Source organism: Pristiophorus japonicus, chromosome 2 (assembly GCF_044704955.1).
Source record: "Pristiophorus japonicus isolate sPriJap1 chromosome 2, sPriJap1.hap1, whole genome shotgun sequence".
NCBI classification, from domain to species: domain Eukaryota; kingdom Metazoa; phylum Chordata; class Chondrichthyes; family Pristiophoridae; genus Pristiophorus; species Pristiophorus japonicus.
In genome coordinates, this window is record NC_091978.1 from 261,972,770 (window position 1) to 262,116,948 (window position 144,179).

At 44.8% G+C, this 144,179-nt stretch overlaps 2 protein-coding genes across 2 annotated transcripts; both read left to right on the top strand.

Annotated features, from left to right (window-relative positions):
- Positions 1–5,131: 5,131 nt before the first annotated feature.
- On the top strand, positions 5,132–15,046 carry gpr78b (G protein-coupled receptor 78b). The gene is made up of 3 exons (XM_070861940.1): positions 5,132–5,799; positions 6,883–6,996; positions 14,812–15,046. Exons 1-3 carry the CDS (start codon positions 5,132–5,134, stop codon positions 15,044–15,046), a joined length of 1,017 nt encoding a protein of 338 aa, XP_070718041.1.
- Positions 15,047–16,006: 960 nt separating this feature from the next.
- On the top strand, positions 16,007–115,362 carry cpz (carboxypeptidase Z). Its single transcript, XM_070864241.1, has 11 exons — positions 16,007–16,142; positions 75,751–75,780; positions 76,473–76,847; positions 81,091–81,294; positions 82,400–82,596; positions 93,962–94,123; positions 98,078–98,236; positions 98,323–98,458; positions 109,371–109,510; positions 114,144–114,243; positions 114,424–115,362. The coding sequence occupies exons 1-11, from the start codon at positions 16,055–16,057 to the stop codon at positions 114,768–114,770; spliced, it is 1,938 nt and encodes a 645-aa protein (XP_070720342.1). The 5' UTR covers positions 16,007–16,054; the 3' UTR covers positions 114,771–115,362.
- Positions 115,363–144,179: the final 28,817 nt, after the last annotated feature.

Sequence of the window (144,179 nt, forward strand, 5' to 3'; positions counted from 1 at the left end):
GACCTGGCTCCGCCCCCCTACAGCTCGTGCTGCGCTGCACCGAGGGCCAGAGGACCTGCAGGGAGGTGGAGAATATGGAGGATTTTTTTAGGCGCACTTTGTGGCGCGAAAAATGGGCGTCCAGGTCGGGACTGCGCCATTCTAGGCGCGTGTGGAAACTTGGGCCCTTAATCACTCCACTATTGGCCAGTGTGCCTTCACCTGGCTAGGCCCTATACTCTGGAATTCCCTCCCTAAACCTCACGACCACTGTTTCCTCCTTTAAGATGCTTCTTAAAATGCACCTCTTTGACCAAGCTTTTGGTCATCTGCCCAAATATCTCTTTACGTGCCTCAGTGAAAAGTTTTGTTTGATAATGCTCCCGTGAAACGCCTTGGGACGTTTGACTACGTTAAGGGCGCTACATCAATACAACTTGTGGTCGTTGCTGTAGATAATAGGTAGATAGAATCATAGAATAGCATCATAGAAATTTACAGCATGGAAGGGGGGCCATTTCGGCCCATCGTGTCCACTCCGGCTGACCAAGAGCTATCCAGCCTAATCCCATTTTCCAGCTCTTGGTCCGTAGTCCTGTAGGTTACAGATCCCTGAAAGTAGCAGGCCAAGTATATAAGGTGGTTAAGAAAGCATATGGAATACTTGCCTTTCTTAATCGAGGCATGGAATACAAGAGTAAAGAAGTCATGCTTGAATTTTATAAAACACTGGTTAAGTCACAGCTAGAGTACTGTGTGCAGTTCTGGTCACCACATTACAGGAAAGATGTGATTGCATTGGAAAGGCTATGAGGAAAGATTGTAAATGCTGGGTTTGCACATCCAAGTATCTTTTAAATGTGATGAGGGTTCCTGCCTTTACCACCCTTTCAGGCAGTGAGTTCCAAACCCACACCATGCTCTGGGTGAAGAAATTTCCTCTCATATCTCTTCTAAACCTCTCCGCAATTACTTTAAATTTATGCTCCTTGGTTGTTGACCCCTCTAACAAGAGAAAAAGGTCTTTCCTATCCACTCTATCCAAGCCGCTCATAATTTTATACACTTCAATAAAGTCTCCCCTTAGCCTCCTCGGTTCCAAAGAAAACAATCCCAGCATTTCCAGTCTTTCCTCATAGCCAAAATTGTCCAGTCCAGGCAATATTCTTGTAAATCTCCTCTGCACCCTTTCCAGTGCAATCACATCTTTCCTGTAATGTGGTGACCAGAACTGCACACAGTACTCCAGCTATGGCCTAACCAGTGTTTTATACATTTCAAGCATAACTTCTTTGCTCTTGTATTCCATGCCTCGACTAAGAAAGGCAAGTATTCCACATGCCTTCTTAACCACCTTATACACCTGGCCTGCTACTTTCAGGGATCTGTGGACCTGCACTCCTTTTGTTCCTCTACAGTGTTATACCACTTAATGTGAATTCCCTTGTCTTTTTTGACCTCCCCAAATGCATTACCTCACACTTAACCAGATTGAATTCCACTTGCCACTGTTCTGACCACCTGACCAGTACATTGATATCTTCCTGAAATCTACAGCTTTCTTCTTCATTATCAATCACACAGCCTATTTTAGTGTCATCTGCAAAGTTCTTAAAAATACCCTCAACATTTAAGTCCAAGTCATTGATATATGCCACAAAAAACAAGAGACCCAGCACTGAGCCCTACGGAACCCCACTGGATACAGCCTTCCAGTCACAAAAACACCCATCAAACATTATCCTTTGCTTCCTGCCTCTGAGCCAATTTTGGATCCAACTTGCCACTTTGCCCTGGATCCCATGGGCTATTACTTTTGTGACCAGTCTGCCTTGTGGGACCTTATCAAAACTTTTGCTAAAATCCATATACACTGCATCATACGCACTGCCCTCATTGACCCTCTTGGTTACCTCGTCGAAAAATTCAATCAAATTAGCCAGACACGACCTTCCCTTGACAAATCCCTGCTGACTGTCCTTGATTAATCCATGTCCTTCCAAATGAAGATTTATCCTGTCCCTCAAGATTTTTTCCAATAATTTTCCCACCACCGAGGTTCGGCTGACTGATCTGTAATTACTCGGTCTATTGCTTTCTCCCTTTTTAAACAAAGGTTGAACATTAGCAGTCCTCTGGCACCGCACCTGTAGCCAGAGAGGATTGGAAAATGATTTTCTTTTGCTTCTCTTAATAGCCTGAGATACATTTCATCTGGGCCTGGGGGAATTATTCACTCTCAAAGCTGCCAAACCCCTTAATACTTCATCTCTCACTGTGTTTATCTTATCCAATATTTCACACTCCTCCTCCCTCATTGCAAAGTCTGCATCACACCTCTCTTTTGTGATAACGGATGCAAAGTATTCATTAAGAATCCTATCCACGTCTTCCGCCTCCACACACAGATTTCCTTTATGGTCTCTAATAGGCCGCACTTTTTCTCTAATTATTCTCTTGCTTTTAATAACATGTTTGGGTTTTCCCTGATTTTACTTGCCAATGTTATTTCATGCTCTCTCTTTGCTTTCCTGATATATATATTAATTGCACCCCTGCACTTCTTATACTCCTCTAGAGTTTCTGCAGTGTTGAGTTCTCGGTATCTGTCATAAGCTTCCCTTTTTTTCTTTATCTTACCCTATATGTCCCTTGACATCCAGGGGGCTCTGGATTTGTTAGCCTCACCCTTTTTTTAAGGGAACATACTTGCTCTGTACCCTCAGGGTCTCCTCCTTAAATGCCTCCCACTGCTCTGACACTGATTTACCATCAAGTAGCTGTTTCCAGTCCTCTTTGGCCAAATGCTATTTTAGCTCAGTAAAATTGGCTTTACCCCAATTGAGAACTTTTATTCCAGGTCCCCTTTGTTCTTTTCCATAACTGCCCTAAATCTTACTGAATTATGATCACTAGCACCAACATGTTCTCCCACCGATACCCCTTTCACTTGCCCCAAAACCAAGTTCAGAACTGTCCCCTCCCTTGTTGAGTTTGTTACATATTGGCTAAAGAAGTTCTCCTGAACGCATTTTAAGAATTATGCACCCTCTGTATCATTCACGCTAACCTTTTCCCAGTTAATATTAGGGTAATTGAAATCCCCCACTATTACAGATCTATAGTTTTTGCACTTCGCAACAATTTGCCCACATATTTGTTCTTCTATCTCCCCCTGACTGCTTGGGGGAAAGATAGATAGATAGACCAATAAATAAGCATTATGATAAATAACATATTTGTTCAAAACCATATTTAAAACCTAGCTTTACTGCAAATATCTTACTATGTGATTTTTTTTTTGGACTAGTAAAACCACTATGCAATCAATTAAATGTGATCAGCTATAAAATACAAAATAAAATGCCTCAAATATTTGAAAAACAATTTTGCTGGATTAGATGTAATTTTAAAATTTTTACATGATGCTCTTTATAAATGAAGTTAATTTGGAAATTCCATCTACAATAGTGGAAATATCAATAGCATGAAACTCACTGAAACTTATATTAACTAATCCTGAAGTAAAAGTTTTCTTTCCCACTTTCCTATTTATATTGATGTCTGCATCTATTAAAATGTTAATTAAACGGGCACAATCTCGTTAATTTTTCCAATTAAACTTTAATTGATTCGTGTTTTCTTCAAAATTTACCTCAAATAATATTGTTGTATTTTACATTTATTAAACAATAAGTTAATCACTACAACACATTCAATTATGTCTGGAATTACTGGCGGAGTTAGAAAGCTGAACATATTTCCTGCAAGCAATTAATGTATTTGGAAATGTACATCACAATTTAAGAACCTTGACAAAAGGAAAAGATCATTGGCCCCAATAAAATGGCTTCTTGAGAATGTTAGATCAACTGTTGCAGCCAATCATTCCAACATGACGTTCCTGTGCATTTCAGATTGGTCACGACTCTTCAGGCCCGAAACAAGACGAAGTGTAACAGTACAACTGTATTCAAATGAAATGGATATTGTACAAAATGCTGTAATACAAAGCAGTATATTTTTATGGGTGTATAAATATATTTTGTTGGGTGTGTGAATGCCTATCATTGAAGCAAAGTGAATTTGGAATGTTTTAAAGCAGCATACATGTTATAGTCAACTAGACACATGTCAGTATACGGTTGTGAGAATGTAGACAGCTTTCAATTATAGGACAGCTTGACATTCATTTTTCTCCGCCAGTTCAGGCAAGGCAACAGAAGCAGGTGGGCATTGTAAACCTGTTATTTTCTTTTGCTCCGTTATAGGTTTATTTTGCTTTTACCGAACACGCTAAAGCACACTCTCAAACAAAACTCTCGTGACTGTTACATCGCTTGCCGTGAGCTTGCTCACAATATTAACATGAACCGTTGAATAATATGCTTGTCAATATGTAATTTGGTGGCGCTCTAATGCTGCAGCCGGACGTAGTTTAAGAACTTAAGCGTTCGCAAAAACTAAGGAGAGGGAGAAAGCCAATTCTTAGCAATGGCAAAACTGACATGGAAATAAGACAACTTCAATAAAGAGAAATGGCACAACGTACCGCCCTGCCTCGGCGAGCAGATTGATGTCTTCAGAAGAATCCCTTCCAGTGTATTGCACTTTAAAAGGTGACAAGGAGCTGTCGCTCACTGTCTCTTTTATCTCTTTGTGATGCGTGCACTTCTATCGAGGGTCCCTGTGCGCATGACTCGGCCGGTGTTGTTGGATGGAACTGGTGATGAAAAGGTGACAAACGGTGTCTATTTCGGGGAGAGATCAACACTGTCAGTTGAGTGTTGCTGAAAGGAGGCGGGACAGCTTGAGGAGAAAGGGCTGGTCGGTTGTGCAGTACTGAAGTCATTGTTAAAGGAACCCAACTGCACCGGTGAGCAGTGCAGGAACTGAGGTTAACACGACCTTATTCCAGTACCATCTGCACCTTTTGCACTTACGCTTTCTTCCTCTTCCAATCGGTTCCGGGACTGTAGACAGCTCCGATTTAGGGAAGCTTTCTTGGACATCTGTTGAGTGCGATTGCGGTGAGGAAGAAAAAAAAGGCATTAGAGAAGGTTATTACCAGAGGTGCTGATGTTTCAATCGAATCTTTCTCGAGATAAAAGAATGGGCTCTGACCTATTGCTATAAGGCTATCCTTTGAGAGATGGACTTGGCAGAAGTTCTTCTGGTGCTGTTCATCGTTGTGGTGCTGATCGTCTCCTTGTTGTCCAACTTGTTGGTGTTGATATGCTTCGTCTACAGCTACGACATTCGCAAGCAAGTGCCGGGCATATTTATAGTTAACCTGTCTTTCTGTAATCTGCTTATCACCGTTTTGAATATGCCAGCGACATTGTTGGGGATTGTCAAAAAACAGCAACCATTCGGTGATTGCATCTGTCAGACAGTTGGGTTTTTGGAAACATTTCTCACCACGAACACTATGTTGAGCATGGCAGCATTAAGCATAGACAAGTGGATTGCCGTGGTGTTCCCCTTAAGTTATGCCAGTAAGATGAGGTACAAGGACGCCGTGCTTATGATGAGCTACACTTGGGTCCATTCTCTCACTTTCCCTGTCGTGGCAGTTTTCTTTACCTGGATCGGTTTCAATAATATATACGTATCGTGTACTTTGCATCTGCAAGAAGCGTTGGCGAGGAGACAGTTTACAGTGTTCACCATTGCCTTTCACGCCACCAGCTTTATGCTTTCCCTTGTAATATTGTGCTTTACATATCTGAAAGTTTTGAAGGTAGCACGCTTTCATTGCCGAAGAATAGACATTATCACCATGCAAACTTTGGTTTTACTGGTGGATATTCACCCCAGGTAATGCCATCTGTCTTTAGTAATGTATTAAGTTTGTTGCAACAGGTTTCCTATGAAATGGGATCCATAACTATTGAACACAATGCATTGCTAGTGCACAGTGTGGGGGTTGCCGCATACATTTCAGGTGAATTAAACGTATCTTGTTTGAAGTGAGCATAAGCACCTATGTATTCTATGGGCGGTTAACGGTCGAATGCAAAAATATCAGTCATTCCTGATTGTATCTGCAGTCCTGTTATCAAATAAGGTTTAAGAATCATAGAATCACATAATATTACTGCACAGGAGGCCGTTTGGCCCATCCTCGCTGTGCCGGTTCTTCGAAAGAGCTATCCATTTAGCCCCGCGCCCCTGCTCTTTTCCCATAACCCTGCATTTTTTTTCTTTTCAAGTATATATTCAATTACATTTGAAAGTTACTATTGAATCCCACCAACCTTTCGGGCAGTGCATTCCGGTTCCAGAGCGGTGTCAAAGACGCTATAAAGTTATTACCATAAACTTTGCGACGCGACAATGAACCCACACCCGTTCGTTGTCTTATACCCCATTTTTATATTATCAACATTATTTATACAGTGTGGCAGGTTTAATAGCACAATATTGGCGCGTTTCGTTCCCGTTGTAGCTATGGCAGTATTCAATATCGCACTATTGTTACTCCGAGTACTTATTTTCCAAAAAGCAAGAACAACCTACTCATGTTTTGAAGATGGAGGCAGGTGTGCTGTTGGACAGGAAGCAATTTTGAATCGTGCAAAACATGAAGGGTTAAGGACATAGCCCGGATTGTTCTGTGGACAGTCATGTCTCTAAGTAACACTTGTTTATAAATACAGCCACGCTGCATTCATGCAAAGGGGCTGTTATGTTTAGACCTGAAATCATTTGATTCAAATTTCTCGTTTTTTATGTTTTATCTTGCCATACTGACTGGATTGTTTTTTTTTACTAAATAAAAGGAACTAGAACGTAATTACTCAAGTGGTTATTTTCATGGCCGGTCGGATCTCTGAACTCACCACATAGCTGTATCTCGGAACAGTGTGAAACTAAGTGTTGCTATTCTTCTCATTTCAGTGTGAAACAGCGTTGCCTCGCGGAGCAGAAAAGTAGAAGACAGCGTGCAACCAAGAAGATCAGCATTTTTATAGGGTCCTTTATTGTCTGTTTTGCTCCTTATGTTATAACCAGGTAAATACTTCAGACATTCCACTTTCCTGGCTTTCGATCGTTGGCCAAATGATTGAGATCTCCTTTATTTTTTCTTATTAAGAACGAATAGGAAATAATACCGTTCAATTGAGGGCATTAAAACAAAATCAGAAGAAAATGGTGCATTACTGAAAGAGTTCTTACAACATAAAGCATCCGCTTGGTTTGCATTACCAAGAGTCATGCTAGTTCTGGGAAGGGCGGACGTGGGCTGATTTACACATTCACAAGCTATATGCACGGCGGCTGCTCAAACCTGGGGTCCCGTAACCAGTGCAACCCATTAAAGCATATCCAAGTTAACGGCAATGATCGTTTTTCCCAACGGTAGCTACATTTAGCTAATTGCTTATTTGGGGGTGGGTCTGGGCTGTTAAACAAACAAAAGTACATTGCAACCCATTGCCTATTTCTCACATTCACAAGAAACCCGGGTTTTCCTTCGAGGGTTAGCAACGCGCCATGAATATGAGCCGATTGTCCTCCTGACTTTGGAGGACGCATCCTTAAGATGTGTCAATGACAGTAAAAACCCTGAAATACCACGACAAAACAAACACCTCACTGCTGTAATGCAACGATAAAGTACTGAGCAGTTATTTGAATGCCTCATTTGCTCTTCGCCACATTCCCATCAACATTTTAGGACCACAATTTATGATTAACAATCTCAATTAGGTTATGCTTGCGTTTCGTGTGTTCTTCAATTGTTGAAAATGATAAACAACGTTAAAAGATGTGATTACATAGTGAATGTTGTCTTTGTCTAGTAGTGGGCCCTAATAGCGAAATGCATAAATATGCATTTTCAGCTGCACTGGGCGCTGGATGTGAGGGGAGTGGTGAGAAGATTGTAGAGAAAGTGGGAGACAGATCCAAGTTTATCGCAAATCGGATCTAAAAGCAGCAAGTTTCACGCTACGTCCTAACGTTATACATGTGTTGGGTAATTATTCGCAGGGTATCGATGAATGTGGATTGAGATCCCTTCCAGAACCCATAAAGATTGCATGCAATAATCCTGCCTTTTACACCCCACCAAAATGTCCTGCCAACAGCTACATGGACCGCAAACATAGCCTCATAATTTATCACGGACATGGTAACCAGAGAACTCCGACCTTCTTAACGTACCAACCTACACTGCAATCTATTTTGATCCCTCCCCCCCCAGAAAAAAATGTTCAAGTGATGCAAATCTGACATGTGAGTACAACGTGAATCACTGTCACAAGCTTACAATAACAAACTGTGGGTGAGCGAGGGGTGGGGGCTGCTCAGGGTAAGTGCAAACTTCTCGAGGACTTGGATCATCCGATTGGGATTAGTTTGTGGAATTGTTCTCCTTCTCATAACTGCAATTCTGTTTTCACAGTCCCCTGTGTACCACAACCTTAAAAGATAAGCCGGTCTTTACCATTCATTCTCACCACCAAACATATCTAGTTCGCCAGATATACATTTAACTTTTTTGCCACTAAAATTAATATGCACCACCTTTAGATCACCTGGCGACTGCTATTAGTTCCGCCATGCCCATTATTTGACCTGAATTTTTGATATTGCAACAGGCCCCGCATATGGTACTCTCATCTGACGATTGCCCTAAATAATACATTGGATAGAGATAGATTAATGTGGCACTATTACAGATCGACATGCAGTTCCAATCTCTTAAAAGCCATTTTAAGAGGGAAGCCTGGAAATATTCTCGTGGGGCACTTATCTAAAGCCTATGATTTCTAAGTCTCTTTTAACAGACCGTGTGGAGTGTTGAAAGTATCCAGGAAAAGCTCACTGTAAAAGTATCTATATGTCTTAACCAAGTCTCTGAAAGTTCTTTAGCAAAGTAAACATCATCTGCATGCGGTATTTTACTTTTAATTGACAAAGAGTTGCTTCCCAATTGATTTATTCGACTGTTTATCATCAGATTGAGATGGCAAAGCGGATGACAATTGTACGGCCTGCAGTGCTGAGCAAAGCAGTGACCTGAAAATGTTACTAACAATGCGCCGCACACCTTGTGGGCAGTCCTCATTACTGAATTATGAACCAGATTTTGCTCCCCTTCTGCCGAGTGTTCAGGTTTTCCACAGTGGGAAGCTCCACTGTATGATTCGGATTAAAACTGTGGGCCTCACCATGACTGTGACTTGAGATTCAGTAGCTGATATACTGGGCTCTGTTAAATCCAGTCAAAAAAATGTGTGAAATATTCATTAGGCTGTTTCGTTGTCACTTGACACTGCTGGCTTTGTCTCGACAAAGGCGGACAGCGATTCTCATGAGATAAAATGTGACAGAAGACTCGTACAGCTAGCATAAAATAGAAACAACATGATGGAAAAACTCAGCAGGTCAGCCAGCATTTGTGGAGCGAGAACAGTTCGTTTATAGTTTCTGCTTTGGACGCAATCGACCATCCAGGCACAAATTGCGCTCAAAATCGGGCAGGGGAAGAAGGTCAGGAACTCGGGAGAGAAGGTCAGGAACTCGGGGGAGGTCAGGAGCGGGGGGAGGAGAGAAGGTCAGGAACTCGGGCGGACGGGGGGCGGGGGGAGAACAGTGGGGGTGGCGTGTGATAAAGGGGAGGGAGATGAGATTGAGAACATTATCCAGATGGGAAGACGGATCACGTTCTCCTCCCTCTGTTCGATATCGATGTCGTTCTTCCAACCGCACCCTCTTTACACCCGAACCACATTCTCCCTCTCCTCCTCCAGACCTGGATCTTGATTTTGACCATGAACGGCAGTGAGTTGATTTCTCGGAAAGCGAATGCGGCAAGTGACATAACTGGACTGGACGAAATTTCATTAATCATGACACTATCACTATTCACTTTGTACCCAATAAACCCACACACAATACCCCATCAGTCACTGCAGCTCACCCAGAGTGTTTAGTTTGACAGAGTGATTAGCGACAGTGTAGGTACTTCCAGTTTTCAGTTGACCCATTGCGCCTGAGTTGAGCTATTTAATGATGTCAGTCTCAGCGCTTGCTAAAAATCTATGGTACTGCTAGTGATGTCACTTGCATGGGTGTGTCTTGTCCTCCAAGGGGACCAATCAGAAATCTAGTCCAACCAACATGTGGTGCAAATAAACACAACCATGTTTTTTTTAGATCAGCACAAAAGATTGCAGAAACTCGAGTAGAGCTGAACCTAATTTGCGCTTGAAATTCCATAATCTTTTGTGCGGATTTGGCCGATTTCGGACGAATTGCACTGAAAACTCCAGAGCAACCTAACGGATACTGCAGACCCCATTTTACCCTTTACAGAATGTATATATAGTTCACATTCCCTAAACAAACATCTATAGCCATGAAGGTTATTTACACTTAGCGATACAATATCAAAGGTAGTAATCTCAGGGTTGCTGCCAGTGCCATGTGCTAGTCAGAGTAGAAATAGCAGGATATTTAAGATGATACATGGCTTGAGGAATGGTGCAAGAGGGAGGGATTCAAATTTCTGGGACATTGGAACCAGTTCTGGGGGAGGTGGGACCAGTACAAACTGGACGGTCTGCACCTGGGCAGGACCAGAACCAATGTCCTAGATTTGGCAGTGCTGTTGGGGAGGGTTTAAACTAATATGGCAGGGGGGGGGGATCTATGCAGGGAGACAGATGGAAGTAAAATGGGGGCAGAAGCAAAAGGTAGAAAGGAGATAAGAAAAAGCAGAGAAATCAAAGGGAAAAATCAAAAAGGGCCACATTACAACATAATTCTAAAATGACACAGTGTTAAAAAAACAAGCCTGAAGGCTCTGTGTCTCAATGCGAGGAGCATTCGTAATAAGGTAGATGAATTAACTGTGCAGATAGCTGTTAACGGATATGATGCAATTGGGATTGTGGAGACATGGCTCCAGGGTGACCAAAGCTGGGAACTCAACATCCAGGGGTATTCAATATTCGGGAAGGATAGACAGAAAGGAAAAGGAGGTGGGGGTAAAAGAGATTAATGCTATGGTAAGGAAGGACATTAGCTTGGATGATGTGGAATCTGTATGGGTAGAGCTGCGGAACACCAAAGGGCAGAACACGCTAGTGGGAGTTGTGTACAGGCCACCAAACAGTAGTAGTGAGGATGGGGATGGCATCAAACAGGAAATTAGGTATGCGTGCAATAAAGGTACAGCAGTTATCGTGGGTGACATTAATGACATATAGATTGGGCTAACCAAACTGGTAGCAATACGGTGGAGGAGGATTTCCTGGATGTATAAGGGATGGTTTTCTAGACTAATATGTCGAAGAACCAATTAGAGAGCTGGCCATCCCACACTGGGTGTCGTGTAATGAGAGAGGATTAATTAGCAATCTTATTGTAAGAGGATCCTTGGAGAAGAGTGGCCATAATATGGTAGAATTCTTCATTAAGATGGAGAGTGACACAGTTAATTCAGAGACGAGGGTCCTGAACTGAAAGAAATGTAACTTCGATGGTATGGGACGTGAATTGGCTAGGATAGACTGGCGAATAATACTTAAAGTGTTGATGGTGGATAGGCAATGGCAGACATTTAAAGATCACATGGATGAACTTCAACAATTGTACATCCCTGTCTCGCGTAAAAATAAAATGGGGAAGGTGGCTCAACTGTTTCTAACAAGGGAAGTTAGGGATAGTGTTAAATCCAAGGAAGAGGAATATAATTGGCCAGAAAAAGCAGCAAGCCTGAGGACTGGGAGAAATTTAGAATTCAGCAGAGGAAGACAAAGGGTTTAATTAGGAGGGGGAAAACAGAGTATGAGAGTAAGCATGAAGAGAACATAAAAACTGATGTCAAAAGCTTCTATAGATATGTGAAGAGAAAAAGATTAGTGAAGACAAATGTAGGTCCCTTGCAGTCAGAATCAAATGAATTTATAATGGGGAACAAAGAAATGGCAGATCAATTGAACAAATACTTTGGTTCTGTCTTCACTAAGGAAGACACAAATAACCTTCCAGAAATACTAGGGGACTGACAGTCTAGCAAGAAGGAGGAACTGAAGGAAATCCTGATTAGTAAGGAAATTGTGTTAGGGAAATTGATGGGACTGAAGGCCGATAAATTCCCAAGGTCTTATAGTCTGCATCCCAGAGTACTTAAGAAAGTGGCCCTAGAAATAGTGGGTGCATTCATTGTTCATCACTTTACAACAGTCTATCGACTCTGGATCAGTTCCTATGGATTGGAGGGTAGCTAATGTAACCCCACTTTTTAAAAAAGGAGAGGGAGAGAAAACAGGGAATTATAGACCAGTTAGCCTGACATCGGTGGTGGGGAAAATGCTGGAATCAATTATTAAAGATGTAATAGCAGCGCATTTGTAAAGTAGTGACAGGATCGGTCCAAGTTAGCATGGATTTATGAAAGGGAAATCATGCTTGACAAATCTTCTAGAATTTTTTGAGGATGTAACTAGTAGAGTGGACAAGAGAGAACCAGTGGATGTGGTGTATTTGGATTTTGAAAATGCTTTTGACAAGGTTCCACACAAGAGATTATTGTGGAAAAATAAATCACATGGTATTGGGGGTAAAGTATTGATGTGGATAGAGAACTGGTTGGCAGACAGGAAGCAAAAAGTAGGAATGGCAGGCAGTGACGAGTGGAGCACTGCAAGGTTCAGTGCTGAGACCCCAGCTATTTACAATATACATTAATGATTTAAGGAATTGACTATAATATCTCCAAGTTTGCAGCTGACACTAAGCTGCGTGGCAGTGTGAGTTGTGAGGAGGATGCTAAGAGGCTGCAGAGTGACTTGGACAAGTTAGGTGAGTGGGCAAATGCATGGCAGATGCAGTATATTGTAGATAAATGTGAGGATATCCACTTTGGTGGCAAAAGCAGGAAGGCAGAATATTATCTGAAAAGTGACAGATTAGAAAAAGGGGAGGTGCAACAAGACCTGGGTGTCATGGTACATCAGTCATTGAAAGTTGGCATGCAGGTACAGCAGGCAGTGAAGAAGGCAAATGGCATGATGGCCTTCATAGCGAGGGGATATGAATATAGGAGCAGGGAGGTCTTATTGCATTTGTACAGGGCCTTGGTGAGGCCACACCTTGAATATTGTGTACAGTTTTGGTCTCCTAATCTGAGGAAGGACATTCTTGCTATTGAGGGAATGCAGCAAAGGTTCACCAGACTGATTCCCGGGATGGCAGGACAGACATATGATGAAAGATTGGATCGACTAGGTTTATATTCAATGGAATTTATCAGAATTAGAGGGGATCTCATAGAAACATATAAAATTCTGACGGGATTGGACAGGTTAGATGCAGGAAGAATGTCCCCGATGTTGGGGAAGTCCAGAACCAACAGTCACAGTCTAAGGGTAAGGGGTAAGCCATTTAGGACCGAGATGAGAAGAAACTTCTTCACTCAGAGAATTGTGAACCTGTGGAATTCTCTACCACTGAAGGTGTTGATGCCTATTCGTTCGATATATTCAAAAGGGAGTTAGATGTGGCCCGTACGGCTAAAGGGATCAAGGGGTATGGAGAGAAAGCAGGAATGGGGTACTAAAGTTGCTAAAATCATATTGAATGGTGGAGCAGGCTCGAAAGGCCGAATGGCCTACTCCTGCACCTATTTTCTATGTTTCTAAAACCTCTGACGTTGATTTGGTGAAGCTGCTTTGCTTCGCCATGTCAACGGCACCCTCTGTTGTTTTAATGGTGCACCAGAGGCGCATTTGAAACAGGGAAAATCGCGGGTGGCACTTTGGTTCAAACTTCGATGTGTGCAATTCATTCACCACATCTGACAAACAGCCTTGAAACTAATAGAAAAAACAATAGTCAATTCAACTTATTTACAAACAACAATGAGCACTTATTATTATGCTGCCACGGAAAAACCCATATAACATATTTGGTGTAACTGTGCAGGTGTCGCTAAAATGAGATGATGTACCTCCAGTTTTTCTTGAACCTTTGGGCACCGTGTTTTTTTAATTACGCAATGTCGATAAGTCATTGCTGAAAAATGGTGTGACAGGACCACTGTGAAAATACATCGTGTATAAAGAGTGGATTCAATCTAAAAGACGAATGGGAAACGTAAGCATAGATTGGTGTCTGGGAAACAAGAAACTCGACGAGCAAACGCCAATGCTGCGGTGCGGAGCAATACTTAACAACCCCTGTGCCCAAGATGGTAACTCTCGTCTAACTCCGAGCTGTAAATACTTGAGCCATGTCACGCCATTCTAAAGCATACAATGTGGAACACACGGAAAGGATACGGAACTGTAAGGGGCAAAGAGCCGTGCAGTTTGTTTCGGCACTGAGCAGCCCATACACAAATGGAACACGAGGAGCTGAGTGCGAGCCAGCCAACAGAGACGACGAGAGTACCCACCCGGCACGATAAACTCATTTATAGATTAAAATTTGGCAGCAAGCACGTTTTACACCCAAGATGTTATTTCGGAAGCAGGTCGTGTTAAAACTATTCAAATCGATGAATGCACTCACATATCTATAGGCGGAGGTGGGGCGGGGTTCTGTGTGGGCCGATGGAATTAAAGGTGACACTCGCCTCTCCAGCTGACACCATATGGAGATGCAGTAGGAAAGGAGAAAGGTCGTATGGAGCATAGACACGGGTAGAGACCAGTTGGGCTGAATGGCCTGTTCCTGTGCTGTAAATTCTATGTAATGGGAAGACGGTGACATAATAGTTCATCCCGTTGTTCTTTTGATTGCAAGTAGACTACAGGACTTTAGAACATTATTATTAATGAAGCCGGTATGATTTTCTCCCTCCACACACAGGTTGATAGAGCTGCTTCCCTTTGTGACCATAAACCACTACTGGGGAGTTCTGAGTAAGTGCCTCGCCTACTGCAAAGCTGCTTCTGACCCTTTCGTCTATTCGCTGCTGCGTCAGAAGTACAAGAAAGTCCTGGTCAACATCGTCAACCGGTTATTTAAAAGGGATTTGTATCCCTCCTCGGGACACAACAGCTCCTTAGATACCGAGAACGATTACTGCCTACAGAGAAGCTGAGGGGCACCTTTCACCTTTCACCAATTGGAAGTGGAAGCTCTGCCAATCGAAAGCACGTGAGACTACATGCACTTTCTGATCATTCCAGTGTTATTAGGAAGCTATAAGCACCAAAGGCAAATGTCTTTTTATGATAGTAAATATTTTATTGAAAAAATGTATTAAGGGTAGAGTTTTTCGTTTTTTTCCGTAAATCTTTGTATTTTCCCAGATTTGTGCAAATTATTATTAAGCTTGAGTATTTGTATATTGGGGAGGGTGTGTCAGTTGAAACTATCTGTTTGCACTGTATCAGTTAAACTTTGTTAAGTCTTTCTTTCGAGCTGTTACAGAATGATTAAACTTCTCGAAGAAAAACATGTTATTCATTAACCTGTCTAAGTCATGTGCCAAAAGTTAAAGCTTTCATGATCCTGTTTAAAACACAAACGATAAAACAAAAAGGAACGTTGTCAAAGATCAAGGCAACTCCAGCGAACATTTCAGTTGAATGGTGTCCACAATGTATGCTCAAAGTCATTGGTTTAGACTAGATTTCAGGGCGGGGGGAAGCCCGTTGCGAGCTTAATACTGAAGGTGTTTACGGTGTTTACATTCTATGTGAGCTTCGAAGCAACAATAAAAGTTTCATGAGACCACTTTGTGTGTCGAACAGAATTTTATTTAAACACGAGTCTGTCATTTGAGGAAATAAATCGAAAACAAGCAAATTGCGGCATGTGAATAAGATTATAGTTACTACCAACGTTTAACTCTTTATACATTTCACGCAATGCTTCAAGGGCAGTCTGCGTGTGAGTCCAAGCTTTCTGGCTGGTGCTTCTCTCTTGTTATTTCACGACTGTATTTGTGCATCCACGTGGCAATACGGTAATATGATATTCCGCCGTATTTCTTATAAAACATGCACACTGTTTTTCAGATCCTATTTCGCAACAGTGCTCACATATAATTCAAGCCTGTCGTCTCGTGCCATTATCAGAGAGCAGGGCACACAAACGGAGCGAAATGAACCCGGTACCGTTTGTTCTGCACCTCCTTCTTATTACAATAGTACATGGCGCTCCACGGTGTGAGCCCGGCGATCAAGCACGAGGTAAGAAAGAGCAACAACTGTGTGCATATTTAATTTAACGCTGCATTCCGGGATTTAGTAACTAGCCACCGAACCAGTTTCACTGCGCCCCTTTACTCCAGTTACAATACTAGGCGCTTGTTTAACATTGACGGTGTAACTTCGGTTTATGTTTTGACTCTCGTCTGTCGATGCTTTTGAAAGAATTGCTCGCTAGACGCTGCCCCGCAATATAATGGACTGCGATCTCAGACAAGGAATGGCATTGCTTCTATCAATCAGACAGCAGTGTATGCGAAACATATGTACTCCCTGGGGGATTATACGTAAATACAAAAATGTCTAACGACCAAAGTTAAAAAGTACAATGTGGCGATTTGTTTGTGACATGCAACTTTTTTTGAAAAAAAAGTTAATGCGAGGAGTTTGCACGTAAATTTTCAAGATGAAAAAAAAAGTTTAGAAATAGAAACATAGAAACTAGCTGCCAGTGGCTAGTTACTAAGTCCCGGAATGCAGCGTTAAATTAAAAAGTTGGATTGCCCATGCCATCGTGGCGATTTTGCAGCGCAGTTTACGCATTACAGGGATAATTTTAAGAAACCTTTAGCTTTACCTCTGGCAGGAAAAACTATCTTATTTGTCATTTTTAAAGCGCACAATTTCTAGACTAGTTAGAGGACCCGGTGTCCTAATACGAGAAGCCAGCGCTTCGCCATCATTATTCGCCACCAGGTTATCCGCGCCTTTACAGTCGTACCCATATCCCACAGGCACAATTCCAGATACATGTTAGGAAAGTAGAGCAGGAATGCCGCTTTGAATTTGCTTGCACCAGATGATCGTGGGCTGCCGGAGGAATTAGTTGAGTACTAAATCCCCACAGCTTGAGAGTGTCTTCAGCATTCGATTAGCAGTGGTTTCAAATTTCACTCCAATTACTTTTGAGTGTAACAGTGGAATAACCCATTGTGGAAAGAGCTAAGAGAATGTTATTTCTGAATTAGTAATATACAAACTAAAGACACACAATACTCCGGGTACCAATAAGTACTTATATCGGGTGCAGTGCGGATTCCATATTTCACTTTTTAGCGGATGATGGTGTGCTGCTTTTCGCAAAGGCCGAGAGCGGATTTCTAAAACATGAAGACAAAACGAGACGAGCGGATGGCACTTCGACATGTTCTTTTCCAAATTAAAATTAAACACTTCGGTTCTGCTTTTGTCTCTGAAGACTTTAGTTCGAAAATTCCATTCAAGGTTAACAACTTTGTCTTTTACTAGTTTCCCCTATCGTAAATTATATAAGATGAAACAAAGACTGACATAGTCTCTATCTCTGCTGCCACCTCGTGTCTCTAGTGTAAAATTGTGAGGACTTGCTTTTGAGTAACATTCCTGTGAGGCCCTAAACCCAGGGTAAATTTAATTATCACCAAAAAAAACCATACTGCCGGTGCTGGAAATCTTAAATAAGAACAGAAAATGCTGGAAATGCTCAGTAGATCAGGCAGCATCCGTGGAGAGAGAAACAGAGTTAACAGTTTAGGTCGAAGACCTTTCCTCAGAACACAGATTCAATTCTACTAGTGGATCTCCTGTGAGGTTGCCCATGGTGAGTCAGTGGAGATATGGGCCTGGATTTCTACAGTTGTTTTTGGGCGGGAGATCAGCAGAATCCCCCCAAAAATAATGAAAACAGTCAAGAATGAGTGCTTGCATTGCTTTTTCAGGATTCCACCGATGTACCAGTGGAGTTAATGGCAGGAAAATTCTGCAGTAATTCAAAGCAATGCTGTTTAATAAGGAAAGCAGGGATTATATCCTACAATACACAGTGCATTATTTTGCTGCTGAGGTGGGACCATGCCCTTTTAAGATCACAGGTCTAATTGCTGCAGTTAGGGACATCTGAGGTAAATTTATCATCATCATCATCATAGGCAATTCCTTGGAATCGAGGAAGACTTGCTTCCACTCCTGAAATGAGTTCTTTGGTGGCTGAACAGTCCAATACGAGAGCCACAGACTCTGTCACAGGTGGGACAGACATTCGCCAAGGGAAGGGATGGGTGGGACTGGTTTGCTGCACACTCCTTTCGCTGCCTGCGCTTGACCTCTTCACGCTCTCGCCGTTGAGATTCAAAGAGTTCAACGCCCTCCTGGATGCACTTTCTCCACCTAGCGCGGTCTTCGGCCAGGCACTCCCAGGTGTCAGTGGTGATGTCGTACTTTACCAGGCAGGCTTTAAGGGTTTCCGCTGCCCACATTTGGCTCATTTGCCATGAAGGAGCTCCGCATAGAGCATTTGCTTGGGGAGTCTTGTGTCTGGCATGCGAAATATGTGGCCTGCCCAGCGAAGCTGATCGAGTATGATCAGTGCTTCAATGCTGGGGATGTTAGCCTGGACGAGGACACTGATGTTGGTACGCCTGTCCTCCCAGGGGATTTGCAGGATCTTGTGGAGACATCGTTGGTGATATATCTCCAGCGACTTGAGGTGCCTTCTGTACATCGTCCATGCCTCTCTGATCCATACAGGAGGGCAGGTATTACTACAGCCCTGTAGACCATGAGCTTGGTGTTAGATTTGAGGGCCTGGTCTTCGAATATTCTTTTCCTCAGGTGGCCGAAGGCTGCACTGGCGCACTGGAGGTGGGGTTGAATCTCCGCATCAATGTCTGCTTTTGCTGACAAGAGGCTCCCGAGGTATGGGAAATGGTCCACGTTGAATCTTGATGACTGAGGCTCAGTGCTGTGTGCCGAGGACAGGCTGGTGGAGGACCTTTGTCTTATGGATGTTAATCGTAAAGCCCATGCTTTCCTAAGCCTCAGTGATTACATCAACTATATCCTGGAGTTCAGCTTCAGAATGTGCACAGACGCAGGCATCATCCATGTACTGCAGCTCAACAACAGAGGTTGGGGTGATCTTGGGCCTGGCCTGGAGGCGGCGTAGGTTAAACAGCTTCCCACTGGTTCTGTAGTTTAGTTCCAGCCCAGCGGGGATCTTGTTGATTGTGAGGTGGAGCATGGCAGCGAGGAAGATTGAGAAAAGGGTTGGAGCGATGACGCAGCCCTGCTTTACCCCGATCTGGACGTGGATTGGGTTTGTAATGGATCTGTTGGTAAGAGTCATGGCCTGTATGTCATCGTGGAGCAGGCAAAGGATGTTGACAAACTTTGTGGGGGCATCCGAAACGGAGGAGGATGCTCCATAGACCCTCACAGTTGACAGTGCCAAAGGCCTTTCTAAGATCGAATTAGGCCATTTATAAGGGCTGGTGCTGCTCCCTGCATTTTTCCTGCAGCTGTTGTGCTGCAAAGATCAGGTCCGTTGTGCCCCCTAGGGGACCAAATCCGCACTGTGACTCCGGGAGGAGCTCCTCGGCCACATGGAGAAGACGGTTGAGGAGAACTCTAGCGACAACTTTCCCAGTGGCTGATAGCAGAGAGATTCCCCTGTAGTTGCCGCAGTCGGACTTGTCCACTTTTTTAAAGATGTTCATGATTACTGCATCTCTGAGATCTCCCGACATGCTCTCCTCCCTCCAGATGAGAGAGATGAGGTCAGGTATCCATGCCAACAGCGCCTCTCTGCCATACTTTAGCGCCTCAGCAGGGATTCCATCCGCACCTGTAGTCTTGTTATTCTTGAGCTGTTTAATGGCTTTGCCTACCTTGTGCAACATTAGGGTTTCAGTGAGGTGATGGCGGGTCGCATGCTGCGGGATGGAATTGAGAACACTCGAGTCAAAGACAGAGTCTCGATTGAGGAGATCTTCGAAGTGCTCCTTCCAGCGGACCCTGACAGCCTCGGTGTCCTTGATGAGTGTTTCCCTATTCTTGGCAAGGAGTGAGGTGAGGCCTTGGGAGTTTGGACCGTAAGTAGCCTTCACTGCAATGAAGAATCCTCGCATATCGTGGCTATCGGTCAGTTGTTGTATCTCCTATGTTTTCTCCATCCACCACCTGTTCTTTAGGTCCCGGGTTTTTTGTTGGATCTCAGCCTTGAGCCGTCTGTTATGTTGCTTTGCTGCTCCTGAATTGGGTTTTTGCTTGAGGCTCAGAAATGCTTTGCGCTTGCGATCTATTAGTTCTTGGATCTCCTGATCATTTTCATCAAACCAGTCCTGATGTTTCCTGGTTGAGTGACCAAGTGTCTCTTCACAGGCACTGGTTATAGAGGCCTGGAGGGCAGAACAGGCGCTGTGGGCATTCTGCATCTCAGGGTCATCAAAGCATGCCAGGTTAGCTGTGAGGCGCTGGCTGTATAGGGCTCTCTTAGCTGGGTCTTTAAGTGCCCCGGCATTGACTTTTTTGTGGCACTGCTTCTGCTGTCCCCTCTGGGGCTATGTTAATATCGATGATGGATCGGATTAGGCGGTGGTCCATCCAGCAGTCTTCAGCTCCTGTCATTAGAGGCTAACTGGCTGCTTCCAACATCAGAAAAAGCAACAAGAATCGACTGGCTTTCTTCCTCTTCTAAGGTTGTGTTGCTTTGAAGAAAAATGTCACAGCTTAAAGTATTGGATCTAGTTATAGAGAATGAACAGAGCAGATAAGAGAAGTAAAAGTTGGGGAACATCTAGGCAATAGTGACCATAATATAATATGCTTTAAGATCATAATTGAGAAGGACATAAGTAAGATGGACATAAGATTGGAGAAAAGCTGATTTTGAGCGGCTGAGAATAGAACTTGGGAAAATAAAATATGCAACAATATTGAAAAAAAACGATGTAGAGCAGCAATGGGAAACATTTAAAATGGTGTTCAACAGAGTGCAGGAACAATATATTCTGCTGAAAGTAAAGAACAGACTAAACACTAATGAGACTTCAAGGATGAATAAAGCCATAAGGGAACAATTGAGGGTAAGGAAAGGGGCCTACATTAAGTACATAAACAGCAGGAGAGTGTATGACAAGGGAGAATATGAAAAGATTAGGAAAGAAGTAAAAAAAAAACAATTAGGAAGGCAAAAAGGAACTATGAAATTAAATTAGCAAGGAATATAATACAAAATAGTAAAATATTTTACAGGTTTATCAATAAAAAAAGGACAGTTGGAATGTGAATAGGGCCATTAAGGAATAGACAAGATAGTTCCACAGGTAACGATAGAGAGATGGCAGAAATATTAAATAATTATTTTGCTTCAGTATTTGCCAGGGAGATAGAACAGGTGAACATGGCATTGGATGATGAGATTAGTAATGAGATAAGTACATTTAAAATAAAAAGAAGGGATATATTAAATAAACTAATCAAACTCAAAGAAGTTAAAACTCCTGGTCCAGATGGATTGAATCCACGCATTTTAAAATAAACTAGGAAAAAGATAGCAGAGGCCTTACTACACATATATAATAATTCGTTAGAAAAAGGTGTAGTGCCAGAGGATCGGCGGATAGCTAACATAATACCTCTACTTAAGAAGGGGGATAGAACATGTCCAGGGAATTATAGACCAGTCAACTTAACATCGGTGGTAGGAAAAATAATGGAATCCCTACTAAAGGAGAAAGTAGAAAAACATTGATAAACGAAAAATATAATAATGAATAGTCAGCATGGATTTTAAAAGGGAAAGTCTTACTTGACCCACCTCCTTGAATTTTTTGAAGAGGTAGCAGAGAGAGTAGACAATGGTAATGCAGTATATTTAATTTATCTAGATTTTCAAAAGGCCTTCGATAAGGTACCGCATAATAGACTGATGAACAAGGTCAGAGAATGTGGAGTTAGGGGACAAGTAGCAGAATGGATAGCTAGCTGGCTTCAAGAGAGAAAGCAGAGAATAGGGGTAAAAAGTAGCTATTTACACTGGCGAGGGTGGGCAGTGGTACTCCACAAGGATCAATGCTGGGACTACTGTTGTTCACAATTTATATTAATGATTTAGACTTTGGAATCAAAAACACAATTTCTAAATTTTGTGGATGACACCAAATTGGAGGCTGTTGTGCATACAATAACTGTTGGACAAAGTATTGTTTAACTCCAAGAGTTTTGAACTTGGCTCTGCTTTATTAAGGCCCAAAGTGACTAAAATACAAAATGGCTGTCCTTTTATACTTGGGCTGCACACACTTGCGTGCAGCCCCATGGCCTCCAACAGTGACACCATCTAGTGGCTAGTGATCCCAAAAGTACATACATGACAGGGGCGATAGACAACACTGAGGAGGTCTGCAGCAAATTACAAGAGGACATTAATAAGCTTGCAGGATGGGCATACCATTGGAAAATGAAGTTCAACACAGATAAATGTGAGGTATTACATTTTGTTAGGAAGAATAGGGAGGTCACTTATTACTTGGAGGGTGCGAGTGTAGGTAGGATAGAGGCACAAAGGGACCATGGAGTACAAATAAACAAATCGCTAAAAGTTGCAATACAAAAAAAGCAAACCAAACATTAGGGTTTATTTCTAAAGATATAGAATTGAAAAGTAGGGAAGTTATGCTAAACCTGTATCGAACCTTGGTTAGACCACACCTCGGGGCCGAAATTGCCCCTTTTTTAAGGTTGGTAAGCAATTACTGTTCAGTCGGGGAGGACGTGCTGATATTTTAGAAATTGCCCCTGTGCATTTTTGTGACATTGTATGCTATCGCCCCGCCCGTGTTCTCGCCCCGTCGGCTGCGCGACAGCCCCTTACCGACCGGCGGTGACCCATTTTCCGACCCACGTGGGAAATTGCCCCATGTGAAATTGCCCTGTGGGAGTGGAGCAGCAGCTGGGCGGTGCCCCCAACAGCTTTCCATGGGTGAGAAGCTGCTAATGGCTGGGCAGCGCGTGCGCCCTTAAAGGAGTTGGCGCACTGCCGCCGCTGCTATTTTATTGTAATTGTCAACCAACTCTGAAGTCAGCCCGACAATGGCGGCCATGGATTCAGCTGGGCCGCCAACAAGCAGCCCGGCATCCCCTCTGGCCCAGTCAAAACCGTCCCTGGTGGCCCAATGGGCGCCACTAAAGCATATGCAGAGCTCGCAGCGGCACTCCCCTTTAACCGAAGGCGCTCATGAATCTGTCCGCCTGCCTCCCTGCTGCCCACTGGCTTCCACCCCGCCACAGCCCGAATTTACAGCCCTGCCGGAAGAAAAATTTTATAAAGGGCAACTATGGAGCGGTAAATCAACAAAGAAAACAGTGAGTGCGTCCCGTTTTGGTTGGAGTGCAATTTCGGCCCCTAGAGTACTGCGTACAGTTCTGGTCGCCATATTATAGAAAGGATATAGAGGCATTGGAGAGGTTGCAGAGAAGATTTACTTGGATGATATCAGAAATGCAATGGTATACATATGAATGGTTCAACAGACTGGGTCTCTTTTCTCTTGAAAAAGGAAGGCTGAGGGGTGACCTAATAGAGGTCTTTAAATTATGAAAGATTTTGATAGAGTGGATACAGCGAGGGGTGTTGAAATTGCCCCCCAACCAAAAAAGGACACACACACCCCGTTTCAATGGTTGAGGTCGCCTCTTGAGGGAAGTTTAGCTCCTGGTTGTTTTTTTTTTATTCGGATCCAGAAGTCGTTCTTAATGGGAATGGTGACTACACTAGAGGGGCGGATACGCGGCAGTGGCAACACCTGAGGGGCAGAAGTTGAGGGCGGTGCGTAGTGTCCACCACAATGACGTCATCATGGCGCCGCATCACCGCGGCTTTCCCCTTCACTTAAAGGGGCGAGGCTTCGCGATTTTAAAACTTCGGTCCACTGGGTCACCAGGGAGGGTTTTGGTTGGGCCAGTGGCCTGGCACCCAAAAGGGAATGCCAGGCTGCCTGTTGGCAGCCGAACCTGGGATCATAATTGTCGGCCCAACATGGCAATCGGCCGCTGCAGCAGTGGCAGTGCATCCTCCCCTTTAAGGGAAGCTGCACCGCCATTGAAGAAGGCCACAGCCTCATTGGACCACCGCCAGGCGGGCCGAACATTTTCAGAGGGGAATTTCGCCGTTGGGAGGGGGTAGATTGGCTGCAGCATGGTGATGACGCACTTATTACGGATCAGCAGCAGTGGAGCAATAGGGGGGGATCGGGGTACTGCCAGGAAATCTCTGAAGGGCAATTGGGCTATCAATGGCCATTCCACGAATAGTTGGTGGCCACTCCACTTCTCAGTGTGGCCGCTGATTTGCGGAGGTAATAGGTCTTAAGGTGAGGGGCAATTTTGGCCCCAGAATGTTTCCACTAGCGGGCAAGAGCATAATTAGAGGCCATCAATATAAGATAGTTGCCAAGAAATCCAATAGGGAATTCAGCAGAAAAATCTTTATCCAAAGATTGGTGAGAATGTGGAACTTGCTATCACAGAGAGTGGTTGAAGAGAATAGTATAGATGAATTTAATGGTAGGCTAGACAAGAATATGAGGAAGAAGGGAATAGAGGGTTATGCAGATAGATTTAGATGAGGAAAGATGGGAGGAGGCTCGAGTGGCGCAAAAACGCCGGCATGGACTGTTTGGGCAAAATGGCTGTTTCTGTGCCATATATCCTAGCTAATCCTCTGTCTGAAGTGCGAGAAATTTTGAACTTTAATATTCAAGGGTAGTTAACTGGCCAAAAAATTACAGTCAGGAAAAGATTGAGAGAGACAAGAACTTTCACAATTTAAAAAAAAATTGGCTCCTGGGATGCAGGCATCGCTTGCATGGCCAGCATTTATTACCCATCCCTAAGTGTCCTTGAGAAGGTGATGGTGAGCTGCCTTCTTGAACTGCTGCAGTCCGTGTGGCGAAAGTACTTCCACAGTGCTGTTAGGGAGTGACTTCCAGGATTTGACACAGCATCGATGAAGGAACGGCAATATACTTCCAAGTCAGAATGGTGTGTGACAGAGGTGAACTTGGAGGTGATGGTGCTCCCATACGCCTGCTGCCCTTGTCCTTCTAGATGTTAGAGGTCGTTGGTTTGGGAGGTGTTGCCAAAGAAGCCTTGGTGAATTGCTGCAGTGCATCTTGCAGATGATACATACTGCAGCCATGGTGCACTTTGGTGGAGGGAGTGAATATTTAAGGTGGTGGATGAGGTGCCAATCAAGCGGGTTGCTTTTGTTTTGGATGGTGTTGGAGCTGCACTCATCCAAGCAAGTAAAGAGTATTCCATCACATTCCTGACTTGTGCCTTGTAGATGGTGGAAAGGATTTGGGGAGTCAGGAGATAAGACACACGCTGCAGAATACCCAGTCTCTGAACTGCTCTTGTTGCCACAGTATTTATGTGGCTGGTCCAGTTAAGTTTATGGTCAATGGTGACCCCCCCCAGGTTGTTGATGGTGGGGGATTTAGCGATAGTAATGCCATTGAATGTCAAGAGGCAGTGTTTAGACTCTCGCTTTGGAGATGGTCATTGCCTAGCACTTGTCTGGCGTGAATGTTACTTCCTGGGAAGGAATTAACTAGAAACAATACCATAAGTGTTGACTTGAATATAATGGAGATGTAGGAAGGAGGAATAAGATGGCGTATTCTATAGTTCAGAGGGAATAACAGGAACATTAACTGTATAGACAAGCAAAGTTACAATCGAGAGACGAAGTGAAGATCTGGGCCGGAATTTTGCCTACTTGGGCGGGTCCAGAGCGGGTGGTGTCCGTGGCAGGTCAGAACCCCACTGCTGGCTCCATCCTCTTGTTGAAAATGAACTTATCTTAATGGAGCCTATTAAGCTCAATGAGATAGAACAGGGCTGGTGACTTCATTCATGATGCGTTTTCAGCCGGATCTTTAAAGGGACCATAGCCACATTATATTTGAAGTTTAATCTAACATAGTGTTGTCAGTGCACTACAGCATTGGAAACATAGAAACATAGAAACAAAGAAAATAGGTGCAGGAGTAGACCATTCTGCCCTTCAAGCCTGCATCACCATTCAATAAAATCATGGCTGATCATTCACCTCAGAACCCCTTTCCTGCTTTCTCTCCATACCCCTTGATCCTTTTAGCCATAAGGGCTATATCTAACTCCCTCTTGAATATATCTAACGAAATGGCATCAACAACTCTCTGCGGTAGAGAATTCCATGGGTTCACAATTCTCTGAATGAAGAAGTTTCTCCTCATCTCGGTCCTCAATGGCTTACCCCTTATCCTTAGACTGTGACCCCTGGTTCTGGACTTCCACAACATTGGGAACATTCTTCCTGCATCTAACCTGTCCAGTCCCATCAGAATTTTATATGTTTCTGTGAGATCCCCTTTCATTCTTCTAACTCCAGTGAATACAGGCCCAGTCGATCTAGTCTCTCCTCATATATCAGTCCTGCCATCCCGTGAATCAGTCTGGTGAACCTTTGCTGCACTCCCTCAATAGCAAGAATGTCCTTCCTCAGATTAGGAGACCAAAACTGAACACAATATTCCAGGTGAGGCCTCACCAAGGCCCTGTACAACTGCAGTAAGACCTCCCTGCTCTTAAACTCAAATCCCCTAGCTATTACAGCAAACATACTATTTGCCTTCTTCACCGCCTGTTGTACCTGCATGCCAACTTTCAATGACTGATGAACCATGACACCAAGATCTCATTGCATCTCCCCTTTTCCTAATCTGCCGCCTTTCAGATAATATTCTGTCTTCATGTTTTTGCCACCAAAGTGGATAACCTCACATTTATCCACAATATACTGCATCTGCCATGCATTTACCCACTCACCTAACCTGTCCAAGTCAGCCTGCAGCCTCTTAGCATTCTCCTCATAGCTCACACCATCACTCAGCGTAGTGTCATCTGCAAACTTGGAGATATTACACTCAATTCCTTCATCGAAATCATTGATGTATATTGTAAAGAGCTGGGGTCCCAGCACTCAGCCATGCGGCACCCCACTAGTCACTGCCTGCCATTCTGAAAAGGACCTGTTTATCCTGACTCTCTGCTTCCTGTCTGCCAACCAGTTCTCTATCCACGTCAATACATTACCCCCAATACTATGTGCTTTAATTTCGCACACCAATCTCTTGTGTGGAACCTTGTCAAAAGCCTTTTGAAAGTCCAAATACACAACATCCACTGGTTCTCCCTTGTCCACTCTACTAGTTACATCCTCAAAAAATTCAAGAAGATTTGTCAAGCATGATTTCCCTTTCATAAATCCATGCTGACTTGGACCGATCCTGTCACTGCTTTCCAAATGCGCTGCTATTTCATCTTTAATAATTGATTCCAACATTTTTCCCACTACCGATGTCAGGCTAACTGGTCTATAATTCTCCGTTTTCTCTCTCCCTCCTTTTTAAAAAAGTGGTGTTACATTAGCTACTCTCCAGTCCATAGGAACTGATCCAGAGTCGATAGACTGTTGGAAAATGATCAACAATGCATCCACTATTTCCATGGCCACTTCCTTAAATACTCTGGGATGCAGACTATCTGGCCCTGGGGATTTATCGACCTTCAATCCCATTAATTTGCCTAACACAATTTCCTGACTAATAAGGAATGCTGCAAACATTGACAATATCTGCACAGAGGCAGAGGGCTGCACCTACGTCCTCCCATGACTCCCTGCATATGCTTGTGGAAATAGTCAGAGCACATAGGGAGGTTCTCTTCCCTTCTGATGGTTGGAAGAGGCCTCCCCAGGAGATCAAGACAACCTGATTGCAGATTGCAGAGGAGGTCACAAGCAATGCTCAGCAGTGCTGTAAATGTTGCAATTATCTCATTAGATCAGGAAACATTAGTACACAGACATCCTGCTATGTCTCTCACCACATCCCCAGCACTTTGCTTTCCCTACCCTACTCCTGCATGTCTTTACTCACACCAACATACCTTGCACCTCCACCCATCCCTCTCTCTCTATCTACATTATCACATTCCCATCTCACTAGCCACCCCTTACCCTCATCCTAGTCCAATCATACCAACTAACAACACACAAGGGTAGCCACTTGGGTGTTTTATCCAATGTTTCTGTAAAGTTTTTTATCAATGTGGTGTCAAACAAAAAATCTTTATTTTCAACACTTTCTGGTCTTCGAGAAATTTGTGTGCACTTTTGGAAGTTGCTTAGTGAGTTGCTGTGAATGGTGAGACATGACGGTAATCCCCGCAATGTTGATGAGTGTGAAAGGAATAGCTTTGTCATTGTCGGGATGCTTTATAGTGTTGGTGTGGGGTGGTCCTAACCTGATGCATCATGGCACCGTATGGGTGTACAGCATCAAGTTAACTAAATCTGGTCATGATGAGGCCATCCCTGGCCTCCCGGGCAGCAATATGGTCAGGTGCTGATGCCCTCTCTCCTGTGCTGCATCTGGTGATTGCCGAGAAGGTTGGTGTTGGGGCTCATCATTATCAGATTCTTAGGACCAAGGTGAGACAGTATAAATGGCATCTATGTTGATGAAATAGATGGCAGGTGAAGTAGAGAACACAGAAGCAATCTATCAATGATGAGCGAGGTTCTTACAATGAGGTGACACTGGATGGACACTTTACTTGAAAGACATGAAGCCTGCAGAAAGCTTAATCTGTGTTGCAAATGCAGCTTCTGCCTGAGGAAAGTGATCAGCTGTGCGGTGGAAGCTTGTATAGTACATTTCATCCTGTCAACGAATCAGCTGGAGCAATGACCACTCAACTGCTGCTCAGGTTTACTGATCTGCTTCCCGAGCAATGTAATCCCCGTTGGCATTCAGATAAATTTAAAAGGTGAGGCTAAAAACACTCTCAAGTGTCTGACAACAATCTAATAACTTTTTAAACTGGGTCGCCCGCCTCTGCTCGTTAGGTCGGGTTCGCGATGACAGATGCGCCTGGGGGAAAGGTGTATGGGAGTGAGATGACAGCGGGTTCATGACTCGCTGTCAAAAATAACAACTTTCCCACCTGACCCGCCATCGTTGTCGCCCACTACCGCAGTGGAAAATTCTGGCCTAGATGAGAGAGAGGGGTACATATCTGACAACAAGCGTTTTCTTGCAAACCATCTACGACTAAAAGAGAGATGGTAAAATAACTTTCTCAGATGTGGAGACATTACTCAAGTCTTGGACTGACTTGGGTTTTATAGAGAAATAGGAGTTGTCAAGTTGAAAAAAAGTCTTTGGTATGAAAGAGCAAACTGAGCTTCTTGGAGGCAACTTCAGCAACGGAGAAAATGCAGGATTTCCATTTGCAGTCAAAGCATATAATGAGGCCAAGAGTGTTAATCGATGGAGAACCTTCAAAGATAAGAAATTATACATGTTGGCTAGATTTTTGAGAGATATGTGAAACAAAATATTCATCAAGGAAAAATGCTGCCAATTCCAACCAAATGATGAATCTCATCATTTTTGGTGATTTTTTAAATACTCAAGCAGGAGATTTTATTGTTCGGAATTAAATCCCCCTCCCCATTTTGAGCTGACAGTGTCTGTATCAAATACCTTCAGGTAAGGTCTAATATAACCAGGTGGAGAGTAACACGCTCCATTATCCAAACAACATGCCTTAAGTCAATGGGAATCAGGGGGAAAACTTTCCACTGGCTGGAATCATACCTAACACAAAGGAAGATGATTGTGGTGATTGGAAGGCTATCATCACAGCCCCAGGACATCGCTGCAGGAGTTCCTCAGGGTAGTGTCCTAGGCCCAACCATCTTCAGCTGCTTCATTAATGACCTTCCCTCCATCATAAGGTCAGAAATGGGAACATTCTCTGATGACTGCACAGTGTTCAGTGACATTCGCAACTGCTCAGATAATGGAGCAGTCCATGCCCGCATGCAGCAAGACCTTGACGACATTCAGGCTTGGGCTGATAAGTGGCAAGTAATATTCACACCACACAAGTGCCAGGTAATGACTATTTCCACCCAGCGAGAGTTTAACCAACACCCCTTGACATTCAACGACATTACCATCACCGAATCTCCCACCATCAACATCCTGGGGGTCACCATTTACCAGAAACATAACTGGACCAGCCATATAAATACTGTGGCAACACGAGCAGGTCAGAGGCTGGGTATTCTGCGGTGAGTGTCTCACCTCCTGATTTCCAAAGCCTTTCCACCATCTACAAGGCACAAGTCAGAAGTGTGATGGAATACTCTCCACTTGCCTGGATGAGTGCAGCTCCAACATTACAGCCACAATACGTCGGTGATTGAGGGAGTGAATGTTTAAGGTGGTGGATGGGGTGCCAATGAAGTGGGTTGCTTTGTCCTGGATGGTGTCGAGCTTCTTGATTGTTGTTGGAGCTGCACTGACTTGAGTATTTCTTCAATTAAATAATACTTTCAACATGGTAAAGCTGTAAAGCATAATAATTCTGAATAAACATACATATAAGGTCAATCATGTCTTTAGAAATTCCTCTACAAAGTTTCCCCCTTTCTGTGACCTGAGGCCTGCTACATTCACAGTTTACATTGAATATCTACCTGAATGCAGAGGCTCAACTATGTGGAAGACTCCCAGAATGCACCGATGTCACTGTGCCAATAGCACAATGCCCAGAATCCACCTTCGACCAAGTCTAATATTGGACAAGGAATGGCTTATAAATAGCAAGTCGAACCATGCTCTTTAAGTAACTCATTTTGCTGTCAATCCTAAAATAGATTCCAGTACTCTAAAGGCACAGCCCAATTTTCTTAATGGACAAACACAAATATTTTTTCTGGATACAAACTTCTTAAAAATTAAGATGCAGAATAAAAATTTCTCACACTAGCTGACACCAAAGCTCAATGCACCCCACATACTGTTAAACAGATCGGACTCTACTTTGCTCTAGGTCCATGGATTTAATATAAAAATCCTGTGGCCTGTGGTGCAGCCCCTCTTATGTTGTTCTTCCTGGCCCCTCCTATTGTGCTCTACTCCTCGGTCTTAATTGTTAAATTAAACAAGGACACAACAATTAGAAATGGATATGGTTTACATTATAAAAGTGGTAGAAAGAATGAGACAAATTTACAATATCACCACAAGACTTTGATAACATCACATCCTGTGAAGCTGAAGACTATTACAGCCGACAACAAACAGTGTTCTATGCAACTACATATCAAACTTTTTGCCTGAACTGCTGGGGGTAAGTTACCTGCCTTTCAATAGTAATTCAGTAATCTATTAATAAATCATCATTTTCAACAGATTAGTATAATATACTTTATTAATGCCACTCAGAATAGTAAAAGAAAAAAATAACGACTTGCATTTATATTGTGCCTTTCGCAACCTCAGAATGTCTCAAAGTACTTTACAGCCAATAAAGCACCTTTTTTTCAGTCTAATCACTGCTGTAATGTAGGAAACACGGCAGCCAATTTACACACAGCAAGCTCCCACAAACAGCAATCTGATAAAAATCATATAATCTGTTTTTGGTGATGTTGAATGGGGGACACCAGGGAGAACTTCCCCACTCTTCCGCCAAATAGTGCCATGGGATCTTTTACATCGTCCTTAAAGGGGCAGATAAGGCCGTGATTTAACATCTTATCCGAAATGTTGAGGCCAGGATCAGATCAGTCATGATCTTATTGACTGGCGGAGCAGACTCAAGGGGCCAAATGGCCTACTCCTCCTCCTATTTCTTATGTTAAAAATGACACCTCTGATAGCATAACACTCCCTCAGAACTGCACTGCAGTGTTAGCCTAGGTTTTGTGTTTTAAATCTCTGAGTGGGGCTTGATCCCACAAATTTCTGACTTAGCCATAGCTGACACCTGATGGACATAACACAATTCTTACAAAAGGTCATATGGCTCTTATTTTAACATTTGGAAGTATTATTTGATTGAAGAATGTTCTGGCTGAAAAGAAAAGAAGGTTAATATGTCCTTAGTATACAGTATAAATGCATACGAGGCCCATGCTTGAGAGAAGATCACTCTGTGACCAGTTACCTTTATTACCAAGACCTCAAGAGGCAGACGGTGGATGGAGCTTCCCCTTTTATACCGGAATATCCAGGTAAGGAGTGTCTCCCACAAGTTTGCCCCCTGTGGTCAGTGTTCTCAAGGTGTACAACTTAGGTCAGCTTATACATGGGTTACAATGCTGGTTGAATACATGACATCACCTCCCCCCAAAATCTTACTGGGATCACAGGTTAAGTCTCTCTGGTGGTTTACGCAACCTTGTAGAGCACTTGAGTTGGGGCTTCGGTTGTTGGGCGCTGGCCTGAGTGTCTGCTGTTTGCAGTGCCTCAGGCCTGTCCAGACTGCCCACAGTAACTGGGCTCTCCTTCACTTGGTTCCGGTGTTCGGTCACCTGTGGTGGAGTAAACTCTACGTCGTGTTCTTCCTCTGCTTCTTCTATGGGGTTGCTGAACCTCCTTTTAGTTTGATCCACGTGTTTGTGGCAGATTTGTCCATTGGTAAGTTTAACTACTAAAACCCTATTCCCCTCTTTGGCAATCACAATGCCTGCAAGCCATTTGGGCCCTGCAACGTAATTAAGGACAAAAACGAGGTCATTGACATCAATTGGTTGGAGGTCGAGAGGCGGAGCGGCAGCGTTTGGCCTACAAAAGGCCAGCGTGAGTCGGGGAGGCCCAGTGGGAGGTCGAGAGGCAGAGCAGCAGTGTCCCAGGCCTACAAAAGGCCAGTGTGAGTCAGCGAGGCCCAGCAGGAGGTCGAGAGGCTGAGCGGCAGCGTCCCAGGCCTACAAAAGGCCAGCGTGAGTCGGGGAGGCCCAGCGGGAGGTTGAGAGGCGGAGCGGCAGCGTCCCAGGCCTATAAAGGCGTGGCTTGTACAGCTCCAGCTGGGAGAAAAAGCAAAAAAGTAGAAAGAAATCAAAAGGTGACGTCACAGCCAAAGGGGTAAGTGATTGGCTGGTGATTGGTGAGTAGCTTTTCTTTTTCTTTACTATATCAGTAAGTAACCTGTTAACATTGTTGTCGCCAAATTAAGTGTATCTAAGGGTTAAGTCATGCAAGGAAAGCTCGGTCACGTGATATGCAACTCCTGTACCATGCGGGAAATCAGGGACACTTCTGGTGTTCCTGATGACTACATGTGCGGGAAGTGTATCCGCCTCCAGCTCCTGACGGACCGCGTTGTGGAATTGGAGCTGAGGATGGATTCACTCTGGAGCATCCACGATGCTGAGAATGATGCGAGTTGCACATGTAACGAGTTGATCTTACCGCAGGTGAAGGGTCCACAGCCAGATAGGGAATGGAAGACCAGCAGGAAGAGCAGTGCAAGGAAAGTAGTGCAGGGGTCCCCTGCGGTCATCCCCCTGTAAAACGTATACGCCACTTTAAGTACTGTTAAGGGGGATGACTCATTAGGGGAGGGCAGCAGCAGCCAAGTTCATGGCACCATGGCTGGTTCTGCTGCACAGGAGGGCAAGAAAAAGAATGGGCGAGCGATAGTGATAGGGGATTCAATTGTAAGGGGAATAGATAGGCGTTTCTGCGGCCGCAACCGAGACTCCAAGATGATATGTTGCCTCCCTGGTGCAAGGGCCAAGGATGTCTCTGAGCGGGTGCAGGACATTCTGAAAAGGGAGGTGAACAGCCAGTTGTCGTGGTGCACATTGGTACCAATAATATAGGTAAAAAAAGGAATGAGGTCCTACGAGATGAATTTAAGGAGCTAGGAGCTAAATTAAAAAGTCAGACCTCAAAAGTAGTAATCTCGGGATTGCTACCAGTGCCACATGCTAGTCAGAGTAGGAATCGTAGGATAGCGCAGATGAATACGTGGCTTGAGCAGTGGTGCAGCAGGGAGGGATTCAAATTCCTGGGGCATTGGAACCGGTTCTGGGGGAGGTGGGACCAGTACAAACCGGATGGTCTGCACCTGGGCAGGATCGGAACCAATGTCCCAGGGGGAGTGTTTGCCAGTGCTGTTGGGGAGGAGTTAAACTAATATGGCAGTGGGATGGGAACCAATGCAGGGAGACAGAGGGAAACAAAATGGAGACAGAAGCAAAAGACAGAAAGGAGATGAGTAAAGTGGAGGGCAGAGAAACCCAAGGCAAAAAACAAAAAGGGCCACTGTACAGCAAAATTCTAAAGGTTCAAAGTATAATAAAAAGGCAAACATGAAAGCTCGGTGCCTCAATGCGAGGAGTATTCGGAACCCAGGAGAGGGCTCTGAGCTAGTTAGAGTGGGTGAGAGCTCAGATGAACAGGACCCCAAGAAAGAATGCAAAAGGCAGGAGGCAACAGAGCAGAGTAGCACTGGGGTAAGTGTAAACCACAAGGTGATTGGAAGGGACAATATGTATGAATATAAAGGGGCTGCAGGAGGGGTCAAAAGTAAAAATCACGGTTTAAAAACTAGTATTAAAACACTCTACCTAAACGCATGCAGCATTCGAAATAAAGTAAATGAGTTGACGGCACAAATCATTAAAATGGGTATGATTTGGTGGCCATTACAGAAACGTGGTTGCAGGGTGGCCAAGACTGGGAATTAAACAATTCTGACAATTCAGAAAGATAGACAAGAAGGGAAAGGAGGTGGGGTGGCTCTGTTAATAAAGGATGATATCAGGGCAGTTGTGAGAGATGATATTGGCTCTAATGAACAAAATGTTGAATCATTGTGGGTGGAGATTAGAGATAGTAAGGGGAAAAAGTCATTAGTGGGCGTAGTTTATAGGTCCCCAACTAATAACTTAATGGTGGGGCGGACAATAATCAAGGGAATAATGGAGGCATGTGAAAAAGGAACAGCAGTAATCATGGGGGATTTTAACCTACATATCGATTGGTCAAATCAAATCACACGGGGTAGCCTTGAGGAGGAATTCATAGAATGCATACAGGATTGTTTCTTAGAACAGCATGTTACAGAACCTACAAGGGAGCAAGCTATCTTAGATCTGGTCCTGTGTAATGAGACAGAAATAATAAACGATCTCCTAGTCAAAGATCCTCTCGGAATGAGTGATCACAGTGTGGTTGAATTTGTAATACAGATTAAGGGTGAGGAAGTAGTGTCTCAAACAAGCATACTATGCTTAAACAAAGGGGACCACAGAGGGATGAGGGCAGAGTTGGCTAAAGTAGACTGGGAACACAGACTAAACGGTGGCACAATTGAGGAACAGTGGAGGACTTTTAAGGAGCTCTTTCATAGTGCTCAACAAAAATATATTCCAGTGAAAAAGAAGGGTGGTAAGAGAAGGGATAACCAGCCGTGGATAACCAAGGAAATAAAGGAGAGTATCAAATTAAAAACCAATGCGTATAAGGTGGCCAAGGTTAGTGGGAAACTAAAAGATTGGGAAAATTTTAAACGACAGCAAAGAATGACGAAGAAAGCAATAAAGAAAAGAAAGATAGATTACGAAAGTAAACTTGCGCAACACATAAAAACAGATAGTAAAAGCTTTTACCAATATATAAAATGGAAAAGAGTGACTAAAGTAAATGTTGTTCCCTGAGAAGATGAGAAGGGGGATTTAATAATGGGAAATGTGGAAATGGCTGAGACCTTAAACAATTATTTTGCTTCGGTCTTCACAGTGGAAGACACAAAAACCATGCCAAAAATTGCTGGTCACGGGAATGTGGGAAGGGAGAACCTTGAGATAATCACTATCACTAGGGGGGTAGTGCTGGACAGGCTAATTGGACTCAAGGTAGACAAGTCCCCTGGTCCTGATGAAATGCATCCCAGGGTATTAAAAGAGATGGCAGAAATTATAGCAGATGCATTCGTTATAATCTACCAAAATTTTCTGGACTCTGGTGAGGTACCAGCGGATTGGAAAGCAGCTAATGTAACGCCTCTGTTTAAAAAAGGGGGCAGACAAAAGGCAGGTAACTATAGGCCGGTTAGTTTAACATCTGTAGTGGGGAAAATGCTTGAAGCTATCATTAAGGAAGAAATAGCGGGACATCTAGATAGGAATAGTATAATCAAGCTGACGCAACATGGATTCATGAAGGGGAAATCATGTTTAACTAATTTACTGGAATTCTTTGAGGATATAACGAGCATGGTGGATAGAGGTGTACCAATGGATGTGGTGTATTTAGATACAAAAGGTGACTGCAGAAGATCAATGTACGCCGAGTCAGAGGAAATGTATTAGCATGGATAGAGAATTGGCTGGCTAACAGAAAGCAGAGAGTCGGGATAAATGGGTCCTTTTCGGAAATCGGTGGTTAGTGGTGTGCCACAGGGATCGGTACTGGGACCACAACTGTTTACAATATACATAGATGACCTGGAAGAGGGGACAGAGTGTAGTGTAACAAAATTTGCAGATGACACAAAGATTAGTGGGAAAGCAGGTTGTGTAGAGGATACAGAGAGGCTGCAAAGAGATTTAGATAGGTTAAGCGAATGGGCTAAGGTTTGGCAGATGGAATACAATGTCGGAAAATGTGAGGATATCCACCTTGGAAAAAAAAACAGGAAAAGGGAATATTATTTGAATGGGGAGAAATTACAACATGCTGCGGTGCAGAGGGACCTGGGGGTCCTTGTGCATGAATCCCAAAAAGTTAGTTTGCAGGTGCAGCAGGTAATCAGGAAGGCGAATGGAATGTTGGCCTTCATTGCGAGAGGGATGGAGTACAAAAGCAGGGAGGTCCTGCTGCAACTGTACAGGGTATTGGTGAGGCCGCACCTGGAGTATGCGTGCAATTTTGGTCACCTTACTTAAGGAAGGATATACTGGCTTTGGAGGGGGTACAGAGACGATTCACTAGGCTGATTCTGGAGATGAGGGGGTTACCTTATGATGATAGATTGAGTAGACTGGGTCTTTACTCGTTGGAGTTCAGAAGGATGAGCGGTGATCTTATAGAAACATTTAAAATAATGAAAGGGATAGACAAGATCGTGGTAGAGTGGTTGTTTCCACTGGTCGGGGAGACTAGAACTAGGGGGCACAGCCTCAAAATACGGGGGAGCCAATTTAAAACCGAGTTGAGAAGGAATTTCTTCTCCCAGAGGGTTGTGAATCTGTGGAATTCTCTGCCCAAGGAAGCAATTGAGGCTAGCTCATTGAATGTATTCAAATCACAGATAGATAGATTTTTAACCAATAAGGGAATTAAAGGTTATGGGGAGCGGGCGGGTAAGTGGAGCTGAGTCCACGGCCAGATCAGCCATGATCTTGTTGAATGGCGGAGCGGGCTCGAGGGGCGAGATGGCCGACTCCTGTTCCTAATTCTTATGTTCTTATATGTTCTTATGTTCTAATACATCGCGCCCTTGAATTCCTGTCATTGTAGTCACATTGTGACTGACGCCTGCTCTCAACAATTTCATTCATAGTCGGGTGTGTAAGGTTTTGAGCATCCTTTTCATTAGCAGCTCTACGGGTGGAACCCCTGTGAGCAAGTGTGGTCAGGATCTATTGGCCAACAGGAGGCATGATAAGCGGCTTTGCAGGGAACCCCCTTGGATTCTGAGCATCCCCTGTTTGTTTATCTATCCTGCTCGTTCCGCCTGGCAGTTTGAGGCCGGCTTGAACGGTGTCATTCTGACATGGTTGATTCCATTGCCTGCCATGAAGTCCTGGAATTCAGTGCTTGTGAAGCACGGGCCATTGTCGCTGACCAAGACATCCGGTAGACCATGGGTGGCAAACATTGCCCGTAGACTTTCTATCGTGGCAGAGGATGCGCTTGAATTTAAAATGGCACACTCAATCCATTTGGATTAGATGTCTACTGCAACCAAAAACACTTTTCCCATGAAAGGACCTGCATAGTCCACATGGATGCATGACCATGGCTTGGCGGGCCAGGACCAGGGGCTAAGGCAGGCTTCCTTGGGTGCGTTGCCCAGCTGAGCGTGTTGCACCTGCGAACACAAAGTTTCAGGTCTGCATCTATCCCTGGCCACCAAACGTGTGACCTGACAATTGCCTTCATCATGACAATGCCCGGGTGCTCATTGTGAAGTTCTCTGATAAACACCTCTCTGCCCTTCTGGGGCATTACTACTCGGTTTCCCCACAGTAGGCAATCGGCCTGAATCGAGAGTTCATTCTTGCGCCTATGAAATGGTTTAAACTTCTTAGGGTATGCCCCGTACGTGGCTGCCCAGTCCCATTCAGGACACATTTCTTGACTAAAGACAGTTGCGGGTCTTTATTTGTCCAGACTTTAATCTGATGGGCTGTCACAGGTGAGCCTTCACTTTTGAAAGCTTCAACAGCCATGACCATCTCAGCAGCATGCTCAGCTGCCCCCTCAGTGGTGGCTAGTGGTAGCCTGCTGAGTGCATCGGCATAGTTTTCAGTGCCCGGTCTGTGCTGAATTGTGTAGTTATAGGTGGCTAACGTGAGTACCCACCTCTGTATACGGGCTGATGCATTCGCATTTATGGCCTTGTTGTCGACCAAAAGGGATATTAGGAGTTTGGGATCTGTCTCCAGCTCAAATTTCCTGCCAAACAGGTACTGGTGCATTTTTTTTACTGCATTTACACATGCTAGTGCTTCCTTTTCTACCATCCCGTAGCCCCTTTCTGCCCAGGACAGACTTCTGGAGGCATAAGCTACTGGCTGTAACTGACCATTGGCATTGACATGCTGCAACACACACCCGACACCATAGGACGACGCATCACACGTTAAAACAAGTTTCTTACACGGGTCATATTACATTAACAGTTTGTTGGAGCATATCAAATTGCGTGCTCTATCAAAAGCCCTTTCCTGGCTGTCCCCCCAGACCCAATCGTGACTTTTGCGTAGGAGCACGTCTTGCGGCTCTAACAATGTGCTCCATTTGGGAAGAAATTTGGCAAAATAGTTCAGGAGCCCCAGGAACAAACGCAGCTCCATCATGTTACGGGGTCTGGGTGCTCTCTGGATCACTTCCATTTTAGATGCAGTAGGTCTGCTGCTACCCTCCTCCCCAGGAATTCTACCTCTGGAGCTAAGAAGACGCACTTTGCCTTTTTCAATCGCAGCCCTACCCGGTCCAGTCTGCGTTGCACCTCCTCCAGGTTGTGGAGGTGTTCTTCAGTATCGCGACCCGTGATGAGGATGTCGTCTTGAAAAACCACCATCCTTGGAATCGACTTGAGGAGGCTTTCCATATTTCGCTGAAAGATCGCGGCAGCCGAACGAATCTCAAACGGACATCTATTATCCTCAAACAACCCCTCATGTATCGTGATGGTGGTCAGCTTCTTCGACTCACTCGCCAGCTCCTGGGTCATGTAAGCTGAGGTCAGGTCCAATTTTGAAAAAGGTTTGCCACCGGATAGCATCGCATTGAGGTCCTCCGCTCTCGGTAGCGGGTACTGGTCTTGGAGTGACACCCGATTAATGGTGGACTTGTAATCGCCACATATCCTGACCGACCCATCCGCCTTGAGCACCGGCACAATCGGGCTCGCCCAGTCACTGAATTTAACTGGCGAGATGATGCCTTCCCTCAGCAGGCGGTCCAATTCGCATTCTATCTTTTCCCGCATCACGTACGGCACCGCTCTGGCCTTGAGGTGTACTGGCCTGGTGTCCAGGTTTATGTGAATCACTACCTTGGCTCCCATGAAGATGTCGATGCCAGGATGAAATAATGAGTCAAATTTGTCCAGGATCTGTGAGCATGATACTCGTTCCACAGAAGAAATTGCATTGACATCGCCCCATTTACAGTTCATGACAGCAAGCCAACTCCTCCCCAGTGGTGCGGGACCGACCCCGGGACAATCCAGAGTGGCAACCTGTTCTCAGAATCTTTGTGGGTCACGACTACCGTGGCGTTGCCTAGCACCGGAATGATCTCCTTTGTATATGTCCGCAGCAGTGCGTCAATCGGCAATAATTTTGGCCTCCTGGCCTTGGACACCCACAACCTTTCGAACTGTTTGATACTCATCAGGGACTGGCTGGCCCCCGTGTCCAGCTCCATTAATACTGGGATGCCATTGAGGAGCACTTTCATCATTATCGGTGGCGTCCTGGTATATGAACTGTATATGTGCTCCACATGAACTCGCTGAACTTCAGCTTCCAGCGATTTCCCCCAATATTAATTTGGCCTCGTAGGGCTTACATCGGGCCCGTCCTCCTCGTACATCAACCTGGCTGCAGGCTTCCTGCACATACGCGCCAAGTGACCGCTGACGTTGCAGTTTCTGCAGGTATATTGCTGATACCTGCAAGCTCTGGCTGTGTGTTTGCTTCCACACCTCCAGCATAAGCTAGAGGCGCCATTGTTCGAAACAAAAGGTCCATTTCCAGTCGATCGTCTCTGACTGTCTCTGTAACTGTCCTTAAGCGCACCATTAACAGGTGTTGATGGCCCCATTACTGGCCGCATTGTCTGTTCAGCTAGCCATTGTCTCTGTTGAATTTCCCCTTTGGGTTCAACTACATGCTGGGGCATGTCCGATTGCCCTTGTTTGCCTAGAGAACTGCATGCCGCGTTAACAATGTTGACTCTCTGGCCGTTTGCCACATTTGAGCCAAGATTTTTGCCATAAATCACTCTGGTCTCTTCCTCCCCTGAGATAATTGTCTCGGCTATCATAGCCACTGCTTCCAGGGTCAAGTCTTTGATCTCAATCAGTTTCCTGAAAACCCTAGCGTGCCCGATGTCCTCAATAAAAAAGTTTCGCAGCATCTGCACTCTGCATGCATCTGGGAACTTACATAGGCTCGCCAGCCGCTGGAGATCTGCCACAAAGTCTGGAGCGCTTTGCCCTTCTTGCCGCCGGTGCGTGTAAAACCGGTGTCTCGCCATGTGCATGCTGCTCGCCAGTTTAAGGTGTTCCCCGATCAACTTACTGAGCTCTTCGAACGTCTTGTCCGCCAGCTTCTCTGGCGCTAGAAGCTCCTTCATCAGGGAGTACGTTCTGGATCCACAAACTGTCAGGAGATGAGCCCTGCGTTTGTTGGCCGAATCCTGTCCAAACCATTCCTTAGTGACAAAACTTTGCTGCAGTCTCTCAATAAAGTCGTCCCAATCATCACCAACACAGTACCTCTCTTCTGTGCTGCTAGTGGCCATGCTTGCATGGTTTAAATCCCAGTTTCTCGTCGCCAATAATATGTCTTTACTATACAGTATAAATGCACATGAGGCCCACACTTGAGAGAAGATCACTCTGTGACCAGTTACCTTTATTACCAAGACCTCAAGAGGCAGACGGTGGGTGGAGCTTCCCCTTTTATACCGGAAAATTCAGCTTAGGAGTGTCTCCCACAAGTTCGCCCCCTGTGGTCAGTGTTCTCAAGGTGTACAACTTAGGTCAGCTTATACATGGGTTACAATGACAGTTGAATACATGACAAACAGTATAAATAAATTGTTCTGTTTGACTTCAGTGAGTCATGAGACCCGAGTGTAAAGTAGGTTGCTGTTCAAAAGAAGCAATTTATGAGCCTCAGCTACTGAAAACGCAAATGAATGAACCAATGGACTTCACACTGGAATCGCAGACTGAGAACTGATTAATGTCTTATTACACAAAACCTGCTGGCATAATCAAGGCATATGAAATAATGTCACTTTAGTTTCGCTCATTGGATGCTCTGCTTTCCTCCAAAACTAAGAACACTATTAGACATGCTCAGGCATAAGCGTATTATCTCATGAATTGCTTACATATCTGCACATGTGTAATGATGGATGAAGCCAGGGTGCTCATATATACAGCTGGATAACCGAGCTGATACAAGTTGATTGTTTTAACAGCCTGAGGAGATGGACTATCTGGTATGTAGGTATAAATTGGTATTTGTAATGCATGTCATAATACATATTGAATTATGAGATATTTTGTCAGCTCTAGGGTAGTAATATATTGAATTTTTCACACCATATTTCTTTTGCTCCTCACAAATGCAGAACAGCAATCCTAATCTCATCAATCTAACAAAGACATGAAGCACATCGTGATAGGCAATTATTACTATGACTTTGATGGTTCAAAGTCCCTTTTTGTACTTAAAAGTATGAATTATCAAATGATTTGGATTAAGCAAAGTGGGAATTTAATACCAGAAAAATGAACGATTTGATCATTTGAGTTCAGCAGCTTTGAATTAAAAGGAGTGGGTTGTTTTCCAATGCAGCATGCAATGGATAATTCATTGTTACTCACTGGTTGCACTTTTTAAATCCCAACTGAGTGGTGTGAAACGTTAACATGGATTAATGCTGGGCAATTAGTTCATGTTTTCTGAATAATTGATCAGTGATCATTAATATTACAGATTGAAGTAAACCATAAGCAGTTAGTTTCTCTTTTTCAAGGAAATACTTGGTTGTATTCTTTTAATCTGCATCATTTTTTTAATCAATAGTACCTACAAAGCACTGTCACACTTGATAAAAATTGCAACACAGACTGGGAAAAACCAATCACAAACCTGTTGTTTCAAACCTTCTTGCGGTGACAAGCAACATCTCTTCAGGGTGACAGTAAATCAGTTGGTGAACATTTGTGCTGCAAATTAGCTAATGCTTTTCCCTGATTGAGTACCTCTGGAATAGCAACCAGGCTGCTACCAAATGGCACTTTCTGGATTTCCCTGTGGAGTTCCTCCTTACCATTCCATAACCAAGGTTTTTAAATTATTGTATTTGAGACAAAGGAAACCCTAAAATGGTAGGTATTTTGGAGTAATTCTGGATTGAGTACCAGGAAATTTGCTACAAGGTTGGAGTTTTTTTACTCAGTTTTGTAATATATGGATGGAAGGAAAAGTACATAGTGTATAAATTATAATTAAAGTAATTCCCTGCATTACCTGTCTCTTTCATAACCCCCAGACAAAGAGTTGCTAAAAGAGGGAGAAGTACAGTCAGGATTACCTACAAAAATTGTCAGTTTGCATCACATGAAAACCTGAATGACCTTCAGAAGACCATTGTTGTAAATGTCCAAACCGATCTCGATATCTCTGGTCATCAGAACCAAGAACAGCACTGAGATTTTAGGAGAAATGTCGTTAGCTTTACGACCCTTCAATGGTATTAAGAGATTCTATCACCTGTTAGCTCATGTCTGCCATTGACCAATAAATTGATATAAAGACCAGGGCTCTAAAACACTAATGACAGCTTGAAACACTGACAATTGACATATATGAAGAAAGAAAGACTTGCATTTATACAGTGCCATTCATGACCACCGGACGTCCCAAAGCGCTTTACAGTGAATTAAGTACTTTTTTGAAGTGTTGCAGTGTAGGAAACGTGGCAACCAATTTGCGCTCAGCAAACCCCCACAAACAGCAATGTGATAATGACCAGATAATCAGTTTAGTCATAAGGGAGCAGCCAAGCCCATAAGACTAGGCCGTTTAGCAATATGTCTTTTCACTGTAGCAACCTCTTCTTCCCTGTAAAGAAAAGTATACATGTATGCTCGCACACCCACAGGCATCCATACTTGCATGGGGAACCTTCTATCATGAATTTTCCTCAAGATGAATATCAGCGATGTTAGGATGGCATTCTGTCAATGTTCATCCATGGGTATCAGGATGTGGAATTTCATGGTGTAGGGACTAATGTGACAGCTATATTGTTTAAAAGCTTGTTCTGACATCAACTTGAAGAATTATCTAAATTACTTTTAGGCTAACTGAATAAAACATTAATTATATTAGCAGAAATTGTTACGCAGCATGAGCCCCAGCGTGAGTCACTCTGGAAACTAGTGCAAATAAGGATCAGAATATAAGAAAACAATATCATATTGTTTTATTTGGCCTCTTGCAAATTTTATAATTATACTGTGAAATAAAGGTTCTTTATCGATGTAAAATGGTACCATCAATAATAGTAATTAAAGTCAAACACGTGCATGCCTTTTCCATGTACTGTCACTGGGGATCACTAATCTAGTCTTCTTTACAGAACAGCTGCATCCATTTGATCTTCTTCAAAAGCAGCACCTTCTGTGCCTCTGTGTCAGCTGTGGGTTAGTGGGCAGCACTCTCGCCTCTGGGTCAGAAGGTTGTAAGTTCAAGTCCCATGAGGCTGACACTCTAGTGCAGTGCTGAGGGAGCACTGCACTGTCGGAGGTGCCATCTTTCGGATGAGCTGTTAAACCAAAGCCCTGTCTGCTCTCTCAGGTGGATGTAAAAGATCCCACGAAGGAATTATCCCCAGTGTCCTGGTCAATATTTATAGAATCATAGAGGTTTACAGCATGGAAGGAGGCCATTTTGACCCATCGTGTCCATGCTGGCCAACAAGAGGCTGTGCAGCCTAATCCCACTTTCCAGCTCTAGGTTTGTAACCCTGCATGTTACAACTCTTCAGATGCACATTCAAGTATTGTTAAATGTGGTGAAGGTTTTTGCCTCCACTACCTTTTCAGGCAGTGAGTTCCAGACCCCCACAATCCTCTGCATGAAGGAATTTCCCCTCAAATCCCCTCTAAACTTTCTACCAATTAGTTTAAATTTATGCCCATTGGTTGTTGACCCCTCTGCTAAGGGAAATAGGTCCTTTCTATCCACTATATCTAGGCCCCTCATAATTTTATACAAATCAATGAGGTCTCCCCTCAGCCACCTCTGTTCCAAGGAAAACAAACCCAGCCTATCCAATCTGCCGCATAGCTAAGATTCTCCACTCCCGCCAACATCCTTGTAATTCTCCCCTGTACCCTCTCCAGTGCAATCACGCCTTTCCTGTAATGCGGTGACCAGAACTACACGCAGTACTCCAGCTCAAGCATAACCCACCTGCTCTATATTCTATGCCTTGCTCATATGCCTTCTTAACCGGAGGACCGGAACAAATGTCCTAGGGGGAGTGTTTGCTAGTGCTGTTGGGGAGGAGTTAAACTAATATGGCAGGGGGATGGGAACCAATGCAGGGAGACAGAGGGAAACAAAAAGGAGACAAAAGCAAAAGACAGAAAGGAGATGAGTAAAAGTGGAGGGCAGAGAAACCCAAGGCAAAAAACAAAAAGGAACACTGAATATAAAGGGGCTGCAGGAGGGGTCAAAACTAAAAATCATGGTTTAAAAACTAGTATTAAAACACTCTACCTAAACGCACGCAGCATTCGAAATAAAGTAAATGAGTTGACGACACAAATCATTACAAATGGGTATGATTTGGTGGCCATTACGGAAACGTGGTTACAGGGTAGCCAAGATTGGGAATTAAACATGATTTGGAAAGATAGACAAGAAGGGAAAGGAGGTGGGGTAGCTCTGTTAATAAAGGATGATATCAGGGCAGTTGTGAGAGACGATATTGGCTCTAATGAACAAAATGTTGAATCATTGTGGGTGAAGATTAGAGATAGTAAGGGGAAAAAGTCACTGGTGGGTGTAGTATATCGGCACCCAAATAATAACTTCACGGTGGGGTGGGCAATAATCAAAGGAATAATGGAGGCATGTGAAAAAGGAATGGCAGTAATCATGGGGGATTTTAACCTACATATCGATTGGTCAAATCAAATCGCATGGGGTAGCCTGGAGGCGGAATTCATAGAATGCATACGGGATTGTTTCTTAGAACAGTATGTTACAGAACCTACAAGGGAGCAAGCTATCTTAGATCTGGTCCTGTGTAATGAGACAGGAATAATAAACAATCTCCGAGTAAAAGATCCTCTCGGAATGAGTGACCACAGTATGGTTGAATTTGTAATACAAATTGAGGGTGTCTCAAACGAGCGTACTATGCTTAAACAAAGGGGACTACAGTGGGATGAGGGCAGAGTTGGCTAAAGTAGACTGGAAACACAGACTAAACGGTTGCACAATTGAGGAACAGTGGAGGACTTTTAAGGAGCTCTTTCAGAGTGCTCAACAAAAATATATTCCAGTGAAAAAGAAGGGCGGTAAGAGAAGGGATAACCAGCCGTGGATATCCAAAGAAATAAAGGAGAGTATCAAATTAAAAACCAATGCGTACAAAGTGGCCAAGGTTAGTGGGAAAATAGAAGATTGGGAAAATTTTAAACGACAGCAAAGAATGACTAAGAAAGCAATAAAGAAAGTAAAGATAGATTACGAAGGTAAACTTGCGCAAAACATAAAAATGGATAGTAAAAGCTTTTACAGATATATAAAATGGAAAAGAGTGACTAAAGTAAATGTTGGTCCCTTAGAAGATGAGAAGGGGGATTTAATAATGGGAAATGTGGAAATGGCTGAGACCTTAAACAATTATTTTGCTTCGGTCTTCACAGTGGAAGACACAAAAACCATGCCAAAAATTGCTGGTCACAGGAATGTGGGAAGGGAGGACCTTGAGACAATCAATATCACTAGGGGGCTAGTGCTGGACAGGCTAATGGGACTCAAGGTAGACAAGTCCCCTGGTCCTGATGAAATGCATCCCAGGGTATTAAAAGAGATGGCGGAAGTTATAGCAGATGCATTTGTTATAATCTACCAAAATTCTCTGGACTCTGGGGAGGTACCAGCGGATTGGAAAGCAGCTAATGTAACGCCTCTGTTTAAAAAAGGGGGCAGACAAAAGGCAGGTGACTTTAGGCTGGTTAGTTTAACATCTGTAGTGGGGAAAATGCTTGAAACTATCATTAAGGAAGAAATAGCGGGACATCTAGATAGGAATAGTGCAATCAAGCAGATGCAACATGGATTCATGAAGGGGAAATCATGTTTAACTAATTTACTGGAATTCTTTGAGGATATAACGAGCATGGTGGATAGAGGTGTACCGATGGATGTGGTGTATTTAGATTTTCAAAAGGCATTCGATAAGGTGCCACACAAAAGGTTACTGCAGAAGATAAAGGTACGCGGAGTCAGAGGAAATGTATTAGCATGGATAGAGAATTGGCTGGCTAACAGAAAGCAGAGAGTCGGGATAAATGGATCCTTTTTGGGTTGGAAATCGATGGTTAGTGGTGTGCCACAGGGATCGGTGCTGGGACCACAACTGTTTACAATATACATAGATGACCTGGAAGAGGGGACAGAGTGTAGTGTAACAAAATTTGCAGATGACACAAAGATTATTGGGAAAGCGGGTTGTGTAGAGAACACAGAGAGGCTGCAAAGAGATTTAGATAGGTTAAGCGAATGGGCTAAGGTTTGGCAGATGGAATACAACAGCCTCAAAATACGGGGGAGCCAATTTAAAACCGAGTTGAGAAGGAATTTCTTCTCCCAGAGGGTTGTGAATCTGTGAAATTCTCTGCCCAAGGAAGCAGTTGAGGCTAGCTCATTGAATGTATTCAAGTCACAGATAGATAGATTTTTAACCAATAAGGGAATTAAGGGTTACGGGGAGCGGGCGGGTAAGTGGAGCTGAGTCCATGGCCAGATCAGCCATGATCTTGTTGAATGGCGGAGCAGGCTCGAGGGGCTAGATGGCCGACTCCTGTTCCTAATTCTTATGTTCTTATGTTCTTTATCACCTTATCCACCTGGCCTGCTACCTTCAGGGATCTGTGGACATGCACTCCGAGGTCCCTTTGTTCCTCTATACTTCTCAATGTCCTACTATTTAATGTGTATTCCCTTTCCTTGTTTCCCCAAATGCACTAAATCACATTTTTCTGTATTAAATTCCATTTGCCACTGTCTGCCCACCTGACCTGTTGATAGATATCTTCCAGCAGTCCGCAGCTTCCTTCTTCATTATCAACCACACAGCCTATTTTTGTATCATCTGCAAACTTATTAATCATACCCCCTATATTCAAGTCTGGACCATTGATGTTTACCACAAAAAGCAAGGGACCTAGCACTGAGCCCTGTGGAACCCCACTGAAAACGTCCTTCCAGTCACAAAAACACCCATCAACCATTACCCTTTGCTTCCTGCCTCTGAGCCAATTTTGGATCTAACTTGCCACTTTGCCCCAGATCCCATGGGCTTTTACTTTCGTGACCAGTCTGCCATGTGGAACCTTATTGAAAGCTTTGCTAAAATTCATATACATTACATCAGTTACCTTCAGAATTCTCTGCAACAGTTTCAGCAGCATCAGCTGCGTATCGATTAGCTGTTTAAATTGCCAGTGCTCAGTCTCAGTTTCAGTTAACAGCTGTCCCACAAAACATCGTGGGATTGTCACCTTCTAATTTATTGATCATTCAGTTATGGCGATCACTTGGGGGATGCCCATATCAATCACTATAACCAGATTGCACCATACATAGCAACAGAAATAATAAGTGAACAAATACAGAAATCTAATGAACTTGCACACCCCCAGGATCTCCTTCAGAATTTTTTCCAATAATTTTCCCACAACTGAGGTTAGGCTGACTGGCCTGTAATTATCCCTCAATCAACATAACAAAAGCAGATAATCTGGTCATTATCACATTGCTGTTTGTGGGAGCTTGCATTTTGGCTGCCACGTATCACACATTACAACAGTGACTACACGCCAAAAGTACTTCATTTGCTGCAAAGCTCTTTGAGACATCCTGTGGTTGTGAAAGATGCTATATAAATCCAAGTCTTTCTTTTTTCTGAGGTACTCATTGTGTCTTTTCCTGTCAGTCGCCACCTGCATATCAGCCTGTACCATAGGTTTTCATACTGGAATCCCCGGATCCGAGGAGATCCTGGGGGTGTGCAAGTTCATTAGATTTCTGTATTTGTTCACTTATTATTTCTGTTGCTATGTATGGTGCAATCTGGTTATAGTGATTGATTTGGGCAGCCCCCAAGTGATCGCCATAACTGAATGATCACTAAATTAGAAGGTGACAATCCCACGATGTTTTGTGGGACAGCTGTTAACTGAAACTGAGACTGAGCACTGGCAATTTAAACAGCTAATCGATACGCAGCTGATGCTGCTGAAACTGTTGCAGAGAGCCAAAAAAAGAACCAGTTGTGAAAGTGTTTGAGATATGCAACAGGTCTGTCAGCATCTGTAAAGAGAAAAGGCAGGTTTATATTTTGAATGTAGACCATTTGAACTAGAAACTGAAAGAAAAGGGAGCTCCTTAATAGAAGTGAACAAAATTGGGGTGTGTGTGTTGGGGTGGGGGTTTTGGGGCGAGGGAGGTGGAGGAAAACAGGTTAAAAGTATACTCAGAAATGCTGAGGCTGTCGTGGAGAGGAGATGATAGTTTGAATGGTCGCAAACAGGTTTTTTGAAAAGTTGGAATGTAGTGAAAACTTATGGATGCTGTAGGAAGATCATCTCAATAAGGCAATGAAAATCCATGGGAAGAAAAAAAGAGCATGAAAATAGCTCAATAAGGTGGGGAAAAGGGTATGGGAAACAAACAAATGAAGGGAAAAGAGATGAGAGTAGTAGAAAAGATAGTGGGGTAAATAAAAAGATAAAAACTGCACATACTGGAAATCTGAAATATACATAGGAACTGATGGAAACAGTCAGCAGACCCACTAACACTTATAAAGAGCAGTCCAGTGCAACTGTCATTGCTATTCCCCACGAGGATGCAAAGAGGCTTCAAGGGGATTTCGACAGGCTAAGTGAGTGGGCAAGAAAATGGCAAATGGAATTTTGGGCTCAGTTTTCCCTGGTCATTTGCGGCGTTTTTTTGGCGTGCGCCGTTTTTTCTGGCGTATTTATTTTTTTCCATGTTTCACGCTGCGATCTGTGCCAGTGTAACTGACTTAGTTACGATTTTTCTAGGCCAGTTTTTTTTAAACATCATGTCTGCACCGGTTTTTCAATTTTTCGCAGTTTGGCCAACATTTTTTCCTCCTAAGTCGGCGTATCTGGCCACTCCCAAAAAACCTTTTGGCCACTTAAGAAAACCAGCACACATTCACAAATTGGTGCTGAACGATGCCATTGCTTTTAAATCGAAGATTTTGGAGGGAGTCAAGAACACTGTCAAAATCAATAATAAAGTTCAACTTTCTTTTACCTGTCAACGTAGAAGTATAAATTTTTTGGATTTCAGAAGTTTTCTCATTTTTTTACTCACTCAAACGCCACCACCAAATGTCTTGACGCAGGGCTGGAGGGTCATAGCTTTGGCCGGCAGAATCGGCCCTGCGCCCGGACACGGGCTCGGGGCTCAGCTACAAAACAAGCCTTGGGGCAGGGGTAGGGGAGAGAGAGCGAGGTGCCGATCGGAAACTTTCTGCACCAAAGACTGCAATGAGTGGGATGGGGGGGTGCGGAGGGAGAGAGAAAAGAGGAGAAGTCACAGGACTCCAATTAGTTAAGGTGGGGGAGAGAGGAGAAGTCACAAGACCTTTGGGTGTGGTCCATCCATACAGAACTTGGGGAGAGAGAGAACTGCGAACCTGTCCTGCCTGCCTGCTTTCCTGCCATTTTGAGCTTTCAAAGGTTAAATTTAAATATGGGGGCAATACTGACAATGCCATACCTTGCGCGAGCCTTCTGCATCATGGTACTACATAGGAGACAATTGATTCGACTTCATCACATCAGGAACATCAGAGCCCGTAGGGTGCTGGCAGGCGGCCTTACCCACCTCGGGCATATTGAGGCAGGCATTCATACCTCCACCTGAGTGATGCAGACTGTGTCAGAAGGCTGCGTTTCCACAAATAAGTTGTAAGTGATATCTGTGAGTTGGTCAAAGCAGACCTGCAACCTCGAAGCATCAGGAGGACTGCTTTGTCAGTTGAAGTGAAAGTTACAGCTGCACTTTCATTCTATGTCTCTGGATCGTTTCAAGCTACAACTGGGGATGTGTGCTCCATCTCTCAAACATGCAACATATGTCTGCATTTTCCAGGTGAAGGCTGCACTGTATGAGTGGAGGAATGACTTCATAAAGTTCCCCATGACAGCCCAAGCAATCCATGACAGGGCTGTGGGCTTCTCCAGGATTGCTGGCTTCACAAAGGTACAGGGCTGCATTGATTGTACCCACATTGCCTTGGAGGATTCCAAGATGTACAGGAACAGAAAAGGCTTCCACTCCATTAATGTACAGCTCATGTGTGACGACATGCATCATATCATGTCAGTCGATGCAAGATATCCTGGGAGCACCAATGATGCGTTCATCCTACGCGACAGCGTTATATCTGCCATGTTTCAGCAGCAGCATCTAGAAGAGCATAGCTGGCTACTGGGAGACAAAGGGTATGGCCTCGCCACCTGGCTCATGACGCCCACACATGTAACCCGGACGGAAGCTGACCGTGAACACAACATGTCACACATTGTGACGCGCAGCATCATAGCAAGGACCATTGGCATCTTGAAACAGTGTTTCCGATGCCTGAACCATTCCGGAGGCTACTTGCTGTACTCCCCTGAGATTGTCGGTCAGTTCACTGTTGTGGGCTGCATGCTGCATAACTTAGCCATCATGAGGCTGCAGCACCTGGTAGTGGAAGACCCACCTGCGGTGAGAGTGGCTGATGATAATGATGTGTAAGATTCAGATGATGAGCAGGAGGAGGACGAGGACGAGGATGAGGAAGCCATGCGAGTGCCTGAGGCTGGAGCACGACGGCAGTGGAGGGCGGGCCATCGTGCTCCTTAAACGATTGCTCGAGCCTTGCGCCAGAAGCTCATCTGTGAACGCTTTACTGATGCCTGAAGGCTCAGCGACAACTATTCCACATGGACATCTTTACTGTTTGGAGCTGTTCCGTAATGTTGTGTTGTGTTAATGGAACATGATTCAGTTTTAAAGTAAAATATATTTTATTCAAAAGTTTACAATGTACTTAACTTTAATAAAATGATTCTTGTATCAAACTTAAAAACTTTAAGATCATTTATAAACTTATAAATTTAAATAACGTACAAAAAACATTTTAATTTGAGAACAGTTACAACAACAATAATAACAACAACAACAATAGCAGCAGCAAAGAAAAGCTGCATCCATTTCTCCTTCCCTTTATTCTAAGACCGCCCATTGCGCTTGGTCTTGGACACGCCACCACCCCTGCCCGCAGTGTTTCTGGGCTTGGTAACAAACTTATTCTTTCTAACATCTCGGGTACTGCGCACCTCTTGGCGGGGAGGGGGGGGTGGTGCGGAGGCGGGCGTCGGCGGCAGGCATGTTGGTGGGCCTAGGCAGCATGTTGGTGGGCCTAGGCAGCATGTTGGTGGGCCTAGGCAACAAGTTGGTGGGCCTAGGCAGCATGTTGGTGGGCCTAGGCAACAAGTTGGTGGGCCTAGGCAACAAGTTGGTGGGCCTAGGCAGCATGTTGGTGGACCTAGGCAGCATGTTGGTGGGCCTAGGCAGCATGTTGGTGGGCCTAGGCAGGATGTTGGTGGGCCTAGGCAGCATGTTGGTGGGCCTAGGCAGCATGTTGGTGGATCTAGGCAGGATGTTGGTGGGCCTAGGCAGCATGTTGGTGGACCTAGGCAGCATGTTGGTGGGCCTAGGCAGCATGTTGGTGGGCCTAGGCAACAAGTTGGTGGGCCTAGGCAGCATGTTGGTGGATCTAGGCAGGATGTTGGTGGGCCTAGGCAGCATGTTGGTGGACCTAGGCAGCATGTTGGTGGGCCTAGGCAGCATGTTGGTGGGCCTAGGCAGCATGTTGGTGGGCCTAGGCAACAAGTTGGTGGGCCTAGGCAACAAGTTGGGCTTTGGGCTCTTCATAGACTGGTGTGGGGATTGGAGCGGGAGTGATAGTTGATTCTGTCAATGGGCATGGGATCTGGGCGTGTTCCCTTATTGCAGCAGCTAACTCCAACATGCCGTCCCTCATGCACCCTGACACTGACTCAACAACCTGCAACATTCCCTCCCTCATGGTCAGTGATGTGGTTTGCACTACCTCTGACATTTCCTCCCTCATGGCCACTATTCCCTCACTGATGGTCCCGGATATCATTCCCATTTCTCGTGTCACTGCTGTTACTTCTCCCGACAGTCCCACAACTCATCACTCACCCCACTGATGGTGTCTAGGAGTGATCAGGTAAGGTCAATGCTCTCCGCACCCAATGACATCATCTGAACCTGCACCTAAGGAGAGCGCGGTCGAGCTCTCCTTCCTCTCCTCCTCATGGGTGTGCCTCGCTGCACCCCACCACTGGGAACTGCAGCCTGGGACGGTGGAGCCCTGGGTGTGCCTCGCTGCACCCCACCACTGGGACCCATGTGAAACCATGGAATGTCCCACCAACATTGTCACCTTCCAAAGTCAGTAAAACAGTGGGAGCTTCATCCAGTTCCATCCTCTCCCCCTCAACCCATGTTCTTGGTCTGGAGTGTTGGATTGGAAGATGTTCTCCTCTTCAGACACGTCCGTGTCTGAATCTTCTTCTGCATCGTCAGGGTTGGCCTCAAGTTCTGAAAAATATAGCAGAACAGTCAAATGATTAGCAGCAGGGGAGGGGGTAGGGTGGGTGACATGAGTAGGCTCACACAGCGCAGGCCAAGCGGCAGGCTGATTTGAAGGACCACGATGAATTTGCACGACTTACCCTCTCCCTCGAGTGTGGGCCCAGCTTGTGCAGTACTGATTGCTTTTCTCCAGGCAGGACCCATTAAAGCAACAACCCTCTCTTCCAAGGATGTCAGTGGGTGCAGATTTGCCGAGCCTCCTCCTGTTCGAGTTCTTTACCTTTAATTATGTGTCATCTTGCTCTGCAAAGATATGAAAACCTAACTTTTTAAAGAGGGTGTCTTCCGGCTGGGTGGGACAGACAGATGGTCACATTTACAAGTGCAATTGCATTGAATAAATGAAAATATTACTTATACTAACTACTTGACCAAGGTCCAGCCACTTCTTTTTACACTGTCCTCCAGATCTCATGCTGGTCACCAGTGCACAGTAATCTTCTGCAACTTGGTTCCAGCGTTTCTTCATTTCTTTGGGTGGAATTTTTATGTGACCTCTGCTCGTGTCCAGCTCCTGCTGTCTGTTCTCAATCACAATAACTGGTGCCTCTACTTCTTCCTGTAAGAAATTTGTTGTCCTTGCACCACATTGCATCTTGTATTGCGATTTTTCCAATGCTCTCACACAGCACTCAATGTTCTTACGCACACAACTGGCTCTTTAAAAATTGTCGATTGCCAAATCCGAGCTGTGCTGAGCATGCGCGTCCAGTTCAAAAACGTTACTTTTTTTCCCGCGGATATCAACAGGCTAGTGAGTGGGCAAGCATACGGCAAATGGAATATAATGTGGAGAAATGTGAAGTTATCCAGTTTGGTAGGAAAAATAGATAAGCAGAGTATTTTTTAAATGGTGAGTGATTGTGAAATGTTGATGTTCAGAGGGACCAGGGTGCCATTGTACACAGATCACTGAAAGTTAACATGCAGGTACAGCAAGCAATGAAGAGAGCAAATGATATGTTGACCTTTATTACAAGTGGATTTGAGTATAAGAGTAAAGACGTGTTACTTCAACAATCATAAAGGGCCCTGATGAGACCACACTGGGAGTATTGTGTACAGTTCTGCTCTCCTTACCTAGGGAAGGATATACTTGCCATAGAGGGAGTGCAATGAAGGTTCACCAGAGTGATTCCTGGGATGAGGAATTGACCTATGAGGAGAGATTGAGTAGACTAGGCCTATATTCTCTAGAATTTAGAAGAATGAGAGGTGATCTCATTGAAACATACAAAATTCTTACAGGGCTTGACAGGGTAGATGCAGGGAGGATCTTTCCCCTGGCTGGGGAGTCTAGAACCAGGGGTCACAGTCTCAGAATAATGGGTCGGCCATTTAGAACTATGAGGAGAAATTTCTTCACTGAGAGAGTTGTGAACCTTTGGAATTCTCTATCCCAGAGGGCTATGGAAGCTCTATCGTTGAGCATATTCAAGACAGAGATCGATAGATTTTTGGATATTAAGGGAATCAAGAGATATCTTCTTCATAGGTAATCCCTCGAAATCGAGGAAGACTTACTTCCATTCTAAAAGTGAGTTCTCAGGTGACTGTACAGTCCAATATGATATTTACAGTCTCTGTCATAGGTGGGACAGACAGTCGTTGAAGGAAAAGGTGGGTGGGGAGTCTGGTTTGCTGCATGCTCCTTCCGCTGTCTGCGCTTGGTTTCTGCATGCTCGATACTCGAGGTGCCCAGCGCCCTCCCGGATGCTCTTCCTCCACTTAGGGTGGGCTTGGGTCAGGGATTCTTAGGTGTCAGTGGGGATATTGCAATTTTCAAGGAGATTTTGAGGGTGTCCTTTGAACATTTCCTTTGCCCACCTGAGGCTTGCTTGCCGTATAGGAGTTCCGAGTAGAGCGCTTGCTTTATGAGTCTTGTGTTGTACATGCGAATGATGTGGCCCGCCCAACGGAGCTGGTCGAGTATGCTCTGTGTTGAGTCTGGTTTCATCTGCGCACATTCAGAGGCTGAACTCTAAGCTATCATCAACACCGGGGAATTAGTAATGGGGAGCATGGAGATGGCAGAAACTCTGAACAAATATTTTGTATCAGTCTTTACGGTAGAGGACACTAACAATATTCCAACAGTAGATAGTCAAGGGGCTATAGGGGAGGAGGAACTTAACACAATCACAATCACTAAGGAGGTGGTACTCAGTAAGATAATGAGACTAAAGGTGGATAAATCCCCTGGATGATGGCTTGCATCCTCGGGTCTTAAGAGAAGTAGCGGCAGGGAAAGTGGATGCGTTTGTTGTAATTTACCAAAATTCCCTGGACTCTGGAGAAGTCCCAACAGATTGGAAAACTGCAAATGTAATGCCATTCTTTAAAAAATGATGTAGACAAAAAGCAGGAAACTATAGGTCAGTTCGCCTAACATCTGTGGTTGGGAAGATGTTGGAGTCTAATATTAAAGAAGCAGTAGCAGGACATTTGGAAAAGCAAAATTCGGTCAGGCAAAGTCAGCATGCATTTATGAAGAGGAAGTTGCAATGTATTTAACCCTGTGTAACCTGCATGACACCTGACCATCAGAGGGCCCACCTTTTGGAGTCCCAAGGGATCCCAGCATCCCTTGGGAGCACAGTATATAAGCAGGCCACCCAGGAGGTACCTGCACACTGGAATCTTATTAAAGGAGCTAAGGTCACACTTGCTCATTGTACACAGTACTCAGTTTCATCCCTTATTATGAGTGTACCAATTGGCGATGAGGTAACGAACAATGGTGCAAAAATGCAAAGAACAGTCGGTATCCTGGAGAAGTTCTCAGAAGGGGACGATTAGGAGGCCTTCTTGGAGAGACTCGACCAATACTTCGTGGCCAACGTGCTGGAAGGGGACGAGAACGCTACCAAACGAAGGGCGATCCTCCTAACTGTCTGTGGGGCAACAACCGATGGCCTCATGAAGAATCTCCTGGCTCCGGCAAAACTGCCAGAGAAATCCTACGAAGAATTGTGTACGCTGGTCTGAGAGCAACTAAATCCTAAGGAAAGCGTTTTGATGGCAAGGTATCGGTTCTACACGTATCAATGATCGGAGGGCCAGGAAGTGGCAAGCTATGTCGCCGAACTAAGGCGCCTCACAGGGGTAGACTGTAGAAACTCCAAATCTAAGTAAAGCCACAACGATAGCCCAGGCATTTATGTCTACCAGCAACAACACCAAACAGATTTAGCAGAGTAAAGAAGTTTCGGCCAGTACTGTGCATAAAGTAACGTCGGTCTCGAGCAGAAATGTACATGGCAGAACGCACAAGCCGGCTGCTGTGGCCCAGAGTCTGCCATCAATCGTCAATGCGAGGCAGTTAACACCTTGTTGGTGCTGCAGAGGTGATCATCGGCCCCATCAATGCCACTTTAAGCACTATGCAGAACAATGGGACACCTCCAACGAATGTGCAGGTGAGCTGCAAACCCTGCAAACCACCACATTGCAGAGGAAGATCGATCCACTGTGGATCAGGCTGAATTGGAGACTCATGTATGGGGTACACACATTCACTACGAAATGTCCACCAATAATGTCGAAAGTTGAACTGAATGGTATTCCAGTATCCATGGAACTGGACACGGGGACAAGTCAGTTCATAATGAGTAAAAAGGTCTTCGATAGGCTGTGGGGCAAAAAGGCACACAGGCCCAAGCTCAGCCCCATTCACATCAAACTAAGGACTTACACCAAGGAACTAGTCCCTGTAATTGGCAGTGCTGAAGATAAATGGGAATGGAGGAATTCACAATAAGCTGCTTTTAAGAAAGCCAGAAATTTGTTGTGTTCAAACAAACTGCTTGTCCTGTATAACCCTTGCAACTGATTAGTGCTAGCTTGTCATGCGTCGTCATACGGGGTCGGTTGTGTGTTACATCAGGCTAATGAATCGGGAATTTTGCAACCGGTCGGTTATGCGTCCAGGAGTTTGTCCAAGGCCGAAAGGGCCGACAGTATGAGTGAAAAAGAGGCTCTGGCATGCATCTACGGAGTAAAAAAAATGCACCAGTACTTATTTGGCCTCAAGTTTGAGCTTGAAACTGACCACAAGCCGCGCATATTGCTGTTCTCTGACAGCATAGGATAAATACCAATACCTCTGCCCACATCCAAAGATGGGCGCTCACGCTGTCGGCATACAACTATGTAATCCGCCATAGACCGGGCACAGAGAACTGCGCACATGCTCTCAGTTGGCTGCCATTGCCCACCACCGGGGTGGAAATGTCACAGCCAGCGGATTTGCTCATGGTCATGGAGGCATTCGAGAATGAGAAGTCCCCCGTTAAGGCCCGCCAGATCAAGACCTGGACCAGCTAGGATCCTTTAATGTCTTTAGTAAAAAACTGTGTCCTTCATGGGAGCTGGTCCGGTGTCCCAGTGGAGATGCAGGAGGCGATTAAGCCATTCCACAGACGCAAAGACAAATTGTCCCTGCAGGCGAACTATCCATTGTGGGACAATTGTGTGGTCTTGCCCAAGAAAGGCAGAGATACATTCATATGTGAACTGCACAGCACCCACCCAGGCATCGTAATGATGAAAGCCAAAGCCAGATCCCATGTGTGGTGGCCCAGCATTGACTCAGATTTAGAGTCATGCGTGCGCCAGTGCAACACTTGCTCTCAGCTGAGCAATTCACCCAGAGAGGCACTGCTAAGTTTGTGGTCATAGCCCTCCAAACCGTGGTCAAGGATCCACGTAGACCACGGGCTCATTTCTAGACAAATGTTTTTGATTGTCGTGGACGTTTACTAAAAATAGATTGAATGTGCAATAATGTCAGTAAGCACGTCCACAGCCACTATTGAGGGCTACGGACCATGTTTGCCACGCACGGCTTGCCTGATGTCCTAGTCAGCAACAATGGGCCGTGCTTCACCAGTGCTGAATTCAAGGAATTCATGACCCGCAACGGGAACACATCACATCTGCTCCGTTCAAGCCCGCATCCAACGTCCATGCAGAACGGGCAGTTCAGACCATCAAGCAAAGCTTGAAACCTGTGTCGGAAGGCTCCCTGCAGACCCGGCTGTCCCGAGTGCTGCTCAGCTACCGCACCAGACCTCACTCACTCAACGGGGTTCCCCTAGCCGAGCTGCTCATGAAAAGAGCACTCAAAACAAGTCTCTCTCTTGTCCACCCTGATCTCCATGATCATGTGGAGGGCAAGCGGCATCAACAAATTGTGCACTATGACCACACAAATTTGTCACGCGATATTGAGATCAATGATCCCGTGTTTGTGTTCAGTTATGGACATGGTCCCAAATGGCTCACTGGCACGGTCACAGCCAAAGAGGGGAGTAGTGTGGTTCAGGTCAAATTGGCCAATGGACAAACGCACAGAAAACATTTGGACCAAATCAATTTGCGGTTCGCCAACAGCTACGAACAACCCAAAGCGGACACCACCAACTTTGACCCTCCAAAACACACACAAGTGGCAACAGACATCCTGGTCGACCACGATGCCGAACTCATCATCCCCAGTACCCCGGTAAGGCCGGCTGCCCAACAGTCCAGTAAAGAACTGACCAACCCACCCACAACCGCATTTGTACCGAGACGATCGCCAAGGGAGCGTAAAGCCCCAGATCATCTCACCTTGTAAATAAGTGTACTGTTGACTTCACAGGGTAGTGATGTAATGTATTTAACCCTGTGTAACCTGCATGACACCTGACCACCAGAGGGCCCACCTGTTGGAGTACAAAGGGATCCCAGCATCTCTTGGGAGCACAGTAAAAAGCAGCCCACCCACGAGGTACCTGCACTTTGGAGTCTTATTAAAGGAGCTAAGATTACACTTGCTCATTGTACACAGTACTCAGTTTCATCCTTTATTATGAGTTTGTGGTAGAAGACACAAACAATGTTCCAACAGTGGATAGTCAACGGATTATAGGGGAGGAGGAACTTAACACAATCAAAATCACTGAGGTGGTACTCAGTAAGATAATGGGACTAAAGGCGAATAAATCCCCTGGACCTGATGGCTTGCATACTAGAATCTTAAGAGAAGTAGCGGCAGAGATCGTGGATGCATTGGTTGTAATTTACCAAAATTCCCTGGATTCTGGGGTGGTCCCAGCATATTGGAAAATTGCAAATGTAATGCCCCTATTTAAAAAAGGAGGCAGACAAAAAGCAGGAAATTATCGACCAGTTAGCCTAACATCTGTGGTTGGGAAGATGTTGGAGTCCATTATTAAAGAAGCAGCAGCAGGACATTTGGAAAAGCAAATTTCGGTCAGGCAAAATCAGCATGGATTTATGAAGGGGAAGTCATGTTTGACAAATTTGCTAGAATTCTTTGAAGATGTAAAGAACAGGGTGGATAAAGGGGAACCAGTGGATGTGGGGTATTTGGACTTCCAGAAGGCATTTGACAAGGTGCCACATAAAAGATTACTGCATCAGATAAATGTTTACGGTGTTGGGAGTAATATATTAGCATGGATAGAGGATTCGCTAATGAACAGAAAACAGAGAGTAGGGATAAATGGTTTATTCTCGGGTTGGCAATCAGTAACAAGTGGAGTGGCGCATGGAGCAGTGCTGGGAACCCAACTTTTTACAATCTATATCAACGACACAGAGGAAGAGACCGAGTGTAACGTAGTCAAGTTTGCTTACAATACAAAGATGGGAGGAAAAGCAATGTGTGAGGAGGACACCAAAAAATCTGCAAAAGCACATAGACAGGCTAAGTGAGTGAGCAAAAATTTGGCAGGTGGAGTATAATGTTGGACAGTGTGAGGTCATATCATGCACTTTGGCAGAAAAAATCAAAGAGCAAGTTATTATTTAAATTGAGAAAGATTGCAAAGTGCTGCAGTACAGCAGGACCAGGGGGTACTTGTGCATGAAACACAAAATATTAGTGTAATGTATGTAAACATTGTAACTGTGTAAGACTTGCTACCAGAGGGCGCAACTGTTGGAGGCCCAAGGGTCCCCTGCACACCTCGTGCAAGGGAGTATAAAAGGTTGTCTGCCATGCTGCTAGGCATTCTGAAGTTGTATTAAAGAGACTAAGGTTACATCAGTGTTAGCTCACAGTACTCATTCTTGTGGATTTCTTGCATACTTAACAATTGGCGATGAGTAACAGATTATGAACTTTCACGCGGTCATGGCTGCTGTTGGTATTTTAGAGAGATTTGTAGAGGGTGATGATTTGGAAGCCTTCGTTGAACGTCTCAACCAGTACTTTGTGGTCAGTGAGCTGGATGGTGACGATAAAGCGATCAAGCACAGGACGATTCTCCTCACCGTGTGTGGGTCCACAATATATGACCTATCAAGAATCTGCTAGCACCAGAGAAACCAGCGGAGAAGACATATACAAGTTGTGTACGCTGGTTCGGAACCACCTCAAGCCGAAGGAGAGCGTCTTAATGGCCAGACATCGCTTCTACACATACCACCGCTCCGAGGGCCAGGACGTTGCGAATTATGTCGCTGACCTGAGATGCCTTGCGGAAATTTTCTGGATTTTTGGGGGAAATGCTGCGGGACCTTTTTGTGCTTGGCATCAACCATGAGGTAATTCTTTGCAAGCTGCTGTCCGCCGAATCCCTAAACCTGTGCAAGGCTATCACGATAGCCCAGGCATTCATATCCACGAGCAATAATACCAGACAGATATCTTCCCAGCTTCGAAGCTCACCAGCAAGTACTGTGCATAAAATAACATCGCTAGCAGGCAGAACTGCACATGGCAGGGCCGACACGTCTGCAGCTGCAAGACCTAGGATGACTCAGAGTCCGCCATCGGGCGTGAATACAAATCTATTAGCACCAGGTTGGCGCTGTGGGGGTAATCATCGACCCCGTCAATGTCGATTCAAGCACTACATGTACAAAGGCTGCGAAACAATGGGGCACCTCCAGCGAATGTGCAAGAGTGCTGCGACTCACCACGTGGCAGGGTCAGCAGAGGATGATCGATCCGACGTGGATCACGCAGAACAAACAAGAGAGGCAACTCAACCCGAGGAAGAAGTGTATGGTGTACACACCTTCACCACCAAGAGCTCTCCTATCATTCTGAAAGTCAAATTGAACGGCATTCCGGTAGCAACTGGGTTGGACACGAGGCTGAGTCGGTCAATAATGAGCCGGAGGCTTTTGAGAAACTTTGGGGCAACAAGGCATAAAGGCCCAAACTGAGCCCGATTCAGACAAAGCTGCGCACCTACATCAAAGAGTTCATACCAGTCATTGGCAGTGTGGCAGTTAAGGTATCGTACGATGGAGCTGTGCATGATTTATCACTGTGGATTGTACCAGACGATGGCCCAATGCTATTCGGCAGAAGCTGGCTGGGAAAGATTCGATGGAACTGGGACGACATCAAAATGCTATCTTCAGTGGATGGTGCCTCATGCACCAAGTGCTGAGCAAGTTTCTGTTGCTATTTGAACCAGGCATTTGCAGCTTCACAGGCACTAAGATGCAGATCCATCTAGTCTCCGATGCAAGTCCCATTCATCACAAAGCTCGAGCGGTTCATAGAAACATAAAAACATAGAAAATAGGTGCAGGAGTAGGCCATTCAGCCCTTCAAGCCTGCACCGCCATTCAATGAGCACATGGCTGAACATGCAACTTCAGTACCTCATTCCTGCTTTCTCGCCATACCCCTTGATCCCCCTAGTAGTAAGGACCACATCTAACTCCTTTTTGAATATATTTAGTGAATTGGCCTCAACAACTTTCTGTGGCAGAGAATTCCACAGGTTCACCATTCTCTGGGTGAAGAAGTTTCTCCTCCTCTCAGTCCTAAATGGCTTACCCTTTATCCATAGACTGTGACCCCTGGTTCTGGACTTCCCCAACATTGGGAACATTCTTCCTGCATCTAACCTGTCTAAACCCGTCAGAATTTTAAAAGTTTCAATGAGGTCCCCTCTCATTCTTCTGAACTCCAGTGAATACAAGCCCAGTTGATCCATACTTTCTTGATATATCAGTCCCGCCATCCCAGGAATCAGTCTGGTGAACCTTCGCTGCACTCCCTCAATAGCAAGAATGTCCTTCCTCAAGTTAGGAGACCAAAACTGTGCACAGTACTCCAGGTGTGGCCTTACCAAGGCCTGTACAACTGTAGTAACACCTCCCTGCCCCTGTACTCAAATCCCCTCGCTATGAAGGCCAACATGTCATTTGCTTTCTTAACCGCCTGCTGTACCTGCATGCCAACCTTCAATGACTGATGTACCATGACACCCAGGTCTCGTTGCACCTCCCCTTTTCCTAATCTGTCACCATTCAGATAATAGTCTGTCTCTCTGTTTTTACCACCAAAGTGGATAACCTCACATTTATCCACATTATACTTCATCTGCCATGCATTTGCCCACTCACCTAACCTATCCAAGTCACTCTGCAGCCTCATAGTATCCTCCTCGCAGCTCACACTGCCACCCAACTTAGTGTCATCCGCAAATTTGGAGATACTACATTTAATCCCCTCGTCTAAATCATTAATGTACAATATAAACAGCTGGGGCCCCAGCACAGAACCTTGCGGTACCCCACTAGTCACTGCCTGCCATTCTGAAAAGTACCCTTTTACTCCTACTCTTTGCTTCCTTCTGCCAACAAGTTCTCAATCCACATCAACACACTACCCCCAATCCCATGTGCTTTAACTTTGCACATTAATCTCTTGTGTGGGACCTTGTTGAAAGCCTTCTGAAAGTCCAAATACACCACATCAACTAGTTCTCCCTTGTCCACTCTACTGGAAACATCCTCAAAAGATTCCAGAAGATTTGTCAAGCATGATATCCCTTTCACAAATCCACGCTGACTTGGACCTATCATGTCATCTCTTTCCAAATGTGCTGCTATGACATCCTACCGATGTCAGGCTAACCGGTCTATAATTCCCTGTTTTCTCTCTCCCTCCTTTTTTAAAAAGTGGGGTTACATTGGCTACCCTCCACTCCATAGGAACTGATCCAGAGTCTATGGAATGTTGGAAAATGACTGTCATTGCATCCGCTATTTCCAAGGCCACCTCCTTAAGTACTCTGGGATGCAGACCATCAGGCCCTGGGGATTTATCGGCCTTCAATCCCATCAATTTCCCCAACACAATTTCCCGACTAATAAGGATTTCCCTCAGTTCCTCCTTCTTACTAGACCCTCTGACCCCTTTTATATCCGGAAGGTTGTTTGTGTCCTCCTTAACGAATACCGAACCAAAGTACTTGTTCAATTGGTCTGCCATTTCTTTGTTCCCCGTTATGACTTCCCTGATTCTGACTGCAGGGGACCTAAGTTTGTCTTTACTAACCTTTTTCTCTTTACATATCTATAGAAGCTTTTGCAGTCCGTCTTAATGTTCCCTGCAAGCTTCCTCTCGTACTCTATTTTCCCTGCTCTAATCAAACCCTTTTTCCTCCTCTGTTGAGTTCTAAGTTTCTCCCAGTCCCCGGGTTCGCTGCTATTTCTGGCCAATTTGTATGCCACTTCCTTGGCTTTAATACTATCCCTGATTTTCCTTGATAGCCACGGTTGAGCTACCTTCCCTTTTTTATTTTTACGCCAGACAGGGATGTACAATTGTTGTAGTTCATCCATGCGGTCTCTAAATGTCTGCCGTTGCCCATCCACTGTCAACCCCTTAAGTATCATTCGCCAATCTATCCTAGCCAATTCACGCCTCATACCTTCAAAGTTACCCTTCTTTAAGTTCTGGTCCATGGTTCCATATATGATGAGGGAGAAAGTCGAGATCGAACTGGACAGACTTGAACGAGAGGGAATCATATCGCCATTCAAGTTCAACGAGTGGGCCAGTCTGATTGTTCTGGTATTGAAAAGCGATGGCACAGTCAGAATCTGCGGAGACTACAAGGTAACGATCAACCGAGTCTCATTACAAGACCAGTACCTGCTAGCCAAGGCGGATGACCTGTTTGTAACGTTAGCAGGGTGGAAGTCGTTTACCAAATTGGACCTAACCTCCGCTTACATGACACAGGATCTGGCGGAATCTTCGAAAAGATTGAAAGTGCATCAACACGCACAAAGGACTGTTTATATACCACAGGTGCCCTGTTGGGATTCGCTCGGCTGCTGCCATCCTCCAGAGGAACATGGAGATCGGTTCCGCGCACCGTTGTGTTTCAAGACGACATCCTGATCACAGGTCGTGACACCACCGAACACCTGCACAACCTGGAAGAGGTTCTAACTCGACTAGACAGAATGGGACTCATGCTGAAACGCTCGAAGTGTGTTTTCCTGGCGCCAGAGGTCGAATTTTTAGGGAGAAAGATTGCGGCAGATGGCATCAGACCCACAGACTCAAAGATAGAGGCCATAATGAATGCACCCAGACCACAGAATGTGATGGAGCTGCGTTTGTTCCTGGGACTCCTCAACTATTTTGTTAACTTTCTACCCATTTTTAGCACTTTGCTGGAACCGTTGCACATGTTGCTACATAAGGGTGATGACTGGGTTTGGGGTAAATCTCAAGAGACAGCCTTTGAGAAGGTCAGAAACCTACTTTGTACTCTATGACCCTTGTAAACAATTAGTGCTAGCTTATGATGCATCTTCGTATGGGGTCAGCTTTGTGTTACAGCAAACCAATGTATCGGGCAAACTTCAATCGGTTGCATACACGTCTAGAAGTCTGTCAAAGGCTGAAAGAGCCTACAGTATGATCGAGAAAGAGGTATTAGCATGTGTATATGGGCTTAAGAAAATGCACTAATACCTATTTGGACTTCGGTTTGAGCTTGAAACCTACCACAAACTGCACATTTCTCTGTTTTCAGAAAGCAAAGGTATAAACACCAATGCTTCGTCCCTTATCCAAAGGTGGGCACTAACCTTGTCCGCCTATGACTATGCTATCCAGCACAGACCAGGCACGGAGAACTGTGCTGATGCCTTTAGTTGGCTACCATTGCCCACTACCGGGGTGGAAATGGCGCAGCCCATAGACTTGCTTCTGGTCATGGATGCTTTTGAGAGTGAGGGGTCACCCATCACTGCTCGCCAGAGCAGGACCTGGACCAGCCAGGATCCTGTGCTATCACTTGTAAAAAGTTGCATCCTCAATGGGAGCTGGTCGGCCATTCCCAGGGAAATTAAGCCGTTTCACCGACGCAAAGATGAAATGTCCATCCAGTCGGATTGTCTCTTATGGAGTAATCGCGTAGTTTTGCCAAAAAAAGGCAGGGAAACATTTATACGCGATCTACACAATACCCACCCAGGCATAGTCATGATGAAGGTTATAGCCAGGTCACATATTTGGTGGCCCAGCATTGACTCAAACTTAGAGTCATGCGTACACCAGTGCAACGCATGCTCACAATTGAACAATGCACCAAGGGAGGCTCCATTGAGTCTGTGGTCATGGCCCTCCAAACTGTAGTCCAGGATCCACGTAGATTTTGCTGGCCCCTTTCTCAGAAAGATGTTTTTAGTTGTAGTGGATGCTTATTCTAAATAGACTGAATGCATAATCATGTCATCTAGCACATCCACTGCCACCATTGAAAGCTTCCGGGCTATGTTTGCCACTCATGGCTTGCCCGACGTCCTTGTCAGTGACAATGAGCCATTTTTCATTAGCTCGGAATTCAACGAGTTTATGACCCGCAATGGCATCAAGCATGTCAGGTCTTCCCCATTTAAGCCCGCATCCAATGGTCAAGCGGAACGGGCAGTCCAAACCATCAAGCAGAGCTTGAAACGCGTGACAGAAGGCTCCTTACAGACCCGCTTATCTCGGGTTCTGCTCAGCTACCAGACGCGACCCCACTCGCTCACTGGGGTTCCCCCTGCAGAATTGTTAATGAAGAGAGCACTCAAAACCAGGCTCTCCCTAGTCCACCCAGATCTTAATGATCATGTGGAAATCCAGCATCACCGGCAAAACATGTACTACGATCGTGCAGCTGTATAGCGTGACATTGGTGTTAACGACCCTGTGTTTGTCCTTAATTACGGTCATGGTCCTAAATGGGTCACTGGCACTATCTTGGCCAAGGAGGGGAATAGAGTGTTTATAGTCGAACTATTGAATGGACAAACGTGCAGAAAGCATTTGGATCAGACCAAACTGCAGTTCACCGACAACCAGGAGCAACCTGAAGAGGACATCACCATCATCGATCCACCAACACACACCCAACCAGCAATCGACCTCGCTGTCAATCAAGAGGATGAACCCACCATTCCCAACAGTCCTGTCAGACCAGCCGCGCCGCAGTGCAGCAATGGTCCGACCAACTCACCCATGCCAGAGTTTGAACTCAGACGATCAACCAGGGAGCGTAGGGCCCCGGATCGTCTCAACTTGTAAATAATTTGTATCAAAGACTTTGTGGGGGTGAGTGATGTTATGTATGTAAATATTGTAACTGTGTAAGACTTACCACCAGAGGGCGCAACTGTTGGAGGCCCAAGGGTCACATGCACACCTTGTGTAAGGGAGTATAAAAGGTTGTCTGCCATGCTGCTCAGGCACTCTGGAGTTGTATTAAAGAGACAAAGGTCACATCAGTTTTAGCTCAGTCTTGTGGAGTCCTTCCATACTTAACAGTTAGTATGCAGGTGAAAAAGTGATCAGGAAAACCAATGGAATCTTGGCCTTTATTGCAAAGGGGATGGAGTATAAAAGCAGGGAAGTCTTGCTACAGTTGTACAGGGTATTGGTGAGGCCACACCTGGAATACTGCGTGCAGTTTTGGTTTCCATATTTACAAAATGATATACATGCTTTGGAGGCGGTTCAGAGAAGGTTCACAAGGTTGATTCTGGAGATGAGGGGACTTATGAGGAACGGTTGAGTCGGTTGGGTCTCTACTCATTGGAATTCAGAAGAATGAGAGGTGATCTTATCGAAGCGTATAAGATTATGAGGGAGCTTGACAAGGTGGATGCAGAGAGGATGTTTCCACTGATAGGGGAGACTAGAACTAGAGGGCATAATCTTAGAATAAGGGGCCGCCCATTTAAAACTGAGATGAGGAGATATTTCTTCTCTCAGAGGATCTGTGGAATTCGCTGCCTCAGAGAGCTGTGGAAGCTGGGACAGTGAATAAATTTAAGACAGAAATAGACAATTTCTTAAATGCTAAAGGAACAAAGGATTATGGAGAATGGGCAGGGAAGTGGACCTGAGTCCATGATCGGATCAGCCATGATCATATTAAATGGTGGAGCAGGCTTGAGGTGCCGTATGGCCTACTCCTGCTCCTATTTCTTATGTTCTTATGTTCTTATTTTCACTGAGGCATACGAAAACATGGGCCTTACACTAAACATCCGTAAGACAAAGGTCCTCCACCAACCTGACCCTGCCACACAGCACTGCCTCCCAGTCATCAAAATCCACGGCGTGGCCTTGGACAACGTGGACCACTTTCCATACCTCGGGAGCCTACTATCAGCAAGGGCAGACATCGATGACGAGGTTCAACATCACCTCCGGTGCGCTAGCGCAGCATTCGGTCGTCTGAGGAAGAGAGTGTTCGAAGATCAGGCCCTCAAATCTGCCTCTAAGCTTATGGTCTACAGGGCTGTAGTGATACCCGCCCTCCTGTATGGCTCAGCGATGTGGACCATATACAGCAGTCACCTCAAATCGCTGGAGAAATGCCACCAACGATGTCCCCGTAAGATTCTGCAAATCCCCTGGGAGGATAGATGCACCAACGTCAGTGTTCTCGATCAGCCCAACATCCCCAGCAATGAAGCACTGACCACACTTGACCAGCTCTGTTGGACGGGCCACATTGTCTGCATGCCCGACACAAGACTCCCAAAGCAAGCGCTCGACTCGGAACTCCTACACGGCAAGCGAGCCCCAGGTTAGCAGAGGAAACGTTTCAAGGACATCCTGAAAGCCTCCTTGATAAAGTCCAAAATCCCCATCAACACCTGGGAATCCCTGGCCAAAGACCGCCCTAAATGGAGAAAGTGCATCCAGGAGGGAGCTGAGCACCTCGAATCTTGTCGCCGAGAGCATGCAGGAAACAAGCGCAGGTACCGGAAGTAGACCAGACTCCCCACCCACCCTTTCCTTCAACGACTGTCTGTCCCACCTGTGACAGAGACTGTAATTCCCATATTGCACTGTACAGTCACCTGAGAACTCACTTTTAAAGTGGAAGCATGTCTTCCTCGATTTCGAGGGACTGCCTATGATGACGGTCAGTGCTTCAGTGCTGGGGATGTTGGCCTGATTGAGAACACTGACTTTGGTGCCTCTATCCTCCCAGTGGATTTGCAGGATCTTGTGGAGGCAGTGCTGGTGGTATTTATCCAGTGCTTTGAGGTGTCTACTGTATATGGTCCAAATCTCTGAGCCATATAGGAGTGATATGAAGGGATATGGGGATAGTGCAGACAAGTGGCTTTGAGGTAGAAGATCAGCCTTGATCTTATTGAATGGCGGAGCAAGCTCGAGGAGCCAAATGGCCTACTCCTGCTCCTATTTATAATGTTCTTATGTTCTTTTGTAAGTCAGAAGGAATAATGCCCACTATCAGCTCTGAAGATACCAGGCAGCTTGGAGGTCTTTCCTCAAAGCTTATACGATTCTCCTATTTCCACTCACAAGCTGAGCTTCGGATCCCAAATTCTCTCCAATACAAAGATCACCTACTTCTATTTCTGTAATATCACCACTGCTTCAGCCCATCTTTTGCTAAAACACTTATCCATGCCTTGTCAACTTCAGACTCCGTTCACCGGGCTGGCATCCCATCCTCCATAAACTTCAGCCTATCCAAAACTCTGCTGTCAGTATCCTATCCTGCACCGTTTTTCTCACCACTGTCGTTAGCTTTCAGTCCCTCTAAGCTTCAAATTTAAAATTCTCATCCTCATGTTTAAATCCCTTCATGGCCTTGCTCTCCCAATCTCTATAACTCCTCCAGCTCTACAATCTTCCACGTCCTCTTCATTTCTCCAAATCTGGCCTCTTGTATGTCCCACTCCCTTCACCCTAACATTGGTAACTGTGCCTTCAGATGCCTAGGCTCTGTGGTCTGTAATTTCCTCCCTCTCTTCCTTTAAACCCACCTCTTTTCACCCCTGCTAATATCTCCCTCTTTGACTTGGCCTCCATTTGTGTCTCCTTAATCATCTGTGAAGCACCTTGGAAATATTTTTCTATATTAAAGGTGCTATTTAAATGCAAATTGCTGTATGCATCAAGAACTAACTTTCAGTTAATGAACATCCCATTCTAAGGCCCCAAAAAAGGTAATCATCCAAACCTGCAAAAGCACTCTCTATAATACTCTCAACCCGGCGAAATCCACGATCCGTCATTATTTTATTTTAGCTACCAAAAATCAAGTTGTTTCGAGTGTGTACACTACTATACTGATAACTCCAATATGCTACTATTTTCCCCTGCAAGTACCATGCAACAAAACTATACAGTGTCTTCACTAAATCTATACAATGACTTCAGTAAATACGCATATCTATATTTACTGAATTCTAAAAACAAAATAAAAATTGATATTTCGGGATATAAAAAGTGTACTTAAGTCTATCCAGTTCATTGTTTTAGACCTAAATTAACCATTTCACACTTCTTCCTATCCCAGATTCCCCACTCCTCAACTTGATATCAAATTAAAATTTACAATTTTCCCCATTCCTACATCACTGAATCTCCTGTGTCTGGACTTTCAATGTAATTGTTGAATGAATGCCCTGCACAATAGATCACCTATTACACTTGCATGATTCGCTGGTTGGTTGCAATTAAGCAATTCTCATCCCCAATGTGCTTTATTAAAGTCCAGGTCCAAATAATGATTAGGTTACTTTGGAATTAATATCAGACTGTTCTGATTATCACAGTATTGCAACCTTCCTCATCCGTCCATCAGTATTATTATTTGTTTTCATCATCTATTCTTTAGATAAGACATGAAAACAAAGCAATCTTTTGGGATACAGTAATTACATTCGTATGATGGGAAATTCTTAAAATGGGATGTCTAGTTTGGCTATCCTTTCGATGGCTTCCTGAGATGCCAAGTAGAGTAATGAGGTGGCTCCAGCAACTGATCTTAGTGGGCAGGTTGATGTGATGTGTTCCATGGTCTGGGACACATGACCACAGTTGCACTTTGGGTCATCCCTCATCTTCCACTTGTGAAGCAGGTGGCTGCTTCATCCATACCCTGTGCGGATTGGGCGCTGTCCACTGTCTTCGAGGGAAGTCAAAGCCAGGGACCTCTGCTGTTGAGTCAGTAATGAAGTGTTGATTCTTTATGTTGCATGCGTCTCACAGTTCCGTCCATCTGGATAGTGGATTGATACCAGCTGCATGAATACTGGCTACTCTTTTCAAGAATGGCTGGCACAATTTTCGGTGCTTTCGAGGTGGGATTTTCAAGTATTCGTGAATGGGAAGGTCGATGTTGCTCATGATTTTTTCCATTTCACGAAGCACAGTGGCATCACAGCGAATGGCAGGTGGGAAAATGGGATACAGTATATGAATATTTTGAGACATGACATGGTAAGGCACAAGTCAGGAGTATGTCTGAATACTCTCCATTGGATGAATGCAGCACCAATAGCATTCAAGAAGCTAGACACCATCCAAAACAAAGCACCCAGCTTGATTGGCACCCCATCCACCACCTTATACTTCCACTCCCTCCATCACCGAAGCACCATGACTGCAGTGTGTACCACCTACAAGATGCACTGCAACAACACGCCAAGGCTTCTTTGGCAGCACCTCCCAAACCTGCAACTTCTATCACCTCGAAGGACAAGACAGTAGGCACATGAGAACACCACCACCTCCAAGTTGCACACCATCCTGACATGGAAATATATTGCCATTCCTTCATCGTCACTGGGTCAAATTCCTGGAACTCACTCCCTAACAACACTGTGGGATTACCTTCACCACACCGACTGCAGCAATTCAAAAAGACGGCTCACGACCACCTTCTCAAGCGCAATTAGAGGGATGGACAATAAATGCTGGCCTTACCAGCGGTGCCCGCATCCCATGAACAAATTCAAAAAATAATAGGAACTGGGATGGACGTAAAGTAGAACCATCATACATTTCACAGAAGCGTATAATGAGGTTATATTTTTTGTCTGCTTTCTAGTTTAATAGGATCTATTAAACTTTATTTACATATGTTAAAATATAACTGGCATTTAAATACCAGTAAGCGCAGCTTTGTTCATGCTGCAGCATTATGTGGAGCTGGCACTGTGACCCAGACATGCTGGCCTTGCATCACTCTGAACCGGCTCAAAGCACCCCTTGTCTAACAATTCCCTTAGAGCTTTGGATGTACTTTAGTAAGAAGAAATAAATAACTTGGACTTATATAGCATCTTTTACAACCTCAACATGCTTGAAAGGAACAGATGACTTTGGACATGTCGTTCCCAAGACTCTTCACCACTGGGGTTTTCTTTGTGTCATGCTTGGGTCTGTTGTAAAATAATTGACAGAGATTGATTACTGTGATATTTTAACAACTCTGTTTGCAAAAAAAGCTTGTAATTTCTGCATTAACCCTTTACATTTTTACTACTCCACTATTGTCATACCATGTGCCTAACAGGATGGTAGAAGGTGAACAAAATGGAACGTGTTTTTTTTCATGTAGCAATTCCCCTATGTTCCTAAGGTTCCTACTGCCTTTTCCAGAGGTTAAGGTAGACATTAACATTCCATATGCACTGTTCAAAAAAGAGCAGGGAGTTCTCCCACTGTCCAGGCTAACATTTCTATCTTAAACAATATCCAAAATGTAGTTTAACTGGTCATTTACTTCACTGCTGCTCATGGGACCTTGTGTGCAAATTGGCTGTTGCATTTAACTATATAACATACCTTCAAAAGTAATTCATTGATTGTAAAGTGTTTTGAGACATTTCTGAGAGACATTATAAGAGGTTATGCAACAAGTTCTTTGCTTAAAGGGGCAAACAAGAGTCAAGTAAAATTGGTAATTTAGCTATCATTTGTCACTACATTACAAATATAGGGAATTTAGAATTAAATAAACCACTTTTTGGTGGGTTTTTATTATTCTAGGTAAGCTTCTGGCAGTGTAGGGGGTGGTCAGCTCCACATTTTAATCTGTGGCAATAATTTAACATGACCATCGTTCACCTGCCTATACACAAACTGGTGGGATCAGAAAAGGACATTTACCTCAAGAAGACCATCTTTTTTCACAGATCTATTCACATTCTCTTCAGATTCATTTTCTCTCCAGAAATTCATCCAATTGCCTCTTGAATCCATTAACAATGTCCAGTTGTATGGTTTCTCCTGGCAACTTTTTCCACATGCCTCTTACACCTTGTGTAAAAATAAAATCTGCTGGACCTCCCTATTTATTCCTAACCTCCTGATTTTTAAATAGTGTCCCTGCTAGGTTATTTTTCCCTATAGTGAGCAATATATATAATTTTGTCAACTCCCTTTATCTGTTGTATATTAAACTCGATACATGGGGAGCTTGTTTGATTGAAAATTCATTACAGTGTATAAGTATCTATTACTCCTGTAGGTGGTGTTGCAATTGGCCTTTTCAATGTTAAAGATGTTACTTTGTTGTGAGAGTCTATTAGGATGAGATCATGCAACCGAGCCACCAGTTTCCCACAAATTACTCAAAATGCTTTCTGAAAATTTTCTTCAGTTGTCATTTTTTCCATAGAATATTTTAAATCCAAAATAACGATTTCAACAAATTATGTATTTTTTTAATTACATTTTTCGCAATATCATGATTAAATTCAATTGTACCATTTAGTCAGCAATACTGATGGGATACATTTCATTAACTTCTGTTACTTTCTGCTTAGCAGTTCTTCTTCAAATAATTTTTAGAAACAGAAAGACAAATGTTAAACATTTTACTGAGGTAGAGTTTATATTGAATTAGTTTGAGAGCCCTCTGATTACACATCTGTTGTAGTTTAAAAAGTGTATTAATCTGAGCGAGACAGTCAGAGAGAAAGATCGAACGCGACTTTCTTCATTTATTAATTCGATTTCGAAGCCAACTAATTATCTTCAGGGGGAGAGTGGACGGAGGATTAATGATGAGATGAGTAACAGTGAAGCAGAGGGGAGGATATAAGGATTGGTTCGGTAGTTCAAAGAAACTAGTGATAGGACAGAGGGGAATGGGTGGTGGGAAGGTGAAGGGATAGTGGATGTGATAGGAACAAGTGGATGGGAGAAGTATGAGTGATGGGGAGGGGATGGGAAGGAACCTTAAGGACCACATTTTCCCTGCAACCACCGCTCCAAAAACAGTGTATTAGATGAGGACAGAGAGAAGCAAAAAGAAGAGTTATAGAGCAAGAAATAAAAATAGAGAGACAGAAACAGAACAAGACAGTCATAGCAACAGAAAGACTTCAGAGACAGGTAAGAGTGTGATCATATTCTCTGACTTGTTATGTGAAATTTCATGGGAGACTGACTTGTAACCATAAACACTAATTAGGTTAGCTTGACGTTTCTTCTTTCTCCCTGTTTCTCCCTTTACTCTGAAGGTGGTGATTCTTTGCTATGGTTGCATGGCCCTTTGATACCTTCCCCAAGTGATCATTCTTCATATGCAAGCCCAGAAAGTAAGGTCTCAAGTTTAATCCCCCCCCCTTCCCAATGACGACGGGAGAGGGTCGAGGAATGGTTAGGGGGGAGGGGGGGGTTAAAATACCAGAATTGCACAAGCCGACTCAAACCCGCTACATTGGCTGCAATTCAGGCTCTGAAAAAGCCTTCTGCTAAAAGAAGGCAGGGCCCTATTTAAGATTCAGAAGTCACTGCCTGATGATGCCATCAGCCCCGTGACATATTTTTAACCTCACCACAGGGAGAGCCCCATGCTGTTTATTGCCCACCAGGAGGAGCCAGAAAAAGCCCAGGTAAGTTTTATAACTTTGTCTTTAAGCTGTTTGTGGGCCAGGAGGAGCAGAAATGTTGCCCCTGATCCAAAAAAGGAAGCCTTTGGCTTCCCCAGCCTTCAGACGATCGTGCCCAGATCTCCCCCATCCCAATCGCGATCATGCTCGAAGCCTTCCTCCTCCTACTCTGATTGCTGGAAACTGTTCCCATGGGTCACAGGCTGTAGCCTCCTGCTGCTAAATTCCTATTCCTGCCCGGCGGCCTGGCTCTCAATCTGGCTGGCTGTTGGGCGGGAGGCTGCACATATTATTTAAATGATCGTCAGAGCCACCACATCCCCGGGTTTGCTGGATTCTTCGCCCACGACCGGGCTCCCCATACCCTCCCTGTGCTCTATTGGGGCCTAAGTGTCAGGTGAATTATAGCCAAAGCCAATCACCCAACATCCAGCCACATGCACTTCTACCAGGGATTGCTAGATCCCTGTTCAATTATCTCCTCACTAGCTCAGGGCCACTGAGGTTATCGAACAGAATTGTAGAATTCCTACCAGCATGCTCACCGAGATGAGCTAACGCAGCACGAAAATAAAAGAAAGGAAGAACTTGCTTTATATAGGTGGTGATTTTAACCCTACCCACGGTTAATAAAGCACTGACAGGGCATTGACCCTTCACTAAAGCGTCACTGGCATTTAGACACTGTTCAGTAGGATATTGTGCATGTATTAAGTATACATGTGCAGTGCTCTGCTTTATCCGAACTGAGAACAATGCAGAGTTGGGAGCATAATTACACTCTTCCAGCTTGCGCCATTCTAAAGAAAGAAAAGAAAGACTTGCATTTATATAGTGTCTTTCATGACCATCGGACATCCCAAAGCACTTTATAGCGAATTAAATACTTTTTGAAGTGTAGTCACTGTTGTAATGTAGGAAATGCGGCAGCAATTTGTAAGCTTCCACAAAACAGCAATGTGATAATGACCAGATAATCTGTTTTTTAGTGATGTTGATTGAAGGATAAATATTGGCCAGGACACCAGGGATAACTTCCCTACTCTTCCTTGAAATAATGCCATGGGATCTTTTACCTTAGAGAGAAAATGGGGCCTTCGGTTTAATGTCTCATTCTGAAAGACGGCATCTCCGACAATGCAGCATTCCCTCAGTACTGCACTGGACTGTCAGCCTAGATTTTTGTGCTCAAGTCTCTTGAGTGGGACTATGAACCTACAACCTTCTGACTCAGATGCCATGGGGCTACCAATTGAGCCACTGGTTGACTAAAGCAAATGCTTGTGTGAAATCATTATGTGTCGTATAATGACGACATACAGAATTATGTTCCAAATCCCTAGGGGTAATTTTGACTTCGGGTGATAGTGTAAAACTGACTACACCGATTCAGCCGTCCATTATACATCTCTTCTGATTTTCATTTCCATTGACCCCAATCGCAAATTACACCTCCCCCTCCCCCCCACCGCTTGCCCCCAACCCCATGTTTATCACTGGTTTTATTCTTTTTCACTGAATGCCATACTTTTTATCTTTCAGGACGATGTCAGATTGAAGCAGACGAGAAAGGTATGGGTCAAAGCTTTTATTTTCCCAGCATCTCTATCACCAATGTTGGATTTAAAAATTTCAGTGAAACATAATTTAATCATCTGATTATGCAAATTATGACCCTACCCCAGCCAGATTCACTTAAACCCGAGACAGAAATGGCAGTGTTGGTACAAATATTGGTGACTGAAATATCTCCATTCACACCTCTTTAAGGAATATGATTATAATTGTATTCAGTGGGGTGTGTACAAAGAAATTAATCTGTTCACATCAGTAACATTGGCCAATTATATTATTTCTATGATGTTGTTATTCAGTACCTTGCAACATTTTGCACAGAAGTATGTCACATCGAGTTCCATCAAGCCTGCAGCACAGACACAGCCCAACAGGGCTTTGTCGGCGGTTATGCTCCACAGGAGCCTCCTCCCACCATCTTCTTTCCCAGCAATAAAGACAATCTTACTATAAAAAATAAATAAAATATATCTAAAAGTGAACCATTCAAAGCTTAGATCTGGCACAGCCTGACAAAACCAAACAAAGTGATACTTGTTTTGATTTCTGTTTTTTGAGATCTGGACTCATCCCTAATGCATCTACTTTAAAATAAGGACCTGATTCGATCAATCTGTTTCCATAATTATCTCAGAGCACAGCAACAAACAGCTAATTCAACTCACTTGTTCCATTTTATATTTCTACAGCACAGTGTACAGATAACTATCTAAGTTACTGTACTGGCATGTCTTACTCGAAGATTATCTTTCCTAACTTGATTGGCCAAACATCGAGGGCAGAAACTGAGTTAAGTGCAGAGTATGTTCTTATAAGTGTCTTGGACAACTTGCTGAATGGAGAATGCAACATTGATCTCAAGTTGCTGGGCTGTTCCATCATAGCTCCACGTTGTGAAAACCACAAGATTCTGAAGCCTTGCCGATATGCTTGTGAAGCGCTTAAAAGAAACTGCCAGCATGCATTTGAACTGGTACAAATGGCGTGGCCATATTTCATGGACTGTGATCGGTTCTTTGTCAGTGAAGAGGAGGGTTGTTATGACCCTGTAGGAAAATACACAGGTAGGTAATTCATTTTGTTTGGGACTGGATATTATGCTGTGAAACCTAACTTTTCTATTTTCAGGGAGAAGCGATAAATAACTGTGAAATAGTATGCCCTTCCTATTACACTATGTGAGATTCTGTCACCTGCACACAACACTGTCATGTATTTCACCATCTTGCAATGACTATAAGTATGTAACTGTAACTCATGCATACTGTACCTGTACCCTTGTAATGCACACCCTGACCACAGGAATTGAGCTCCTCACCTGGGCTTCCAGGTATAAAAGGGGAGGTCCCACCCAGGATCAACACTCTTCAGTCCTGGAAATAAAGTGAAGGTCACAGAGTGACTGTGTCTGATATATCCATGCCTCGTGTGAGTTTGTAACAAAGTGCAGAGACATTACATCTGGCGACGAGAATCGGGAATCACCGAACCACGAGGATGGCCACCGGTGGCACAGAGGAATGCTACTGTGTGGGTGAGGACTGGGACGACTTTGTGGAAAGACTCCAGCAGAACTTTGTCACAAAAGACTGGCTGGAAGAGGCAGCGGCTGACAAGCGGAGGGCGCATCTACTGACCAGCTGTGGTCCACAGACATATGCGCTGATGAAAGACCTGCTCGCACTCCAAAAGCCAGCGGACAAGTCCTTCGAAGAGCTCAGCCAGCTTATCAGTGAGCATCTCAAGCCGGCAAGTAGCGTACACATGCCCAGCACTTGCTCTACTCTCACCGGCGTCGGGAGGTCAAAACATCTTGGACTTCGTGGTGGAACTGCGGCGTCTGGCCAGTCTCTGTAAGTTCACTGATGCCTGCAGGGGGGAGATGCTAAGGGACTTTTTCATCGAGGGCATTAATCATGCCGGCATTTTAAGGAAGCTTATAAAGACTAAGGATTTGACCTTAGAAGGGGCAGCGTTGATAGTTCAGACCTTCATGGTCGGGGAAGAGGAGACTTTGTATGACCCCTGTAAAAAACTGGTTTTAACATGCGATGCGTCATCCTACGGGGTTCGGTGTGTTTTGCAGCAGGGTAACGATGACGGCCAACTCCACCTGGTGGCGTACGCCTCTAGGTCGCTCTCCCAGGCAGAGCGTGGATACGGCATGGTCGAGAAGGAATCACTCGCGTGTGTGTACGGTGTGAAAAAGATGCACCAGTACCTTTTCGGTAGACGGTTCGAGGTAGAGATGGACCACAAGCTGTTAACATCCCTGTTGTCGGACAGCAAGGCTGTCAACGCTAATGCGTCAGCTCGCATACAGCGATGGGCTCTCACGCTGCCTGCGTATGACTACACCATATGGCACCGGCCAGGCACCGAAAATTGCGCTGACACGCTCAGCAGGCTCCCACTGGCCACCACCGAGTGGGCATCGGAGCAGAGCGCTGAGATAGTCATGGCCGTTGAGGCTTTTGACACCGCAGGCTCCCCCATCACAGCCTGCCAGATCAAACTCTGGACCAACAGGAACCCCCTCCTATCCATGATAAAGAAATGTGACCTGACTGAGGACTGGGCGCCCGCACACAGGGCGTGCCCCGAGGAAGTCAGGCCATTTCAGAGACGGATGGATGAACTCTCCGTCTAAGCTGATTATCTGTTGTGGGGCAGCCGGGTAGTCATGCCCCAGAAAGAAGGAAAGCATTCATCAGGGAACTCCACAGCGAGCACCCTGGCATCGTGTTAATGAAGGCCATTGCCCGGTCACACGTGTGGTGGCCGGGGATTGACTCAGACCTGGAATACCGGGTTCGCAGGTGCACGACATGTGCCAAGCTGGGCAATGCCCCCAGGGAGGCCCCACTCAGCCCGTGGCCCTGGCCTACCAGGCCATGGTCACGTATTCACATGGATTATGCGGGCCCGTTCGTGGGAAAAATGTTCCTGTTCGTTGTCGATGCATACTCAAAGTGGATCGAGTGCATCATATTGAACTCGTGCACAACATCCATCACTGTGGAGAGTCTGCATACGGTTTTCGTGACTCACGGCTTGCCGGACATCCTGGTCAGCAATAATGACCTGTGTTTTACCAGCCATGAATTCCAGGAGTTTATGTCGGGCAATGGGATCAAGCATGTTCGGACAGCGCCGTTCAAGCCGGCCTCCAATGGCCAGGCGGAACGGGCATTCCAAGTCATAAAGCAGGGCATGCTACGCATCCGAGGACCCTCCCTTCCGTGCCACCTATCGCGTCTCCTGCTGGCCTAGAGGTCCCGGCCGCACTCGCTCACGGGAGTCCCGCCAGCGGAACTCCTCATGAAATGCACGCTCAAGACGCGGCTGTCCCTCATTCACCCAGCCCTGGCAGACATTGTTGAGGGCAAGCGCCAGTCCCAAACCAAGCTCCATGATCGAGGCTCAAGGGGGAGGTGTATAGAAATAGATGACCCGGTATTTGTTCTTAACCATGCTTTGGGACCCAAATGGCTTGAGAGCACCGTAATTGGCAAAGAAGGAAACAGGATCATGGTGGTCAGACTAAACAATGGGCAGATATGCCGCAAACACTTGGACCAAGTAAAGACAAGGTTCAGTGCAGACACGGAGGAACCAGAAGAGGAGCATGATGAGATAGCACCCACACCACTGCCAGCGCACGAGCAACAAAGACAGCCCTCAGCATGCACAGTCCCTGCGGACAGCCCGGACAGGCCAGAATCACCTCGAGTGACAGAGACGCGTGCTGAGGCTCAGCCACCAGAGTCACAACTGCAGCGCTCCATGAGAGAGGGCCGACCACCCGATTGACTTAACCTCTGAAACTAAAAGACCTAAGAGGGGAGGTGATGTCATGTATTTCACCATCTTGCAATGACTATAAGTATGTCACTGTAACTCATGCATACTGTACCTGTACCCTTGTAATGCACACCCTGACCACAGGGAGTGAGCTCCTCACCTGGACTTCCAGGTATAAAAGGGGAGGTCCCACCCAGGATCAACACTCTTCAGTCCTGGAAATAAAGTGAAGGTTACAGAGTGACCGTGTCTGATATATCCATGCCTCATGTGAGTTTGTAACAAAGTGCAGAGACATTACAAACACTTTACAAAGTTGTCTCAGATGAAAAAAAAAATGAAACTCATGACATCCAGTGACTCAGTGATAAAGCACGCATAGGCTTTGGCATTGAGACCAGGGCAATTGCAACCTACCCACCTGATGGTAACCTGACGGCATTGGATTGGCTGTCCGAATTACACCTTGCCCGGTTTTATTTTCAATTGAAGATTGGGTTTGGTTAAGATTATCCCCCCATAAAGAACAGAACGATTCCATATTTAATCGTTGTCTGTTCTGAGTTAACCAACCTCTTCTGGGGCAGCAGGGGGGACCCTGTAGTCAGTCTTAGTACAAAGAGGTGAGAGAGAGGAAAAATAATAGCCAGCATTCTTGGTCTGGACTGTTGTCCAATGACTCAAGTTGGAAGTATCTATGTGTGGATGTTAGATGAGGACAGAATCAAGTTTGTGGATGTGATGTCCCACACACCATCCAGTCTGACAAACCATTACAAATTTCTGCACTAGATATTCTCTCAGATTCAGTGTCACCAGTCTCTTCTGATCAGAAGTTCACATTAACTGCCCAAAATTTACTTATGACAGCATGATCCAGGGGTATGACAATGAAACCTCTTTTATTTGAAGCGTAAGCTATACACTTGCATGTCTGGTCAATCTTCTGAAAGGCCTAATGTACATCCCCAACCTAATTTATTTTATAATTACAAAGTGAACAAAGTAAAATCTCACCATTTTTTGTGTGCTAAATATTCACTTTTCAGCCGACCCCCGGTCTTGAAAGCTTTCTCTTCCTAGGACTGCCTCTCTCTCTAAATGTTACCAAAAAATATTACTTGAAACATAGGAAACCAGTTGCTTGACCTCTGGCCCTCTCCTTGTCCAGGGTTGGCTAGTACAACTGTCAATGAAGCTGGCTACTGTTCCTCCAACCCCCAAGGTATGGACTTCTTGGGGGTTTATCTTAACTTTTGGCGAAACTGGGATGATGTCAGATCAGCTGCCGGGGCAGATTTTCCTCTTATTGCACTCGAGTGTAAAGCATCATCTGAACACAGTGCACAGAGGAAAATCAGGCAGGGAGGATTGCACACCTGTAATGGAGCATGCCTGATTTCGGTCCATTTTTGGCTGTTTAAGAACCATGCATTTACTCTGTCAAAACTAGACAAATACACAAATGCTTAGAATGTAAACAGCAGTCATCTTTTTTGACAGATATAAGTTTGATAGATGAACCGGAGACACCATTTACCATGTTGCAATTCAAATACCACAGTTATTCGGAGATGACAAAATTGCTGAAACAGATTGCAACTGTGTGTGCACCTATCTCAACTGTTTACAACATTGGCCGTAGTTTTGAAGGCAAAGACCTTTATGTAATTGAATTTTCAAGCAATCCTGGGGAACATGAACTGCGTAAGTAGCTCATTTATTCATCCTATTCCTTTCTTCTCTCCTTACCCTCCATTTTCAGTGCCTTTGTTGATTCAATTGTTCAATTTTAATCTAACTTGCCTGTGGGAAACTGACAGGAACAGACCGACCACCCATTTTTATACACTGCTGGATTTTACTTTGTGTTGACTTAATTGGACTCAAGTGTAAAGCGTTTGAGCGACGAATTTGGCACTGCCAAGGACGTGATGGCACTGCTGAATTTAACCGCTGACTGCCGCACAGTACCCAGTCAGATTAACAGCCTGGAAGGTGGATGGGAGTAGAAATGAGCAGCAGGAGGCCGTAGCCAAAGACCTGTGAGGACAGTCCCCGGCAGTCAGTGGAAGGAGGGCTTTACAGGAGATGAGGGGCTCCAGCAAGATGGGAGAGGAGGCGAGGGCTGGGGAAGCCCAAGGAGTGCTTGAAGAGCCTGGGGGGAGCCATCATGCTGCTCCTGGCACACAAGGAGTTCTAAAAGGAGCAGATCTTTAATACTTACCTTGACCAGTGCCCTCCTGTCTTGGATCTGATGGCGGGCAGCCAACAATGCAGATATCCCCCTACCATTGAGTTAAGTCGCACGACTTTTGAATGTTAACTAGACTACCCCCCTCCCCCACTCCCTGCCTTTCGAAAGAGGCTCTTGATGGCCTGTTTTGGGGTAGTAACATTTTTAATGGCCTGGAAGGCAGCGGATTGAAGCCGAGAGGTAGAACTTTAACATTTTAACAGCTCCCATGCACCAGTCCCGCTGGGCAGGGGACTTAAAATCGGGGCCATTGAGTCTGAAATTTTACATGACATAATTTTTACTCCATATAAAAAAAATGAATTATTTTAAATCTTTTCAGGTAAACCTAACCTAACCAGCCTGGCGGGAAACTGATGGAGTCAGATCGGTCGTGTCATTTATAACCGGCGTGATTTTAGTTTCCACTGACTTCGGGCGTAAAACAGGTGGCCAATCCGATCCCGTCAGTTTCCGCCGGGAAGGTTAGGTTAAAGTACCCCCTTTGTTAACAAGAGAAATGTAATATATCATTTATATGATCATTTAACAATAAATCTAATTTTCTTTTCTCAGTTGAGCCAGAATTTAAGTATATTGCAAATATGCATGGCAATGAAGCATTGGGAAAAGAGCTGCTGATTAATCTTGCACAGTATTTGTGTTCCGAGTATTTAAATGGAAACCAAAGGATTCAGGCTTTAATCAATAACACCAGAATCCACCTTCTTCCTTCTATGAATCCTGACGGCTACGAAATAGCATCTGAACAGGTATTTTTTTTTTCTTTTCAAGCTCCTAATAGCATAAATACTATGAGATCTCCCATGGTGTAGCATGCAACACGCTGTATTATATAATGGAAAAGAGACTATTATTTTGATTATTTTCTTGTAACTTGGCTGCTCTTTTAAGGCCAGAAGATTCAACTTAAGATATACAAATAGGACTGTCCCGATAGACCATTTGTTTCACCTGCTCCAGTCCTGCTGAATTTATTTCCTCTTATCTTGCCTCAATTTCTGCATCATCCCTCCCCCGCCTCATCCATTCCATACCCACCTACATCTGTAACTCTTCTGACAGTATCTCCCCCTTTATCGAATTCCAATTTTCTGGCCCTAACCATCTCCTCTTCACTGTGGATGTACAGTTCCTCTACACCTCCATCCCTCACCAGATGGCCTGTGGCCTCCCTAGCTTTTTCAAACAGCCCATTCAGGCCCATCCATCCTACCCTCTTCCACCTGTCTGAACTTGTTCTCACATTGAACAACTTTAAAGGTCCAACCTATGCCTGTCTTTTTGTAAGATATGTTGAACCACAACTGTCATGTATGTAACCATCATGCAACGGTAATTTTCATGTAACTGTAACCTTCATGCAACTCCTGTACACTGTACTTACACCCTAGAAATGCACACCCTGACCACAGGGGGTGAACTTGTGGGAGACACTCCTCACCTGGGTTTCCAGGTATAAAAGGGGAGGTCCCACCCAGGGTCAGACCCCTTGGTCCTGGTAATAAAGGTTAAGGTCTGGTATTGACTGTGTCTGCAGTACATGCCTCGTGTTAGTTTGTAGTACGGTGCAGGGACACCACAACAACTATTCATTCCAGACCAATTCAGGTTCCTCCCTCACCTTTTTTTCTGCTACACTGATAAATGTGTGGGTGTTGCTTCCTGTTCTTACCTTAATCTAGAGAATGTTATTAATTTTGCTTCAAATTTCCAACCCCGCCCCCCCCTTTATCTTTAAGTGGTCCATCTCCTTCCCTTTCTGGACTTCTCTATCTCTCTCTTATCTCTGGGGATATGCTTTCCATTAACATCAATTTTAACCTCACTGACTCCCACAACTGCTTGGATTATACTTCTTCTCATCTTGCTCCCTAATAGGACTCCATTCTCCCAGTTTCTCTGTCTCCATTACTTCTGCTCTGATGAATCCACCTACCACACCAGGGCATCAGAAATGTTTTCTCTTTTCCTTAGCCAAGGATTCTCCTCCACCAATGGACACAGAACTCTCAACTGGGTCCATTCCATTTTTCCATGCTTTTGACCTCACTCCTTCCTTTCCACCACAACCAGGATAGGGTCCCTCTTGTCCTCACTGTCTACCTCACCAACTTTCGCTTTTCACACATCATTTTCTAGCATTTCTACCATTTCCAATATGATCCCACCACCAAATGTATCTTCTCCCCCCACTCCATGCTTCACTTTGGAAATAGACCATTCCCTCCATGACAACCTGATTCATTCTTCCACTATCCATATCATCTGCTCTCCTTCCCTTTGCATCTTCCCATGCACCTCCTCCCACATCACTGATCAGGGCTCAAAACATTCCTTCCAGATCAGAGAGAAATTAATATGTACTTCTTCCAACCTAGTATACTGTACTTCCTGCTCTTGGTGCAGCTTCCTCTCCTCTGGGAAAACCAAATGCAGGTTAGTTGACAACTTTGCCAAACATCTCTGTTCTGTTTCCAAGTCGCCACAGTGTGTCGCTACAAATTTCCTTGCCACTGTTCCACACAGGCTCTGGCTCGAGAGTTGAAGTCCCCCAGATCTTTAGGTCTGCATGGCTCTGGTAGTGGAGGGCATTCTAGGAGATATTCCATTGTTTGAGATGCGTCTCCGCAGTCACAGTCGGTCGTATCAGTTCGGATGTATCCCCACTTCTGCATGAGGGCTCTGCAGCAGCCGACACCAATTCTGAGGCGATTGAAACACAACCAAGCAGGCGAAGTTTCACTGGCTCCTGTTGGAAGGGTTTCCTCTGGATCAAAAAGATAGCTTGTGTGGCTTTTGCTACAGATCCTTAGACCAAGCATCTAGTCTATAGCTGTGGGGATTACATTCCAAGGGCTGGACAGCATGTAAGAAACTGCTCCTGGACTTAAGCCTCTTAGTTGATGGCTCGTATTGAAAAAGTGGATGACAGGGATCAATTGGCTGTTTTGACCTTTCCACTCTTGATGAAACTCAACTTCTTATGAAAGGTGGGCAATATCAGCAACCAGGCAAAGATCATCCACCTTTGTTTCCAAGATCTCTGTTGCATGTCATTTTTATTACTTGCCCCATTTTCATTCTGACCTCACTGTCATTGGCTGTCTACACCCTTGCAATGAAGCTCAACATAAGAACAGGGAATAACTTTGATGGGTGTATTCCTGGAGATTTCATTACATGAAAGTGCTCAAAGAAAATTTTAAAAACACAACGTTTTTTAATGGCTCCCTGGACTTTCTTCCCGAGTTGCTCGCAGCAGTGTCCAGGAGATTAACCGTTGATTCCTGGAGACTCCAGGACAATCCTGGAGTGTTAGCACCCATACCTCTCGCCTTACTATTGCTGTTAATAACTTTAGACCGAACTATAGATTCCACTTTCTGTTTGGCAGGAAGTATTTGTGATGTGGGATGGGTGTGCTGTCCAGGAGGGGGGAAATGAATGAGTTGGTGCTTGGGTTGATGGCCCTTTATGTGGCATGGTGCTCTGCACTCTGTTGACCTGTATCTTCTCTCAGTCTCATAGGCTGCTGGACCCTGCTCCATTTTATCAGTTTTTCATGCTTCTATTTCTATCTGCCTCATCACCCACATCCTCAGCTATATGAACTTCATTATAATCTTTGTGTCTCGTGCCATTTAACCATCTCCTGTTTTCCGCTGACGTGTTTACAGGTTATTCTATTTCTTTTCTTGTGTGTGTATTTTTTTCACTACACCTTCCCTTTGTTCTCTTCCTTTTTAAATGCTGTTTATCTGTAATATCCTCCAATGTTGACAAAGGAAGAATACCCAGTGCAGGAACTGTGATCTGTTTACTATTGCAATGTAACAGATCTAATTTAATATATTACATCTGTGGAGCATAATTATGAGGAGTTTTCTAAGCAACAATGAGCCAGTCATATTTATAATTCATACAGACCAGCCCTCACAATGAGATGCTTAAACTGTATCAGTGAAGATTGCAAATGTTTTAACTTTCTTTCCAGTACTGTGTGTAACAATTTATATCTGTACTGTGTTTTAAATTCATATACAATCATTCCTACATGGTGTTAGATATACAATCTCTGAAATTCTTCTGCCCATGGTGATGCAAAGCCATCATTATCTGTCCAGGAAGGGAAGAATTTTGGGGCAAAGCCCATTTGCATTGGGACTCCACCCTTTAGTTTGCATTTAAAAATCTTATTGAGTAGGGACAAACACTTCTTGCATCTGCCCCCTTTACATGCAAATGTGAGTCAAGGTTGGGGAGATGATGTAATCTGTCTAAAATGCCGGCAAGGGGGAGGGGTTAAAATATGGGAGGTGCCTTACCAGCAGTCCTTTGGCCTGCTCCCAGGGCACCACCTTTCCCCTGTGCTGGGGTCCGCAGCAAACATTGCACCTGCAAAATGAAGCATGAGGTCAGCTGTGCCCAATCTAGATAGAAAGAAACATACTTACATTTATTTAGTGCCTTTCACGACCTCAGGATCTCCCAAAGTGCTTAAATGGCTCTTTCTGATCCCAGATATCCTAATGCAGTATTAAAGGGGCAGCAACTCGGTGATCTTTTCACTAGGAATGCTAAGGAACTCATCCCTGTTGCTTGTTTCTTTTCTCCCTCCAGCTGTATGAATGTAAACACACCAGGCCACATACTCACTTCCTCATACTACCAAAATGACACACATATAGAAGCATAGGAATAGAGGAACAGGAGTAGGCCATTCAGCCCCTTGAGCCTGATCCGCTCATTCAATGAGATCATGAGTAATCTATCCTAATTCTTTCCATCCACCTTGACTCTATATCCGTTATTTGGCTAGCAAACATCTATCAATCTCAGGTTTAAAATTATTAATTGAATTAGCACCTATTGCTTTTTGTGGGAGTGAGTTCCATTGTACATCCCTGTCTGGAGTAAAAATAAAATGGGGAAAGTGCCTCAATCGTGACTAACAAGGGAAATTAAAGATAGTGTTAAATCCAAGGAAGAGGCATACAAATTAATCAGAAAAAGCAGCAAACCGGAGGACTGGGAGAAATTTAGAATTCAGCAGAAGAGGACAAAGGGTTTAATTAAGAGGGGGAAAATACAGTATGAGAGGAAGAATGCCGGAAACATAAAAACTGACTGCAAAAACTTCTATAGATATATGAAGAGAAAAAGATTGGTGAAAACAAACTTAGGTCCCTTGCAGTCGGATTTGTGTGAATTTATAATGGGGAACAAAGAAATTGCAGACCAATTGAACAAGTACTTTGGTTCTGTCTTCACAAAGGAAGACACAAATAACCTTCCGGATGTACTAGGGGTCCGAGGGTCTAGTGAGAAGGAGGAACTGAAGGATATCCTTATTAGGCAGGAAATTGTGTTCGGGAAATTGACGGGATTGAAGGCCGATAAATCCCCAGGGCCTGATAGTCTACATCCCAGAGTACTTAAGGAAGTGGCCCTAGAAATAGTGGATGCATTGGTGATAATTTTCCAGCAGTCTATCGACTCTGGATCAGTCCCTATGGACTGGAGGGTTGCTAATGTAACGCCACTTTTTAAAAAAGGAGGGAGAGAGAAAACCAGTAATTATAGACCGGTTAGCCTGACATCAGTAGTGGGGAAAATGTTGGATCAATCATTAAGGATGAAATAGCAACGCATTTGGAAAGCAGTGACAGGATTGGTCCAAGTCAGCATGGATTTATGAAAGGACAATCATGCTTGACAAATCTTCTGGAATTTTTTGAGGATGTAACTAGTAGAGTGGACAAGGGAGAACCACTGGATGTGGTGTATTTGGACTTTCAAAAGGCTTTTGACAAGGTCCCACATAAGAGATTGGTGTGCAAAATCAAAGCATATGGTATTGGGAGTAATGTACTGAAGTGGATAGAGAACTGGCTGGCAGACAGGAAGCAGAGAGTCGGGTTAAACGGATCCTTTTCAGAATGGCAGGCAGTGACTAGTGGAGTGCCGCAGGGCTCAGTGCTGGGACCTCAGCTCTTTACAATATATATTCATGATTTAGATGATGGAATTGAGTGTAATATCTCCATGTTTGCAGATGACACTAAACTAGGTGGCGGTGTGAGCTTTAAGGAGGGCGCTAAGAGGCTGCAGGCTGACTTGGACAGGTTAGGCGAATGGGCAAATACATCGTAGATGCAGTATAATGTGGATAAATGTGAGGTTATCCACTTTGGGGGCAAAAGCATGAAGGCAGAATATTAACTGAATGGCGGCAGATTAGGAAAAGGGGAGGTGCAGCGAGACTTGGGTGTCATGGTTCATCAGTCTTGAAAGTTGGCATGCAGGTACAGCAGGCGGTGAAGAAGGCAAATGGTATGTTGGCCTTCATAGCAAGGGGATTTGAGTATAGGAGCAGGGAAGACTTACTGCATTTGTACAGGGCCTTGGTGAGGCCCCACCTGGAATATTGTGTTCTGTTCTGGTCTCCTAATCTGAGGAAGGACATTCTTGCTATTGAGGGAGTGCAGCGAAGGTTCACCAGACAGATTCCAGGGATGGCTGGACTGACATATGAGGAGAGACTGGATCAACTGGGCCTTTATACACTGGAGTTTAGAAGGATGAGAGGGGATCGCATAGAAACATATAAGATTCTGACGGGACTTCGTCAGGTTAGATGCGGGAAGAATGTTTCCGATGTTGGGGAAGTCCAGAACCAGGGGACAAAGTCTTAGGATAAGGGGCAGGCTATTTAGGCTGAGATGAGGAGAAACTTCTTCACTCAGAGAGTTGTTAACCTGTGGAATTCCCTGCCGCAGAGAGTTGTTGATGCCAGTTCATTGGATATATTCAAGAGGGAGTTAGATATGGCCCTTGCGGCTAAAGGGATCAAGGGGTATGGATAGAAAGCAGGAAAAGGGTACTGAAGGAAAGATCAGCCATGATCTTATTGAATGGTGGTGCAGGCTCGAAGGGCCAAATGGCCTACTCCTGCACCTATTTTCTATGTTTTTATGTTTCTATGTTTCACACTTCTGACACACTTTGTGTGAAGAAGTGATTCCAAGCTTCTCTCCTAAATGGATGGGCTCTGATTTTAGGATTATGTCCCATTACCCTAGACACACCCATCAGCAAAAGAAGTTTCTCTCTATATACCCGATCAATTCCTTTCAAAATCCTAAACATAAGAACATATGAAATAGGAACAGGAGTAGGCCATTTGACCGCTCGAGCCTGCTCCGCCATTTAATAAGATCATGGCTGATTGATCATGGAATCAGCTCCACTTCTCTGCCCGCTCTCCATAACCCTTCATTCCCTTATCGCTCAAAGATCTGTCTATCTCCACCTTAAATATATTCAATGACCTCAATCAAATAAAAACCTCAATCAAATCACCGCTGAACTTTCTATATTCCAGGGAATACCAACCTAATTTATGTAACCTCGCCTTGTAATTTAACCTTGGAGCCCTGGTAACATTCTAGTGAATCTGCGCTGCACTCCATCCAAGGCCAATATACCCTTCCTAAGATGTGTTGCCCAGAACTGCACACAGAGGCCGGAACCTTCCCAGTCCTGCGAGTGCAGGTTTGGAGGCCGGCCTGCTGTAAAAATGGTTTTGATTGACAGCGGGTCGAGTTCCTGGTCTGAGCCCGCCTCCGTGTGAGTTTCTCAACTGTCAGGTCAGCGTTCGGATAGCAGACCCAACAATAAGCGACAGGACAGGTAATTAACATCATTATAAAGTACTTAAATGTTAGTTACGAGGCTTAAAAGCAGGTACTTACAATTTTACCAACCTTTTGACAGCTTTGCCATCCCTCGGGGAACACATCAGGTAAGTGGAGTCAAGTTCTCAGTGACCCCCCCCTATCGCATTGGCTAGCTGACAGCTGCAGAAGTGGTATAAAAGCTACCATTTCACAGCTGTTCACTTTCCAATATCAGAAGCTCAAGTCTTCAGGGTTTGGAAAAGATTTGTGAGCTGTATACATTTTCGAGCAATCCACCACGATCAGCCGCAACACCAACATCACTAAACACACCAGCATCACTACCAACAACACCAAACTTCTCCGCAATCATCTGATGCTGCACAGTATACAGGACATTAGCATTCGACCACATTGCTACCCGGGAGGCTCGTGATGGCCTCACCGTGGCCACATTTATTTCACTTGATGCATGTACACCCTGACTCCCACATGATGTGCCAGGATGGCACCAACCCACTCCAGCTCCAGAATGCATCCCTGCAAAGTCCAACTCATTCCTTTCACAGTCATCACCATTGTGGGAGGTACCCTTATGTCTCACCATTCACTACGACTCACTAAACCACTTCCAAAGGTGCTCACAAATCTGTCCAAGAATACAAGGTCCTGAAAATAAAGATTCCAATGTTTGACAACTTATCAACATGAACGATACATGAACATTGGCTAAAGGACCCAAGTGCCTACCCTTATGTGTTGTTAGTTGGCATGACTGGACAAAGATGAAGTTGAGTGTGAGGGGTGGCTAGTGAAATGGGGTACTGATAATGTAGATAGAGAGCGAGAGAGAGAGAGAGAGAGAGGGATGGGTGGAGGTGCACAGTAAGTTGGTGTGAGAAAGGATGTGCAGAGGTAAAGTAGGGAAGGCAGAGTGATGGGGATGTGATGAATGGCACAGCAAGATACGGTTGAGTATGGCTTTGCAATAACATTTCATGACCTGCTGAGATCATTGAAGGGTTTGTGCCACTGCAGCCTGGTCCTCCTGATGATGTCCCTGCTAGTCCCCTCCTGTGCAATGAGCAACCAGGCTGCATTGGTGTCCTGGGGACGTCCCTTCCGCCCATGGGAAGGGAAGAGGACATCCCTACATGCTGTGACTCCCTCCATAAACATCTGAAGGAAGTCATGGGAGAGCCTGGGTGCAGCCATGCATTTTTGTGCAGTGCTTCTCAGTGTTTGCAGCTCCTCAATTCTGCAGAACACTGACGGAAGAATTGTCAAAACCATTGTGGTTTGAGGAAACCAGCTGATGATGCGTCATCAACTGACGTCATCAGACCAGCTTCCTCTTAATTGGTTAGGAAGCCCGCAGGGTAGGCTTAACAAGCCCAATCATGGGATGATTCCGGAGAGAGAGCTGGTCCGAGTCGGGAGCGGGCTTCCTGCCGCCAGTACCCCCAGCCACATCGAACCTGCCGCATGTGGAGAAATCGCAGCCAGTACTTCAGATGTGATCTAACCAGGGCTTTATAAAATAGTAGAGCTATAGCAAAACATCATCCCCTTTAACCACTAGCTCTCTATCTTTCCATTAGCCATTTTGGTTATGTTTTGTGCCTGACCACTACAATTAGTGACCTATGTACATTGACTCCATAATCTCTTTAGACGTCTTCTGTTCCTAGCTTTTCACCATTTAAAAATTACTCGGCTATCCTTTTTTGTTCCAAAATAGATAACTCCACACTTATATGCATTGAAATCCATTCGCACAGTTTTGCCCACTCACTTAATCTATCAAAGTCTTTTTGTCGGCATGCAAAGAATAGGGTAAACTGGAGCCTTGTAGTCTGCACTGCTTACGATGCCACCAATCTTTGTGTCTTCAGTAAACTTGGATATATGGCTCTCTAATATGTTATCAAATCCTTTATCCACTTTTAATTTTATAGAAACTAAATTAACTATGGACATAACCCCAGCAAAGTCATTGATAAATTTCAAGAATAGCTGAGGCTCCAGCACAGATCCTTCCTTCCAAAGTGCATACAATAATAAGACTGCATGCATTTCTCAACTATATCAGGAGCAAAGATGTAATAATAATAGCTGTAAAAAGTGTAGGAAATATATCTTGTTAGATATCTTTAAATCTAAAATCATATGCTGACACTGAGCTAGCTGGAAAACTAGGAAGGGTTTTCTTTGAAATGGTGGTTGAATGAGAATACTGGTTAGAAGTGCTAATTTTGTGCATTTGATGTCAAATATTGGTTCCAGGACTTCAAAAGGGCTGTTTGCTGATCATTGTATTTGTATTGTATTGCATCCTTTCTGATTGCTGAATTAGTTTATGCTTCATTTTTGTTTTACACAAATACAATACCTATTTTAGCCAAAGTTTTAGTCAACGGTCTGATCTTGATACTCTGCTAGCACAGAACTAATTGAGCGTATAGTAAACAATGATGCAGGCTTGAGGGGTCAAATGGCCTTCTCCTGCTCCTATTTCTTATGTTTCTTATGTTCTTATTACAATATGCAGATTAATTCAACTAAAATAATTGCTAATCCTACAGGTCATGCAAGAACAGACTACAAAAAGATAAAGTTTTGGTTTACAGGGGAACAGTCTGCTCACAGTAACTACTCAGAAATGGATAATAAAGTAAATGGTATTTTGAAAACCTGAAATTGTGCCAACGGGATTAAAAGATCAGTTTTGTTTTTAGTTCACATTATCATAGATACGTGAACATCTACTTTGGACAAATAGTATCACAGAAATAAATTTTGGTGTCAAGAGTGGAAACAATAATAGATTTACAACAAGACATTCTGTTGCTCAGTACATCAATGCCACAATTGCTTTTATATTGGCAGTCACATTATACACAAAATTTTGGAACTGCAATAGTCTTTGGGTGCAAAATTTCTCCTTTTTATAGCCCCGTTACACATCCGGAGGCTCTAATGGGACGCAATGGCGTTCGTTTTTGTCCAGGCGAGGGGTGTGCTGCCCCCTCCTGGAAAATAGCCCTGGAGGTTTGTGTGGCACTGTCTTGATAGCTCTATGTCATGTGGTTAACGGCTCAGGCTGACACGCAACCGGCGCTGATGTCATCGCCTTGCTGCCGACCCCTCACGGCCTCGTGCCGACCCCTTAACGCCCCACAGGGGAAATTGCCCCACGGACATCCGCCACTGGGGCGCCCCTTAAAGGGAAGACCTTTAACGCCCTGGCTGCCATTTTTATTTGTCGGCCGACTCTTGGGTCGGCCCGACAAGAGCAGCGTTGACCGGACTGCCATCGTGCAGCCCGGCACTCCATTTTGGGTGGTGGGCTGCTGGTCTGGTCAGTCGCCTCCCTGGTGGCCCCATGGCAGCCACCAAAGGCCCTGCAGAGTGCGCAGCAGCCCTCCCCTTTAATTGAAGTGGAGGGCTTTTGTAGTGCTGGCCTGCTCCATGCGATGCAGGGCTCAATGCCGCACTACCGCCCCGGGAGCGCCCCTCAAAGGAAGGGGAGACTGGAGACAGTTCTTCACTTCCTTTGAGGGGTGCACGGCCCAATTCCGTGTTGTGGGTGGGACCTCCAGGCCAGGGGCAGGAAGCCCTGGCCCCAGAAGGTTACCGACCCCAATCGGGGCGAATGGCAATTTCTGGCATGAAGTATGCAATAACAACAACTTACATTTAACTGGTACCTTTAACGTACAAAAGTGTCACAATGTGCTTCATAGAGGCAGGAGGCGAAAATGGATGCTGAGCTAAAGAAGGAGATGTTAGGATGAGTGACTAATAGTTTGAACAAAGAGGTGGGTTTTAAGGGGGGTCTTAAAGGAAAAGAGGGAGAGTTGGAGGGGTTGGGGTAGAATGTGAGCCATAGGTGGCTGAAAGTGCAATGGCCAATGTTGAGCTTAAGGGAGCAGTGGGTGTGAAAAACTGGTGATGGTGGATCTGCCATCCATTGTGCACCCCGGCCAATTTTCTTTCAATGGCAATGATTATTTGGATCCATTTTTATTTTTATAGAAACTAAATTATCTATGGACATAACTTCTGCCAACGTTAGTTTTACACCCTCGGCAAAGTGGAAAGTTCTGACAATAGGGAGGGGCGAAGCTATGAAAGATATGAAGACAATGATGACAATTTTAAATTTGAAGTGTTTCGGGGGCTACAACAAATATACTGGGTGTACTGGGTGATGGCCAAGTGGGACTTGGTTTGGTATGGGGTACAGGCAGCAGTATTTTGGATGACTTGAAATTTATGGAGGGTGGGGTATAGGAGGCCAGCCAGGAGAGCTGGTGACTAACACAATTCACTGAATAGCACAATCATTTTGAACTAATTTATCACTACCACAAGGAAACAATACATGTCAGTGTAATAATATCTAATAAAATTAATTTTCCTAATAATGCAGGGTCCTGGGTACAATGGATGGGCCACTGGACGACTAAATATTCAAAATATTGATTTGAACAGAAATTTTCCAGATTTAACATCGGTATTTTATCAAGAAAGAAGAAAAAGGGGAGGCCGTGTTGATCACATCCCAATTCCAAGGTCATACTGGAATGGTAAGGTATGAGCTGTTAATATATTGTACTGTATTAGATTAGTTTACACCATTCTGTTCATACTGATGCTGAATTTAATTTTATATTCAGAAGCCATAGTAGTTGTCTTTCACCATGTCATTCCACTGATTACAAGGTGCTTTTTTTCTTTTTTGTACAATAGCTGACTTGGCATTTCTGGTGGAAGCCCTGCTCAGTAGCAGCATATGTGCAAGGATAGTTTTCTTTCTCTAGTCACTTACATTGTGAATGTATTGTGGATTGAACGGTATAATTAAGAATAAATGAAAGAAAGGGAATTGAGTTCTATAATGCCCTTAACTTTTGGGATGTGAGCTTCAGTGCGGCTCAGTCATATGGAATGTGCTCTCCCTGAAGAGTGATTCCGATCAGATTACTGTGTATAGTTTCAATCTAATCCCTAGTGAGCATGATTCCAGAGTATGAGGCTGCTTTGAATTTGGCCCTAATTTAAGACCCAATTTTAACTTGAGGCAGCAGGTGCGCAGTAGGTGGTGAGGTGAGGTGAGTGCCCAGTCCCACCCTAATCTCAGCAGAGTGAGGCCTGGGTGATATTAATGCTCAGGCTTCATTTGCAGGCCACTAGTCCTGGTTTGGCAGTGGCAGAATGGCTCCTTAAATAATTTCTCTCCCTGTCTGAAATTGAGCTGAATGGGAGTGGAAAATCCTGCCCATGAGAAAAGCATACAAGTATAAAGAGTCATAGTATTCTAACGTTGAGCATTCACTAATGTCCTTTAAGGAAGGAAATCTGCCATCCTTACCCGGTCTGGCCTACAGGTGACTCCAGACCCACAGTAATGTGGTTGACTCATAACTACCCTCTGAAATGGACGAGCAAGCCACTCAATTGTATCAAACCGCTACGAAGAAGTCAGCACTTTCACCACATGGATTGCATTAGATTAGTTTAGCCCTTGTTCAAGAAGACGGCTCATCACCGTGTTCCCATAGGTAATTAGGGATGAGCAATAAATGCTGACATTGCCTGCGATGCCCACATCCCATGAATGAATAAATAAATAAAGCATTATGCATGGCATGGGGTAATTTACTGAGACCTTGCTATGATATGACTTTGGATGTTTTTTCTATGTTAAAGATGCTATACAAATGCCAGTTGTTGTTGTTGTTTGTGTCCGGATTTCTTCGGTGGTTATCTCAATCACTGCTGTAACTTTGGTGGAACATTGGTGGAACTCATGGATAAACCTTATAATTATGGCTTCTGTCAATCTTAACCCACAATTCCAGCGGCCGATAGGAAGAACTACTGTAGAAATTTCCAACATTGACCTGGAAGTGGTTCTCTATCTCTGTGCCATGGATATAATTATCTCTTCTGGCTTTGAATTGGCAGCAATTTTTCCAGAATTGTCACAAAACAATGACAAAGGATGGCTCGGTCATGGTAATTGTAATTTGTCAATTTTTATAGTTTTGGCACTCAGATTGTCGAAAAAACAGCCCTTTAAATCAATATCCAAGCAACCAGAGGCCAGGTTTTTCTAATTTGAATCTCAGTTAATCTAGACAGTGCAAACCAGAAGGTACTGAAAATAAAATAATTAGAAAATAGATCAGGTTGCATTGGTTATAAATTAAGTAAAGGTACAGCTAAATAATAAAAGTAAATGAAGGCTATGGAAAGATAAATGGTCAGGGAAAAGGAATATGAAAGCAAGGTAAAGTGATTACAATTTATTTAAAACCATTTCTTGTGTTTAATTTTGTGATATAGGTTTAGTGGGATGAATTTTTGCCACCATTCTGCACCAAATTTTTGGCGCCCGCTGTTTTCTTTGGAGCAAACTAAAATCTGCAAGTTTCGCCAAAGTTTCTGCGCCATTGTAAACTACTTATGGCCGATTTTGTTATTTCCCGATTTTTTCACATCACTGGGGGTGCCAGCTGTCGGCAGCGCCATTTCTGGCCATTTAAGTGAGTTTGGCCAACTAGGGTTTTTTCAAAAACGGCGCAATGCACCGTTCAGAAAAACCTTACCTGAATATAAGAACATCAGCGCAGAGAAGAGAAAATCGGCGTAGAGACGACACCATTGTTTTAGCAGAGCTGAGTTAAGTTTTAGGGGGAGGGAAGAAGACACGGCACCGGAGGCGGGTGGCCATTCGGCCTAGGATAGGAGCAGCACCAGAGGCAGAGTGCCATTCAGCCTGGGATAGCAGCAGCACGGTATCGGGGGTGGGAGGGCCAATCGGCCCAGGATAGCAGCAACACCGACACCAGGGTGATGGGGCATTCAACCTGGGATTGCAGCAGCACCGGGGGTGGGGGGGTCAATCGACCCGGGATAGGAGCAGCTAGGGGGTTGCCTTTCAGTCCAGGATAGCAGGGCACCGGGGCTGTACAATTGCTTATGACTTGCTGCATCTTGTATGTTTCACTTTGCAGCCTCAGTCCTTCAGTGTGTCCCTCATTACCCTGGCAACCTCACTTTTTTGGCACAAACCTTGAGCTCCACCCACAGAGCTTAAGGACAATCTGCGCTGCTCCAAAATGAAAGCTTATTCCGGCGAAATTTGCAACTTTTTTTTGGCGCAGTCGGCCATTAAAAATTTGGATATACTTCTTCAACTGTGCCAAAAATTGGCAATGTGGAAAATTGGCCCCAATATTACTATAGTTAAGCTTTTTCTGTCATTTCAGTAGCTTTATTACTGTAATAATAATATATATCCAAGCATTATAGCATTATAGCATACTTCAGAAACATGGCTAGCTAAGGAACTGAATTGGCTTTGACTGCCAGCAGTTTAACATGCTACCCTTCATTTAATAAGGGAGAAAAATTGCTCAATTTATCAGCACTGAAATCTTCTATCTTGATGAATATAAGAAAAGGGAAGATTGGCACAATGAGCATCCAGAATTAATAGATGGAAAACAGGGTGCTGCTCCATTATTGGTGTGTGATCCTCCCCATCCTATTTCCCCTATATACCCCACCCAGATGATTAATTATACCCAAGTGCATAGAAGAAAACAATAATTGGCCTGGATTTTGCAGTCAATGCTCGCCATTCACCTCGCTGACAGTTGCGCACAAAGTTTTCGTGGACTTTTGAGCAGAGACTTGCTTTCACCAGGCATCTGATCCGACGCTGTACCCTCTACAGAGGATGTGGTAACTGTGAGTAGGTCAAAAACAGAGAGGCTCTTCAACTATTCAGATTGAAGAATCCTCAATGAAATACGCAGTGTCTAAACCAGGAAGTATAAAGCAGGTACTATAAATTAGATTTAAATGATATACAGAAAGTAAAATAAAGATTGGGAAAGACAGATGGGATTAAGAGAGAGAGATAAAAGAAACATACAGAAAAAGTTAAAAAAAAATATTAAAACAAAATCTTTAACACCAATTAACTTCCGAAGGAATGAGACTCCACACTGGTAAAATTATATTTTCAGGGCCAGAGAGATTGTTTGAAAGTAATGATCATTTATCACATTGTTAAAAATTCACTTACTCCTGAATGCATCTAACTTTTTCTGGTGTCTTTAGTGGGGAACTGGTGGACAAATACAGCAACGACACGCCATTGCATGTATTTCAATGCCAAGTCTATCGACGAAGACTGTTACAGCCCATCCTGTGGAGCAGCGGGGTATCTCTGACAGCAACTTCCGTATTTCCGTGTTTAACTGCGCACTACGGACATCAGAAGTTGCGGTCTGAATTATTCCATAATAATGGTGAGCGCTGATAGCCTTACCATTATTATCTATGCAAAATCTAGGCCCTTATCTCTTATTCCTAACTAATGGTGAATAGTTGTGACATCTGCTGACAATGCATAGCTTTTAACAACACTGTTAGCAAATAAAGTTCATTGAAATCTTACAAAATACATAAATTCCACACTAGATTATCTATTATGCTTCAATTTGCACTACTTCCTTTTTAATACTTTTAGGTAGCACCTGAGACAAGGGGAGTGATAAAATGGATGAAGAAAATACCTTTTGTTCTTTCTGCAAGTTTGCATGGTGGAGATTTAGTAGCTAGTTATCCTTTTGACTTATCGAGACTTCCAGAAGAAGACAAAATGTTTTCGCCCACTCCAGATGAACAGGTACATTATTTAGTACTTTTAAAATGTCCTTTGTCTAAAAGTAAATAAAAATGAAAATACATACATTGTTACATTTATGATTCTAGCTGTTCAAGATGTTGGCTAAAACATATGCTGACGCACATCCCGTTATGTCGGAGACATTAGATGAAAGATGCGGAGGGAACTTTGCTGAAAATGGGGGCATTATAAATGGAGCGCAGTGGTACAGTTTTGCTGGAGGTAGGTCACTTTTGTAGGCTTATGTAAGAATTGGATAAACAACATTGAAGTGCATTTACGTATGGATTAATACCGTTGTGAATTAAGTCATGTGATCCATTACTGTTAAAATCTTAGGATTAAAAGTTTATTGTGATCACTATTTTACTTGCCACATTTATAGCAAGTTTTCTCAGTTCTCAATTCGAATGGCTTTGCTTACTCTGAGCAGCACATCCCATTCTGAAAGAAATTCTTGCCTATATTCCTTTCAGCGAAAAAAGTATCTTCAGCTGTGCTCAGTTGATATATTCCCATCGCAAGGCTGTGTCAAATGGACTCTCACATTTCTTCTATTACTAAAGCTGTCTCCAAGAAACTTGTTTAACTCTTTCAAGCCAAATGCTTCTTCTCCCCTGTTAATTCTCTTTAAAGCCCAAGCCCAACCAAGACTTGAACACTTTTCTAATTTCTGCCGAGTCTCTTTGAACAGCTCTTGCATCCCTAGACAGAATATGTGATGTATGCACAGGTAGTGTGCTGACAGATTTGTAGAGCTGTTGCATTGTGAGTGGCTTAGCTGGTCACGTGATGTCCACAAGACTCAATAAAACCCCAGTCAGTTGGGTCTAGGTCATCCACAATGTGATATGCAGTTGTGAGCCTCATGGATCAACTGGTAATGTATAGTGTGATTGTTAAACCTTTATTAATAAGACAACTAGTTCTTAATAGCAATGTGTTGCTATGAATTCTTAAGCAAAGAACCCATGAAACAAATACATTACAAAATGGTGATGAGAATGGGAGTTTCTTCATGAAGAAATTTGGTGGAATTTCCTTTTGAAGGCAAATGCAAGTGGAGCACAGCAAGAAGATATACCAGCAGAGTGGTTCCCGAATGAGAGTCTGGCAGTACCATTTTTTTTGTGAGTAGTGAACAGTGGGGAACTGACAATAGGAACTTGTGGAATGCCATTTAGAGCCATTGAAAAGCAATTCAAGATTATTGAGAGTGATTGGTGACTATTATGCTAAGAAGGCAACATGGCAACATGGATGTGTCAGTAATTTGGAAGCTTTTGACAAAAATAAGGAATTGTTTAGATCCTCCAGGGAAAGATTGGAAATGGTTTTTTTTAGAGCTAATGATGTAAATGAAGTCACAGCCAGTGTGGCAGATTCACAATTAAGGAATCAAGCAGTTCAGGAGAAGATGAAAGCTATTCTGTCAGTCATGATTGGAGCAGAGAATTATAGTATCGTAGCAAATTTGTTAACCTTGAGAAAGGTCAAGGATGCTTCATTCTCAGCCATATTATAGACATTGGAGAATCATTTTGATCCACAGTCTTTAGAAATAGCGGAGAGCTATAAGTTTGCAATGAGAAACCAAAGGCCTGATTAAACCATCAGTGAATACATTGCTGCAATTTTGGAGGATTCCTAAACAGGGTTCTTCAAGATAAATTTGTGTGCGGATTAATGAATGGACGCCTCCAGGCAAAATTGTTCGATATGAATGATTTCTCTTTTGAGAGAGCTTGCAAGATAGCCACATCCATGGAAATGGCAGGAAAAAATATTAAGGAATTTCACCCATTACCGGCAGCATTAGTAGTTCACAGCCAGAGGACTATAGAAATGCAGAACATTGTGAGCCCTAGTTGGTGGGAAAGTTATGAATCCAAGAAGCATGGGTCAGCATATTTTCTTTTCAAATACAGAACTACACCTCATTCTACAACAGGATGTACTGCTGAATTATTGATGAATGTATGCTGAAGATACATATCAGTTTATTGCAACCGAACTTGTCTGATAGGGTAGAGAAGGCACAATTGGTGCAGAAATGTCATTGGGAGGAAAATTGCGCTCGGAGGCTTCCTTCATACGAACGCCTCCGACCTGAGGAAAAATCTACAAAAGTACCTGGTGGGCCCGGAGGAACGTAAGATCACGTTCAGAGTCGAGATTTGCTATGCAAAGCATGGGAGATGATTTTGAGGTACGTACGTACAAGTTGGAGTCACGTGGGCCTGAACCACCGATCGCGATGCAGCATTCTTATTAATAAAAATGGGAACTCCGTTTGTACGGACTCCCATTATTATCAATGAGAAAAAACCCTAAAACACTGAAACACTGCATAATAATAAATAAAACACCCTATATTAAAAATTAATTGAAATTAAATATAATTAAATGTTTAAAAATATATATTTTGGGGATTTAAAAAAAATTTGTTTTGGTAGTGTTAAAAGTAAACTTACCTTAATGGACAGAGCTTTTAATATATAAATGAGTGTTTGAGTGTTTAAATTTAATTTTTATATGATTTAAAACTCTTACGCTGGTAAAAGTAATCTGGTAAAAGTTTGAAGGACATTCGCTGGGCATGAATTGAACAAATAGCTCAATCTCTCCTGCACGAATGTCCTTCTCTCGGAGGATCTGTCAAGAGAAATCTTGGCAGATCAGAAAAGCCGGTTTTCGGCATTGCACTGCAAAAAACGGCTTTTGCGAGGCTTTGCCGGCTCCGTGCGCATTTCGTACGCACCCGGCAAGGCCGGAATTTTCAGGCCATTATCATTCCGGTATTAAAGAGCAGTGCAATCAGAAGGGTGATCCGGTCAGAGTTCTCAGTCCGACGAAAAGGCCAAATCGACATAAAAGGGACATTGGTACAATTATTCGGGCATGTGGCAACACGCAGTTCCTGGTCAAAATTGGTAAATACATCAGGAAGGTTCATGTGGATCAAATGTTTCTAGCAAATGATGCACCTTCGGTACCATGAGTAGATGATTGTAAGTCTGACTTGGACGATGATCACAGTGAGTTGGCAGGTCCAAGTACTTCAATGAACACAACGGTCACAACTTCCATATCCCCAATACTCAGATGCAGCTGACTGAAGGCGGTTCTGTGGGTATGGGACAAACTCGCACAGACTCTGCATCTTTGGGTGGTGAGGTGGATTTGGGCTTCAGTTGAGAAGGTCAATGAGAAAATGCAAATCAACTAGACAGGATATTGATAACTGGGAATATCAAGATCTTAGGAAGAAAGAGAACACCAGGACTGATGAAAGATTTTCAAGGAAACTTGAAAAGGAATCTTGAGCTACATGCCCTGAAAACAGAAATTCTTCAAGACAGTCTCCTGAGTCAAATAAGAATATAGAAAATGGGCATAGCCAGCCAAGAAGGAAGGTAAAAGCTTACAAGATACTCAGGCTCAGCAGTCAAGTTGGTAAAATTGTAAACATGATAAGTAATCTTTTGAAATATTGTATAAATACCTTGGGCAGAAATTGCCCCTCTTGTTAAGGCCTGTTAGCACCTCAAATCGATGGCCACGCTGCGGAGTGCAGTAACGGCCGAGTTCTCGTTAAATGGCCGGTGAGATCGCTATTGCCCCTGACGCAGTTTAGCGGCGGTGTGCAGCACTGCACCTCTTCGCACCCCACTTCTGCGGTGGTGATCGACAGCACTCATAAATGCGTCATACTGCGCGCACCGCTGAGCTCCCGGGCCGGATGCCCCATTGCCCTTTAAAAGTTGTCCAGCCACTCGGCGGTGCCAAGAGTTGTTTTTTTCGGGTGGTGCACAGTTGTTGATGCACACTGCCGAAGTGCCTTAAAGGGTTGGTAAATTAATTGGATTTAATGTCGGCGACTTTGTTGCGTTCTTTGACTAGCAGTGCAAAGCTATAGTGCGCACTGCTTTGCGAGTGCTGGAGATGCCTTACACCTGCAGAACGGGGAAGCCACTTTGAAGAGGCTGTGCTTGTGGAGGCCTTTGAGATGCCTTTGAGTAGTGCTTGCAGGCCAACGCCTCCTGCGCACTGTGCGTGCTGCCGAGGCATGAGGGAGAAGGCGGCGCCGGGGGCAATGGCTGCAGAGGCAGTGGGCAAGGGCCGCAGGCATAATTGCGGACCAACATGGAGAGGGAATGGGAGATGGCCACTGAAGGTAAGCAAGAGAGGTGCCACATGAAGGCCCTCAGCAAGGGCTTCCCCCAAGGAGGAGAGTCAGCTATGCCGACCTCCCCCCACCAGATAATGGGCGAGCAGCCCAGGAGGCAGCCTGCAGCGGAGCCAAATGCTGGGCAGCAGCAGCCTGCAGAGTTGGAGGAGGCACAACAGCAGCAGGGAACAGCCAATGAGCCACCTCACATAGCAAGATGGGCATATCACAGAAGGGTCTTCCACCATCAATTCGCATACACTGATATGAGTGATGGTCAGTGCCTAAGCAGACTGAGATTCTGGAAGGACGTCGTCACTGAGATCTGTAATCTCCTGCAACCGGAATTGGAGCCACGGGTGAGGACAGGCCTGAGTGTGGCATTCAATGTCACTATAGCTTTCAATTTTTATGTCACTGCAGACCTCTGCAACATATCGCAGTTTGCAGCCCACACAGAGGCCACAGATGCTCTATATAGGAGGAGGGCCAACCACATCTCCTTCCCCATGACCAGGGAGAAGCAATTGGAGCGTCAGACTGCATTCCTGTGCATTGCGCACTTCCCCAAGGTCCGGGGGGTTATTGACTGCACCCATGTAGCACCCCACCAAGCTGCAGAGCAATTCAGAAACCGTAAGGGCTTCCTCTCCTCAATGTTCAACTCGTTTGCGACCACAATTGTAAGATTCTGCAGGTGGATGACCGGTATCCTGGCAGCACCCACGATTCTTTCATACTGTGCCAGAGCAGTGTTCCAGGAGGCGGAGCGGCAGTGTGGTGAGGCCTACAAGAGGCCCAACAGGCGTCGGGAGCCAGCGGGAGGTCCAGGAGGCAGAGCGGCAGTGTGGTGAGGCCTACAAGAGGCCCAACAGGCGTCGGGAGCCAGCAGGAGGTCCAGGAGGCGGAGCGGCAGTCTGGTGAGGCCTACAAGAGGCCAGCCGGTGCAGCTGCAGCAGGGAGGCAAAAATGAGGGAGAAAGAAATCGAAAGGTGACATCACAGCCAAGGGGGTAAGTGATTGGCTGGTGATTGGTAAGTAGTTTTTCTTTTTCTTTTCTTTATCAGTAAGTAACCTTTTAGCATTGTTGTTGTCAAATTAAGTTAATCTAGGGGTTAAGTCATGACAGGAAGAAATAGCAGCACATTTGGAAAACAGTGACAGGATCAGTCCAAGTCAGCATGGATTTATGAAAGGGAAATCATGCTTGACAAATCTTCTGGAATTTTTTGAGGATGTAACTAGCAGAGTGGACAAGGGAGAACCAGTGGATGTGGTGAATTTGGACTTTCAAAAGGCTTTTGACAAGGTGCCACACAAGAGATTGGTTTGCAAATTCAAAGCACATGGTATTGGGGGTAATGTACTGACACACATGGAGAACTGGTTGGCAGACAGGAAGCAGAGAGTCGGGATAAACAGGTCCTTTTCAGAATGGCAGGCAGTGACTAGTGGAGTGCCGCAGGGCTCAGTGCTGGGACCCCAGCTCTTTACATTATACATCAATGATTTAGATGAAGGAATTGAGTGTAATATCTCCAAGCTTGCAGATGACACTAAACTGGGTGGCGGTGTGAGCTGTGAGGGAGACGCTAAGAGGCTGCAGGGTAACTTGGACAGGTTAGGTGAGTGGACAAATGCATGGCAGATGCAGTATAATATGGATAAATGTGAGGTTATCCACTTTGGGGGCAAAAACGTAAAGACAGAATATTATCTGAATGGCGGCAGATTAGGAAAAGGGGAGGTGCAATGAGACTTGGGTGTCATGGTTCATCAGTCATTGAAAGTTGGCACACGGTTACAACAGGTGGTGAAGAAGGCAAATGGTATGTTGGCCTTCATAGCTAGGGGATTTGAGTATAGGAGCAGGGAGGTCTTACTGCAGTTGTACAGTGCCTTGGTGAGGCCTCACCTGGAATATTGTGTTCAGTTTTGGTCTCCTAATCTGAGGAAGGACATTCTTGCTATTGAGGGAGTGCAGCGAAGGTTCACCGGACTGATTTCCGGGATGGCTGGACTGACATATGAGGAGAGACTGGATCGATTGGGACTGTATTCACTGGAGTTTAGAAGGATGAGAGGGGATCTCATAGAAACATATAATATTCTGACGGGGCGGTACAGGTTAGATACAGGTAGAATGTTCCTGATGTTGGGGAAGTCCAGAACCAGGGGACACAGTCTTAGGAAATTGGGTAGGCCATTTAGGACTGAGATGAGGAGAAACTTCTTCACTCAAAGAGTTGTTAACCTGTGGAATTCCCTGCCGCAGAGAGTTGTTGATGCCATTTGATTGGATATATTCATGAGGTAGTTAGATATGGCCCTTACGGCTAAGGGAATCAAGGGGTATGGAGAGAAAGCAGGAAAGGGGTACTGAGGGAATGATCAGCCATGATCTTATTGAATGGTGGTTCAGGCTCGAAGGGCCGAATGGCCTACTCCTGCACCTATTTTCTATGTTTCTATATAGGATAGCTCGGACAAGTGTTAGGCTCCTCCTATGCTATGTGGGAAGCCAGGGGCGCTTCCAGTGTCCCTGATGACAGGAAGTGCATCCGCCTGCAGCACCTGACTGACTGTGTTGCGGCACTGGAGCTGCGGGTGGATTTACTCTGGAGCATCCACGATGCTGAGAATGACGTGAATAGCACATTTAGTGAGTTGGCCACACCGCAGGTAAAGGTTACACAGAAAATAGGGGATGGATGATCAACAGGAAGAGCAGTGGATGGAAGGTAATGCAGGGGTCCCCTGCGGTCACCCCCCCCTGCAAAACAGATACACCGCTTTGGGTACTGTTGAGGGGGATGACTCAACAGGGGAGAGCAGTAGCAGCCAAGTTCATGGCACCGTGGGTGGCTCTGCTGCACAGGAGAGAAGGAAAAAGAATGGGAGAGCGATAGTGATAGGGGATTCGATTGTAAGAGCAATAGATAGGTGTTTCTGCGGCCGCAATCGAGACTCCAGGATGGTATGTTACCTCCCTGGTGCAAGGGTCAAGGATATCTCGGAGCGGGTGCAGGACATTTTAAAGAGGGAGTCTGAACAGCCAGTTGTCATGGTGCATATAGGCACCAAAGATATAGGTAAAAAATGGGATGAGATCCTACAAGATGAATTTAGGGAGCTAGGAGCTAAATTAAAAAGTAGGACCTCAAAAGTAGTAATCTCAGGATTGCTACCAGTGCCCCGTGCTAGTCAGAGTTGGAATTGCAGGATAGCTCAGATGAATACATGGTTTGAGGAGTGGTGCAGAAGGGAGGGATTCAAATTCCTGGGACATTGGAACCGGTTCTGGGGGAGGTGGGACCAGTACAAATTGGACGGTCTGCACCTGGGCAGGACTGGAACCAATGTCCTCGGGAGAGTGTTTGTGAGTGCTGTTGGGGAGGAGTTAAACTAATATGGCAGGGGGATGGGAACCTATACAGGGAGATGGAGGGAAGTAGAATGGGAACAGAAGCAAAAGATAGAAGAAAAGTAAACGTGGAGGGCAGAGAAACCCAAGGCAAAAAACAAAAAGGGCCAAATTACAGCAAAATTCTAAATGCGCAAAGTGTGTTAAAAGACAAGCCTGAAGGCTCTGTGCCTCAATACGAGGAATAAGGTGGACGAATTAACTGCACAGATAGCAGTTAACGGATATGATGTAATTGGCATCACAGAGACCTGGCTCCAGGGTGACCAAGGCTGGGAACTCAACATCCAAGGGTATTCAACATTTAGGAAGGATAGGCAGAAAGGAAAAGGAGGTGGGATGGCTCATGATTCCTCTGCGCAACCCCAGAACTGCTGTGCAACTCGCATACAATTTGAGTCTGACGGCCACCAGGACGATTATCGAACACACTATTGCCATTCTGAAACAGGTTCTGTTGCCTGGACCACCCAAGGGGTGTGCTGCAGTACTCGCCTGAGCGTGTCTCCATATTTGTGGTGGTGTGCTGCATGCTCCCTAACCTCGCCATCATGAGGGCACAGCCATTGAAGTACGATGCAGCAGTAGCAGCTGTGCAGGAGGTGGAAGAGGGGGCCCAAGAGGAGGAGGAGGCTCAGGAGGAGGAGCAGGATGTGGATGGGCAGCCATGCAGGATCCACAAAGGAAGCACAACACCGTCTCATAGCTGCCCGGATCACATAAGTCTGCATCTGGCCATTTCCATGGGCCAAACTGTGAGCCCTCTCACACATCATTCCCGCACATTGAAATGAGAGACCTGATCACAAATTCCAAACATTAAATAAAGATTTATTAAAACCGAAACAATGGGTCTCCAAAATACTCACATAATCCATTATCACCCTTGTCCAACTCCTTATTACCCCTCTTATGCAGAGCTGTCCTCACAGTACACCGCAGTGTCTCCCCTGTGGTTACCTCATAGCTTTGGGAAGATTGCTGCTGTGTGTGTAGACGGAGCTGCAGATGTAATTCTCAGACTCCCTCGACCAGCTCTGACCCTGGAAGGGCTGGCTGACGAATGGATCGCATCCTCCCGTGCACCTTCAGTCAGAAGTGGCTGGGGCGAACCCATGGTTGGCAGCAATTGTGGAGTGGCAGCTCTCAGCTCAGGGCTGCTGTGAACTGGAGAGGCACATCAGTGTCCTGGACCAAGGACAGCACAGGTCGGCGGGGTGGGGTGGCACCGTTAGGCTCCCGGTTGATCGTGGTGGACCCAGCCGCAATGGTCGCATCACCTCCAGCTGATAGCAGCCACACTCTGGAAGCCATCAAAGATGAAAGCAGTCAGACACTTCGTGCCCTGTTGCCCAGAGTGCACGAGAGCATTCTGAACTTGCAGGGCAGCGGCCATTCTGTGCAAAGAAAGGCCAAGAGGAATTCAAGACACAGATGCAAAACCTGCCCTTTAAGAAGATCAGGGAGCAGCTGCATTGTTGGCATGATGGTTTGCGTCAAATGGATAGGAGGGAAATTTCGTGGTGCAAACTCCATTCCACAGGCACACCACTTAAAACAACGCTTACCACTGGGAATTAACACTCCGCTCCATTTCGGGTATGAAAAAGGACAATTTCTATCTTATTAACACCACATCCATATTGGCGGTACCAGACAGTCAAATGCAGTGCATCCGCCCTGTTTCGGGCAGGGGGGACATTTTGGCCCCCTTGTTTCGAAAAAAAGGGGAAGCAGTCTAATGTATGCACCTTTGAGTATGCTCACAGTTTTGTAGAGCTGTTGCAGTGTGAGTGGCTTAGCCAATCAAATGATACTCACAAGACTCAATAAAACCCCAGTCAGTTGGTTCTCGGTAAGCCACAATCAGGTATGCAGTTGTGAGCCTAGTGGATGAACTGGTAATGTATAGTGTGATTGTTAAACCTTTATTAATAAAACTATTAGTTATTAATAGCAATGTATTGCTATGAATGCTTAAGAAAAGAACCCATGAAGCAAATACATTACAGAATGTAAAACTACTTCTCATCTAAGAAGTGTTCCCTACCTAGAATCTCCATCACAACACTTCTTCCTCCCACTTTCTATTTTATCGATGTTTGAATGAACTTTCCTCCCTTGTTGCTTCCAAGCTACAAATACACACTTTTCTTTCTCTCTGCATCTCCAGTGTGTTGAAGTCAAGGACGAGGTTTCCTGGAGGCCCCCGCTAAATGTTTTGGCGTATCTGAGATGGGCATGGTTGTTAAATTTCTCAGGGACATTTTCTGCCGCGTCCTTGCATCCTACTACATCTTCACCTGTCCCCCACATCCCATTTCATGCTCCCCAGGCTCATCTGCATTGAATATACCTACATATGGGCATGTGTATTCAAAATATATGCATATGAGTGAAATATGTCCTTTGACATATTTATCTCTAATTTGCATATGTAGAATATTGGATGCAAGATGATGCCTGTCAGTCCCAATTATCCAATGACCCAATGGAAAGTACCCCAAGAATTTTGTTCACTTGTGGGACTGCAACAGTTAGCCTTAGAGTGATGCCCTGCATTATATGGGCTGCTTGGAGGCCGCCTTTACCTTTACCTCTTCAGCAAAATCCCACTCCCCATTTTGGCAGGGCTTCTTGGCATAGGCTGCAGTGCCCATCGCCAATACTCAAATGGTCTCCAGGCTAGAAAATCAGCCAGGGTCAGGGGCTCATCTCCTTGGCAAGCAGAAGCCCACCTGCCTGGAGACGCACGATAATTATGGGGAGGGTGATAGTCCGGTCCCAAGCTTGCACGTGGTCTCACTGCCACTGCCATTTTTGAGAGACCTCTAGTGCCAGTGTGGTACAAAAGACAGCACATTATACCACCGTGTAAGGTTGAAATTGAAGTACTTTGCCACCAATGTGTCTTATTCAGAGATTACACTGTGAGTCAGGAGAGGACATTTCTATTGGAAATACTACTGCAAACGGCCATCTGAAATTAAATTATTTTTCTGAGATGCAGGAGAATTTTAACTCTCTGTGATAGGTGGTAAAAGAGCAGTTAAAATGGAGTGTCTCCATTTCCCGCCAATCTGCGATTTCAATGCGCTCCTGAGTCGGGCGCCCTGTGCAGACCTCCTGTCAGGTATAGCTATTGGGAGACCAGCAAGGTCACTGAAGGTAAGTTTAAAAAAAACTTTCCCTAGTGAGTCTGGGAGGCGTAGAAGTGCTCCTCCAGGACCCAAAAGGCAAATCCAGGCCTCTGCTGCCCTGGATTTCCCCCTACCAACCGCGAGACCCTCGCAACACTCCTCTACTGGATTTGACTTGCTGCTTCTGACATATTTCCTTTTTCTTAATTCCCCACTCACCTTCCTTCTCATCATATTCCTCAATTAGTTCCCTCCAGAAACACATCCAATTGCCCCTGAAAATTATTTGTACTGTACTGGGTTACTATGCAAATGTCATAAGAGTCTCATGAAACAATTCAGCTCTTGTAAATGTTAATATATCTTTAAAGTACTGTAACATCTGTTTTGTATTTTCAGGGATGCAAGATTTTAATTATCTGCACACAAACTGTTTTGAGATAACATTGGAAGTCGGATGTGAGAAATATCCTGACATTGAAGATCTCTCTCCAGCCTGGCAAGAAAACAAGGAAGCCCTCTTGACCTACATTGAGATGGTATTTTTTAGAGCTTAATCAATTAGTCAAATATAATTTAGGAATACTGAATTATTGTCTGCCTAAAATAACATTTAAAAAAATCAATATTAAAGCACTGAGTAGCTAAATTCCTTTTTTAATCATTTATTTAGTTTTTTTTACTTGTAGTTTTGATATATCACAAACCTCATGTGTTTACTTATTTAAAAAAAAAATTTTCACTTTTAAATGGGATTCTCCTTTAAACGCAGCTGGTTTGAATCACTTCACTTTATCTGTGGGTTAGGTGAAGTGGCGGACATGACAAGAAAGCCTATTACCATTGCCTTTTAGCCATGTATTTGCTGGGAAACTGGGTCAAACATCAAACACAGTTCCCTGAGCTTACATGATATTTAAAATGGTGGCCCTGGCAACATAGCAAAATTGTTCTTCATTATTTTTAAATATTTTTTAAATCATTAGTTTAATAATTACATTGTCCTAGAAATTCCATGGTGGTTTTGTATTTACAAAAAGGAAAGATATTGGGGAGGAGGTAAATCTTTAATTGGTTTAAAATGAGTTGAGATATAATAAATAAAAGGAAAGTCTTGGAGAGAGTAGTTAAACTAATGGAGGACAAAGTTCCAGGGCCTTACGGGATACATCCAAAGTTCCTGAAGGAAATGGGGAAAGAAATAGTGGAGGTCCTAGAAATTATGAGGAAGGTTCTGAGGCCTCCCGCCTGCTGGAAGTAGGGTAGAAGTGCTTCAAAAATGGCAGGGTATGCTTACTGCCCCGTTCCAGCTGACAGTGTAGCTGGCACTCCCTTCCTGAGGGACAACCGTTGTGTGGAAAGAGCGCTCACCTGAGATAGATGGTAGGTCCTTTTAATATGCAAATTAAGTTCCTATGACATCAGTAGGACCTCAATTGCCATTTGAGGACTCACCTGGGAGGAGTGTGTACCTTGCGTTTTCTGAGCCCTTTCTGTATGTCCACATTTTATGGCAGAAATCAGCACTTCCTCCAGTCTTGAGACATTTTCCCCTAAGTTACCACAAAAATCCCTGAAATGTGTTTGTGCATATACGCAGAGTTGAAAACCTATGCAGAATTCAAGCACTTATGTATACGCCTAGAACTAGATCACTTGTCTGCATGCACAGAAACTGGCACAATCTGCGTAAGCATGGAGGTTGTGGGAATGAGCAAACTCATTCCTGCTGTACTGATTTATCATCAACTGGCACCCAGTGACAGATTAATAAGACAAATCTCTTCTTTCTATTGTTCCCCATTATCCTTAACTCTTCTGCTCCTATAATCCACAAAAAAGTGGATCTGTTCCTGATGAGGGTCAAATTTGGTTGGAATCTTGAGATGTTTTAAAATCTGTACAGCTACTCTATTTTAATAATTGTAAGTGTCAGCCATGGCAGCCTCGCCTCTGAGTTAAAAGGTTGTGGCTTCAAGTCTTACTTCTGAGCACAAAAATCTAGGCTGACACTCCAGTGCAGTACTGAGGGAGTGCTGCACTTTTGAATAAGATGTTAAACCAAGTCTGCCCTCTCAGGAGGACATAAAAGATCTTATGGCACTATTTTGAAGAAGAGCAGCAGAATTATCCCGGTGTCCTGACCAATATTTATCCCTCAATCAACATCACTATAAATAGATTATCTCGTCATTATCACATTGCTGTTTGTGGGAGCTTGCTGTGTGCATATTGGCTGCTGCGTTTCCTACATTAAAACAGTGACTGCACTTCAAAGAGCACCTCATTGGCCGTAAACCGCTTTGGGACATCCGGTATCATGAAAGCTCCTATATAAATGAAAGTCTTTCTTTTTAATATTTAAAACAGAACCTTCCAAAATAAATAATTTTTGGCTTCAAAGTTTGAAACACAATGGTCTCTCAGCCGCGAAGGAATGGCTTTCACCGTTCACCTCATGTAGGGTTGCCTTGAGACTTTTCATGGGCTTCCATTCATCCAACATCTATTCCAATGCACCACCTTGTACAGGGGATATGTGGCTTCTGTGAACAAGGACAAGTAACAGCGAAGCTCTTCAGCCAATCAGATTGAAGAATCCTCACTAAGCCGCGCAGAGTTTAAATCAGGATGTGAAAACCAGGAAATATAAATTACATTTAAATCATGTACAGGAAGTGAAATAAAGATGGAATTAAAGGAGAGAGATAAAAGAGACAGACAGAAAACCTTTCAAAATAATTATTTACTTTAAAAAGAAATCTGCAACATTAAGAGGGAAAAGTTGGCAATATTGTGCCCCGGACCCGATATTGCATTCCTCCCCCTGCAGCAGCGCCGGGCGACAACACCGACAGCTGCAGGAGGTGTGCATCATCGGGGAGGCGATGCTTAAAGGTGAGGTGGCCGAGGTAAGTTTTAAAAAAAAAGTACCTTCTCTCTTGCAGCTTTTTTCACAGGTTCCTGCCCACGATCGATCAGTGCTTGAGTGCTGGGCTGATTGCGCGGGATCGTGGCTGCCACCGTGGAGAAGGCAAGTGTTCTTTCCTTTGCAGAGCATGCAGTGATGGCCCTTCCCTTTAAGGGAGGGAAGGAGCCTTCCAATGTGGCAGTGCTGCATGGCACATCATGCAACGCTGCACAAGTACCGTGCCGCCAGCTACAGATTGTGCTCCAAGAAGAAATTGGAGCGCTTTTAGCATTCCACTACCTCTTGGAGTGCAAACGCCAAATTTTTTTAAAGCTTGAAATGATAAGCACCTGGTTCTAATTTTTAAAACATTTAAAAGTTATTGTCCCAAACAGTGCGATACCCAATTTCACCCCCTAATTTTCTTCTTAGGGAATTAAACTCGTCACTTGTAAATTTAATCTTTCAGGACCAGAGAGGTTGTTCAGCAGTAATCACTTATTACACCGTTAACAGCTCACGTACTCCTAAATGTAACAGTCCTAACATTTTCAGCCATCTTTAGTGCGGAATTAGTGGGTAAGTACCCCAAGTTCACGCCATTACAGTGATTTCAATGCTTAGTCTGTCGGCGAGGATTGCAACAGCGCACCCTGTGGTACCTCTGAATTTCTGATAACAACTTCTTGATTTCTGTGTTTAACTGCGCATGTGCGGACACCAGAAGTTGCGATCAGATTTACCCGGTAATAATGATGTGCGCTGATAGCCTCACAGTTATTATTACTGCAAAACCTGGACCAATATACACCAAAATATTCTGGAAAATGCAATGAAAAGGCATCAAAAATCTAACTTTCTTGGGGACTTGCCTCAGATTCCCTTGTGTCATCAGGGCTCAAAAAATGTCTTTGATCCACCACTGCAAAACAAATTTTAGTTTTTGCCCTGCAATAAAAGTCATGGATATATTTGCCGCTTAAATCACAAGTTCATATCTCACTGCGTTCTCAGCCTTTTTTTTGTATCATTGGCAAAGCTTTTAGACTTTGGATTTCATGAAGAAATAGTCCAGATCATAAAATGTGATTCAAAATCGGTGATGACAATCCAGGATTCCCATGTAATGAAATAGATTTTTACATAATCAGTCATCATAACTCAGTCGTCCCAACTTGTTGCACAGTAGCTGGGTGTTCAGCGAGTGGAAGCTCTTCAAGTTGACATATACTCCAGGGTCTTGATAGTTCTTAAGATGCAGTCTATGATGCCTTGCACCTGGGGAAATCAGACAACCCTTGCAAAGCCCACAGCCCTGTTTTCTTGCTTTGTGGCTGCCATAGGGAAGTAGATGAAGTTGTTGGCTCTGGCGAAGAGCCTATCCATCACCTGCTTGTTGCAGGCATGCACAGTTGATTGACTAATGTTACTCATGTCACCTGCTGCAGCCTGAAATGACCCAAGGCATAACAATTCAGGGCCTCGGTGACTTTCAGAGCCACAGGCAAGGATAAGCGTGACTGGGTACTGAACTGCAGTTAGTGCTGCAGCAGGTGACATAGCTGTGTGATGGCCTCCCTGGTAAAGCCAAGCCTTCTCACACACTGTTCCTCACTGAACTGCAGACATGAAGTTCTTGGCCTGTACCCTCAAGTAGGGCAAGGCCTCCTACAAGCTTTGCTCATTCTGCCTCTTAATTCTGCAGATGCAGGTCTCTGGACTCTTGCCTCCTTCTCCTTCTCCTCCTATTCCAACCACCATGGCTTGCCAATCAGCAAACCCATAATGGGAGTTTAAAGTTTTCCAAAAGCTCCTGTAAAAATTCCTGTGTAGACTCAGCTTCATAACTTTTTGGAAAGTTTAATGTCAGCAGCCAATGCAAAAGCAAAAGCAACACACTTGCAGTCAAAATGAACAAACCAGTTAATTTCTTGAGAACATCCCTTTAAATAGGAACGAGAGGTGTTGAAAATAGCATTTGGCTCCTTAAACAAGTGCAGGACCCTCATTTGCATGTACTAAATAGTTGCCCGCCGATTTCAGCTGGTACATTAGATGACTAAGAGGAGGCCAGCCATAAATGGCATCCGGCGGACTCTGGTGTGAAACAAGTGGGAATTCCAATGTCCTCGAACCTATTTTATCAATGTAAAGTGGATGGATGCCCATTGAAATTCTCCCCTATGAACTCCCATAGACAAGGGGAGCACTGTTACTTAGTCAGAGCTGGAACTAACTCACAATGTTGTTCTGGTTTTTAGGTGCACCGAGGAATAAAAGGAATCATAAAGGATGATAGAGGAAGAGGAATTAAAGGGGCACAGATCAAAGTTAGAGGAATTCGACATGATATCCTTTCAGGTAAACGTGAAAAATTGGAACAAGTTATAGATAAGAGTTCCTTTGGTTATGTTGTGATATTGTAAATGTGCTTATGAGGATTTCCTCTCCGATATTTCTAGCAAAACCATAATATCACTTGGAATATGTTTACACATTCTGCTTTATTAATATAACTTTGTTTTCCATTTTTGGCTGTAGTTGATAATGGAGAGTATTGGAGACTGCTGCCTCCAGGCACACATTTTGTAAGCGCATATGCTCGAGGTCACACCCGGGTTTTGAAGAAAATCTATTTACCGGTTAAGATGGAAGGGGCTGGTCGTGTGGACTTTGTTCTACGTCGCCTAGAGCCCGATATTGAGATTGAGTCTTTCGATGAAGGGATGGATGAATTAGATCTGATAGATCATCTCGAGAGGACTGAGCAGAGACATGAAGATGAAGATGATGAATATTCATCTTCACGTGCAGAAAAGCCTTGGTGGTGGTCATTCTTTGCCACTTTGGGACAAACTTCACCAGATTGGCTTTTAAGGAGCGATTAACTACCATTATAGGTATTATAATAAATGGAGGATACATCGGCGAGTTTGCATTATATAATGCATTTGTACTCTCTGTGATTCTTTAGTAGATTACAGTAAATCACCTTATGATATGGAAAACAATATATTTTGAAAACATATTTCCTTAATCTTTTAGTCCTGAAGGAGCCAAACATAATTATGAGCCCTCGACACAAGAGGGCATCACAGATCACAATATTATAAAATGAACACTAACCCACAGCCTTTGCTTTGTGAATCTGTATGTCCGATGTGTGCCTGCATGTTATGGCATAGCTAGTCTATGTCTAATGAAAAGGAGTTTGGAGAGATAATTCTGTTTCATTTATCTTTTTAAAAATTAAAATACAAATGTTATGCCTAAGTATTTAACCTATATGGCATACATGAACCAAGTTGTTACTATAACAAATTATATGGATGGGATAAAACTGTAATTTTGTACTGCCAGTTCATCTTGTTCTTGTTATACGTGATTGCTACATCTGTGGAATTTAGATCTTTTCAACTTTTATCAAGAATAAATACAGCTTCCAAAACAACAAATTACAATGGGCAGAGGAAATGGTCTAGCACCCATAGACAGAAATAGAAATATATTCACAAAATATAAGCAGTAATTTTTTATTTCCAAGTGATTTAAAACAACCCACATGAAAAGTAAAAGATTAGCTAACATAATAGTACATTGAGTAACTCAATGGGCCCAAGTTTCCACATGATTTGCGCCTGATTTTTAGGAGCAACTGGTGGAGAACGGACTATCTTAGAAATTGCAATTCTCCACATTTTTTTTTCTGCAGTTCTAGTCAGGTAGAACAGTTCTACTTTGGAACAGAATTTTTTCTTCAAAAGGGGGCGTGTCCGGCCACTGACGCCTGATTTCAAAGTTTCCACAGTGAAAATGTACTCCAAACTAAAGTAGAATGGAGCAAGTGAAGATTTTTGTAGAACTGAAAAAACCTGTTCTACACATTAAAAAATCAGGCGCAGGTTACAAATTAGGCGCCCAGAACGAGTTGGGGGGGGAGGGGGGGGAAGGGAACTCATTAAATTCTACAATAAATCCTTATTTATACTTCTACAAATATTATACAAATAAATCCAACCTGAATAAACATTTATAAGCCAAGAAAAGATTAAATAAACCATCTTCCTACCTGTGTAAAAGTGCTTCAGCCAGGGAGAATTCTGCAGCCGTTCGTGCCGCTGAGCGGGGGTGGGGTGGGGAGGGAGGGAGGGAGCGAGAGGGAGGGAGGGAGGGAGAGAGAGAGAGAGAGGGAGGGAGAGAGAGAGAGGGGGAGGGAGAGAGGGGTGGAGGGAGAGAGAGAGAGGGGGAGGGAGAGAGGGGGGGAGGGAGAGAGAGAGAGGGGGAGGGAGAGAGAGAGAGAGAGAGAGAGGGAGGGAGGGAGGGAGGGAGAGAGAGAGGTGGGGGAGAGAGAGGGGGGGGAAGGAAGGGAGGCGGAGGTCAGGTCGGATCGGATCCAGTCCGGGAGCGGGAGTCGGGTCCAGTGGGGGGGGGGGGGCGGGAGCGGGTGTCGGGTCTGGTCCGGAGGCAGGGGGGGAGCGGGTGTCGGGTCTGGTCGGGGGCCAGGGCTAGGGGCTGCGTGCTTCGGCCCCTCCCACACAGTTTCGGGCGCCTGGAGCTACTGAACATGCGTGCCCACTGTAGCGCACATGTGCAGAGGTCCCGGCACTGTTTTCAGCGCAGGGACCTGGCTCCGCCCCCCCACAGCTCGTGCTGGCTGCGCCGAGGGCCAGAGGACCTACAGGTAGGTGGAGAATAACGAGGATTTTTTTAGGCGCCGTTTTAGGCGCGAAAAACGGGCGCCCAGCTCGGAGGGGAGCCCGTTTTTTTTCTTGTGGAAACTTGGGCCCAATGTAACTCAAATGAATGTAGTTTTATGCAAGGTTAATTGTTTCCTGCTAGAAATTGCATTGTTACTTCATGCTCTGCAAAGCTTACAGCTTTCTTAATAAGATCCTTTGGCCTAGAAATTCAGGAATGTAGCATCGGCCGTGAAGGCCCGTTTTGAAGAAAAATTGGCAGCCGACACACTTCCGCTCGCTTCCAGCTGGTCCTGCGGTGGCCGCCATTTTGGGCAGTTTGCCAGCGCTCACTCCAGATATTTAGATTAGGCAGATCGTGATTTTAATGAGTGTGCAATGCTCATTTGACACACGAACTGCCAATTTCGACATTGCCGCTTCACTTTCCACCCTTTCCTAATCATGACCAGCTGACCAAACATTCAGCAGAAGGAAGGAGACCCCAGCAGTGCTATTTAAGGGATCATCAACGACTTGCAGCTGACATGCTTTATCAGTACGACTGGGCCTCATCTACGTTTCTGCAAACGGACATCAAGGGTTAATTTACGAAGAGTGATTACACAAATTAGGGTTGTATTCCCTAGAATTTAGATGATTAAGAGGTGATCTGATCAATGTTTTCAGGATACTAAGGGGAACAGATGGGGTAGATAGAGATAAGGGGGCCAAAATTGCCCCGTGCTGGGTTTGCATCAGTGCAGGAGGTGCTGGTCCCATTGTGCATTTGGGCTCTTTGATAAAAAGATATGTTGCCTGCGGTAACAGAGCATTCCCCTGGTGGTCCCGCGGCAATCAGCCGAGAAGCTGTCAGTGGCATTGCCCCTTGCAGACTTCGTGTCCCGTGGGGCAATTTCCCCTCTGCATATTGGAAATTTAGCCACACTGGTCTTGATTTTCCATCCAGTAAAATAAATGGACAAAAGATCAGGGGGAGCATGCATCTAAATTATCCATATGTAGTCTGGGCAGGCAATGCTCCTGCCAGGGGCATGATTTCATAAAATTGTGCTGAGACGCACCTGCTGAGAACCTGCAGCACTGCCCTGGGAGTTCCCTAATTTATATCAAATAAAATTGCTTCTTAAATCTTGGGGGTCCAGGGCTGGCTACAGCCTTAGCCTGGAGCCGTGAGTGTGACCCCACTTCTGCCGATTTTTGGGAGGCATACTAGGCATAACTTGAACAATGCTACACGAGGCCCAATGAGGACCCAGGATGCAGCAACTCCTAACATAGGGAGCCCCCCCCACCCCTGGCCCCAAATGCTTATGACAATGGCAACAAACTAGGTTCACACTTGAAGAATGGCCACTTTGGTGAGGTACTGGACGATTTCTGATGTAAGAGGAATTGTATCAGTTCCTTCACAAGAACAATGGGAGAAATGAGAATAAAATTGGGAGGAAAGGTTAATAAAATAAAATAAAATATTTGTGGACTGGAAAACCTCACTATCTCTCTTTCATTCCCACCCCACCCAGTCAAGACAAAGTATGAGGTTTATTCATCATTCCGTGAAAAGGAGGATATTACCTTCAGAATCAATGTTACAGAATTCAGGAGGGCTGCCCAGTCAAAACTCTCTAAAACATAATGGCCCAGATTTTCAGCACCCATTTTTTGACCGCTAAATGGCCTACAAGTCCCAATATGGCAGGCGGGAAGCATGCACACTTGGAAGTGCACTGCCTGCCATATTGGTGAAGGAGTATGCAAAGTGTAGAATATTTTACTTAAATTACATCATGCATTTCTTGTAGGACTGGTTTTCAATATTGCTCTGCCCAATCATGTTAGTTTCCACATGCTAATCACCCAGCTTGATTGGCATCCCATCCACCACCTTAAGCATTCACTCCCTCCACCACCGGCACACCATGGCTGCAGTGTGTTTCATCTACAAAATGCACTGCAGCAACTCACCAAGGTTTCTTCGACAGCACCTCCTAAACTGTGACCTCTACCACCTAGAAGGACAAGAGCAGCAGACGCATGGGAACAACATCACCTACAAGTTTCCCTTCAAGTCACACACCATCATAATTAGGAAATATATTGCCATTCCTTCATCGTCACTGCATCAAAATCTTGGAACTCCCTCCCTAACAGCATTGTGGGAGTACTTTCACTACAGGGACTGCAGCGTTTCAAGAAGGCGGCTCATCACCACCTTCTCAAGGGCAATTAAGGATGGGCAATATTGCTAGCATTACCAGCGACACCCACATCCCATGAACGACTAAAAAAGAACTTGTGGCATTAATCAGTCGGAAGAACCTCTCACCAGTAATATTTAAAGGGATCATGCAGCTTACTGATTAGATGCTGGTTTGTTATTTCAGGCTGCCAGTTACCTTCTGGGTATTTCTTGGTGTGTTTTAACACTCTGGAAAGCTAAGTTTGTCTGCTGAGGACAAGATGTTGCTGCTGTTGCGCTGTTGTTGGCTACCTCACTGATATACTGGCTGCAGTCATGGCTGGTCTCATAGGACTGCCTTTGGGGCTGGAGGGCAAGGGGGAGCAGCAAGGAAGACACCAAAGAGCAGGAGCAGATGTCAGAAGAGGGAGGAGGAGGCCATTTCCACAACAGGTATTCAGGGAGCACTTTTATTTCAACTTTCTCAGCAACAATGTTTTAGGACCCTTCATTTTGCATGGAGACTGTCACCGAGCTATGTCACCTGCTGCACCCACAACTTAAGCCTCAAAGCAGGCTTCATGTAGCCTGGCCGACTACATGTGCAGGAAGAATTACCAGCAACCAGCTCTGTATTTCGGAGCTTGAGCGGTGGCTGGAGTCACTGCGATGCATCCGCGAGACTGAGAATTTTGTGAATAGCACGTTTCTAGAGGTGGTCACCCCGAGCTTAGAAGTGTGCAGGCAGAGTGGAAATGGGTGAACACCCGACAGAAGAGGAGAACTAGGCAGGTAGAACAGGTGTCCCCTGAGTCCATCTCGTTCTCCAACCAGCATTCTGTTCTGAGTATTGGTGAGGGTGATGGTGCCTCTGGAGAGTGCAGCCAGAGCCAAGTCTATGGCACCACAGGTGGCTCAGCTGCACGGGGTGGGGGTTGAGGAAGAAGAATGGAAGAGCAATAGGGGATTCGATAGTCGGGGAGCAGACAGGCATTTCTGTGGCCGCAGACGTGACTCCAAGATGGTATGTTGCCTCCCTGGTGCCAGGGTCAAGGATGTCACTGAGCAGCTGCATGAGATTCTGGGGGGAGAGGATGAACAACCAGAGGTCGTGGTCCATATCGATACCATTGACATAGGGAAATAGGACTACGGTCCTGCAGGCAGAGTTTAGGGGGCTAGGAGAAAGATTAAAAAGCAGGACCTCAAAGGTAATAATCGCCACGTTACTGCCGGTGCCATGTGCTAGTGAGTACAGAAATAGGAGGTTAGAGAAGATGAATGTGTGGCTGGAGAGATGGTGCTGGTGGGTGGGCTTTAGATTTCTGAGGCATTGAGACCATTTCTGGGAAGGTGGGACCTGTACAAGCCGAGCAGGTTGCACCTCAACAGAGCCGGGACCAGTATCCTTGTGGGAAGGTTTGCTAGTGCTATTGGGGAGGGTTTAAACTAGCTTGGAATGGGGATGGGAACCAGAGAATAGATTCAGTGGGGAGACAAGCAAAGCTGGAATTGGGCAGCAGAAAAGTAGAAAGTGATTTTGAAAGACAGAGCAAACAAGGGCTGGAAAATAGACAACAAGGGAGTTTGGCACCACTAAATGGTATATACATCAATGCAAGGACGATAGGGAATAAGGCAGATGAGCTGAGAGCACAGATAGACACTTGGGAGTATAATATTATAGCTATTACTGAGACATTCCTGGTTACAGGTTTTTCAGACAGGATAGAGAGGGAGGTAAAAAAGGAGGGGGTGTTGCAGTATTAATTAAAGAAACAATTACATCTGTGAGAAGGGATGATATGTTAGAGGGGTCATCAAACGAGGCCATATGGGTTGAATTGAAGAACAAAAAAGGGGCGATCACACTACTGGGAGTGTACTAGAACCCCCCCCCCCCCCGCAAATAGAGGCAGATAGAAGAACTAATATGTGGCTAAATTGCTCGAAGTGCAAAAACTACAGAGTTGTAATAGTGGGATATTTTAACGACCCAAATATTAACTGGGAAAAAAGTAATGTGAATGGTACGGAGGGTGTGGAATTCCTAAAATGCTTTCAGGAGAACTTCTTTAGCCAGTATGTAACAAGCCCAACAAGAGAGGGGCGGTTCTGAACTTGGTTTTGGGGAATGAAGAGGGTCAGATGGAAGGGGTATTAATGGGAGAGCATTCTGGTGCCAGTGATCATAATTCATTAAGATTGAGGGTAGTTATGGAAAAGGCAAAGGTGGACCAAGAATAAAAGTTCTCAATTGGGGTGAAGACAATTTTGCTGAGCTGAGCTGGAATTTGGCAAAATGGACTGGAAATGGCTACTTGATGGTAAATCAGTGTCAGAGCAGTGGGAGGCATTCAAGGAGGAGACCCTGAGGGTACAGAGCAAGTATGTTCCCTTAAAAAAAAAAGGGTGAGGCTAACAAATATAGAGCCTCCTGGATGTCAAAGGACATACAGGGTAAGATAAAGAAAAAAAGGGAAGCTTATGACAGAACTCAATACTGCAGAAACTCTGGAGGAGTATAAAAAGTGCAGGGATGCAATTAAAGGAAAGCAAAGTGAGAGCATGAAATAATGTTGGCAAGTAAAATCAGGGAAAACCCAAACATATTTTATAAATACATTAAGAGCAAGAGGGTAACTAGAGAAAGAGTGGGGCCTATTAGAGTCCATAAAGGAAATCTGTGTGTGGAGGCAGAAGATTTGTGTTTGACTCTTAATGAATACTTTGCATCTGTTTTCAGAAAAGAGAGGGGCGATGCAGACATTGCAATGAGGAAGGAGGAGTGTGAAATATCAGACAAGAGAAACATAGTGAGAGGGGAAGTATTAAGGGGCTTAGCAACTTTGAAAGTAGATAAATCCGCAGGCCCAGATGAAATGTATTCCAGGCTGATAAGAGAAACATAGGATGAAATAGCAGAGGCTCTGACCATTATTTTCCAATCCTCTCTGGCTACAGGTGTGATGCCAGAGGACTGGAGGATTGCTAATGTTTTACCTTTGTTTAAAAAGGGAGAAAGGGATAGACCGAGTAATTACAGGCCAATCAGCCTAACTTTAGTGGTGGGAAAATTATTCAAAAAAATCCTGAGAGACTGGATAAATCTTCATTTGGAAGGACATGGATTTGTTAAGGGAAGGTTGTGTCTGACTAACTTGATTGACTTTTTCGAGGATGTAACAAGGAGGGTCGATGAGGGCAGTGCGTATGATGTAGTATACATGGATTTTAGCACAGTTTTGATAAGGTCCCACATGGCAGATTGGTCATGAAACTAAAAGCCCATGGGATCCAGGACAAAGTGGCAAGTTGGATCCAAAATTGGCTCAGAGGCAGGAAGCAAAGGATAATGGTTGATGGGTGGTTTGAGACTGGAAGGCTGTATCTAGTGAGGTTCCACAGGGTTCAGTGCTGGGTCCCTTGCTTTTTGTGGTATATATCAATGACTTAGACTTGAATGTTGGGGGTATGAATAAGAGGTTTGCAGATGACATTTAAATAGACTGTGTGGTTGATAATGAAGAAGAAAGCTGCAGACTGCAGGAAGATATCAATGTACTGGTCAGGTGGGCAGAACAGTGGTAAATGGAATTCAATCTGGATAAGTGTGAGATAATGCATTTGGGGAGTTCTAACAAGGCAAGGGAATACGCATTAAATGATACAACACTGAGAAGTGTAGAGGAACAAAGGGACCTTGGAGTGCAGGTCCACAGATCCCTGAAGGTAGCAGGCCAGGTATATAAGGTGGTTAAGAAGGCATATGGAATACTTGCCTTTATTAGTCGAGGCATAGAATAAAAGAGCAAGGAGGTTATGCTTGAGCTGTATAAAACACTGGTTAGGCCACAGCTGGAGTACTGTGTGCAGTTCTGGTCACCACATTACAGGAAAGATGTGATTGCACTGGAAAGGGTGCAGAGGAGATTTAGAAAAATGTTGCCAGGACTGGAGAATTTTGCTATGAGGAAAGATTGGAGATGCTGGGTCTGTTTTCTTTGGAACAGAGGAGCCTCAGGGGAGTCCTGATTGAGGCGCAAAAAAATTATGAAGGGCCTGGATAGAGTGGATAGGAAGGACCTGTTTCCCTTGGCAGAAGGGTCAACAACCAAGGGACATAGATTTAAAGTAATTGGGGGAAGGTATCGAGGGGATATGAGGGGAAATTTCTTTACCCAGAGGGTGGCGGGGGTTTGGAACTCACTGCCTGAAAGGGTGGTAGAGGCAGAAACCCTCACTACATTTAAAAAATACTTGGATGTGTACTTAAAGTGCCGTAACCTACAGAGCTACGGACCAAGAGCTAAAATGTGGTATTAGGCTGGATAGTTCTTACTCAGCCGGTGCGGACACGATAAGCTGAAATGGCCTCCTTCCGTGCAGTAAATTTCTATGATTCTATGATTCTATGGACAGCACTGCATGCACCTGTCACAGTCACCGTGGCCCTCAACCTTTATGCCACGGGCACATTCCAGGCTGCAGCAGGTGACATCACCGACATATCCCAGTTGACAGTACACCGACTTATCAGCGAGATCACGAGGCTCTGTACACCAGAAGGAGCAGCAAAATCTCCTTCCCTATGGACAGAGTGAAGCAGGATGCAGATCAGTAGACTTTGGTAGGTTTCCTCATTGTCCAATGTTCCACACATTACACCAACATTTTCTTGCTTACTTACTATCACCAGTCTGGCATCTTTATCAATTGTAAGGAATTCCACTCCCTCAACATACCACTGGTTTGCAACAACAGGCAGCACATCACTCAAGGTCTGTGCCTGCTATCCTGGTAGTAGTCATGACTCCTCCATCCTACGCCAGTCCTCTGTGCTTCCTTTATTCCAACCAGGCCAGCAAGTTACAGGCAGGCTATTGGGCGACAAGAACTATCCAGTCCAGGCATGGCTCATGATTCCTGTCAGGTAACTGGGCACAGGCGCAGATATGGCTTACAACAAGAGTCATGCCATCACCAGAAACATAATTGAGCAAACAATCAGCATGCTCAAACAACCCTTCTGCTGTTTGGTCTGTTCCAGAGGAGTTTTTCAGTACACCTCTGAGATGGTATCCACATTTGTGGTCATCTGCTGCACGTTGCACAACTTCCTCATCATGGAGTTTGAGCCTTTACCAGCACCTGAGCCACAACAAGTGTAGGAGGTGGAGCAGGAGGAAGAGTAGAAGCAGGAGAAGAGGCAGCAACCATGAGTACCTCCAGCTTCCAGAGTTTTCAGAGACAGGTTTATTGAGGAGTGCTTCACCAAATCAGCCATCTCATTCCACAATCATTACTACTGTCCTTACTACCACCTTTTTCCTTCCTTCAGTCCAGACTTACGGGTCTTCCCCTCACATCATTACAAGGGACCGAGTGTAATGTAGCCAAGTTTGCTGATGATACAAAGATGGATGGGAAAGCAAATTGTGAGGAGGGCACAAAAAATCTGCAAAGGGATATAGACAGGCTAAGTGAGTGGGCAAAAATTTGGCAGATGGAGTATAATGTGGGAAAATGTGAGGTTATCCGCTTTGGCAGAAAAAATAGAAAAGCAAATTATAATTTAAATGGGGAAAAATTGCAAAGTGTTGCAGCACAGAGGGTTACCTGGAGGTCCTTGTGCATGAAACACAAACAGTTCGTATGCAGGTACAGCAAGTAATTAGGAAGGCAAATGGAATGTTGGCCTCAATTGCAAGGTGGATAGAGAATAAAAGCAGAGAAGTCCTGCTACAACTGTACAGGGCATTGGTGAGGCCACACCTGGAGTACTGCGTGAAGTTTTAGTCTCTGTATTTAAGGAAGGATATACTTGCATTGGAGGCTGTTCAGAGAAGGTTCATTAGGTTGATTCCAGAGATGAGGGGGTTGACTTATGAGGTTGAGTAGGTTGGGTCTCTACTCAGTGGAGTTCAGAAGAATGAGAGGTGATCATATCGAAATGTATAAGATAATGAGGGGGCTCGACAAGGTGGATGCAGAGAGGATGTTTCCACTCATAGGGGAAACTAAACTAGGGGACATAGTCTTAGAATAAGGGGCTGCCTATTTGAAACTGAGATGAGGAGGAACTTCTTTTCGCAGAGGGTTGTAAATCTATGGAATTCTCTGCCCCAGAGAGTTGTGGAGGCTGAGTCATTGAATATATTTAAGGTGGAGATAGACAGATTTTTGAGCGATAAGAGAATAAAGGGTTATGGGGAGCGGGCAGGGAAGTGGAGATGAGTCTATGGTCAGATCAGCCATGATCTTATTAAATGGTGGAGCAGGCTCAAGGGCGAAATGGCCTACTTCTGCTCCTATTTCTTATGTTCTTTTGCTCTTAAACACCAGCACCAAATTTGGAACAAAAAACACATTTATCAATCAACTCAATTACATCTTAACAGAAGTTTACAGGAATAATTAGGAATCATCCTTGTGCAAGCATATAGTGCCTGTCTTCTGTGCTCCTTTCCCTATCCTAGTACTCTTACATGGTCTTTCTTCAGTGGCTACAGCTTGGGAGGTGGAAGGCTGCTGAGCTTTCATTGAGGACACTTGAAATGGCTGTGGTGGGCTACCCTGAGGGCTCGGCTGTAGTGCAGCATCTTGGTGTGGGCCGGGGCAATCTAGACCAGCTGACTATGTGGCTTTAATAAGGGCACTGGTGGAGTGGCTGGCAGGGGAGCAGGCAAGTTGTCCTGAATGGGACATCAGGTGCCTCTTCCACGGAGCCAAAGTCACTCTGCTAGGATGGTGTCTTAGACATCCTATGGCTCGGCTCGAGAAAAAAGCGCATGACTGCTGTGCTGCTTTAGCAGGACAGATGTCAGCCATCTGAGCTTATTTGGTAACAGTCTGTAGAAACTGTCAGAGCTGCCAGAAAAGGCTCCATCTTGGTGAGTATCATGTTTGTAACCTTCACATAACTGTAACCAATATGTAACAACACTGTACACTGTATACAACTGTGAAATACACACCTTGACCACAGGGGGTGAACTTGTGGGAGATACTCCTTACCTGGTCAGCCAGGTACTTAAAGGGAGGTTCCACGCAGGCTCAACACTCCTTGGTCCGGGAATAAAGGTGCAGGTCATGAGTGACCTTGTCTGCAGTATATGCCTCATGTGAATATGTTCTAGAGTTGAGAACTCTACATCTGGAGACGAGAAATGGGAATCATTGAACCACAAGGATGGCCACCGGTAGCACAGAGGAACCTAACTGTGTGGGTGAGGACTGGGACGATTTTGTGGAGTGACACCAGCAGACCTTTGTCATAAAGGACTGGCTGGGACTGGAAGCGGCTGACAAGAGGAGGGTGCATCTACTGACAAGCTGCGGGACAAAAACGTACCTGTTGATGAAAGACCTGCTTGCACCTCTCAAGCCGGCCGACAAGTCCTTCGAAGAGCTTAGCTAGCTGATCAGCGAACATCTGAAACCGGCGAGCAGCGTACACATGGCCCAGCACCGGTTCTACACACACCGGCGTCGGGAAGGGCAAAACATCTCAGACTTCGTTGCAGACCTGAGGCGCTTGGCCAGCTTCTGTAAGTTCACAGACGCCTGCAGGGGGGAGATGTTAAGGGATTTTTTCATTGAGGATATTAGTCATGCTGGTATTTTCAGGAAGCTTATTGAGGACAAGGACTTGACTTTGGAAAGGGCAGCTTTGATAGCTCAGACCTTCTTGGCGGGGAGACCAAGATAATTTACGCCAGCAGCCATGGTTATTAACGTTGCGATGAACCAGGGAGTTAATGTTGTAAAAGTGATACAGAACCCCGCAGGCAGGCAAGGGCAGTTCGACACCACCCAGGCAGGCAGGCAAGGGCAATTCGACACCGCCCAGGCAACAACAGGCTCTAGGGTGGGACAGCAACAGAGACAATGGCAGGAGGATCGGCAGTTCACGCCATCAAGAGGAACAATGCGTCCCGTGATGGGACAATTGACACCCACCACCAGAGTGCTTAGAAACAACTAAGGGGACAATCAGAGAGGAATGCCTGGTAACAGCCCCTTTGTGAACAACAATCTCAGCCAATGCTGGAGATGCGGGGGTAGACATACTGCTAAAAGCTGCAAGTTCCAGCAGTTCACTTGCAGGAGTTGTAATGCCAGAGGACATTTGGCTAGAATGTGCAAAAAAGCTGCAGCGAGGCTAATCTATGAAACAGAGGAATCAGACAAGGGGTCTGCAATGCAGGATGTTGCCTGGGGCCAAGCCATGGATGCTGAGGTTCAGAGGGTTCATGTGGCTGACGTCCACAGCTCATACACTAAAACACCACCCATGATGATGAAAGTTTTATTGAGTGGCATCCCGGTGCGCATGGAGCTGGATACGGGAGCCAGCCAGTCCCTTATGAGCATCCAACAATTTGAGAGACTATGGTCACACAGAGCTAGCAGGCCCAAACTGGAATGCATTGACACGCAGCTACGCATGTACACCAAAGAAATCATCCCAGTGCTGGGCAGTGCAAACCTGGTGGTAACACACAATGGATCACAGAACCACCTGCCACTTTGGATTGTTCCGGGAAATGGCCCCGCGCTTTTGGGAAGGAGCTGGCTAGCCGAGATGAACTGGAAATGGGGAGATGTGCACGCCATTTCATCTGTGGAGCGAAGTTCATGCTCGCAGGTCCTACAAAAATTCGGGTCACTGTTTCAACCTGGTGTCGGAACGTTCAAGGGCACCAAAGTAGTGATACGCATCACCCCGGATGCCAGACCAGTGCACCACAAAGCCAGAGCGGTGCCGTATGTGATGCGTGAGAAAATTGAAAGTGAATTGGACAGGCTGCTCAGAGAGGGCATAATTTCGCCCGTTGAATTCAGTGACTGGGCAAGTTTAATCGTTCCTGTCCTTAAAGCGGATGGCTCGGTCAGGATCTGCGGCGACTACAAAGCCACCATCAACCGAGTGTCGCTGCAAGACCAATACCCACTCCCGAGAGCGGAGGACCTTTTTGCCACGTTGGCAGGTGGTAAGCTGTTCACCAAGTTGGACTTCACTTCAGCCTACATGACTCAGGGACTGGCTGAAGAATCCAAGCTTCTGACCACCATCATGACGCACAAGGGACTATTCATCTACAACAGGTATCCGTTTGGCATTCGTTCAGCGGCCGCAATCTTCCAGAGGAACATGGAAAGCTTGCTCAAAGCCATTTCCAGCACAATCGTATTCCAAGACGACATCCTAATAATGGGTCGAGACACCGAGGAACACCTCCACAACCTGGAGGAGGTGCTACGCCGACTGGACCAGGTAGGCCTGCGGCTAAAAAAGGCCAAGTGTGTGTTTTTGGCCCCAGAGGTTGAGTTTTTGGGCAGGAAGGTTGCCGCAGACGGGATCCAGCCTACCGAATCCAAAATGGAGGCGATCCGTCGTGCGCCCCGGCCCGGCAACACATCGGAGTTGCGATCGTTCCTGGGACTTTTGAACTATTTTGGAAATTTCCTGCCTAACTTAAGCACATTGTTGTAGCCGTTGCATGTGCTCCTGCGTAAGGGCTGTGACTGGTTCTGGGGGGACTGTCAGGAATGGGCTTTCAACAGGGCACGGAACTTGCTTTGTTCTCACAAACTGTTGACTTTGTATGGCCCCTGTAAAAAACTAGTATTAACATGCGATGCATCATCATACGGAGTTGGGTGTGTGTTGCGGCAGGGAAATGACGATGGCCGACTACAACCGGTGACTTATGCCTCCAGGTCACTCTCCCAGGCAGAGCGTGGGTATGGCATGGTCGAAAAGGAAGCACTCGCTTGCGTTTACGGTGTGAAAAAGATGCACCAGTATCTTTTCGGCTGACCGTTCGAGTTAGAAATGGATCACAAGCCGATAACATCCCTGTTGTCAGACAGCAAGGTTGTCAATGCCAATGCATCAGCTTGCATACAGCAATGGGCTCTCATGCTGGCTGCATACGACTACACCATACGGCACCCGACAGGCACTGAAAATTGTGCTGACATGCTCAGCAGGCTTCCGCTGGCCACCACCGAGGGGGCAGCGGAGCAAAGCGCTGAGATGGTCATGGCCGTTCAGGTTTTTGACACCGCAGGCTCCCCATCACAGCCCGCCAGATCAAACTCTGGACCAACAGGGACCCCCTCCTATCCATGATAAAGAAATGTGTCCTGACTGGGGATTGGGCGCCTGCACACGGGGCGTGCCCCGAGAAGGTCAGACCGTTTCAGAGACGGATGGATGAGCTCTCCATCCAAGTTGACTGCCTACTCTGGAGCAGCCGGGTGGTCATGCCCCAGAAAGGCAGGGAAGCGTTCATCAGGGAACTCCACAGTGAGCACCCTGGCATTGTGCTAATAAAGGCCATTGCCCGGTCACATGTATGATGGCTGGGGATTGACTCAGACCTGGAACATTGGGTTCGCAGGTGCACGACGTGTGCCCAGCTGGGCAATGCCCCCAGGGAGGCCCCGCTCAGCCCGTGGCCCTGGCCCACCAGGCCATGGTCACGCATCCACGTGGAATATGCGGGACCGTTCATGGGAAAAATGTTCTTGATTGTAGTCGATGCATACTCGAAATGGATCGAGTGCATCATATTAAACTTGTGCACGACATCCATCACCGTGGAGAGTCTGTGCATGGTTTTCGCGACCCACGGCTTGCCGGACATTCTGGTCAGCGACAAGGGCCCGTGTTTCACCAGCCATGAATTCCAGGAGTTTATGTCGGGTAATGGCATTAAACATGTCCAGGCGGCACCGTCCAAGCTGACTTCCAATGGCCAGGCAGAACGTGCGGTCCAAGTCATAAAACAAGGCATGCTCCGTATCCAGGGACCCTCTCTTCAGTACCGCCTATCGCGCCTCCTGCTGGCCTATAGGTCCCGCCCGCACTCGCTCACACGAGTCCCGCCAGTGGAACTCCTCATGAAACACACGCTCAAAATGCGGCTATCCCTCATTCACCCAAGCTTGGCAGACATTGTTGAGGGCAAGCGGCAGTCCCAAACCTAGTGCCATGTTCGAAACTCAAGGGGGCGGCGTATTGAAATGGATGACCCGGTATTTGTGCTTTACCATGCACTAGGACCCAAGTGGCTTGAGGGCACCGTAATTGGTAAAGAGGGAAATAGGGTCATAGTGGTCAGACTAAACAATGGGCAGATATGCCGCAAACTTCTGGACCAGGTAAAGAAAAGGTTTAGCATGAACACTGAGGAACCTGAAATAGACCATGGGATGTCAACCACACCACTGCCAGTGAACGAGCAACAAGGACATTCACCAGCATGCACAGTCCCTGCGGCCAGCCCGGACAGGCCGGAACCAACTCAGGTGACAGAGACACATGCCACGGCTCAACCACCAGAGCCACAACTGCGGCGCTCCACGAGAGAGCGTCGACCGCCTGAAAGACTCAATCTTTGACCCAAAGTCATTGGGGGGGAGGTGATGTCATGTTTGTAACCTTCACATGACTTTAACCAATATGTAACAACACTGTACACTGTATACATCTGTGAAATACACACCTTGACCACAGGGGCTGAACTTGTGGGAGACACTCCTTACCTGGTCAGCCAGGTACTTAAAGGGAGGTTCCATGCAGGCCCAGCACTCCTTGGTCCGGGGAATAAAGGTGCAGGTCATGAGTGACCTTCTCTGCAGTATATGCCTCATATGAATATGTTCTAGAGTTGAGAACTCTTTAGCGAGTGCAACTGTTGTGTTAATGGAGCTGGCAGCTCTATTCATATGGACAGAATGGTCTTCATGTTCTGTGAGAAGCCTTGAGACAAGTTGGAGCTGGACTTCTCCATATTCCACGCCATTGCCTTGATCGGTAGCCTGGGCTCCTAAAGTCAGCATCTAAGGTCTCTGGAGCAGAACTAAGTTGCAAAGTCACCCTCCAGCAAGTTGGCACATATGGCATCTTAACCCCTGCGCTACCTCCTGCGCACCGGTGCTCAGTGAGTCACCAGGATTATCTGAGCTGCTGGCGTTTCCGATGGTCAGATCGAGTGATGGTATATCTTCAGAAAGACTGGACACCTCTACTGGCAGAGGAGCTTGCACAGTCTCAGCACATGAAATGAAAGAGAGGGACAAGGGTTAGCTTATGGTGTGAAGCAAGAGGAGAGAAAGAAGTGGGTGGTGAAAGTTTGTCATGAGATTGTGTGAGGTGAGATTGAATTCAGAAGGGATAAAAAGGATACATTATGAAGAATCCCTGCATGACCTCTCCTCCAGCATTGCCAGTCGCCTCAACCTCAACTGTGCCCCTGCCCATGATAATCAACACGCTTTCTTTGAGAAAGATTTAAGAAAGAAAGATTTACATTTATATTGCGCCTTTTACAACCACCGGACATCTCATAGAAACATAGAAACATAGAAAATAGGTGCAGGAGCAGGCCATTCAGCCCTTCTAGCCTGCACCGCCATTAAATGAGTTCATGGCTGAACATGAAACTTCAGTACCCCCTTCCTGCTTTCTCGCCATAACCCTTGATCCCCCGAGTAGTAAGGACTTCATCGAACTCCCTTTTGAATATATTTAGTGAATTGGCCTCAACTACTTTCTGTGGTAGAGAATTCCACAGGTTCACCACTCTCTGGGTGAAGAATTTTCTCCTCATCTCGGTCCTAAATGCCTTACCCCTGGTTCTGGACTTCCCCAACATTGGGAACATTCTTTCTGCATCTAACCTGTCTAAACCCGTCAGAATTTTAAACGTTTCTATGAGGTCCCCTCTCATTCTTCTGAACTCCAGTGAATACAAGCCCAGTTGATCCAATCTTTCTTGATAGGTCAGTCCCGCCATCCCGGGAATCAGTCTGGTGAACCTTCGCTGCACTCCCTCAATAGCAAGAATGTCCTTCCTCAAGTTAGGAGACCAAAACTGTACACAATACTCCAGGTGTGGCCTCACCAAGGCCCTGTACAACTGTAGCAACACCTCCCTGCCCCTGTATTCAAATCCCCTCGCTATGAAGGCCAACATGCCATTTGCTTTCTTAACCGCCTGCTGTACCTGCATGCTAACCTTCAATAACTGATGTACCATGACACCCAGGTCTCGTTGCACCTTCCCTTTTCCTAATCTGTCACCATTCAGATAATAGTCTGTCTCTCTGTTTTTACCACCAAAGTGGATAACCTCACATTTATCCACATTATACTTCATCTGCCATGCATTTGCCCACTCACCTAACCTATCCAAGTCACTCTGCAGCCTCATAGCATCCTCCTCGCAGCTCACACTGCCACCCAACTTAGTATCATCCGCAAATTTGGAGATACTGCATTTAATCCCCTCGTCTAAATCATTAATGTACAATGTAAACAGCTGGGGCCCCAGCACAGAACCTTGCGGCACTCCACTAGTCACTGCCTGCCATTCTGAAAAGTACCCGTTTACTCCTACTCTTTGCTTCCTGTCTGACAACCAGTTCTCAATCCACGTCAGCACACTACCCCCAATCCCATGTGCTTTAACTTTGCACATTAATCTCTTGTGTGGGACCTTGTCGAAAGCCTTCTGAAAGTCCAAATATACCACATCAACTGGTTCTCCTTTGTCCACTTTACTGGAAACATCCTCAAAAAATTCCAGAAGATTTGTCAAGCATGATTTCCCTTTCACAAATCCATGCTGACTTGTACCTATCATGTCACCATTTTCCAGATGCACTGCTATGACATCCTTAATAATTGATTCCATCATTTTACCCACTACTGAGGTCAGGCTGACCGGTCTATAATTCCCTGTTTTCTCTCTCCCTCCTTTTTTAAAAAGTGGGGTTACATTGGCTACCCTCCACTCCATAGGAACTGATCCAGAGTCAATGGAATGTTGGAAAATGACTGTCAATGCATCCGCTATTTCCAAGGCCACCTCCTTAAGTACTCTAGGATGCAGTCCATCAGGCCCTGGGGATTTATCGGCCTTCAATCCCATCAATTTCCCCAACACAATTTCCCGACTAATAAAGATTTCCCTCAGTTCCCCCTCCTTACTAGACCCTCTGACCCCTTTTATATCCGGAAGGTTGTTTGTATCCTCCTTAGTGAATACCGAACCAAAGTACTTGTTCAATTGGTCTTCCATTTCTTTGTTCCCCGTTATGACTTCCCCTGATTCTGACTGCAGGGGACCTACGTTTGTCTTCACCAACCTTTTTCACTTTACATACCTATAGAAACTTTTGCAATCCGCCTTAATGTTCCCTGCAAGCTTCTTCTCGTACTCCATTTTCCCTGCCCTAATCAAACCCTTTGTCCTCCTCTGCTGAGTTCTAAATTTCTCCCAGTCCCCAGGTTCGCTGCTATTTCTGGCCAATTTGTATGCCACTTCCTTGGCTTTAATACTATCCCTGATTTCCCTTGATAGCCACGGTTGAGCCACCTTCCCTTTTTTATTTTTACGCCAGACAGGAATGTACAATTGTTGTAATTCATCCATGTGGTCTCTAAATGTCTGCCATTGCCCATCCACAGTCAACCCCCTAAGTATCATTCGCCAATCTATCCTAGCCAATTCACGCCTCATACCTTCAAAGTTACCCTTCTTTAAGTTCTGGACCATGGTCTCTGAAATTACTGTTTCATTCTCCATCCTAATGCAGAATTCCACCATATTATGGTCACTCTTCCCCAAGGGGCCTCGCACAATGAGATTGCTAATTAATCCTCTCTCATTACACAACACCCAGTCTAAGATGGCCTCCCCCCTAGTTGGTTCCTCAACATATTGGTCTAGAAAACCATCCCTTATGCACTCCAGGAAATCCTCCTCCACCGTATTGCTTCCAGTTTGGCTAGCCCAATCTATGTGCATATTAAAGTCACCCATTATAACTGCTACACCTTTATTGCATGCACCCCTAATTTCCTGTTTGATGCCCTCCCCAACATCCCTATTACTGTTTGGAGGTCTGTACACAACTCCTACTAACGTTTTTTGCCCTTTGGTGTTCTGCAGCTCTACCCATATAGATTCCACATCATCCAAGCTAATGTCTTTCCTAACTATTGCATTAATCTCCTCTTTAACCAGCAATGCTACCCCACCTCCTTTTCCTTTTATTCTATCCTTCCTGAATGTTGAATACCCCTGGATGTTGAGTTCCCAGCCCTGATCATCCTGGAGCCACGTCTCCGTAATCCCAATCACATCATATTTGTTAACATCTATTTGCACAATTAATTCATCCACCTTATTGCGGATACTCCTTGCATTAAGACACAAAGCCTTCAGGCTTGTTTTATTAACACCCTTTGTCCTTTTAGAATTTTGCTGTACAGTGGCCCTTTTTGTTCTTTGCCTTGGGTTTCTCTGCCCTCCACTTTTCCTCATCTCCTTTCTGTCTTTTGCTTTTGTCTCCTTTTTGTTTCCCTCTGTCTCCCTGCATTGGTTCCCATCCCCCTGCCATATTAGTTTAAATCCTCCCCAACAGCACTAGCAAACACTCCCCCTAGGACATTGGTTCCGGTCCTGCCCAGGTGCAGACCGTCCGGTTTGTACTGGTCCCACCTCCCCCAGAACCGGTCCCAATTCCCCAGGAATTTGAATCCCTCCCTGCTGCACCACTGCTCAAGCCACGTATTCATCTGCGCTATCCTGCGATTCCTACTCTGACTATCACGTGGCACTGGTAGCAATCCCGAGATTACTACTTTTGAGGTCCTACTTTTTAATTTAGCTCCTAGTTCTTAAATTCGTTTTGTAGGACCTCATCCCTTTTTTTACCTATGTCGTTGGTACGAATGTGCACCACGACAACTGGCTGTTCTCCCTCCCATTTCAGAATGTCCTGCACCCGCTCCGAGACATCCTTGACCCTTGCACCAGGGAGGCAACATACCATCCTGGAGTCTCGGTTGCGGCCGCAGAAACGCCTATCTATTCCCCTCACAATTGAATCCCCTATCACTATCGCTCTCCCACTCTTTTTCTTGCCCTCCTGTGCAGCAGAGCCAGCCACGGTGCCATGAACTTGGCTGCTGCTGCCCTCCCCTGATGAGTCATTCCCCTCAACAGTACCCAAAGCGGTGTATCTGTTTTGCAGGGGGATGACCACAGGGGACCCCTGCACTACCTTCCTTGCACTACTCTTCCTGCTGGTCTTCCATTCCCTATCTGGCTGTGAACCCTTTCCCTGCGGTAAGACCAACTCACTACACGTGATACTCACGTCATTCTCAGCATCGTGGATGCTCCAGAGTAAATCCACCCTCAGCTCCAATTCCGTAACGCGGACTGTCAGGAGCCGGAGGTGGACACACTTCCCGCACACGTAGTCGTCAGGGACACCGGAAGTGTCCCTGAGTTCCCACATGGTACAGGAGGAGCATAACATCCGACCGAGCTCTCCTGCCATGTCTTAACCCTTAGATACACTTAAACTGGTAACAACAATGTTAAAAGTTACTGACCAATATAAGAAGAAAAAGAAAAACTACTCACCAATCACCAGCCAATCACTTACCCCCTAGGCTGTGACGTCACCTTTGTATCTTTGCCTTCTCCCTGTAGCTGCACCGGTACGCCTCTCGCCGACCCCGGACTCGCGCTGCTCCGAGATCCCGCCTCCTCTACTGACTGCTCAATGCGCTTTAAAGCCAACTAAGTGCTTTTGTAGTGTAGTCATTGTTGTAATGTGGGAAACATGGCAGCCAATTTGAGCACAGCAAGCTCCCACAAACAGTAATGTGATAATGACCAGATAATCTGTTTTGTTATGATGATTGAGGGATAAATATTGGCCAGGACATAGGGGATAACACCCTTGCTCTTCTTTGAAATAGTGCCTGAGAGAGCAGATGGGTTTAACTTCTCATCTGTAAGACAACTCCTCCGATAGTGCAGCACTTCCTCAGCACTGTTCTGGAGTGTCAGCCTAGATATATGTGCTCAAGTCCCTGGTGTAGGATTTTGAACCCACAACCTTCTGACTCAGAGGCGAGTGTGCTACCGACTGAGCTACACCTGACTCTGAGGTGAAGGGGGATGAGGATGTGCAGGTGGGCTCTTCCTCCTCTGCTGGCAGCCTGCTATCTTGAGTTGCATGCAATCTTCTACTGCAAGAAAGAAAGAAGTGTGTTAGTGAGAGTCTGTGTGGTGATTCGAGAATGTGCTTGTTATGGTGGAATCGCTGGTAGCTAGTGTGTGAGATGTGAATTATGGGTAGGTGAGGGTTGTACTGGTGATGAGTGTGAGGAGAAGGAGGTGTAGTGAAGTGTGGTGCAGTGATTGTAGAAGTGTTAATGGATGCATGGGAAGGGAGTCTTGTGAGTCCTGTGAGTGTTGTGATAAGTGAGGCTGTAAGTGATGAAAGGGAGAGCACAAGTAAGGGAGCAGTAGTCTTACCATGACAATCTCAGTGAGGTCATTGAACTTCTTCCAGCAGTGCAACCAGGTCATGGGTTCTAAACTACTGGCATTGACATGCGCTGCAACCTTCTCCCACTGTCAGCGAAGTTGATGCCTGGAGGGCCTCTTACCCCTTGCGATAAACAGCATGTCCCTCCTCCTATCTAATGCCTGCACCAAAGCCTCCAAGGCAGCACCTGAGAACCTTGGTGCTCTATTGCCACTTGTTTCAGCCATTTCTCTTGTTCCAAGGGTTTCCTTGGTGTCTGCAGCTAGGATGCACTTCTCCTTTTGAGAGGTGCCGGTTACCTTTAAGTGGCATCAGAGATGCCCAATTCTGGCCCCCACCAACAGGCACGCAAACAATGAGTAGTGAATATTGTGTATTGCTGTGGTCAATACTAACAGGCATGTGCAATGCACGCCCCACCCCCTATGTGCTCGTTTCTGGGCGTGATCGGATTTCTAGGCCAATAATCTTTTATCCCATGGGTGCCCACTCTATAAGTTCATAGAAAGATATAATGAGGTCCCAGATTTTTTCTGTAGGAGGACACATATCTTTTGGAATAAGTCTGGAATTTCTCAGATTGATGTCTAAGAGACCAGATCGATTCAGTCCCACACTGACTGCAGATCCTCTGCCTTGCTTTGGTTTAACCTATAATATCCAACTGCATTATGGAGTGAAACCTGGGGCAAGTCTAGGATGTCTATTGAAAGAACAATAAATGAAAAGTGGCATAGGATTGGAATGGATAGATTTGCCACAAGAAAACAGGAAAAATCTGCGAATATTTATTTTGTGGAGCAGACTAAGGCACCAGTGGAGCATCCAGTCAAAAAAGGTTGAGGTTGGGCAAAAGTTGGACAAAAATTTCACAATGAGTGGGAACTTCAGTTTGTTACTGACAAAATGATGGACAATATGAAGAAATATTTCAAACATGCAAATTCTGAACTTGACAGAAAAATTTCAATCAGTTTATCGAAAAGAGTGCATGACATTTCTTGACTGAAAGCAAAATGAGTGGAAAAGGGTTCTGACACAATTTATTTCATCTTCAGAACTTGTAACATTGGCCAGTTACAAAACTGCTTCTAATCTGGCATGAAGTAAAAATGTTTCCTGATGAAGAGTTGTTGAAAGAAATTATAATGACAATCCTGGACACTTTACTGGAGAATTTAGAAATTAAATTCTGCTGTGTTGTATATTCCTTGTGACATCACAACACACAGACTTCACAAGATGGTTCTTAACTCAGGAACTTGTCAGGTGACTTTTCATCTGATGCCTTTATTGTGAAAACAGCAGTGGCTACATTACCACAACAGTCCACTAGATGGAGTAGTAGTTCACTAGATGGAACAATATAATTACACTTCTCCCTCCTTAATGAAGAAGTAATTATAACACACAATCATCATACACAACTTGCATGGTTATACATAACAAAAGATATAGGGCTAAACTCTCCTTTAATTTTCGGCGGATTTTTGGCAATTTTCTTGGCGGTACAGCTGTTTTTGCTAAAGAATCTGCTGGGTGAAAGTTTTCCCCTTGGTTTTTCAATTATATCACCTAAATCTCAAATTGCCCACTGGGACCAAACCGCCTATGTGCACCGCCGAGAAAATCACCAGCGCGTAAGTTTGGCCTCAACAGAAGCCTGTCAAGATCGCGGAGGGAACCGCCCTGTGAAAGCTGCTTAAACAGGGTAGTAGGTGAGTACTCTGCAAAGAAATGTAAGTTAAACATTCTTAATTTTTTTTTTAATTATAAAATGGTGATTAGCTTTAAAAGTGTCTTGGGAATGTTTCCTTTAACTTTTTTTTAATGTTTTCTCCCCTCCTTAGGCCCAACTGCAGACTTGGACTAATTTTTTAATTTAAAGTTAAGAATCGCCCGTTTTACTTAGTTTCCCCTTTAATTGCTGAGAAACCACCAAGAATAACAGTGCAAGATCCATTTTCTCGCCGGGCGATCATTTTAACTTAATAATGGAAATTTTTGCCAGTGTTACTTACAAAATGTTAACGTTTTTTCTGAGTGGGCAATCGAGCGTCGAGGGTCTCTCGGGAAAGTCTAGCCCATGGACATATTTTGCCATATTTACAAATCAAACTTAACCACTGATTTTCTGTTTCAAAGAGAATACCTTTGCTCTCAAACAGAAACTTCCAAACATGGTGTTAGACTCATTCGAGGCTGATCCCGAGGAAAGTTTTCCTCCAAGGGATACCCTTGATTTACATTTGAACTCTGTGCAACTTCAGACTGTTTGTCTGCCTGATTCAGACTCAGACTTAAATTCTAAATTTCTCGGGCTTGTTTCTACTATATCTGATGTAGGATTTGCTCTACTTGTAACAAGACTATCCGATGAGTCAGAAATAATCGAATCATTCCAATTTTCAACTCCTGCACATGTGTAGGCAAAATATGATCAATGTGAACAAACCTAACCTGTCCATGATCAAACATCTTGACCAAATATATACGAGGTCCACATATCTTCACCACTCTTCCTGGTAACCACTTTAACTATTTATGGTGATGATTCTTCACTCTCACCTTCTGATTTAATTTCACACTTCTCTCTTTTACTCTATCTCTGTCATGATTCTCTTTCTAACATCATTGTTTCTCTTCGACGGACTGTGCCAAGTTTGGCTTTAACACCAATAACTTGGTTCATGGCTATCGTTTGAGAAACAACTCTGCTGGTGTTCTACCAGTAGTTGAATGAGGAGTATTGTGATAAGTAATTAGAAAATTAGCCAATTTATGGTCCAACTACAACAGCAATTTTTGGGATTTGGATCCAACATTTGTTTGATAAGGGCATGTTTTACAATTTGTACTCTGCAATCTGCTGCACCATTTGAAGCAGGGTGGTATGGTGGAACCTTGCTTTGTTTCACACTATTTTTGCTTGTGAACTGTGCAAATTCTTCTGAACAAAATTGTGGTCCATTATCAGACACAATTTCTTCTGGGAGGCTATATGAAGAAAATAATCTTCGCAAATGGTCGTGTGTTTAACTTATTGTTATTTCCCGCATCGGAAACACCTCTACCCACTTCGAATGACTATCAATCGCAATGAACGATTGCTGTCCTTCTAGTTCAGCAAAATTGATATGTAACCTTTGGCACATCCTGGGAGGCTATCTCCATGGTTGTGATGGTATTGATGGTGGTTGACATGTTCTACACTGACTAACAATATACTCTATGGCCCCAAGTTTCCACACGCCCCTCAGAGCTGGGCACCTGTTTTTCGCACCGAAAACGGCGCCTGAAAAAAAACGCGGTATTCTCGAGCCCCTTGGAGCTCGATGTCTACTTGGCGCGGCGCACAGGGGGCGGAGCCTACCACTTGCGCCGATTTTATAAGTAGGAGGGGGCGGGTACAATTTAAATGAGGCTTCTTGATGCCGGCAACCCTGCGCGTGCGCGTTGGAGCGTTCGCGCACGCGCAGACTGAAGTAAACATTGGCACTCGGCCATTTTTAAAAGTGCTGCAGAAAAAGTGAAGATTTGTTTCTTGGACCCCTGCAAAGGCTTGCATTTTAATTTTCTTGATATTTCTGTGTGTGAGGGAGTGCTTTTAGCAGCACTGCTGAATAAATCACCTGCTGAAATCAGTGAGTTCAGCTTTTCACTGCTTACTTGCAGAACTAGTGCCTGCAAATTAAGGACTATGTGTTTGAAGAAATAAAAGTGCCAATTCAACTTTGCAATGGATCAACTTCCACCAAGAACAAAGAATTTCTTGCACGAGGAAGCAAACCATTGCATAATATGTGGTGCACCCATTATGCAAATTTAAATATATAGATGTCGATGTGGCTGCCTCTCCCTGTCCAAATGGCCTCAGTCAGTCCCCCTCACAGCTCAAAGGCTGCTGCTGCTACTCCCGACCAGCCACTGACGCTGCTGCAATCCCATGGCCGAATGGCCTCAAGTCCGTCCGGGTGCTGCATCTTCACGGGGAATGAAGGCCTGCCTCAAGCACCAAGGCTGTTTGCTGCCTGCCCTTGCCCCCGAGACCGTCGCCACACCGCTGCCTAAAAGGCCTGCCTGAAGCACTTTCACACAGATAGGAAGATAGTTTATTTAATCTTTTCTTTGCTTATAAATTTTTATTCAGGTTGGATTTATTTGTAAAATATTTGTATAAGTATAACTAAGGATTGATTGTAGAATTTAATGACTTCCCTTCCCCCCCCCTCCCCGCCCCCACCTCATTCCCGACGCCTAATTTGTAACCTGCGCCTGATTTTTTAAAGTGTAGACAAGGTTTTTTCAAGCGTACAAAAATCTTCACTTGCTCCATTCTAAGTTAGTTTGGAGTACGTTTTCACTGTGGAAACTTTCAAATCAGGCGTCAGTGGCCGGACACGCCCCCTTTTGAAAAAAAAATTCAGTTCCAAAGTGAAACTGTTTTACCTGACTAGAACTGCAGAAAACTAAATGTGGAGAATTCCGATTTCTAAGATACTCCGTTCTACACCAGTTACTCCTAAAAATCAGGAGCAAATCATGTGGAAACTTGGGGCCTATATCTTTATCTAGACCTGGCCACCATAAGTAACTGTGTGCAAAACTCTTAGTCAAGCACGTTCCCAGGAGTTGGTCAAGAAGATCTCCTAATAATTTAGACCTGAATTTATTTGGTATAACCAATCTTGCACCCGACATGGTACAATCTTCATCCACAGACAATTCATTCCTATGAATGAAGATTGGATGCATATCTTTCTCAGATATCTGGTTTGGCCAGCCATTTGCGATGTAATCATTCACCATTTACATAACTGTTTGGTTGCTCTACCAATCTCATCAGCTATGACTGGCAGCTCATCAATGTATGAAAAATAGAACAGTTCTTCCCTATCGGGTGTAACTTGTGATGGGGATGGCAATCTAGACATAGCATCAGCATTACTGTGATCAGCTGATTGTCTGTACTTAATGTCATACATGTATGCTGAAAACAATCAAAGCCCATCTCTGCATTCGAGCTGCAGCTGGAACTGGGGACTTTGATGGAGGATTGCTGTCAGGGGCATATGGTCTGTAACGATGCCAAATATCCAAACATACAAGCATTTGTGGAACTTTTTGACCCCAAAAATGAATGCCGAAGCTTCCCTTTCGATTTGCATATAATTACGCTCACTGGTACTGAGAGTTTGTGAAGCAAAAGCAATTGGCCTCTCCTCCCCACTATGTAGTACGTGAAAGATCACTGTCCCAACTCCATATGGAGAGGCGTCACATGCTAGCTTGATCTCCTTAGCTATGTCATAATGAACTAACATGGTGCTCTCTACCAACTCCACTGAGATTTGAAATAACTCACACTTGCGAGCAGTCACTCATACTCTGTGCTTCTCTAGCTGTTTGAGCACTTTATTCAAATGGTTAATATGGATTTGCCTGTTTGGTGCTAAAATGTGTTTGTCATCTAAATAACATACTACCCCTTCAATGCCTTGCAAAATCTGGTTCATCACCCTTTGGAATATGGCGTAGGTGGAAGACACTCCAAATGGTAGCCTATTAAATTGATATAGGCCTAGATGAGTATTTATAGTCAAGTATGACTTGGAGTCCTCATCTAGTTCAAGTTGTAAGTAGGCATTTGTGAGATCCAAATTTGAGAAGATCTGACCACCTGTCATCCTTATGAACAAATCTTTTACATTTGGCAATGCATTGGGGAGATTACCCTCTTGAACCTTTACGTTTACTTTATAATCATCGCATAACCTTACCTTACCATCTGACTTGGGTACAACAACAATGGATTTAGCCCAATTATATAGATCTATCTTAGAGATAATGTTCTCAGTCTCTAGTCTTTTGAGTTCTTGCTCAACTTTCTCCTTGAGTGCATATGGAACGGGTCATGGCTTGCAGTAAACTGGTCTAGCGTCCTTCTGTACCTTGACACTCGCCTTGAGGCCTTGGATTGGACTGCCTGTTTCACAGAACACCTTTGGATACTAAAGCAAAATATTGTGGATGCTGGAATATGGAATGAAAACAGAAAATGCTGGAAATTTCAGCAGGTCAGGCAGCACCTGTAGAGAGGAAGCAGAGTTAATGGTTCGGGTCGATGACCCTTCGTGAGAATTGGAGAGTGTTCAAAAAGAGCAGATTCCTAACAAGCACTGAAAGGGGGAGGGGAAGAAAGAACAAAAGGGAATGTCTGTGATAGGTTGGAAGACAGGAGAAATTAGAGAGACAAAGGGATGATGGCCCAAATTCCTGAGAAAAACATTAGAGACAAGGAGAAAAAGAGAAAGAAACAGGCTCTGAGGGGGACAGAGGGTGGGGTGGTAACAGCGAGGGATGGGGGGGAAAATGGGAGCCAAAGATTGGCAGTGGTTACGCTCTGACATTTTTGAACTTGATGTTGAGTCCAGAAGGTTGTAAAGTGCCAAAACAAAAAATGAGGTACTGTTCCTCAAGCTTGCGTTAAGCTTCGTTGGAACAGTGCAGGAGACCGAGGACAGAGAGGTCAGAGTGAGAATGCAGTGGAGACTTAAAGTGACAGGCGACTGGAAGCTCGGGGTCACACTTGCGGACTGAACGGAGGTGCTCTGCAAAGTGGTCACCCAATCTACGCTTGGTCTCCACAATGTAAAGGAGACCACATCGTGAGCAGCGAATACAGTATACTAAATTGAAAGAAGTACAAGTAAATCGCCGTTTCACCTGGAAGGAGTATTTGGGGCTCTGGATAGTGGGAAGGGAGGAAGTAAAAGGGCAGGTGTTGCATCTCCTGCGCTTGCATGGAAAGGTGCCATGGGAAGGGGAGGGGGTGGTAGGGGTGACTGCAGAATGGACCAGGGTGTCGCGGAGGGAGCAGTCCCTTTGCAATGCTGAGAGGGGAGGAGAGGGGAAGATGTGATTGGTGGTGGGATCACACTGGAGGTGGCGGAAATGGCGGAGGATGATCCGTTGAACGTGGAGGCTGGTGGGGTGAAAAGTGAGGACAAGGGGAACCCTGTCATGGTTTTGAGAGGGAGGGGAATGGGTGAGAGCTGAGCTGCGGGAAATAGAACAGACACAGTCGAGGGCCATGTCAACCACAGCAGAGGGGAATACTCTGTTGAAGAAAAAGGAAGACATGTCAGAGGCATCCTTCGGATACTTCTTGATACTCCTGTGATGCAAATCTCATTTCAGCACGAAAAATCTCTTTCCAATCCAGCTTCAGTGATCCCAACCAATTCCAACTAGTGAGGCAGGCTTGTCTCCTGCCACTACTAAGTGAGGCAAGCTCTGAAATTGATCCTTGTATTTCACTGGTACGGTGATATGACCTACCACAGGAATTTACTCTCCTGAGTAGCCTCGCAGCTCTATCTTTGATTCTCCAGTGGAAAATAACTCAACTTGTCAACATATAGCGATTCCAGTACTATGCTCACAGATGCACCTGTGTTGATTTCCATGGGTATCTTGGTTCCTGCAATGTTTACTTGGATAATGATACTTTTTGAATTGCTGTTAGATACCCTCATGCTCCTGATGATGTGTAGCTCTTCAACCTGTTGCTTTTCTTCCATGCTATGTAGTCTCTGCGGATTTCTACTTATAGCCTTGAAAGTTGGTTTATTCTTCAGTCAGCATTCCTTTGCAAGATGCCCAGTTTTCTTGTAGAAGAAACACTCTGCCTTCACATATGGACAACTTTGAGCAATGTGTTGTCCCAGGCTCCGATAGCATGACCTCACTGCTCTGTTACCATTGCCAGTTGCTGAGGCCTTGGGGCCGAACTGCCTTTTTCTTTTAACCTGAAGGCGATTCAACTTGGTTGTCTGACGACTGGAAATGGTACGAAATTCTTAGGAATATTGGTCGTCCATATCCATCGATATAGCAGTCTGACAAGCTAAATCAAAAGTCAAGTTAGGAATTGTCAACAACTTTTTTCTGAATGCTTCATTTTTCATCCCACAAACAAAGCGTTCACGCAATGCTCGGTCCTGAAAGTTTCTGAAATTACAGTGAATGGATAGCTTCTTTAA

Bases quoted from the DNA above. Each gene is read 5' to 3' on its own strand.
- gpr78b (XM_070861940.1), top strand. From the start codon at position 5,132: ATGGACTTGGCAGAAGTTCTTCTGGTGCTGTTCATCGTTGTGGTGCTG. The intron at 5,800-6,882 runs GTAATGCCATCT...TTCTCATTTCAG, and splicing joins CTGGTGGATATTCACCCCAG to TGTGAAACAGCGTTGCCTCG. The intron at 6,997-14,811 runs GTAAATACTTCA...CTCCACACACAG, and splicing joins GCTCCTTATGTTATAACCAG to GTTGATAGAGCTGCTTCCCT.
- cpz (XM_070864241.1), top strand. From the start codon at position 16,055: ATGAACCCGGTACCGTTTGTTCTGCACCTCCTTCTTATTACAATAGTA. The intron at 16,143-75,750 runs GTAAGAAAGAGC...TTTATCTTTCAG, and splicing joins GCCCGGCGATCAAGCACGAG to GACGATGTCAGATTGAAGCA. The intron at 75,781-76,472 runs GTATGGGTCAAA...ATATTTCTACAG, and splicing joins GATTGAAGCAGACGAGAAAG to CACAGTGTACAGATAACTAT.